At 47.0% G+C, this 142,755-nt stretch overlaps 1 protein-coding gene and 1 long non-coding RNA gene across 5 annotated transcripts; both read left to right on the plus strand.

Moving 5' to 3' along the window:
• The first annotated feature begins 4,426 nt into the window (after positions 1 to 4,426).
• ADAM33 (ADAM metallopeptidase domain 33) lies at positions 4,427 to 91,275 on the plus strand. 4 transcript variants are annotated; one of them, XR_013545746.1, is made up of 25 exons: positions 4,427 to 4,557; positions 14,424 to 14,506; positions 31,055 to 31,131; positions 46,780 to 46,855; positions 47,056 to 47,132; positions 50,380 to 50,569; positions 51,994 to 52,059; positions 53,595 to 53,666; positions 54,234 to 54,400; positions 55,359 to 55,443; positions 56,203 to 56,345; positions 59,700 to 59,877; positions 61,358 to 61,447; positions 63,348 to 63,543; positions 66,791 to 66,899; positions 68,532 to 68,736; positions 70,224 to 70,301; positions 74,259 to 74,367; positions 75,437 to 75,581; positions 76,232 to 76,352; positions 77,151 to 77,405; positions 77,909 to 78,075; positions 79,908 to 79,925; positions 81,297 to 82,614; positions 90,788 to 91,275. XR_013545746.1 is itself a non-coding variant. In XM_073002144.2 (24 exons), exons 1-24 carry the CDS (start codon positions 4,467 to 4,469, stop codon positions 81,346 to 81,348), a joined length of 2,850 nt encoding a protein of 949 aa, XP_072858245.2. In that variant the 5' UTR covers positions 4,427 to 4,466; the 3' UTR covers positions 81,349 to 84,356. The 4 variants fall into 4 exon arrangements, 2 of the variants coding, with proteins under 2 accessions (XP_072858245.2, XP_078250568.1); XR_013545745.1 differs by lacking the exon at positions 90,788 to 91,275 and adding an exon at positions 84,320 to 84,356; XM_073002144.2 differs by lacking the exon at positions 90,788 to 91,275 and having other exon boundaries at positions 81,297 to 84,356.
• Positions 91,276 to 107,222: 15,947 nt separating this feature from the next.
• LOC144583212 (uncharacterized) lies at positions 107,223 to 113,374 on the plus strand. The gene is made up of 2 exons (XR_013536879.1): positions 107,223 to 109,959; positions 112,188 to 113,374. It is a non-coding gene; the product is annotated as an uncharacterized LOC144583212 (long non-coding RNA).
• Positions 113,375 to 142,755: the final 29,381 nt, after the last annotated feature.

Genomic DNA, 142,755 nt, shown 5'->3' on the forward strand with positions numbered 1-142,755 from the left:
GAGAGGGTATTCAAAACAGAGAGGAAGAGAAAACAGGGTTTTTATTGCTACACAGGAACTATGCAAAGTAGTTTGGGGTTTGAGAATTGCATGCACAGATCACGCCTGTGTGAATTCACCAGCTATTTAATTAACTGGATTGCTTGTTGGTTTAGGTTTCTGGCTGCAGACCCAGAGGCTGGGAGTTCGATTCCCCCACTGGGCCTCCTGGGAAAAGAGCCAACCTGGGTGGCCTTGGGCAAGCTGCAGGGCACCCCTCCCCCCCAGAAGAAGGGAAGGATAAATAAACCACTGCTGAGTAGTTTCTCTACCTGGAAAACCCTGGAAGAGGATCACCATCAATCAGAATTGACTTGACGGTGCATGATTATACTATTATTGATTAATTTATTAACCTAGTACCTACGTAACCCTGTGTTACCCTTACCTTACCTTTTTTTTTTCTACAGTAGAGGTAGATCTGATAGCCACCAACCCTCACACGTTGTCAAACACCAACATAAATCAACATTCTCCAAAATGGACATTTTCAAATGTTTGCCTCTGATTTCAGCTTCTCCCAGGCTTTTCTCCATCCACACTATCCCAGTTCTGAGTCTGCACTGATGACAGCCAAGCCCAACCCCCACCCCTGATGAATGCTCCTAGGTTCATGCTTCTGGAATCTCTTCCCGGTTTAGGTTTCGACAGACGTCTAGCAATTTGTCAAGTCGTCACCAAATAAGAACGGCATGGGAGCATTCTGGATCAGATCCGAGGGCCACCCTGCTCGCTGGTGTCATCCACCCCAGGATGGAGACAAAACTGCAAGGGGCTTCTGCTTTGGCTGTTTTCAAGGTTAGGTCCTAATCCACAAACCAACCAACCAACCCCAAACCCCCCAAATTCAGCACAGTAAGATCATTTTTAAAAGGGTTTCTCCACCCTTTCCCAAAGAACTGGGGGTAAATATATTAAAAAGCTCTGAGAATTTTGTGCATTAAAAGATGCCTTTCTGTGGCCCTCGAGTCTTCTGTTTTATTCTGTCTACTTCAGTGCCCTGGGAGGGTTGAAGGCAGGAGTTTTAATCCTGTTTTGTTAAACCGATGCTCCCCTTTGGATGAAACTAGCCCAAATGGTAACAACCCTTGCGGAAGAGCCTAGTCAATGCTCATTCAAAGTCACGAGCAGTGCGCAAAGAAGAAACGCAGCCTGGCTCCCTGTAATGCTATACAGCAGGGTCCCCTAAAGAGGTTCATGCAGAATTGAGGTCGTTGTCAACCACGTAGCTTCCCTTTTCCCACCGAACTTTGCTTGGCTTCTCACAATACCTGGATGGGAAAAGGATTTTGTCAGGAATAGTGTCTTGCTGCAACTGTCCACTTCATCATGGGAAGTCTCTGAGGGTAAATTAAGAGCCGTTTGCTTTGCAGAAGACCCGCTCCTTGTTTCCTAATACGGACTGATCCACCTGCATTTTTGGACTCTCCTTTTTGGAGAGTGTATGTTGTCTGCTCACTGGACAGACAGCTCCTGAAGCTGAGGCTCCAATGCTTTGGCCATCTCATGAGAAGAGAAGACCCCCCCCCTGGAAAAGACCCTGATGTTGGGAAAGTGTGAAGGCAAGAGGAGAAGGGGGACGACAGAGGACGAGATGGATGGACAGGGTCATCGAAGCGACCAACATGAATTTGACCCAACTCTGGGAGGCAGCAGAAGACAGAAGGGCCTGGCGCGTCAGCCACTGCTCGAAACAAGATACTGGGCTGATCAGATCTTGCAAAGCTGTGGTCTTCATGAGTCAGATAAAAACTGAGATGCAACTAATGAATCATCGCAAAAAAACAACGGTCAGACAATCTGCTTAGCAGAAGGGTGGAGGAAGGGAAGGAAAAAGACCTTAAAGCAGTTTCTCCCCTCCATTCCAATCCACCCTCGGAACATCATAATCATCTGTGCTGCCTGCATTTTGGGAAAGGAACAGCTGCCTGTAACTGGATTGTAGAAACAAATTCCTTTCCGGGGTCTCCCCAATATCCCAGCCAGTCATTCTGGGAGATTCTGAGTCTCACAGTCCAAATAAGCAACTTTTCCAGACTCCAGGCTTAACCCCACCGGGCACATCAGTTTCCTCGTGGCGGTGAGCGAGGCGGAGAAATGTAATGTGTTTCTTGGCTGACCCACTTGGAAAGGAAGAAAGTGGGGCAGGAGTTTAAATCCTTCCTGAAAAGAGATTCCACTCCACCCCGGCACCCGTTAGGAGGCAGTTTGAAGCACGAAACAGGGTTTAGAAGCTGGGATGGGTGGGTGTCCAGCCGATTCTGCACGAAAGCATGGTATCCAAAACACACACCAAAAACAAACGGCCAGAGTGCTTTGCTTGCAGATGGAAAAGGCAAACGCTGACATCTTTAATCTGCTTGTCTGGCTGGCTGGTTTGGGAAAGCAGCTCTTTCTTAAAAGGGCATTACGACTCTTGTTTAAAACATAAATTACCTGAAGGCAAGGGTGGGTGATACCTTTATTAGACCATGAAAAAAAGCACAACAAAAAATTGCTAACTTTTGACCCGCATTAGTCTTGCACAAGCTGGGCACCTCTGTGCCAGGGATGGTGCAGAAAAAAACACAGCAGACTAGTATGATTGGATTGAAAGCTAGCCTTTTCTGTGTTTTTTTTTAAATGTATATATTTGGACACACTTTTTAAAAATATGTATATTTGGACACACTTTATCAGACACACTGGTCTCATGAAGGTATCAGCTAGCTGGATAGCTCAGGGATTAGGGTATCCGTCTATGGACCCAGAGGTTGGGAGTTTGATCCCCCACTGGGCCTCCAAGGGGAAAAACCAGCCTGTGTAGCCGTGGGCGAGCTGCATCATCGTCCCAGGGCAAACCCCCCCGCAAGAAGAAGGCAACTGGGAAACCACTGTTGAGTACTTTCTCCACCTGGAAAACCCTGAAAAGGGACTCCATGAGTCAGAACCAACTTGACCGCAGACAATTATTATTTAATATGCTTCTGTTTTCTCCCCAAAAGGACAGGTGGCAATACAATATTGCTAGCTGGGGATTCCGGGCATCACAGTCCAAGAAAACTAGCTATTCAAGCTCTCTGTCTAATGTGTGAAAATACATGATGCTCATTTGTATAACTGGAACTCATGACCAAACCCTTCACCGTTTTTAAAGTGTTTGGCAATATCCAGCAGAACTGGTGGTTGTAAAACTGAAGGCTCTGTCTGTTTGCAGCCCCTCCGGCAGTAAGTCAGTCTACATGGAATCTGAAGCTTGGCAGGCCTATAAACATTATCCCCCCGCCCCCCCCTGCAGAACAGACACTGAGAAAACAAGGTGAAGTCTTTTCAAAACAAACTACCCAAAACCAAACGAAAAGGAGGAACTGCCCTGGACATTGGAAGAGAGGGAGAGAAGAGAAAGATTAACAAGCCAGGATGAAAAAAAAATGTTTTTGATTTTATTCCAACTTCCCACCCGAGGCAAATAAAATTAAATTACAGGACATTACACCGAGTGTTTCCACAAATGGTCAAAAATGAGAAAGATCTGCTGGTGTGGTGCTCCTAAAAAGAACTTGGGAAAGAACTACAGTATAAGTAAAGAGTTAAACGTAGGTGGAGCGTGGAATTAACCGGTTAGGTATGATTTACCTGTAAGCAGACGCTGGAAGTAAATAGTTCCAAGTAATGAATTGCACACAAGCAGAAGTGGGAAGTGGGTAATGATTAGCAATAAGTTACTCTAACTCCCAACCTGTAGCTCCGCAGCCAGCTGCTTGAACCCTTCAGCTGCCTGTCCATCAGCATCATTTTAGAAGTGGAGAGCTGGAAGGGACCTTACGGATCATTGACTCCAACCCCTGTCAAGGCGGCCCGGGGTGGGTGGGTAGGGAACCGAACCCCCAACCTCTGCCTCGGAGCGAGTGTTGTCCTGATCTCCCCCCCCCCCAAAAAAAAGGTTGGAAGAAGGACGTGTTTGGGAAAAGTTCCTCTTCTTCTGGAGTGCCCTTCCCAGCATCCCCATCCGGCGGCGGGTGGCGGCGCTCCCTCTGGACGCCCCGTTGCGAGGAAGGCAGGATAGAAGGAAGGAGGGGGGGGAACTCCTCTTTTTTTGGATGAAACCGCCCCCCCGCGCGCGCACAAACACAGAGCGGCGCGGGCTGGGGATTGTGGGGATTGTAGTCCCAAAGGAAGAAGAAGAAGAAAGTGGGGGGCGGGCGGCGGAGCAGCCCCTTTGCCGGAGGGAAACCGCCTCTCCTGGCAGGGTCGGGGCGGAGGGGCCTCCTCGGGAGGAGGGAGGGAGGGAAGGAGGGAAGAAGGAAGGGGGCGGATCGGGGGCGGCGGCGGCGGCGGCGGCGGCTCTCTCCCCTCTCCGGCCATGCGGTTCCCATCAGGGGCGAGGCAGCCCCGGCCGGAGCGGAGCGGAGGGGAGCGCAGCGCACCGGCGGCGCGCCCGGCTGGAGATGGCGAGCGGGACCCGCGCGGCGCTCCCGCTCCTCCTCCTCGTCCTCCTCGCGGCCGGAGCCCGGGAAGCGGCGGCGGGCACAGCCCGGGGTAAGCGGGGCCGGGCAGATCCCGGGCAAGGGAGCGGGCGAGAGGGCGGCCGGTCCGAGGCTCTCTGGATGGGCCGGGGGGGGCTTTCTTTTTGTTGGAGAGAGAGAGAGAGAGCAGCTATGGGGGGGGGGGCAGGAGGGCGAGGCTGGAGGGTCTCTCCCCCCCTCCCCCCCGCCCCGCATGCTCAAAAAAGTAACTTCTCCGGCCCCTGGGGCCAAGTCTCCCCCAGCGGGCTGAGGGTTGGGGGGGGGGTCCGGAAAGGAAAGGACGAGCGCGGCCGGAGCTTTCCATGGAAGCAGGAGGCCAGCCCGGAAAAGCCGTCCGTCCGTCGGTCCATCCATCAATCACGGCTCGACCCTGCCGTCAGTCAATCAATCAATCAGTCGATCCATCAGCTACTCTTAAAAAAAAGGGGGTGGCACCCGACGCCTTGCGGTTTTCAACCCTGGAGGAGGGCCCTGGCCCCTCGGGGGGGGGGACCAAAGGAGGAGAGAAAGCCTTGTCGCCCCATAAGTTGGTGGGAGGCAGGTGGGTTTGGAGGGTCCCTGTGTGGCTGTAGCGAGAGGGATGATGCGGAGGGGGAGAGCGCGGCCCCTCCCGAGAGGGAACGAGCCACCTTTGGAAGAAGAAGGGGTGATGCCGGAGCCCCTCCCGGGGGGTCTGGCCAGGATGATGAGCGCCTGGTTCTTGGGCAGGGCAGCTTCCAAGAAGGACCCGGTGCCGGGAAAACGCACCGGGGGGGGGGGAGGTCAGGTTTCAGCCCCTCCCTAGTTAAAAACGTCCCCTAGACTTTGGGGATGCCAGGAAAAGGGGGGGTGTTATGCAGCCACACACCCCTGTGGGTCAGCCGGGCTCGCTCTGCGGGGCCGATGCGGGGAGCAGCCCCTCCGGCCAGACGGGAGAGAAGCCGGCTTAAGGGGCTTGTGGTCCTGGACGCCGGGAAGTGGTTCCGAAGCATTTCTTCTGTCCCACTTGGGCCGAGGGAGGGGAATGGCCGCTGCCAGAGGGTGGAGGGGAAAGAAATTCATTATTTAATCGATCTATTTGAAATATCTTTACCCCACCATTCTCCTTAAGAAAGGCCCCAAGGCGGCTTACGTTGTTAAAAGACCATATCTGAAAGCTAAAAGCAAAAAATCTATCTATCTATCTATCTATCTATCTATCTATCTATCTATCTATCTATCTATCTATCTATCTATCTATCTATCTATCTGTCTGTCTGTCTGTCTGTCTGTCTGTCTGTCTGTCTGTCTATCTATCTATCTATCTATCTATCTATCTATCTATCTATCTATCTATCTATCTATCTATCTATCTATCTATCTATCTATCTATCTATCTATCTATCAAAAAAGAGAGAGAATCAGACAAATGACCACCCTTTGAGATTCAATCTGAGAGAATCAGACAAAGCCAGGGAGCAGGATATGAGCTGATATGAGGCTAAAACCAAAATGAACCCCCTTCCCAGAGGTGAATAAAGGAGGGATCCCACCATTTGCTGCCATTGCTCTTTGAAGGATGCTGGGCATGGTAGTCCCTGTAGCAAGGTTTTCCAAGTTCTGGGTCTTCCCATACTGGGGGATGGAGGGGAGAGGCTCATTTTTAGAGGGTGACGGCCCGGCTGCTCTCGGTGGGACAGCCGTGGGCTTCTTCTGCCTCCCACTGTGTGTGGTCACAGATGTTTGAGCTTCCGTCGGCTTGTTTGTAGGGGGAAAGCCTTCCTTCCCGCTCCCCATCTCTCCTCTGGGCCACCAGGCCCTAGCTGTGCTCCGTCATGACTCTATATGGTCGCATCTTGGATGGAGGCAGGAGCGCTGGCTGGCCCAGCTCCCCTCGCACGTTGTACCCTGACCCTCTGCGTGTGTTCAAAACAGGGCAGCAAACTTCAACGCCACTTGGTCACACAAATTCTTGCAATCTCTGTCGGCTTCTGGTTCGGGCTGTGTGTCGTTGCATGCATGCACCCTGTCGCCCAGACTCCAGGGGGCTGAGGTGGGGTGGGTAGCTGGTTTCCCCCCCCCCCAATGCATTTCTTAGGATCTCCCAGTCACACACCCTGCTGGTTTAGGGTCTTCTGGCAGCGTTAATCCAGAAAAAGTAACTTTTCTAAGCTCTGACAAAGGGGCGTGAAAGACAAGGTATGATTTAAACCCAAGGCGTCGCAGGATTGTGTTGGTGCCGCAGGCTTTGCCTGACTGGATTTTATACTGGAGGGCAGAAGATTTTTTTTCTGTCCATGTGCAGAGTGCTGTTGCATCACCCTGCAGAGGAGCCCCACGGGTGGGACCCAGAGATTCCTTCTTCAGACCGACAGTCATGGCTGTAAACAGGTCGGGAAACAGAATCTCCCTTCTTTAAAACTCACATCTCCCAGGATTTATACAGAAACCAAAGCAGAGAACGTAAAACCACAGAACTCCACATCAGCAGAGTCCGTTGTGTGATGTTTTCTGATCCCAATGGATGTTCCGTTGTGCTGAGTGTGGTTTAAGGATTCATTGATTTAAAGTATTTTATTTTTTAATGATTTTGTCTACCAGCGCTCCCGAAGTGATGTTGTAAGAGACAGCTCAAAAGCATAAAAGAGGGGTTTCAAATGTTATTCGGAATACAGATTAAAAGCACTCCCTTTCAAGAGGAGCAAAAAATAAGTAAATGAATTAAAAGCAAATTTAAAGGACCGAAGTCCTTTCAGAACCATATAGGCTTAATTGTCCATGGAGCCTCAACAGGGATGAAGCCAAACCAACTTCCCTAGTAGGCCGTTCCAGAGCTGACGTGCTGAGCTATGGAAAAAGCCATTCATTAGGAGCGCCTTATCACAATACTCCCCTTTCCCCCTGTTTCTTGGGGTGGTGGGGCATGCCGGAAGGACATCTTTGTGCCCTTCAGATATATTGAGCTATAAATCCCATAATCCTACCTCCAACTGTCCTCTGCTGTGGGATTATGGGACCTGGAGTCATGCACTCATTGGGGGATGATGGAGATTGTAATTGCAGTAAATTGAGAACCACATGCTTGAGAGGAAGAATAATCTAAGATTTGCACCTTTTGCAGAATATTGGAAGGAAGCTCTCGGTTTTTCTCTTTCTCTTTTCACTCCCAACTGACAGACAGGGTTGTTTCTCCATGTAAGTGACTCACCCATAATTTTTTGAAAGGGTGGTGGCTGTGAATTGTTGCAGGCATGGTGCATTTTGTTCTATCTTTCTTTATTCACATCAGAGCATTGCACAGTTTAAAATTATGGATGTCATGGAATATAGGTAAAAATTAAAAAGAAATTCAACTGTGAAGATAATTAGATTAGTTTTGGCCAGAAGCAGACTACTTCAATAGCATTATCTCGGCCATTTGCTAGATCTTCTTTTGCACGCGTGGCGGGGCATAAATGATGTGCATGTAAGTGCTGCACTGATTGAATTTCCCCACAATCACAGAAAACTTGTCCTGCATCTAAGTAGCCTCATTTTCTTTGATTAGTCTCTGATCTTCCTACTTCACTTTGAAGTCTTCCAGATGGTCCAGCTGGAGTCTTGTCCTGGTGGAAGACAATCGTCAGCATTCATCCCTTCATCTTCTGCCTGGGTTTGATTCCCAATAAGGGAACATGTCTTTAAAGACTGCTGGATCGCTTAGTGGTTTAGCTCTCTGTCTGATGAACAGTCCTGTAGAGGCCAAAAGTTTTCCTTATTTCTTGACAGCACATAAAACCAATAATAATAAAAAAAATTAACTCTACCAAGCTGTGTTTGGGAGTTGCACATGGACCATGGATGGCTTAGTGGTTTAGGCATCTGGCTGTGGAGCCTGAGGTTGGGAGTTCGATTCCCCACTGTGCCCCCTTGACAGGGGCTCTATGTGATGATCCATAGGGTCCCTTCCAGCTCTGCTTTTATAAGAGGATGATGATTCAGCAAGCCGTGTTGGTTTGCTCTCCATAATTTGGGCACACTGGATGGTAAGCCTCAGCACTAAAGATGATTCATAGTGTGGTAGCCTCAGTCATTTCCTTTTCTCCTTCTTCCTGAAGATTAATAACTCTAGGCACATTTCAGCATCTCATCCATTTTGTCAGGTCTTGCAAAAGTGCATAAATCAGAGGATTCTGCTCATCGCATCGAGGCAACATCCTATATCTAAAGTTGGTACTTAAGTGCCTGGATGCTTATGAAGTTTTGAGATGCACTTGCCCTTAACAACCCTTTCCAGCCATCTAGAAGATGTTTCAGCTGAGTAAGTGGAGAACATGCTTCTCGGATAAGGAAATACACCCTGACAACTAGCCTTGCTGACTTCCATTCAGGTACTTGAAAATCCAGAGGCTGTACGGGAATGACCATCCTACACGTAAGAGTCAGCTCAGATGGCCGTCGTTCAGACCCAATCCTTGTAAATAAGGGAGTGCATCAGGGATGTTTATTACCCCCCCATTCTATTTCATTTATAGCTAAACGATATAATATTCTCCCTGTCCAGCCCTTGATTTTCCCACCCTATCTAAAGGGCACAAATATATCGGGACATTTGTATGCAGATGATGCAGTTCTCCTATCCAACACCCAGGTGGGGATGCAAAGACTATTAAGGGTCTTGAGGTGCTTATTGTGTCAAGAAACAACTCTTGACACCAAAATGTTAGTCTTTGGGAAATGGAGAAAGAATTGCAGCTGAACAGGGAGCTGCTCGAACAGACCAACTCATAGGAGCACCTTGGAGTAACATGCAAAAGTTCAGGAACATGGTTAGAATCTGCTGCTCTGCCAGAAGATCAATGTTATTTACTGTTTATCTTCTGGACCAGGTAGGAAGATGGTGGGACCACTAAGATAACTGTATAAAGGTAAAACACCTTCCTCGGTTGCTCTACAGAGCTCCAGTGTGGACTTTTTCAAATCTTACAGTGTTGAAATCGGTCCCACACAATTTTTTAATCATTGCAATGCGATTTTTGCCCATCTAAATCATTACAATGTGATCGCTTTTGCGATCGCTAAATCCGCATCGTCGTTAAATGGGGTGCTCGTTATGCGAGGCACCACTGTACAGTCTTGTCGTACTCCTTTCCCAATTTTGAACCAATCAGTTGTTCCATATCCGTTTCTAACCGTTGCTTCCTGTCCCACATACAGATTTTTCAGGAGATAGATAAGGTGGTGAGGCACTTCCATTTCTTTAAGGACTTGCCATAGTTTGCTGTGGTCCACACAGTCAAAGGTTTTTGCATAGTCAATGAAGCAGAAGTAGATATTTTTCTGGAACTCTCTGGATTTCTCCATAATCCAGCGCATGTTAGCAATTTGGTCTCTATTTCCTCTGCCCCTTCAGAATCCAGCTTGTACTTCTGGGAGTTCTCGGTCCACATACTGATGAGTGCAACTGTACGGTAATTGGAGGATTCTTTGGCACTGCCCTCCTTTGGGATTGGGATTTTTTCCAATCCTCTGGCCACTGCTGAGTTTTCCAAACTTGCTCGCATATTGAGTGTAGCACCTTAACAGCGTCAGCTTTTAAGATTTTAAATAGTTCCACTGGAATGCCATCACCTCCACTGGCCTTGTTGTTAGCCAGGCTTTCTAAGGCCCACTTGACTTCACTCTCCAGGATGTCTGGCTCAAGGTCAGCAACCACACTATTTGGGTTGTCCGAAACATCCAGATCTTTCTGGTATAATTCCTCTTTGTATTCTTGCTACCTCTTCTGCTTCTGTGAGGTCCCTACCATTTTTTGTCCTTTATCATGTCCATCTTTGCACAAAGTGTTCCTTTAATAGCTCCAATTTTCTTGAACAGATCTCTGGTTTTCCCCTTTCTATTCTTTATATCACTGTTCATTTAAGAAGGCCCTCTTGTCTCTCCTTACTATTCTTTGGAAATCTGCATTCATTTTTCTGTAACTTTCCCTGTCTCCCTTGCATTTTGTTTCCCTTCTCCTCTCTGCTATTTCTAAGGCCTCGTTGGACAGCCACTTTGCTTTCTTGCACTTCCTTTTCTTTGGGATGGTTTTTGTTGCTGCCTCCTGGACAATGTTCCGAGCCTCTATCCAAAGTTCCTCAGGCACTCTGTCCACCAAATCTAGTTCCTTAAATCTGTTCTTCCCTTCCACTGTGCATTCATAAGGGATTTGATTTAGATTATACCTGAGTAGCCCAGTAGTTTTTCCTACTCTCTTCAGTTTAAGCTTGAATTTTGCTATAAGAAGCTGATGATCAGAGCCACAATCAGCTCCAGGTCTTGTTTTTGCTGACTGTATAGAGCTTCTCCATCTTTGGCTGCAGAGAACATAATCAATCTGATTTTGGTATTGCCCATCTGGTGATGTCCACTTGTAGAGTCACCTCGGGTGTTTTTGGAAAAGAGTGTTTATGATGACTAGCTTGTTCTCTTGACAAAACTCTATTAGCCTTTGCCCTGCTTCATTCAGAACCCCAAGGCCAAACTTTCCTGTTGTTCCTTTTAACTCTTGACTCCCTACTTTAGCATCCCAGTCCCCTATAATGAGAAGAACATTTTTCTTTGGTGTCAGTTCTAGAAGGTGCTGTACGTCTTCATAGAATTGGTCAATTTCAGTCTCCTCAGCAGTGGTGGTTGGTGCATAAACTTGGATTACTGTGATGTTGAAAGGTCTGCCTTGGATTCATATTGAAATCATTCTATCATTTTTGAGATTGTATCCCATTACAGCTTTTCTCACTGTTCTGTTGACTATGAGGGCTACTTCATTTCTGCTACAGGATTCTTGCCCACAATAGTAGATAAGATCATCGTCTGAATTGAATTCGCCAATTCCCATCCATTTTAGTTCACTGACGCCCAAGATGTCAATGTTTATTCTTGCCATCTCCTGTTTGACCACATCCAGCTTCCCAAGGTTCATAGATCTTACATTCCAGGTTCCTATGCAGTATTTTTCTTTGCAGCATCAGACTTTCCTTTCACTTCCAGGCACGTCCACAGCTGAGCGTCCTTTCGGCTTTGGCCCAACCACTTCATTAGCTCTGGAGCTACTTGTCCTTGTCCTCCACTCTTCCTCAGTAGCATGTTGGACGCCTTCTGACCTCAGTAGCATGTTGGACACCTTCTGAGGGGCTCATCTTCCAGCGTCATATCTTTTAGCCATTTGTTTCTGTCCATGGGGTTTTCCTGGCAAAGATACTGGGGTGGTTTGCCAGTTCCTGCTCCAAGTGGATCATGTTTAGTCAGAACTCTCCACTATGACTTGTCCGTCTTGGGTGTCCCTGCACGGCCAAGCCCATAATTTTTCTGAATTACTCACGTCCCTTCACTATGACAAGGCAGCAATCCGTGAAGGGGAAAGAGAGGTTACTTACCTGTAACTCTGGTTCTTCGGGTGGTCCTCTGTGAATTCACTCTTCCTGCCCATCCTCCCCTCTGTCCACCACGTCTGTCTTAACGTGCAGTGGACCACGTGTGTTAAGGCGGCGGGTCCTGGCGAACGCATGTTTGAGCTCTAGAATATTCCGGAGACCTCTGCGCAGGTGCAGATTAAACCCATTAGTGTGAATTCACAGATGAGCACTCGAAGAACCCGAGTTGCAGGTAAGTAACCTCTCTTTCTGTGTTATTCCCAGCTGCTACATATAGATAGTACAGCAATAGTTCCTACAATATTACAATACTAAGATTGTAGGAAGCAATAGGAAGGATAAATCCATGCATTCAAAATGGGGAGAGTTTTGAAGGGATCCTGGACTGCCAGAAAGACAAACAAGTGGGTCTTAGATCAAATCATGCTTGCACTCTTCCCTAGAATGAAAGAGGACTAAATGGAAGCCTCGGTTCTCCGAGTGCCTCATGAGATGACGAAACTCATTAGAAAAGACGACAATCCTGGGAAATGTTAAAGGCAGCAGGGGAAAAAAAAAGGAAGATTGAGTTTGGCCTTGAGTTTGCAAGAGTTGAGCAGGACAGTTAAGGATGATGCAGAAGCGCCTCGCTGGCGGAAAAGAACAACGTGGCCAGCGGAGCTGTGTGTATCATGGCTGAGAAGCCCAAGTGGTGCTGCGACACAAATTTCTCACACGTGGGCTTCCTGGAGGCGGGTGGTTGGCCACGGCAGGAAATCAAAGGCGCAAGACAAGCCTCTGCCGGTGTTAGGTGCCGGCTGGATTTGATTTAAGTCAGATTGATTTTAACCACAGTTTTTAAAAAAAATTTAAATGTATTTTTTTAAAAAAGATTTCAATCAAAAAATAGATTTTTAAAATTTAAATCCTAGCTTAAATTGATCTCTTTTTTTAAAAAAAAAAAATCATTGATTTTTGGCCTCCCCAGTTAGGCGTAACCTTTCCGAACTCCTTTTAGTCTAAGAAAATAATGTTTCCACATCCGGGTGGTGGAGCTCCTTTTCATCTGTGGGTATAGAAGATAAGGGAATCCTTGGCTGCCCTTGAGGAACAGGAGTTAAGTCGTGTCTGACTCTTTGCAACCCCATGGACCAGAGCACACCAGGCCCCCGGTCTTCCACGGCCTCCCGGAGTTTGGTACCAAATTCATGTTAGTAGCTTCGGTGACCCTGTCCAGCCATCTCGTCCTCTGTCATCCCCTTTCTCCTCTTGCCTTCACACTTTCCCAACATCAAGGTCTTTTCCAGGGAGTCTTCTCTTCTCATGAGATGGCCAAAGTACCGGAGCCTCAGCTTCAGGATCCGTCCTTCCAGAGAGCACTCAGGGTTGATTTCCTTCAGAATGGATAGGTTTGTTCTCCTTGCAGTCAAGGAGATTCTCAAGAGCCTCCTCCAGCACCACAATTCAAAGGCATCAATTCTTCGGCGGTCAGCTTTCTTTATGGTCCAGCTCTCACTTCCATACATCACGACAGGAAAAACCATAGCTTTGACTATTCGGACTTTCGTTGGCAAGGTGATGTCTCTGCTTTCTAAGATGCTTTCTAGGTTTGTCATCACTTTCCTCCCAAGAAGCAGGCATCTTTTAATTTTGTGGCTGCTGTCACCACCTGCAGTGATCATGGAGCCCAAGAAAGTGAAGTCTGTCACTGCCTCCATCTCTTCCCCTTCTATTTTCCAGGAGGTGATGGGACCAGTGGCCATGATCTTAGTTTTGTTGATGTTGGGCTTCAGACCATTTTTGGCGCTCTCCTCTTTCACTCTTACAGTATTACATATATATTTGCCAGGTCACTCCTGGAATACCTGACTCACCGTAGCTAGTGACTGTGTAGTCCATGCTGGCTGCGGATGATGGCCATTGTAATCGAACCCATCTGAAACGGGCCAAGGGGTGGACGTGTAGCCAAGGTAAATCTATAGAATGGAAGATCAGGAAAAAATGGATGCAGTCCTGTTCCCCCGCCCTCTGTGCACACATGTACAAAAGCGAATGCTATTTTACCTTGAAGGGCTTTCCTTTGACTCCCTCTCGCCCGCCCCTGGCTCATCACGGGAGTCAGGGAAATGTGGTGTGCCTTGTGGACACTTTTCCCAGCTGTGGATGCAACTCAGATGCCCTGGCCTCCTTTCACATCTGCTGGCCCATCCTTCAATTCCCCCCCCCCTTCTCTGCTTAGGGTGGGCTCCTGACCTTCTGTGCAAAAACCAAACCCACCAAGGGGAAGAGAAGGGGACGCCTTGCCTTGTTTGTGGTTTGAATTCTTTTTTCACCCCAGCCTTTCCGTTATTTTTTTTGGGGGGGGCGTTTGTTTTGTTTGTGTAGCCATGGGGCTGGTTTTCAGTTCCCCTATTTTTACCTTCTGCCAAGCGGGGAGGGTTTTCCCCGGCATCTTTGAACAGGCAGAGGGTGAACGGATTCTGGAGACGGGTCCGAGGAAGGGGAACGGCAGTCCCTTCCGCCTTGACTCATTGCCGTGTTTTACTTACAGGGTTGTCACCACAAGGAGAAGGGGTCCTTCCACGCTGGATTTCGGGAGGGCGGAGCAAGCGAGCCCTGGGCCTGTCGGAAAAGGTGGGTGTCCCTCCTGAGGACAGATAACTGGCCAGTTATTATTTCTTGACACCCCTAACATGTCTCTCCTTCCTGTCCTTCCCTTGCTTTGTAGCTATGTGCTGTCAAGTCAATTCCAACGCATGGCGACCCTAGGAATGAGCCGTCTTTAAAATCTCCTATCCTCCACCGCCCTTCTTGGCTCTTCCAGACTCAAGCCTGTGGCTTCCTTTAGGGAGCCCATCCATCTCATACTTGATTTTCCTCTTTTCCTGCTGCCTTCCACCTTTGCCAGCATTATGTATGGTCTTTTCCAAAGAACACTGCCTTCTCATGAGTTTCAACATTTTTGATGCCAGGGGTTGATTTGTTCCGGGACCCACCGGTTGGTCTTTCTGGCAGTCCAGGGTCTCCACTAAGCTCTCCTCTGACAGCAGCACGTTTCAAACGAATCTTGCTATGTATGGAAGTGAAAAGGCCCTGGGAGCTGGGAAGGACCTTACTGGGTGACATCTTCCCCCAGACTTTAGGTCTATGGCTGAGGACATAAAGCTTGGGAGTTCGATTGCCCACTGTGCCTCTTTGAGAGGGGCTGGACTTGGTCATCCGTAAGGTCCCTTCGAATTCGGCCATTCTAAGATGATGATTATAGAACCTTTGGATTGCTCAGGGGGTTAGGTCTCTGGCTGAGGAGCCAGAGGTTGGGTGTCCGATTCTGCCACCACGGTGCCTTCTGGTTGAATTGCCAGCCTGGGTGACCTTGGGCCAGCTGCACCATCTCAGGGCACCCCCTAGAGGAAGGGAAGGGTAAAAACCACTTCTTTGTATGCTCTACCTGGAAAACCCTGGAAAGGACCACCATAAGTCAGAATTGATTTGATGGCACAGGATGATGATGATGATGATTGCTATATTTAGCATAACATGGTTGGATACTCTGCTGTCACACTTGGTCAGAGAGATGACTCAAGGTATCTGAAGCATCACAAAGCCAGTTTGATTGTAGGAATCTGTATGAAAAAGGGGAGGGAAAGGAACACGGAAAACTTGTTGTTGGAAAAGTAACTCATTCCTGTTACTCACTACCGTTTTTGAGAAATAGCCGCTTGTCATTAGTCCTTGGGGTTGGCAAAAGTTGCTCCTGGGTTTTCTGTTGCACTGATTGTGACTTTTTCATTTCTACCGATTGCCTTTTTTTTTCTCCCCAAAGCAAACTTTGTGGAAAAATGGGGGAACTGAGTCCAAAAAACTTGGAATGATAAGAGAATAGCACAACATGTGAACTTTTAAAGGTCCTCTAAAATTACTCTAAAATGTCCTTTAAAAAGGAACTAGAAAACAGCACTCATTGTATCATAAAATGAGAGTATTTATTTATTTATTAGATTTTTACCCTGCCCCTCTAGACCATGTCTACTTCTTAAGTCAACTTTGAAATGTAGCCTTGTTACCCCCCCCCCCCCGCCAGTCCCCTCTCTACCCCAAGAAGTAACCTGTTATGGATGGATAACCATGTCACCTGGAGCATATGTATTCCAGCTTTCTGGCAAGATAACAGTCCTTGTCCTAGAATTTGCATATACAGTGCTGCCTCGGAAGACAAATGCCTCGCAGGACAAAAAACTTGCAAGACAAATGGTTTTGACAAGGGGGTTGATGACTCGCAAGACAAACGTTCCTATGGCCATGCCATAGGAAATGTTTTCCGTTTTTTGTTCCTGCCTCATGTTTGCTGATTTTAAAATGTTTTTCTATGATGTTTAAAAAGTTAAAGTTTTTTGACTGAATTTTTAAAAATCATCTGCACAATATGTATGGCTTTAAAGAGCACTTAATAAACCCTTTGTAAACCAAATTTGACTTTGTTCTGACTTTTTTTGCCCATAGGAATGCATTAATTAGATTTCAATGCATTCCTATGGGAAAACGTATTTCGCAAGACAACATTAACGGGGGAACGAATTAAATTCATCTTGCATGGCACCACTGTATAAGAGAAACGGTGTTTCGGTCGCCCACGGATGTCTTACAACTCAGAAACACTGGTTTCCTTCCAGGCTTGAGGCCCTTTCAAATATTTTTAGCCAGAATGAAAATGGGTGTGGGATTGTTGTGGAAATCTCTCCCTCCCACAAGCATGTCTTCATCAGAGTGTCTTAGAGCAAGAAAAGTTTATCTCTCTTTTTTTTCCGGAGGACAGTTCTGTGAAAACTCCCCCTTCCACTTTGTTTCTGAACTCTAGAAATAACCAAACTCCAGAACTTGTTCTCCTGAGTGGCAACCTAAAAGTTGGTCTCTAAAACATTCGCCGAGCGTCCAACCCAAAGGCCCTTGGAGTGGGAGGGAAGAAGTGCCATTTTCTTTGGCTGAATCGGACAGTATTCTGATCCTTGCAAATACGCTGTCATGGATGGCTACCTAGGTTCGGTCCTCCAGGCCAGGTGTCCCGGAACTTGCCACAGCAAAGGAGAGATCAGAAGGGCATTCAGGACTAGGAATAGCACGGGCACCCAGAGCAGCTGTCAGTCTTCGCTCACCAACGCTGTTCGGGGTGGGGAGAATGTTCTGCTTCCTGCAATAAGCCTCACACAGCCTGGCGTTTGTATAGATCCTTTTGTTGGGTTGGGTTTTTTTGCATACAAGCCCCCGACGGAGGTGCAAGAAAGCAGGAAAGCAGCTGTTTGGCGGCTTGTAGATGGCAAACGCAGAGAGATTTTTGTGCGCTGGGAGATGTGAAGATGGACGGAAATCAGGACGATTTGCCTGGCGCCTCTGTCATTTAGACGTGTACAAGGACCATGTTAGGAAACAGACCCCGCTTGATGGGCTTACAACTGGATTTGGACGAGGACCACACATAAATTAGAGCTAATCAGTGGAGGACAGAGGAGCGAACCCAACCGATTAAACGTCAATGATTCTTGCAGAGTTCTGTTTAGGAAACAGGAAGAGGATCTGCGGACTTGAATATTGGTGGGGGAAAGGTTTCTTTAAGGAGGAATAGCACGAGGAAGGTTGTAAAGAATGACATAGAAGGGTGAAATCTATCTTTGGAGAACTTTCATTAAGGGTAAAAGGTGGCTTAGCCTGGAGAAATATTCAGGTTTCCTCTACCTAAGCTAGTGGGCTAAAGTTTGGTTGCTTTGCCTATTACATTGTTAAGGCAGCAATAGGAGAAGTTGCTTCTTGGGGGCCACTGTTCCTCAAAACGTTGCAGGAGTGAGGAGGGTGCTGATTCAGTGATGGAGGGGGGCACATTTCGAGAGTTGGTGTGAGATAATGGAGAACCGGGGTGGGCAGACTGGTTCACATCCTGATTAGCGACAAAGCCTGCATCAGGCGCTGTTTCTCAAGCTGGTCCTACAACGCAGGGTTGTTAGGAAGAAAAGGGTGGGCGTGGCCAAGTATGTCACTGTCCTCTTGAATTGTGTTTGTGTGTGTGTGAGGGGGGGGGGGAAATACCAGCAAGTTCTTTGGGAACTTTAGAGAACCGGGTCTCCCTCCTCACTCTCGATTCCAGTCATTTCAGGGTGCGTGCGAAGGAAACTGTCCGTTCCTGAGTCTATATATAGGCTGCAGAGCACGAGAATGCAGGACAGCTCCGGCGTTTATTTTTACTCCCCCTTAATGGGTGTCGCAGTGCCTGGCACTTCTTTCTCTCTCCAGAAGTCAAGGCAGCGGGTGTAATTTTGGGCAGGGAATGAGCCTTCTCACATCCCTGCCTGTGTGTTTGTTTTAGAAAGCCATCCTTTGCTGCTCCTGCTCCTGCCAGCATTGCAAAAGCTTTGCGGTGAAAACCTTTCCCTTGCCAGGGGAAATTACAGAGAAAGGAGGCCGGATCCCAAGTCCCTTTCCCAGAAATGCAATCTGACTGATTTTGCAAGCATCTTTAAAAAAAAAAAAGTCATTTTTAAAAGGCACCCCGCCCTGCCCTTGGTTACAAAAGGGTCATGTATGAAGCTGCCCTGTCTGTACCCCGTGCTCTGAGTGTTGGACTTTCCAGCGAGTTTTCCAAAGGCCCAGACTCAGTGGGGTCTTTCCTTTCCCCCCTGCTGAGCTACCAGGTTCTTTCAGAGTAGAGAGGCTGGCGCTGAACCTGGGACCCTTTTGGGGGGCAAAGCAGTGGCTCCGCCAGTGAGGTATCTGCCCCTTCTCGAAGATACCTGTTCATGGTCTTTAGGTGAGCTCTTTCGCTGCCGCACATGACGAGCAACTCCTAGCGGCGGTAAAGATCGCCACCGTTGTCACCGATGGGTTCCGCGGCCCATGGCGCACGGGCAGTTTTTGGGTGGGCAACCCTGTGCCTAATAAAAACCCCATGAGGGCAGCTGGAGATGATAACTCTTAGACCAGCATCATCCAGCAGCCTCCTTATGAAGGGGGAGCCCCTCCAGTTTTCTCACTTGGCGCTTCACAAACTTAGATACCATTGAGGATGTCTGGAGTTAGACCTAAAAATGCATAATAATAATAATAATAATAATAATAATAATAATAATAATAATAATAATAATAATAATAATAATAATAATAATAATAATAATAATTTATTTATTTATTTATTTATTTATTTGATTTGTATCCCGCCCATCTGGTAGGTCAGTACCACTCTGAGCGGCTAACATAAAATATACAGATTATAACAGCATAAATCCAAAAATATCAAATGTCAATTAACAAAACATAATAAATCATAAATAATAAATAGAAAAAGAAGAAGAAAAAGTAAATTAAATTAAATTAAACACTGGCAGGAGGGAAGGCCTTGACATAAAGCCATGTTTTTAATTGAGTTTTAAATGTACCCAGCGAAGGGGCCGCGCGAATCTCAGGAGGGAGATTGTTCCAAAGGCGAGGGGCCACCGCCGAGAAGGCCCGGTTTCTTGTCTTCTCTCTCCGGGCCTCCCTCGGCGTCAGGCCCCTCAGCCTCACCTCCAGGCTCGCGCGAGTGGTTCGGGTAGAACTTGGTGGGTGAAGGCGTTCCGCCAAGTATCGAGGTCCCAAACCGTTTAGGGCCTTATAAGTGAGCATTAAAACTTTGAAGTCGATACGGAAACAAATGGGCAGCCAATGCAGTCTAGCCAGAATGGGAGAAATATGATGGTATTTTCTCCCTCCGGTAAGAAGTCTGGCTGCTGCGTTCTGCACCATCTGAAGTTTCCGTATCAGCCTCAAAGGTAGCCCCACGTAGAGCGCGTTGCAGTGATCTAATCTTGAGATTACGAGCGCGTGTACTAAGGTAGTGAGGGCCCCCGTGTCGAGATAGGGCCGCAGCCGGGCAATCCGCCAGAGATGGAAATAGGCGGAGCGGACAACCGACGTCACCTGTGTTTCCATGGTGAGCGTCGGGTCCAAGTGTATGCCCAAGCTGCGGACCCCACTCGCCGGGGCCAAGGTCGCCCCCCCAAAGGAGAGAGGGCCAACCAGGCCACCAACCACGGGGGGCCCCACCCTCAGGACTTCCGTCTTGTCCGGGTTCAGCCGCAAACCATTTTCCTGCATCCATTCCAGTATAGTCTCCAGGCAGCGCTGAAGGGTCAGGACGGCATCACCTGCAGTTGGCAAAAAGGAGATATAGAGCTGAGTGTCATCAGCGTACTGGTGACACATCGCTCCACACCTCCTGATGACCCCCGCTAGTGGCCTCATATAGATGTTAAATAGCATTGGGGAGATAATCGAACCCTGTGGAACCCCACAATTGGAGTTCCACGGGGCCGAGAAGCTCTCCCCAAGCTGAACTCTCTGGGGACGGTCCTCCAGGAAGGAACGGAGCCAGGCTAACGCCAGGCCACCGATTCCCAACTCGGAGAGCCTCCCCAGGAGGATACCGTGGTCGACGGTATCAAAGGCCGCCGAAATATCGAGGAGGACCAGCAGAGACAATTTGCCCCTGTCGGCCTCCCTCAGGAGATCATCATACAGGGCGACCAATGCTGTCTCTGTCCCATGGCGCGGCCTGAAGCCCGACTGGAATGGGTCCAGTGCATCTGTTTCATCCAAGAGCGCCTGAAGCTGGTCTGCCACCACCCTCTCCACCACTTTGCTCATAATAATAATAATAATAATAATAATAATAATAATAATAATAATAATAATAATAATAATAATAAATAAATAAATAAATAAATAAATAAATAAATAAATAAATAAATAAATAAATAAATAAATAAATAAATAAATAAATAAATAAATAAATAAATCTGGAGAGCCATAGGTGGGGGCCATGGCTCCTCAACTCTTTCCTGCTTCGGGCAGGAGATGCTCCAGATATATAAATTCCTCCGTATCAAACCCACATGCCCTGGATGTCCCCTGGCTTGGGCAGGGCTGTGGGGGTGGAGAAACGGCTCCCCTCCCTGTTTAGTTCCCCTCTCTTGTCTGCCTTCGCTGGTAGCTGCTCTCTTTCTCCAGAATTAGAGATGAGGTTTTTCTCCATCTCAGCCTCAAGGTGCCGCAAATGCGGGGCCCAGTGGCGTGGTTTGGATTGGGCCAGAGAGGCAGGAATTTGTTAAGTGCCGAGGATGTCTGTTTGGCGCAGCACAACAAGGCCGCCCCGCCGCCTGGAGTTGGCCACTTGGCTGGCGTCGTTTTGTGATCGGCAGCTGGGAGGTGAAGTTGGGCATCATAGACCGGCGTGATTGCTCAGCCACCGAGCTCTGCTGGCATTGTCTTGGCCTTCTAACAACCAGCTGTCTGTGATGTATGGTTTGGCTCAGTCATGGGATCTTCCTCATTACTCTAAGCCGGCAGGCAATTCCCTAAAAACCCAGCTTTCATCATTCCGACTGACAAGCCGGTTGAGTCTGGAGCGTGACGTTTGCCGGATCAAACTGTTAAGATCCCCACCCTTGTAAGCCTGTAGGTTCCCACCAGCCTGTCCTAAATATCGGGCACCCCTAGGTGCCGGTCTTGACAGCCATGCGAGGGATGGAAATCGGGTCCTTGTGCCAAACAGGGTTGGACCCTGAAGGAAGCTAGGTTTGCACGGATGCCGATTTTTCGGCCAGATGCTTGGAAGAAGCTTCGCTCCTGCTGGCTTTGTGCGGCGCTGAGCCTTTGCCCCTGGTTTCCGGTGTCCTCCCTGCACAGCGCTGATAACCTTATGGCTAACCCCTGCCGGCTTCTTTCAGAGGCAGGGACGAACCAAGAGCATAAACTGGCATTGATGAACTTAGCTGGGCAAGTTCATGGACCGGCGAGGATGCAGCCATCAGGGACAGACCTGTGTTTCCGCGGCAACGAGCATCCGGGCCAGGACTAGGGGATGGATGACCTCGGAGGTGGGTGCCAGGGCAGATGCTGCCTAGGGCACAGGAGGTCTTGGATTCAGTCCTTCCTCCCAGCTTGGGTGGCCACGTGTCCCCTTCTTTTTTGTGGGGGGCAGTCCTCTGCTGGAAGAGCGACCAGCAGAGAGTCTTTCTCTTGAAGTGTGATGGGCTGGGTCCAGTCCCAAGTTCGAAAGGACTGCAAGGCGGAGGGAGAGCCCGGATGGAACTGGCCAGAGGGGCAGGGAAGAGCCCTCGGCTGGGATACAAGTGGCCTGAGGACGGTCTTCCTCACTTAAACCAAATGCAGTGCACTTCGCTTTTAAATGATGAAACATCACGTAGGAGTTTGATTCGGTGCCTGGCATTTAGAATATGCAGGTTTGTGCAAATTGGTGCCCTGTGTTGTGTTGTGGGTTTGTATTTTACCTACCTACCTACCTACCTACCTACCTACCTACCTACCTACCTACCTACCTACCTACCTACCTACCTACCTACCTACCTACCTACCTACCTACCTACCTACCTACCTACCTACCTATGAATTTTGGCAAGCTGCATCATCCTTCATCCCACTCAAGGTTTTGTCAAATTTAACCCCTCCCCCCTTTGCCTCCCCACAAACAGGGAGAGGATGAAGGAAGCACCTGCTCAACAACCACAAGGAGCTGGAGGAAACCCAGTAGGTGTATCGGCAGGATCTGCAAGGGGGGGGGGATGTGTGAACACCTTCTTGGCGGTTTTGTGTTTGTTTGTGCAACTGAGTTTCTTCTTTTGTTGCGGTTTCCTAAGCAGTTTGTCAGAAAAGGGTTGCCGTTGAGCTGGCCAGCGGAGGGCATTGCCTTGGGTTGATGAAAACTTCTCTGCAGCATAATTAACAGTAATTGCATGCGGCCAAGTCACCTCTGACCTATGGCAACCTTTTTCTGAGTTTTCCAGGTAGAGAATATGCAGAAGTGGTTATTACCCTTCCCTTCCACTGGGGGCGCTGTGGGACGGCATAGTTGGCCCAAGGCTACCCAGGCTGGCTCTTCTCCCAGGATGCCCAGTGGGGGACTCAAACCCCCCAACCCTTTATTTATGTCTCTGCCTTTTTTGGGATTAAAAAATCCAAAACAGAACAAGATGTGTACCATCCCTGTTGCCAAAATCCACCCCACACTGAACTGATCCAATTTGACCTGGTTTAATGAGTTCTCCTGTTGTTTCCTCGTTTTCAGGCTGTTGCAGGCGGTGGTCAGAATGGGGAAGAGAAACAGCACTATGTTGAACTGTTTATTAATTTATTCTTTTCTTTATTTCCATTGGTATGCCCCCTTTCTCCCAGTTAAGGGACCCGTGGTTAGGAGATGACCAGTGACCATGCTGCTGCTGGGGATTCTGAGAGTTGTAGTCCCCAGCGGCAATATTCCCGAGCCCTGTTATTCCCCCCCCCCCAAGAAGGGCTGAGTGCAGTTCCACTGTGATGTAACTAACCAAACTATGTGTGTCTGCTGGAACAAATTCTGGAACAGATCGTAAAGCGGTCGTTGTGCAAGCACTCAGAAAACAAGGCAGTAATAACTAGAAGCCAACATGGATTTGTCAAGACCATATCCTGCCAAACCAATTGGTTCTCATTTTTTGATCAGGTCACCTCCCTGGTAGACAGTGGGAATGCTACAGACATAGTATATCTTGACTTCAGCAAAGCTTTTGACAAAGTGCCCCATGATCTCCTGATTAGCAAACTAATTAGGTGTGGGCTGGATAGATCAACTGTCAGGTGGATACACAAGTGGCTATAGAATCGTACTCTGAGGTTGATGATTAATGGGTCCTTCTCCACCTGGGAGGAGGTAACAAGTGGGGTACTCCAAGGCTCAGTCCTGGGTCCGTTGCTCTTCAATATTTTTATTAGTGATTTGGATGAGGGAGTGCAGGGAATGCTTGTCAAATATGCAGATGATACCAAATTGGGCGGAATAGCTCATACCCTAGAAGACAGAAACAAAATTCAAAATGACCTTGATAGGATGGAGCACTGGGCTGAAGGCAACAGAATGAAATTCAACAGGGATAAGTGCAAAGTCCTGCACCTCGGAAAAAAGAAACCAGTTGCACAGTTACAAGATGGGGGATACCTGGCTCAGCAAAACTATGAGTGAGAAGGATCTTGGAATTGTCGCAGATCACAAGCTAAATATGAGCCAACAGTGTGATGCGGCTACAAAAAAAGGCAAATGCTATTTTAGGCTGCATTAATCGAAGTATAGTTTCCAAATCCTCCAAGGTGCTAGTCCCTCTCTATTCAGCACTGGTTAGGCCTCACCTTGAGTCTTGTTGTGTCCAGTCCTGGACACCACACCTCAAGAAGGATGCTAACAAATTTGAACAAGTTCAGAGGAGGGCGACAAGGATGATCAGGGGGCTAAAAACCAAACCCTAGGAGGAAAGGCTGAAAGAACTGGGTATCTTTAGCCTTGAGAAAAGAAGGCTGAGGGAGGAGACAGGATAGCACTTTTCAAATATTTGAAAGGCTGTCATCCAGAGGAGGGGCAAGATCTGCTTTCAATCATCCCAGAGTGCAGGACATGCAACAACAATGGGCTCAAGTTACAGGAAGCCAGATTTTGGTTGAATATCAGGAAAAACGTCCTGTTAGAGCGGTACAACAACAGAAACCATGACCTTGGGAGGTGGTGAGTGCTCCAACACTGGAGGCATTCAAGAAAAAACTTGGATAATCACCTGGCAGATCTGCTTTGTTTGTATTCCTGCCTTGAGCAGGAGGCTGGACTTGATGGCCTTGCCAGCCCCTTCCAAAATTCACTTTTCTGTGATTCTCTGCTGTGGAGCCAGAGGTTGGGAGTTCGATTCCCCCAGGGTGCCTCTTTGAGAGTGGCTGGACTCAGTGCTCCATGGGATCCCCTTCCAGCTCTGCTGTTCAAAGATGATTATTATTAATGCATCAGCAATGCCTTTAGCCCGTATTTTGACAGCCAGGATTCCCGGTGTAAGTTAAGAGGTCTGAATATTCTCCGACATCCTCTCTAATGTGGGAACAATTTGGGGGTTTTTAAAACTGAAATCGTTGGCTCCAAAGGCTTTTAAATAGATTTGAGAATTCTCCGGGTTGTGGCAGATGTTCAAACCGTGACAGACCGTTGGGTGTGGAGCGCATCTGTGTAGCGCTGAACCTCTGCCAGAAATTCTCATGTGAGCCGCCCCTAAGAACCCCTGGCCCTCCAGAAGCCTTCCTCGGAGGCTGGTGTGGTTTTCGTGATCCTCCAATGAGGCCAAATGAAACCTCAAAGGTTTGGGTCCCGTCCCGCCTCGTCTCTTGGCCGCTGTTCGCAACGCCATGGTTGACGGTGGCTGTGAAGCTTGACCATCAGAAACTGGATGGTCCTGAGTGACATGGATAGACCTCCATTAGGAGGGTGCTGTTTTCAGAAGGAGGCACCCTTGAGATGCGTGGGGACCAGGAAAGGAAGTGGAGGGCCAAGAACGTTGAAGAGTTACGGGCAATAACAGTTTCAGTTCTCGAGAGAAATAAGCTTGCAAAATGATTCAGGGGTCAAGCAAGGAACGTGGAATAAAAGAGGAAGCGATGGCGTTGATGCTTGTCCATTTGTTACATTTCTTTTTTATTTTTATAACTATAACATAAACATAAAATACACAAACCAAAATACAATTTAACTGTGCTTCCCACCACCATCTTGCTGTAATCTTCTTTTTCCTCCATCTATCTTCTCCTTCTTCTTCTTCTCCTTCTTCTCCTTCTCCTTCTTCTTCTTCTTCTTCTTCTTCTTCTTCTATTGTCCTCTTCTCCAGAACTGCATTGATTCTTGATTTGGAGCTTTCCCTTTTCCTCTTGTTAACACATATTCCAAAAATCTGCCCTATATTTCATAAAAATTATTCTTTTTCAACTCTCCTTTCTTAACCTTTAAATTACAAGTTAGTTTATCATTTATAGCTATATTCCATATTATACCACTCATCGATTTGAAATTCAGATTTTGATTTCCATTGCCTAGCTATTATCAGTCTAGCCGCTGTTAATAAATTGGTTATCAGTTCTTATATTCCACATTCTCAAATGTTTGTTACATTTCTATCTTGCCCATTTAGTGACAAGGCCTGAACTATTGATCTATCGATCTACCGATCGATCGATCAATAGTCAGCAAACCTCAATGAAAAACATCTTCCCACCCGCCCAACAACCCGCAAGCGCATGAATAACAAAAACCAACGAAAAGAACCCGGGAGGCGACAGCAAACGAAATTCAGATTTTAGATTTGTGGATCCACCAGAATGTGAAAGGCTGCTTTGAAAAGCTCAGCTTTGATGTTTCCTGAAGATCAAGAGGGAAGGAGCGGGGTGTATGTCGAGAAGCATTGGGGCCACCACCGAGGAAGCCCAGTTCCTGGGGGTGGCTTTCCGGGCCTCTTTAGACGTGACCACCGACAGCTGTGGACCACCTGGGTAGAACAGGTTGGCCTGGGCGGCCGATCTATGAAAGAGAAATGCTCCAACAGGTCACGAGGTTCCAAACCATTAAGGACCAGTGAGGGCCAGCACTTTGAATTTAGCATTGAAGCCAGCAGGCAGGTGTGCCAAGATTGGGGAGATGCGGTTGTACCTCCCTCCTCCAAATGGTAACCTAGCTGCCGCGCAGCTTCCAAGGCAGTCCCACGTTGAGAGCATTGCAGTAGTCAAGCCTAGAGATGACCAGTGCATGGGGAGGAGAATACTCTACCATAAACCAAGGGTGGGCAGCCTCCAGAAGCCCAGGATCTGCTGGACCATGCCTGATCTGTCGTTGACTGGCCAAATAAAGCGTTGCCACTGTTTGAGGAGAGCCCTCGTAGCACCCTAAAATTGAGATACATTAGATTATACACACCTGCCTTCCAACAATTGCAGAACCACCCACGTTTGGGTACCAAGGGAGCTTTGAACCCTCAACTGTTTCCAGTCTTTTTGGGTCTGTTCTGAGGAACCCTGGAGGAGCTGAGCTCCCCTTCAAGTATGGGGAAAGAGCCTGGGGGTGTAGAAAACACAAGGGGAGATTTTGCGTCCCTCCTTCCCCCCCCAATTTTCCTTTTGGGGTGTGGGGTTTCTTGGAGGACCAGTGATTGCCCACCTGTGCCGTAGGCCCTCAGAGAACGAGTTCCAAAGATGAGGAAGAACAAAGGAGGAGAAGCTGGGATGGGGGCCACCCAGATGCGGTTCCTTGGGAGTGACTCCGTCCCTCTGGCAAGGTCAGGATAGTGGCCGAGGGCTCGTTTGGTGGTTTTGTTTTTGTTTTTGCTAGATAGACTTGCTCGAAAGATTTGGGAGGAGGTCCCACAGGAGAAAGGGATGGCTTACGCTCCGGACAATGTGATGGGGCATTTGTGATACGATGGCCATGTGCGGCCCGAGGAGTTCCAAAGCCTCTGGTTTGGAGTCTCACAAGATTTTGTTTGAACTTCTCAACCTCCCAGTTTTGCAGTGAGCTGTGGGGCGTATCCTGGGTAAATGGAAATAAATAAGAAAGTGACACAGAAGAGGGATGTCAGTATCGTACTCTTTATTAATAATAATAATGAATAACCTTAGGACCGCAGGGCTGGGAAGGGAGCCTATGGGCCATCCAGTCCAGCCAATGTCAAGGAGGCCCAGTGGGGGACTGGAACTCCCAACCAGCCAGAGATCGAAACCACTGAGCCGTCCAGCTCTTCCCCAACATATACCGCACACGATTCCCTCCCGGTGTGTATTTTTCTGCATGGGCAGAGGATCCTAACGATGTTGATGCAGTGACTCCACGGCCAAGGAGGTATTTGAACCTGGGTCTTTCTGTTGCTTCTGAGAACACAGTTGGGGGAGTTTGCACATGCGTTATGCACAGAAGCCTGTGGTTAAGTTCCTGACATCACCAGAGAGAACTGGATGCACTCCTGCCTGTAAAGCCTGGAGTGATGAAAAGCCCATCATCATGAATGGACCAGCAGTCTAGGTTTTCTGGGAAAGACCCTTCTCTTTGAGATTACAACTCCCAGAATCCACCAGAATAGAACTTTTGCAGGCCCCGGGAATGACTCATTTTAATGCTTTCTGCAGTCGTTCCTAAAAGCCCAGCTAAATGGGATATTAGCTGGCTGGATAGCAAAGTGGCCAGGATAAAAAGGGACTGAAGAGAAACACATTTCTTGTCTGGACGCCCTTAACCCTGACACCACGACCTTCAGCACCAGGGTCCTGGGGGAGAGTGGGAGAGGGGACTCGGGGCTTGCAAGATGGAAGCCAAGGAATGTCTGAGCAGCAGTGATCATGGCATCATCCACGGCCACCCCGAATCTTCCCTCTTCCCTCAGAGCTTAGCTGCCCTCTTCTTGGGGGAGAAGCAGATTTCCCTACGAAAAGTGGACCGCTGCAAGTCGTCTTTACCGTCATGCAACGTATCTGAGGATTTGGGCCTCACAGACTTTGGGCAAACAATTAAGAGCTGTTAGCTTTACAAAAGACCTGCTCCTCATTTGTTGATGTGGATGACTCCAGCAGCTTTTCACCTTTGGGCTCTCCTTCTTGAAGGAGGTGTGTTGGGGACTGTCATGATGGGCAGATTTGCCACCCCACCCCAGCTGGGGAAGGCTTTCTCTCTCCCCCCTCCCCTGCACTGTGTAATGCTGGGTAAATCATATGCTGAACTGACTCCCTCTGGGAAAATGGACAATCTTCTTGTGTCCTCTTCCTGTGCTTTGGGAACGCGTGTGCTTCAGATTTTCTTTTGTAGGTTTCCAAAGAAATAAGGGCGGTCTTTAGGATGGTGTCAGTTTCGGGGTCACTTCTTGTGTTTTAAGGGATTTTGGTTTTTCATGCCCATTTCCCCGAAGACTCTGGAGCTTGTGACTTTGGCCAAGAGCTGGAAGCCAGAAATGTTCCTTTCTTTGAGGGAGGGTGAAGCTCAGCGCACACCTTCCATGCTCCTTGTGAACTTGCCCTTTGCCACGAACGCCACGGGGAGTGCTGGCTGGGTAACCCCTGTTTTCGTGTGTTTTCCTGTGCATCGTAAAAGCTGACCCTCCCCCCTCCCCTTTTCTCTGCCTGGGCTGCTGCCTGTTTTTGCTAAGTGACAGTTTGGAGGCTTGGATAAATGAACATTTACGACTCCCCGTTGGGTTACGTTGGCGTCGTCCATATGGTGTTAACCGAGGAGGTCAGAAATGGATGGGAACCGAAGTGCAAGCCGGGGGGGGGGAGGTTTGGCCCTTTGTAGCTCACCAGAGCTTTGGAGAATTAATTCCCCCTGGTTCGGGGGGGGGGGACAGAAAGAGTCCGGCCATGGGGGGTGGGTGGGAAGGAGGTATGGCTTCCTTCGTCGGGAATATGGGCTTTAACGAGGGGAGCGGTGATGGGAACAAGACGGTACCAGCTGGGCGAATCGCCAAGGGTGAAACGGAGGCCAGTGTTATGTCAGGAATGGGGTGGCGAGCGCAATTTTATCCTTTTGCTTGAGTGTCATTTTCTGGGAAGGCCTTCAGATGCACATCTGGTTTCCATGAACGTTCCCAGAGGGCTTAGCCAATCTCTCTTGCTCTGGATGTGTGTGCAAGAGAAAGAGAGAGAGATTCCAGCCGTAGTGATTTCATGTTTCTTGAATGGCTGGCATCTGTTCGGTTGGACGTCGCTCAGTTGAGGAGCTGCGCGCCCGTGACCGACGTGACAACTTAGGAATGAGACCAGGCTCTCCGCTGTTGCCTCTTCCTGGGGAAACATCACAGCCCTCTCCAGATGAATTGGACAACAGTTCCCATAAGCAGATCATCAGCCACACTGATTGTGGCTCATAGGATCTGTAGTACAGGACCTCGGGAAAGCACCAGCTTGCTCACCCTGGCATGTTCTGCATGGCGGCAGTGGGGCCTTTTGTGGGATAAAACATGCCCTTTATGTTGGTAAAAAGTAGCTCCCGGATCATGGTTAAATTTGTCTAACCGTGCATCAGAGGTACAGGGATTCACAGAGCAGAATAGATTCAAGTTCCTTACAGCAAAACACCTGTGTTTCTCATGAAACTGGCATCGTTCTGAGACATGAATTGGAGAGAAATTTTTTTAAAAAAAGTTTCTTTACTTATAGTTGTGAACAGATCAAACAGCAAACAGACAAACACGACTGCTTTCAACAACAGACGTCAGCAAACTCTAAAGAGGGAAAAAGGCACTGAGCAGAGAGGCGGGGCCTTCTTTGCGGTCAGAAGCAGGGAAGGAACTATTCATTGGTTAGAGCTAGATTGAATGACAGTCACTCCAGCCCAGAAAGGTCCCACGCAGCGAAACCTACTAAAGGCAGCATGCAAGATTGTAAAAACCACAACATTCCATCTAGGAAACCCTGGAAAGGTGGTCAACCTTCACTTGATGCCACAGAATTATTACTTTTCTTAACAAGATTGTGTGTGTCCTGCTCTTCTTTGATCACATCTCCGAAGCTTGGGATCTACTGTGAGTCCCGAAGGAAACATTTTATTTATGAAATGATGTTAAGTAGACCCTATCGCTTGAGAGATCTGGGTTCCAATCCTCTCTTAGCTGTGGAAACTCCCAGGGAAGACGGATGAACAACAGTGGGAAACCATTCCTTGAACGTCTGACATTGTGTGAAAACACTTTTCAGGGGCTCTCCAACTTGGATGCGACTTGATAGCACATAACAAACACAACTAAATGAATAACTAGAACATCACTTTGCTTAAAGCTTGTGGCTTTTAGTAATAAAGACTTCACCTCACACCCCTCCACACACACACACATGCACACTTGGCGCATCATCTCAGCCTGATGTCAAAGGCTTTGTTTTGAAGAATGATGTCTGAAATATTGGGACTGTGTCCATGCACGCTCATGCTGAAATAAATCTGTTAGTCGGTGCGCTTTCCTTTTGCTCCATGGTGGAACATTGTAACCCGGCTACTTTTCTGAAAATGGCCGGGTTGCTGGTGTCGTTCTGATTCTTCCGGTTGCTTTTCTTGAAACACTTTTTTTCTGGCACCTTGTTTCAGTCAATAGGAGAGCATGCCAGCATGGGGTGAAGATCTATCGATTATACAGGAATGCCCTTTGAGATACTGGCCACAGACAGAAGAATGCGCCACAGCTTGAATCAGCATTTGAGCTGGCCTTCTTCCCAACTGCTCTAACCATCATGGCCATCCGCCTAGCCAAGGGGATTCTGGGAACTGTACTCTAAAACTTGAATGAGAGGTATGGAGTCATGTTGTAGTTATGAGCTAATTCTCTTTTGTTCTTTCTTCCCTAGGATTCATCTCCTTCCCGTGGAGAAGTGGCCGTGGCAGCCGAAGGGAAAGACCTTATTCTGGTGCTAGAAAAAAACCAGTAAGTACTTTGATGCCCCGACGAGGCGAGTCAAGAGCTGGAAAAGGGTCAGTATTCTGCCCATGGAGATGCTGAGTGCCAACAGCCGCATATATTGCATAATTCCGATTATCTGCTTCCATCTGTTAATTTGGCCCCGTTAGTCCTACTAAAGATGTAAAGAAAGGGATAGATTGGTTGTTGCAGGTTTTTCTGGCCTGTTTGGCCTGTTCCTAACGTTTCGCCAGTCTCTGTGGCTGGCATCTTCAGAGGACAGGAGTCAGAACTCTGTCTGTGCTCTGGTGCAGTTTGTGGGATAGCTGACCATTTGTAGCTGTGGGATCAGTTTTTTGTCATTTTCACCAGAACACAGACAGAATTCTAACCCCTGTCCTCTGAAGATGCCCATGGCCACAGAGACTGGCGAAACGTTAGGAAGAACAACCTTCAGAACACGGCCAAAGAGTCCCGAAAAACCTACAACAACCATCGGATCCCGGCCGTGAAAGCCTTCGAGAATACAGAGGAATAGATTCTCTGATGACCCCATGGGAATCCCGCATGGGCCATTCTTCACCTAACTTTTGAGTTTGAGATGACATATCCTACAAACTTTCGAGTCGAGTCCTGTCACTTGGAGTGGCTTGAGGTTTCTTCGTCTTCCATTCCCCATTTCTATGATTTTGTGATTCCCTGTCTGTAGTTTTAGGTGCAAGAAACCTCCTAAAGCTCATGCTTGTCACGTCACCTCCGAGTCACAGTGAACCCTATGAACCGCCGATCTCCGAAATGTTCTGTCCTCAAGAGTCCTGCTCATCTCTTGCAGACTCATGCCTGTGCCTGCCTTTAGGGAGTTAGTCCATCTTGCATTTACTCTTCCTCTTTTCCTGCTGCTTTCCATCTTTCTTAGCATGATTGTCTTTTCCGGACAATCCTGTCTTCCCAGGAGGTGCCCTAAACAGGGACAGCTTTGGCTTCAAAGTTTTTGCCTCCAGACCAACACTCCTTCTGATTCTCAGCCCCTCTGGATGGGGCTTTGCCCCTTGTATGTGGTGCTTTGGCCCCGTGTGTAGGTGATTCTCCCCTTCCCGGTGGAGAGGGGCAGAGTCGCACACATACACACATGACATTGCTGTCCTTCTGAGTCTGAAATACACGAGGGACTAGAAACATGGTACATCCTCAAGGTCTTTGTTCACTAGACATGGGCATGAAGCACTGGTTCGGTGGGTCACACTGCTTCGTTTATTGGCCCAACGGGTTCGGTGCTTCGAAGCCCCACCTCGTCCCACCAGCGCCCAATCGGAGGCAGTTACCTGAGGAGGCGGGGCAGAGAAGCAAGGCTGCTGCCTCTGACTGGATGCCCGCCAGAGGAGGCGTGGCTTTGATGCACCAAACACACCCATTCGGACGATCGGCAACCCAGCACGAACTGCCGAACCAGCGCTTCATGTCTGTTTCTTGCGAATGGTTGATTTTTGCTTCCCTTTGCTAACTCTTTTGCCAGTACATGTATTTTCAGCGAAGAATTGGCACTCACAGTCCTGTTACTCTGCATGTGCTGTGTGTTCAGCATCACTCTTCTGAGCAATCTGCTGTCTTGGAAGAGATGGTGGCTTGAGTACACCCACGCACGCCCGTAATGCTGAAATGCAAATATTTGCTTAATTCTCTGGAAGGAAACTCAAGAGTGCGAAACAGAGAAGATGGAAAGATATTGAATAGAATTTAAAAAAAACTCATGTGCATATAAAACAACAGGAAGCTTGCAAAGCAGTAATGTGTGTGTGTGTGTGTGTGTGAGTGAGTGAGTGAGTGAGTGAGTGAGTGAGTGAGTGAGTGAGTGAGTGAGTGAGTGAGTGAGTGAAGTGAACAAAGCACCTAAAACAGCCCAGTATTGGGGCTTGCTAGTCTTTGTGGTTGGCAGAGTGTGGATGCTGGAAACGGCAGTCCTTGCATCTGGAGGGCGACCGATTGGACAGTGTTTTGCCTAAAGACTAATTGGCCAAAAGGACAGCAAGTTTCCATTTTTCTCCACCACCGTTCGAACAATACTCATCGTGCTGCCTGGAGTTCTAAGATTGCCTTCCAGGTGTGTACGTATCTGAGGAAGTCTGTTGTGATCTGAGAAAATAAACCAGGCTAAGACTGCTGTGTTGGTCTTAAAGGTGCCTTGTTTGGAAGGCTGGCAGTTTAGGCAATTCGGGTCTCTGACCCAGAGTCTCTTCCTTGCTGGTTCTCCCTGTTCCAGATTTGCCTCCTCGTTAGCCTCCCCTTTGTTTCCACCCTGCTGAGCGGCACCGTCGTAAAATATGCCTCCTGTTTAGATTTTCAGGCATCCGGAGGCACCTCCACAGCCATGCTTGGTGGGGCCTCTGGAACTCCCTGCCACTAGAGGTCCTTCCCCAAGCAGGCCAAGAAGACCTTTCTCTTCAGACAGAAGCCACAGGGGCCGACTCTCTAGGAGCGGTTTGAAAACAAGATGGTTGGCGTTTTGTTGGCTTCTAAATCTGTTTCAGTAATGCCTTGCCTAACATTCTTAAGACAATGTCATTCATTGGTTTAATATTTGAGTAATTCAGTGTTTTGAGCTTTAATGGTGTGTTTGAATTCTGCCTTGGGTCCTTTCTTAGTAGAGAGGAAAGGTAAAAATATTTTAGATAAATAAGTAAACCTGGCTCCCAAGTGATGGAAAGTGATCCTGAAATATAAGGGAAGGCATCGCTTTGAGTTTCTGGTAACATCACATAGATCTTTAAAACGAATTTGAATCATGGAAGAACTCAGCTACATTTTATACAGGAGCCAAACGGATGTGTAGATGAGCTATTTTCACATCTCCTGTTACGGTACGTTTCTCAATCCTGTCTAGGCATCCTTCAGTCTTGAGAGACGATGGTAACGTGCTCTGTATGGAGGTCTTGGAACAGCGTCTAGTGTGTCTGAGAAGGACAATTCGAGAGTGACCATCCCTTCCACACTGAAGACACACACAATATTGTCCCCTGTCCAGCTCCCTGATTCTGCTGCTTTCAGGACTGCCTCTTTGACTCAGCCTGCTGGACAAGAGTCTCTTCAAATTGGGAGAGGCTGTGATGCACCGCCTGCCACCAGGCTGAATGCTTAGAGGTCAAAGTTTCTCATTTGTTGAGGTCCACTCCTAATTTCTCAATATCCAAATGCTCATCGTCCGATTTTACATTTTGCGCAAATGTGCTGCCGGGTCTGATGGGTTCCTTCTCTGTAAAATGGGGATAATGAAGATACAGGATTGTAGCAGGAGCAAAATAAATTGAGATAGAGCCACTTAAGACAAATTATATGGAGATTGTAGTGATGCAACGGTTATCGTTGTAATTTCTGGGCTGTCCCTGGCTTTTCTGCCCTTGAGGGGAAGCAACGCCCATCCTGATGATGACAATGCCCCACGTCCAGCTGTGTGGGCTGTGGTTGTTTCCATATCCTCTAGCCAGGCATGCAGGTGTAAGTGCGTGTGTGGATGGGTGTGTGTCTATCGTCCTGCTCATTAGATACCACAATTTTACAAAAATTATTTAAAATATTCTATCCTCTCCTTAAAAGGACCCAAGGCAGCTCCCTAAAGCCTTTAGTAGTTTAACTGGGAGGGACCTTTTTGGGCTGCAGTGACTGTCAATCTATCTTGCACTGACCAATCATTCCCTCCTGCCTCTGAAATCCAAGAGAGTCCCGCCTCTCTACTGAGAGTTCTTTCCCCCTCTCTCTTTTCTCAGTGTCGTCCGTGGATTCCCCACGGAGCTCTGTAGTTCTAAGATTATTATAATTTGTGGTGATAAGAACAGAGAATATTTGTGTCTGCAGAGCTCCAAGTAATTGCGACACCAGAAACTTGGCATGGATAAAGTGGGGACCCAATTGATATCCTCCTTGAGACTATTTCATTTTAAAAACGGATTAAAAAGTTAATCTTGAAGGTGTGGCAACATCCATCTTTCTTTCTTTCTTTCTTTCTTTCTTTCTTTCTTTCTTTCTTTCTTTCTTTCTTTCTTTCTTTCTTTCTTTCTTTCTTTCTTTCTTTCTTTCTTTCTTTCTTTCTTTCTTTCTTCCTTCCTTCCTTCCTTCCTTCCTTCCTTCCTTCCTTCCTTCCTTCCTTCTGTCCGTCCGTCCGTCCGTCCTTCTTTCTTCCTTCCTTCCTTCCTTCCTTCCTTCCTTCCTTCTGTCCGTCCGTCCGTCCGTCCTTCTTCCTTCCTTCCTTCCTTCCTTCCTTCCTTCCTTCCTTCCTTCCTTCCTTCCTTCCTTCTGTCCGTCCGTCCGTCCGTCCATCCTTCTTTCTTTCTTTCTTTCTTTCTTTCTTTCTTTCTTTCTTTCTTTCTTTCTTTCTTTCTTTCTTTCTTTCTTTCTTTCTTCCTTCCTTCCTTCCTTCCTTCCTTCCTTCCTTCCTTCCTTCCTTCTGTCCGTCCGTCCGTCCGTCCTTCTTTCTTTCTATCTTCCTTCCTTCCTTCCTTCCTTCCTTCCTTCCTTCCTTCCTTCCTTCCTTCTGTCCGTCCGTCCGTCCTTCTTTCTTTCTTTCTTTCTTTCTTTCTTTCTTTCTTTCTTTCTTCCTTCCTTCCTTCCTTCCTTCCTTCCTTCCTTCCTTCCTTCTGTCCGTCCATCCGTCCATCCGTCCGTCCTTCCTCCTTCCTTCCTTCCTTCCTTCCTTCCTTCCTTCTGTCCGTCCGTCCGTCCTTCTGTCCGTCCGTCCGTCCTTCTTTCTTTCTTTCTTTCTTTCTTTCTTTCTTTCTTTCTTTCTTCCTTCCTTCCTTCCTTCCTTCCTTCCTTCTTTCCTTCTGTCCGTCCATCCTTCTTTCTTTCTTTCTTTCTTTCTTTCTTTCTTTCTTTCTTTCTTTCTTTCTTTCTTTCTTTTCTTTCTTTCTTTCTTTCTTTCTTTCTTTCTTTCTTTCTTTCTTCCTTCCTTCCTTCCTTCTGTCCGTCTGTCCGTCCGTCCATCCGTCCGTCCTTCTTCCTTCCTTCCTTCCTTCCTTCCTTCCTTCCTTCTTTCCTTCCTTCCTTCCTTCCTTCCTTCTGTCCGTCCCGTCCGTCCGTCCGTCCGTCTTTCTTTCTTTCTTTCTTTCTTTCTTTCTTTCTTTCTTTCTTTCTTTCTTTCTTTCTTTCTTTCTTTCTTTCTTTCTTTCTTTCTTTCTTTCTTTCTTCTTTTGTATTTTTGCTTCTGTTTAGTCTGGTTTCGGTTGTTGCTGACTAAGAAGATGGTTTACAACGAGTTCAGCCGAATGTAATAGATAGAAGCACAGCTGGGCAGTGTGGGAGCTGTGGTCCAAAGCATCTGGACGGCACCGTATTGAACACGCCTGTATTAATTACAAGTGCAGCCAAGTTAGTTTTCTGTTTAGATAAAGCAGTGACCTTTACCGTCATAACAATGCTTGGGTAATGAACGCGGAAGCATCGTTTTTCTTAAAGCCTCACTTTTCCTGTCTCAAGCGACAACACGGCGTCGTCTCCAAGTCTGTGGTTTCTTCTGTCTCTCCAGAAGACTTCTGGAGGTGCTCTGGATTAAGCCCTTACGGCTAACAAGGCTGTTTTCTCCTGCTCCACATTTCTCCTGGCACGGAAACTCTCCACTTACTGGGGATTCTGGAATGTTATTTTGCTTCTACATGTATACATCCATTTCCCACATGGATGGCGTGTAGGGAGCGGCTGAGAAAGGAAGAACAGAAAAAAGCAAATACTGGAGACCAGGCTTGGTTAAATGTTCTTGGCTGCTGTCTGCACCCCTGCCGAAAACCTCACTTAGCTTGGAGGCCGGCCGAGGCAGGAAGTGTTTGGGAGATTGACTTGATCTTGGGAAAGGCAGCCAAAGCTGAAAAGCTTGTTGAGACTCTCCTCTCTGCCCCCCTGGATTTCTAAAGTAACCAAGAGCAGACAAAGGAGGAGAAGGAGGAGGAGAGAGAAATTCAGCTTGGGGAGTGATGGCCGGAAGGACCTGTTTTTCTTCCCATTACATTAAACATCTCTGTTTGACGTCCTTGCCCTGTACTAAAATTGCCTGTCTCAACATACTTTTAACCTGTCTGTTCGGGGTCAAGCAACACTTAGGATAAAGGTGTTTTACAGTATTTTTCTATCTCCCCAAGAAATGCTATTCCTTCAAAGTTCTGTGTTCGAGTGATCAGACTTGGAAGTGAAGCCCATGTTTACCTCCTGATGACCAATGAGAGAGAGAGAAAAGGGGGGGAAGAGCTCATTGGCCACATGCAGAATGAGGCAAACTGTTGCTAGGACAAGCAGGTAACCTTTACGTCTTCGGGTGGGGAGATGAAACGATGCAGTGATTCTGTCCTTGCATTTGAACCTCCCTGTTCTTGCTCAAACGTCCAACAACTGGCTTTCTGTGGAATAAAAACTTCAACCTGGGGGTGTTTCTGGGTGAATAGCCGTGTTTTGACCAACCAAAAGATTTTTGTGCAGCTCTTCTGTTTCCCCTCTCTTTATAGGATTTTCTGTGGTAAAGAAAAAAAAATTGAGGAAACTGATGTGTGTGTGTCTGGTTTTATAATAAAAGCGATGCAGAGTTCCACACCCTGCTCAAAGCTTGGACAGAAGCATGGCAACGTTTTAGACTAGAACTTCCAGAATCCCTCCAGAGCAGGTGGCCATGCTAGGTGAGGCTTTCAGAAAGCTGTAGCCTGTGGAACGCATTGCTCCAAGCTCTCTTCCGACACCTTCTCTCCATGCACAGGGCTAGCCCCATAGTTAAGCAGAGATATAGCAAGAAGCTGGGAGCAGGGAGGACCGTGATGAAGGGGTCACCACTCCAGCCCTGGAGGCCTTCAAGAGAAGATTGGACCACCCTCCATCCGGTCTGCTTTGACGTGGATTCCTGCTTTGATCCGGGGGTTGGACTCGGATGGCTTTATAGGACCCTTCCAGCTCCATTATTCCATGCATCTAGAACTGTGCCTGCCCCATGCCTGGCTCTTCTGTTCTCCCTAAGCTAGCCTGGGTCCCTAGGTGCAGAAGACCCTTCTCTCCTTGAATCATGGGGGGGAGGGAGAGTAAGGTTCTGCTGGAAGTCCCATCCGCTTCTCTCGAGGCAGAATGGATGGGGGAGAGCATCTTGCCCTTTGCTTCAGTCCGCAAAATGTCTTGGGTTGAGTCTCCACTCAAGTTGCAATAACAAAAGAGATGGTGGGAAAGGAAACCCCAGAAGAGGCCCAAAGCCACATCAGACCCAAGATTTTCCTCTGCCAAGGTTTGGTTTCTACAGCGGGCGACCAGACGCCTCGGGGAAATGCCCCACAGGCAGGACAGGCGAGAAGCAGCTTTCTGCCAACTCCTGTTCCTCGTATAGCCACTGGTGCCGAGACTCTTCCTGCCTCTGATGCGAGAGGGGACATCTTTTCAGAGAGATCGTTGTTCCGATCGGGATCAGCAGCGATAAAAAACAAAGCAAAACTCAAGGGCAGCGCTAGGGTGGCCGCCCGTTGAGAGCAACGGATTTATTTTGGTGGGTTGCCATCTCTTTCTTCAGATCTACGGAGGCACAGAAATCCTCTGCACCCTGTACTCGTGGGTGCAGATCGGGAATGGGGCAGCGGGTGGGAAATGGGACCAAGTGCGGTGACAGTTGCATATAAATGCCCATTGAAAAGATGGCTCCCAGCAAGGCCCGGAGCAGCTTCCTTTTTTGAACAGGAAGCTTAGGCCAAGAGGCAGGGCGGTGAAAACTTTCAGCTAGGTCTTTCTTCCAGGCGAGCCACAGCGAGAGGTCTGTAAGCGCAGGCCTGTCGGGAAGAAATCTGAGAGCTGAAATCCAAGCGGCGCTCCCTTAATGTCTGTTTGTCCTGGGAAGAGTTTCTTTATGAGATTTCATTCTATTACATTCGGCTGAACCCGTTGTAGCCGTTTTCAAAGAGGTAACCATCTTCGTAGTCAGCAACAACCGAAACCAGACTAAACAAGAAGTTTTGTGGCATCTTTAGCATGAAGATCTTTGTTTTGATTTGAGCTTTTGCGTGTGAACGGTAGCTTTTAAATGCTGTGATGTGCGTTTGTACGAGAGCTTGGGGAGAGGGGAGGCATTCGGCACATAGAGTATAAAATAAAACTTAGGATAAAATACAAACCCTAACTCATAGCAAACCATGCATTTCTGCAATTGTGTGTTTGTGAGGAACAGACTTGCCCACAAAAGTGCATGCTAGGCTCATTGTATGTGTTTCGTTTATGTGTTTGTTTAGTTGATGATTTAGTATAAACAAAGGAAAGTGAGGGGGGGCGAGAAGCCACAAGGTAGGGAGAAACAGAGAACCAAAGGGTGGATCCGTCCAAAGGTCACTCAGGGTGAGTGTTCTTTTGCCACAATGCCAATGGGACATGACCTCGCTCTTTCCTGGTTCAGGTTCTCTGAGTAACTTCTGCTAAGGTCCCTGTTTTTGCTGATTCTGGAATTAGCGGGTAGCCACCATCTATCTGTCTTGAATGTCCGTTGGTAGCCCTCCCCTCTTTGAATGCACCCAATCCTCCTTTACAGCCTTCCAGGTGGGCAGCCGTCACCACATCTTCTGGTGGCAGTGAGTTCCACATATGAACTATGAGCTATGTGAACAAGGAGTTTTTACCTGTCTTGGATCTCCCAGCATTCCACTTCACAGAATAACCATGGCTCTAATATTTTGAGAGAGAAAGGGAGAGAATTCCTTCCCATCCACATTCCATATTTTTAACTGTGTCCTGCTTGCTTCTCCTGCCCACCAAATGGTCCGTTGCTCAGATGGTTGTGCTCTGACCGAAGTTGCAGATGGGAGCAGTTTCCACAACCCACTTGCGCAAGGGGAAAGCCCTGCTCTGCCCACTCTGAACAGCATCCTGGCCAAAATTGCTAACATTTTCAGTAGGTTTCATGACACCCATTCTCTGGTGCCAGAGGCACATGCCCCATTCTGCTTACGGTAGGACCGGCCCTCTTTGGGTAGGCGGAACGATGAGCACAATGTATCTAGGGCTAGGCCATTCTCTGTTGTTTGCGCTAGGAGGGAGTTTGCTAATAAACATCTGGCCCAGTTTGATCCAAGTTGTTTATCTTACGCATCACAGCTGAACTTCTGGAGCCAATTTGTTGGCTGTCCAAGTCAATTTGCATCCAAGGATTTTAAGATATTTGTATGCATTTGTGCTTGTGTAAATAGTGAACAAGCGGGAAAATCAGGAAAGAAAAGGGCTGTGATCTGCAATGGGGGGGAGAGGTGAAACTCAGTCCCATCAACTACAGCTCCATCTTATGTGTGCATGCAAATTCCCACCAGTTCCACTTTTCCCTTTCTTCATTCTCTCCCCCCCCCCCCCAAGTTGTAGATTTTCCTCCTTGCCTGTCTCTTGCCCTTTCATTAACCCGTCCTGAAGTTGCCCAGCTTGCTGTCACCCCGGGATCCTTTGAAACAAACAAACAAAAAAAATGCTACTCTGGATTTTTAATCTTTGAAACTAAAGCTGGTGCTTTGGAGAACCTTGATTTTGTTCAAATGCCATTTTGTATCAGTTCAGAAAATGCCCCCGGCTCTGCTTTGTTTTCAGAATGAATTCCAAAGCCGAAACATGTCCTTCGCACCCGGGGCACCTTAAAAACAAGCCGTATGATTTGGCATCTCCCATCATGAACAGCAGCTCACCTCCTTAGAGGCAGTGGGTGAACAGCCACAAACGTGTATGCTAAAGAGAATATTCGAGCATTTAAGATGCCAGACGTTTTTGGCCAGTCTCCTCTGAGCAAGTTGGAAATTGCACAATCCAGAAAATAAAGAATCATAGATTTGGAGGGTGTGTGTGTCTCTATAAAGCCATCCGGTCCAACCCCCCTGCTCAAGGCAAGAATCCAAATCAAAGCAGATCTGACAGACGGTGGCCCAATCTTTCCATGAAGGCCTCTAATGTTGGAGTGCTCCCCAGCTCCCCTTGAGGTCATGAGTTCCATAGTCGTACTGCTCTAACAGCTAACAATTTTTTCCTGATATTCAGCCTACATCTGGCTTCCTGTAGCTTGAGCCCCGTTGAAAATAGCAGGAGTTCTGCATGGTCATGAGGATTTGAATACCACCTTGTGCAAATATCAGGAAAACAATAAGGATTTTTTAAAATTGATTTTTAAAAATTTTCAAAAACAAAAACAAACTGAAGGGGGGGGGGAAACCTAATAAAGAAATATCTAAATAGAGTGGTGCCTCGTTTGACGAGGATAATCCGTTCCAGCAAAATCGCTGTAGAGCAAAATCCTCATGAAGTGAAATAAAAAAACCTCCACTGAAATGCATTGAAAACCGGTTCAATGCATTCCAATGGGTGGAATACCTCAGCGTCCAGTGAAGATCCTCCATAGGGCGGCCATTTTCCGATGCCTGTGGAGTGAAAAATCTGTCCTGAACACAACGGGGAGCCATTTTGAACAGCCGACGGCCATTTTGAAAACCTGTTTTGATCGTCGTAATGTGAAGAATCGGTTCCCGAAGCAGGGAACCAATTGTCGCAAAGCAGATTTTGCCCATTAAAACATCGTTTTGCAATCGCAATAGCAATTGCAAAAAAATCATCGTGAAGCAGATTTTTCATCAAGCAGGGTAATTGTTAAGCGGGGCACCACTGTACACCTCACAGCTTGGACCTTTTGTGAGTAGCAACCACTGCAATTTACCCTTACGGAGCCCCATCATCTCCCTTCCAGAATTGTGCTGACTCTCGCATTGGACTTGGCCCCTTTCCCTTTATTAGTACAAAATTGATAAATTCTCCCCATATAGCAAGAAATTCATCCTTGCCAGTGACACTCTCTCTTTATATCACATGTAAGTTTTTCACCTGCATCCCAAACTGCTTTCTACCCATCACTGAACTGGAATTCATAAACTGTTTCCCAGTTCCTAGCAGTCATTAATCCTGCTGCTCTTAACAAGCTGGAAATCATAAGACGTTGGCCTCACTTGTTTTTGCAGCTGTAGACTCAAGAGGTGCCCCACCAAAAGTTGCAGAAAAAAAAAGCGATTTTTTCACTTGTTTTGCAGTGTGGGCTCTTGCTTCGCTGCATTTCCAAACTTGATCATTTACTTTGATAAAGGAAGGATGTGGCTGCTTCAGTTTTTACTAGGTATAGGGAGGGCTGGAAGAGGGTTGATTTTTATCTGCTTTCTGAAAACCCTGCGGTTCTTAAGGTACAGGTGAGAAGATGTTGATGACTGCTCAAGTCTGATTCTGCCTGCTTTGGAATAATTTGTGGCCCGAAACTGCAAGAGTAGGAAGCAATGAGTGGACTGTACAGTTAAACGAAGGGCAGGAGAGTCAGGGTTCCCGTCTTGCTGTTCTCTGTAGAACAAGTTAAACACGCTATATGAATATATAATACAATTTATAATGATATGTTCCCAAATCAATATAACCAGTTTTGCCTATATAAGTCTAGCAGAAGAACAAGTCAATGTCACAATGATACATCTCACAACTCAAATGTATTCTCTATCCATCATGAGGTCCAGGGGAGAAACTCCAAAATATAATAACGATGAGTGTCCATGGGTCGCTCCTGACAGGTTGAGGACTCAACGAACTCTGAGCATCTCGTCCGATCCGCCTTGCTCGTTTCATGGTGCATCGCTTTTTCAAGAGTCTGTCCCTCCAGTCTACAGGTCTCTGGAACGGAAAAGTTACAACAAACTCTGTTATTTACAGACAAAAAGGATCAGTCACCGGGAAGACCCTCACTTGCGTCCCCACCAAATGCATCTGTGAGGATGATGGGACCGAGAGGAAGACCTCTCCTGATGATTTTCACACTCAAGCAGGCTCATCAAGGGAGACACAACCCTAGAGATCGCTTGGACCCGAACCTTTTAGGGCTTTATACGTTAGAACCAGCTCGTTGAATTGTGCCCCGGAAAGAGATCGGCAGCCGGTGGGACATTGTTGCGATCCCTGTGTTCAGCCCCACTCACCTGTCTGGCTGCTGGGTTTTGTAGTAAGCCACAACCAGAGAAAGCCCGTTCGGCTGGCTTACCCCTCATTGTGACTTGCTCCTACGATTCAGCCCCTGGCTGCCAACCGCTTTGCCCCATGAAAAATGGGGTTGACCCGTTTTCCTGGGCATTTGCCCTTCCAAAACTCTCTGAGGAGGTCCCGTTTTTCATTTTGCCTACAATGAAAAGAAGCGGTAGAGGGGAGTCGGTGAAAAAAGCCACCCGCCAGATCCTTTCATGGCCAAACTGGGAAACCAGTGCCAACCAGCAAATCCGCCCAATGGTAATAGAAGTGCCAACTTTGAGGCTTTGTGTGTTGGAGAGAAAAAGGGTTTTTTTGACCTTCTAACAGCAAAGCGAGCCTCTTGTCTAGTGCAGCCCTCGCTGTAAAGCAGTTGTGTTCCTAGCACATACATGCACCCACCCCATGTTCTCATAAACCCAGCCACAAGTCTGATCCCACCAGCGCCTGTCCGAAGGGTCTCTCTTCTCCCACCGCTGAGGATGGGAGGAGAGGGAAGGGGGAAGAGAGACCCCGAAGGCCGGCGGGACTCTGCTTTTGATTAATCCTTTGGTCTCCATTCCTGGCGTTGCAGCCGTCTGCTCCGACATCAGGAAGTTGGATGTGGGTCCCAGCCAGCCTCCCGGCGCGGCTGCAGAGAGACGGCCGACAGCTGTGGGAAAAAAGACCCCCGCCATCTGACTCAGAGCCCACACGACCCTTTTTGGGGGGTCGCTGACTGGGGGGGTGGCGAAGGGAGGGAGAGAGAGAGACGCAGAACCGCCAGGCCGGCTCTTTCTCCGAATGCAGAGAAATCTTGGGGTGCTCCAGCAGACTTTGCTTATAGGGGGACCTTTTTTTTTGGAGATGCAATCAAGAGGATTGGGGGAGGGGAGAAGTGTAGAAGGGAGAGTCTGTTTTAGTATTAGTTTAGTATGGGGAAAGTCTGTTCCCACTCCCCGGCCATTTTTGCAACCCAAAATTCTGGGGTTTTGCAGCCCAAAGCCCACTTCTGCATTTTCCCTTCACAAAAGGTGAAACTTTAGCTCCTGGAAAACTTTAGCAGTGCCCGGTCAATTTTTATATAAATAAATACTCCCGGTTTAACAACTTCTAGACACCAGTGGGCTCCTTCCAATTACGACCATGATTGTTTCTGGTTGTGGGTGTTTTTTTGGGGGGTGTTATTTTTGGCAATAACATGGAAGTGTTACCACAAGATGTGAAAAGGCAACTAGTTCTGTTCTGAGAGGAGGTTGTGATGTCTCAGGATACCACAGAGGCTGAAGGTGGGGAAGCGGCCAAAATTTCTTTTGTTCTGAGTTATACAGCTTGCAGCAGACGGGAGACGTCGTATGATCGGTGGAAACTGAATAAAAATGAAGAGTTTTTTTAAAGAAATAGATAAAAACGTGGTGGCACTTTAAAGACTAACTTTTATATTTGTTAATGTGAGCTTTCGTGGACCAATCCACTTTGTCAGACGTGCTGCAAAATATGCCAGAGCAGCGAATCTAGTTGCTGTTTCTCTCAAGCGAAGGCCATGTACGAGTAATGGTTGATGCACACGAAAATTAAATCAGTGCTCGATATCTCTCCAGCCTTTGTGCTCACCAAGGACCAGCTTGAAGGTCAAGAGTTTTGTCTTAAGAGATCATCGGTTGGTTTGCTAACTCTCTAGACCGTTTGTTTGAATAAAGGAATTCAGGGGAATGGAGCGAGGAGTTAATCCGAGCAGCATGTTTGGAAGAAATGAAGAAGTTTGGTGATTCATGCCAAATGCACGCCTTCCTTGACCCCGGGAAAGGCAGGCGGGAGAAGAAGGGATCAGCTGGAGGAGAGCGGCTCAGCGTCCTGGGCCTGCTCTGGCACTTGTCCGGCGATAAGGCTGTCACGGCACTCCATTTAAGGCAGTTTCAGATTCGGCTTCATTCTGTTTAGTGGCGGGGCGTTCCAGATGTCTCCAGTCCAATGTGGCATCGTAGGAGAACTGAGCACTTTCCCGCTTTATGGAGGCTTGGTTCGGGAAAGCTGCAAAACCCTAGGGGTGTTTTTCGGAAGAAAGAGAAAAGTGCTCGTCCGGAGCAGAGAGATGTGTCACAAAACAAATGCAAAAAAATTAAGACATCTTTGGGGCACCCCATTCCAGTTTTCCCATGGAAGGAAAATGCAGGAAAGTGGAACGAGGCATATCTGGGGGGAAGGCGAGAGGAGACTTTATGGCCAGAAGGGACCAAGAGAGCAGCTATAAATCCTAGTTTGGGGTCCACGTGGTGAAGGCATCTGGAGCAGAGTTCAGAAATCATGCTTCTCGGACTATAAATCCCAGAATCCCCCAGTTCAATGAGTCATGGTTTCCGGGAGTTGGAGTCGGGAAAAGCAGATGTTTCTTGTGAAAAGTGGAAGAGGAACACGGATTGTTTCTTGCACACATCATTTCTGTTCACGTTCTGTGGACTCTGAGCTAAATTATCCTAGGATCACCACCTCCAGCTTCCACTGATTTCCTTATCCCCTTCGAGGCATGATTTAATAAACCCAGAGGTTTTGCCTTACAAAATGGCTTTTACTGTACAGGTTTTTAGCTTGGGTAGCTACGCTGGAAGCAAAGCAAAATGAAGCGAAGCAAAAAAATCACATGAGCTTAAAAATCTTAATTTTTTTCAGCAGGAGAAGGGATGACAGTGGGAGAGGATGAAATGAAATGCCATTCCAGCAGAGTCTGTTGCATTATTAACACTGACATGTCAGTCGAACTGCCATGGATCAGCCCTGGTGGAACAGGAATTAAAAAAGGGAATCTTTTTTTTTTTAAAGGGAAGGGTTTTAAGATTAATTTCAGTGAGAATAAGCGAAATTTTTTAAAAATTGGGCTTAAGATGGTATTTATTTATTTATTTATTTATTTATTTATTTATTTATTTATTTATTTATTTATTTATTTATTTATTTATTTATTTATTTATTTATTTATTTATTTGATTTTTACCCAGCCCCTCTAGACAATGTCTATTTAACACCGACTAAACTGAATAAAATTAACGCTAGTTATCTGAATGTCTGTTGGAAATGTGAGAAGGAAATTGGTACATACTTTCATATGTGGTGGGAATGTGAAAAAGTACAAAGATTTTGGAAACCAATCTTTAAAGAACTATATGACCTATGTGAAAGCGATATAGAATCTAATCCTGTATTTGAGAACGTGGAATATGATAAGATGACTAAAGAATTGATTACCAATTTATTGACAGCAGCTAGACTAATAATAGCTAGGCAATGCAGATCAAAATCCGAATTTCGAATGGACAAATGGTATGATGAAATATGGAACATAACTATAAATGATAAGCTAACTTGTAATTTAAGGGTTAAGAAAGGAGAGATAAAAAAGAATAATTTTTATGAAATATGGGGCAGATTTTTGGAATATGTGCTAACAAGAGGAAAAGGTAAAGCTCCAACAATGCAGTTCTGGAGAAGAGGACAATCAAGGAAGAAGAAGAATAAAGATAGAGGAAGAAGAGGATTATTGCAAGAGGTCCCAACTAGGGTGGTGGGGAACACGGTCAATTTGCATTTTGGTTTATGTATTTTATGATGTTTATGCTATAGTTAAAATTTTAAAAAAGGGAATTGTGTATGTGGCTTGCTAAATTAATCTCTCTTCCTCCTTCTCTCTGTCCATGCTAGGCTGTTGTCCCCAGACTACACAGAGACACATTATGCAAAGGATGGGCGGATGGTGACGGTTACACCCAACCACACCGTAAGTAAACTACGCCACGGCACAAACATAGTGGTCCATTTTGTGAACTGGCCTGTGAATGATGTATTATCTATTGTTTTTTAATGTATTGTGTGGTTTTTTGTGTGTGTAATAAATTTTTTTGTTAAATATTTTTTAAAAATTGCACAGGAAATGCCCATATAAAACAATCACGTTGTCTGTTGCCTCTTTTCCCCCAGGAACACTGTTACTACCACGGCCACGTCCGAGGGTACGAGGGCTCCTGGGTGGTGCTCAGTACGTGCTCTGGGTTCAGGTAAGAAAAGGGTTGGGAGACCAGGAGTTAACGCAAGTCACAGATGTGGAACGGTTGGCCTGCAGGCCAGAGGTGGACCCGGAGGCTTTCCAGATGTGTGTGTGTGTGTGTGTGTGTGTGTGTGTGTGTGTGTGTGTGAGAGAGAGAGAGAGAGAGAGAGAGAGAAATAATCTCTTAAAACGACCAGTATGAATCTCCAGTGAGTCTTTTCACCAAAACAATGGGATTTTGCTTTCAGATGACAAACCCGCTTTACTACCCTTTTGGATACTTTTTGGGGGCAGAGTTTGAAAGTTCTTCATAAGATTTAATGCATTGATATTAATTTTATTTATTTATTTTAAATATTTCACTCTGCCTTCCTCCTTAGAAAAGGACCCGAGGGCTTCGTATTGTTCTATGAGTTCCTCTATTTAAGAACGAAACAGTGAGCATGCAACAGAGGTTTACATCCTTAAAAGGCAATATTCAAAGCTCGAAACACTAAAGTATAAAACGATTAAAAAGAAACAAAACCATCTCCTTATTTTTTTGTTTTTGTTGTTAAACAGGAGGGGTGTGTGTAGCCTTTGAGAAACATTTTGAAAGCACAAAAATCTTGATTTTAAATCAATTATTCTTTAGAAGGATGAAACAGTTTGTCCTCTTGTCTCATGTAACAACTTAAATTTCCCTTTCCTTCACCCTGTACCATTGTTTTTATTCTATAATAAGAAGAATATATACATGTGAAATTCTGTAGTGGAACAAAACCTATAAGTCGCTAAGGAAGGCTAATATCTGTTCATAACCTTTAAGAAAGCAGATAGGAAAAAAACTGATTTGTTTGAAATATGGTGCGGGAGGAGAGTTTTGTAGATACTCTGGATGACCAGAAAGACGAACAAGGGAAGTCCTCGATCAAATTGAGCCTGAGTTCTCTCTGGAGGCAAAAATGTTGGAACTGGGGCTGTCCTCCTTTGGGCACCTCGCGAGAAGGCAATAATGCTGGGAAAGGGGGAAGGCAGCAGGAAAAGAGGAAGGCCAAATACGAGATGGACTGGCTCTCTCAAGGAAGCCACAGGCTTGAGTTCAAAAGAGATGAGCAGGACTGTTGGAGACCAGGCATTTTGGAGATGGCTCATTCATCGGGTTGCTATAAGTCAAAAGGTGATTTGATGATCTATAACAGCAACGTGATAATCTTTACCCCATCCTGTCTCACAGTGTGGACTGCCTGGCATCTTGGTTTAGTTAGTGGTCAAGAAAAAAAAAACCCTTCGTTCTCCGCTGTGGCCGAAGGTCCTGCCACTGTGGCTGCTCGTGACCTGTCCTTTTGTGGGGGCGAAAAACTTGCCAGAATGGGAGAGGGAGAGAGAGGGGGGGAGGGAAAAAAGGGGAAAAATTGACTTAGCAATCCCTGCATTGTCTTTTCCCCTCCCCTCCTATCGGCCTCCCCTCCCACTGCAGCTTGTCATCATCCTCTCTTAGGCCTGGAAAAAAACCCCCCAGCCTTCCCTTGTGTGAGCTGCCTCTTTAGGAATGCTGCCCTGTGAGATCATCCTTCAGCGATGTGTGGGCATCCACCCACCGCTTCGTTTGTGACTCCGGATATTAATGGGCTGTCAGATGAGTGGTGCAGTTGGAGAGGTCCCCCCAGTCCGGTCCTCCTCCTCCTGCAACGTTGCCCCAGGCTGCAACCCAAAGGGAGGGGTGGGGCAAACAGCTGGATCTCCCCTCGGCTGGCTTTCTGCCACCCACGGTCCGCCTTTTCCCAGACAGACCCTGGTTGCATCCTTTTCTGGCTGTGCTACAAATGTTCCGGCCACTTTTATAGATTTGCTTGGAATGGGGAGGACCTAAGATTCTCCTAGAAAATTCAAACTGGTGCATTTTCTTCTTTCTGTCTCCACCCCTGCCCCCCCAGCCTGCCACTGTGTTTTGGTAAAGAGCCGCACATTTAAAGGGGGTGTGTGTATCTGCATTTCCAGGGATCGAGTCATTCCACAGAAACCCTATATTTGGAGTTCCCGGCCTCTTTTCCCTTCTCAGAAAGAAGCCACGGGTGGAGACGCAGGGGAATATATCAAGATCAGGGCATAAAGTGAGAAAGGAGTTTTGACTCACCCCTAAAACAGTTTCCTGGTGTAACTCCAAAGATGCTTTTTACCAGAGGAAGTGAGAATTAAGAGGTTGCTCTAAACTAAGGCTGGGGATTTTTTCTTTCTTTCTTTCTTTCTTTCTTTCTTTCTTTCTTTCTTTCTTTCTTTCTTTCTTTCTTTCTTTCTTTCTTTCTTTCTTTCTTTCTTTCTTTCTTTCTTTCAGAGTTTTCTACAGAAATAAATTCACTCTCTTTGTCTTTTTAGCAATGAGGGCTAGAAACTTGCAGCTCCTCCAAACAAACAAACGGTCTCTGTTGTCCAGGCTGCTGGAGGCACTGTTGCTGTGTCTCCCGGTATCATGTGTGACCTGGTAGCTCATTCACACCTCAGTAATCTTTTTGCCAATGATGGTTGGGGGTGGGCGCTGAGAGAACGTAGAAGCATGGCAATCCAACATCCACAAAATGGGGCTGAAGAATTAGTTTATCGTTATGTGTCAAGTCAATTCTGAATTATAGCAACCCTTTCCCAGGATGTTTGAGCTACGGAGTGTTCAGAAGTAGTTTTCCAGTCCCTTCTTTTGGGGGGTACTGCTTTGAATGTGTTTTTGGCATTGCTTATGTTTTTTGACGTGCTGCTGCTGCGGGTTAAACCGCTGAAGCCTCTGTGCTGCAAGGTCAGAAGACCTGCAGTCATAAGATCGAATCCACGCGACGGAGGGAGCTCCTGTCGCTTGTTCCAGCTCCTGCCAAGCTATCGGTTTGAAAGCATGCAAAATGCAAAAATGCGAGTAGATAAATAGGGACCACCTCAGTGGGAAGGTAAACGGCGTTCCATGTCTAGTCACGCTGGCCACGTGACCACGGAAGTTTGTCTTCTGACAAACGCTGGCTCTATGGGTTGGAAACGGAGATGAGTACCGCCCCCCTAGAGTAGCACACAACTGGACAAATTGTCAAGGGGAATCTTTACCTTTATCTATTTTTTAGAGTATTTGATTCTTTTTGGTGTTTGCATCCTTGCTATTTAAAGCTAAAAACATTGCCTTTTAATAATGCAAACTGCCTTGAGTCCTTTTTAAGGAGAAAGGTGGGGCAAAACCATAATTAATTTATTTTTTGGGGGAAAACTTTTGTGATTGCCTTCTTTTTCTCCCCTTTCACTAGCGGCTTGATCATACTCAACCACAATGACAGCTATTACCTGAAGCCTCCTGCGAATCCAGAATCTGAGCCTCACCTCATTTATCGGACAGAACACTTATCCCTCAAAGGGGGCACCTGCGGGCACAGTGACCAGCTGCACAGCAATGTAGCGGATATTGCTAGATTCTTTGAGCCACATACACAGCGGCGGGTAAGCTTTGTGTCGACTACAGAAAGTTTAGGATGCAACAAGAAAGGTTGGGAAGAAAGGTCCTCTTGATTTGCTATGGGTCCCAGGGCTGGGCCATAGATCTGCCAAAATAAGTTCTGTGTTCCTCAGTCCTTGGGGTGTTGCAAGCGGAAAGGGGTATGTCTTCTCGAAGGCTTTCATGGCCGGGATCTGATGGTGGTTGTGGGTTTTTTAGGCTCTTTGGCCATGTTCTGAAGGTTGTTCTTCCCGACGTTTCACCAGTCTCTGTGGCCGGCATCTTCAGAGGACAGGAGTCAGAACCCTGTCTGTGCTCTGTTGCAGTTTGTGGGATAGTTGAGTATTTATAGCGGTGGGATCAGCTTTTGTCCTTTTCAGGAGATTGGGTGATTATGGTGATCAGTGTTGTTTTTTTTTTGTTGTGGGTGTACTGCTGTGATAAGGGGAGAGATGATCTGTCATTGTGATCAGCTGCTCCCCCTAGGTCAGAATTTTCTTCTGGAATATTTGGTCCTAGCTGATTGTTTCCGAGATCAGAGAAGATGGGTCACCTAGAAGGATAGACTGTAAATCTTTCCTTATTCTATTTCCTTAGGGATTTTTCTCCCCACTGCATGGGACTGTAAGAGTTTTTGTGCATTTTTTCCTTCCACTATTTTTTTAAAGTTAAAATGCATCTTGTTTACACTGAATGTCAAACATGCAGAACCCACAAACTCAAACACAAAGCACAGCAGTCACAAAGCTTGGCCTTGTGCTGTTCTGAATTCCTCATGGTGACAACCGCCCTCCAGCTATTATAGGCCACAATTCTGAACAATTTGGAATGTCCAATAGGATTGTTCTGTTTGCCACCTTTGGACTCCTCCAGTGATCTTCCAGATCTGTTAGATAAAGCAAATAAATGGATCCAAATGATCCCAACATGCCTTGTGTCTTTTCATTTCCTTGTTTGACTTTCGCATGATGGCTCTTTTTTTGAGGGGTGAGGAGGTAGAAATATATTTCATGCAAAATACTTCAGTTTTCCATTAAAAAGTTGTGTTATGTGCAGAGAACCCTTTCTTTTTTTTTGTATGTGTAAAATACAAAGTGCCTAAGGAAGGAAGGACGGAAAAAAGAAAGAAAGAAAGAAAGAAAGAAAGAAAGAAAGAAAGAAAATACAAAGTTTTTAGTGCAAAACACAGGCTTTGCACAAAACCCACCTTTTAAAAGTGAACATTACTTCTGATGGAAAAATGCCGGCCTTGATACTGGCATTTTTGCTTTTGCGCAGGAGCAAAAAAAGGTCACGGAGACTTTTATATTGCAGTGTCTTGAAATGTTTCATCAAGAGGAGAAAATTGCCCAGTATTTGTTACAGCCCTAGTCAAACATTTTGTACCTTGGTGCATTTCCAGGGAGACTAAAGCAATTTTGTTTTGCAGAAAAAGAGGGACGCCTGGAGGACTTTGAAATACATGGAGCTCTTCATAGCTGCTGACTACACTCTGGTAAGAGGGCCACCTCCTTGGATGCGGTCCAGTGCTTCCCAACGCTGGGTCCCCAGATGTTTTGCGGCTAAATCTCCCAGAGGCCTTCACTGTGAGCTGGGCTGGCCAGGATTTCTGGGAGTTGTAGTCCAAGAACATCTGGGGACCCAAAGCTGGAAACCACTGCTTTAGTCCGAGAGTGTTCTTCCAAACAGTTCCTTGGTAAAATGAGATACCAAGGCCCGTGGAGATGAAGTCCAGCTTCACAACAGGCCTGTTTTAGCCTGTGTTCATTTGACCCCATAGTTTTGAAGAGCAGAACCCTGCTTTGTAGGGCTTTTTTTTGGGGGGGGGTCTACATTGCACTGTAAAGGTCACTTCCTTGGAAATCCTTGCACTTCCCCCCCCACCGGGCTTCCTAGGAAATAAATCCTTCGAAATTCCTTCCTCGCCAGAGCTTTGCCTGTGGAATGGCTCTCTTTTCTTTTTTTCCCTTTCTGTTTCAAAAGCCGGCCAAACGGTCCATTCCAGGCTTCTGAACTGAAAGCTGCAGAGACAGAAATGAATTCTGCAGTGGGCGTCCTGTAGCGCTGAGTTCAGCTCTCACAACAAAGCCCGTTTCAAAATCGCACAAGGCGCCTAAAGAGAATCGAAAAGGATGGAAGGCAGGGGGAGAGGCCCTGTGTCTTGCGTCCATTGGGTCAGCGGGAAAAAGAACTGAAGGGAATGAACGGCACGGAACTAGATAGTTTTGCCCCTGTGCCGGCGAGCCTTAATCGTCTTGGAAAGCCCTGTCGGTTGGTGGCTGTCCCAACATGCTGAGACAGCCGAAGCCGGGGATGAAGGACTCCCAGTGTGAATGACCTTCTTTTGTCTGCTCTGAAGCTCCTGCCAGATTCCCCACCCCTGGACGACCTCGGGTTCCGTTATGACAATATTTGCTTTACTCTTTTTGCTGCTTCCAGGGTGGCCTCGGCGATCTTCTTCTGCTTAGCCAGCCAGTCTTACTGGTTTGGACTCCGACTGCCAGCATCCCTGAGCCAGCCAGATTGGCTAAGGGATGTTTGGGAGATCCAGCCCCCCCCTCAAAGTACTGTGTTCAAATTCCTTCCTCCCCTAAGATCAAGGGAAGTTGTTGAAGAAAGCAGAGCAGTGCTATCTTTTTTTTAAAAAAATAGTTTCCTCTTTTGAAGGCGGCCTAGAGAAGCAGCTTTCCGGGAGAGGCTGGCTCACAAGTCAGATCTGGCCCGCGGGCTGCCCGCTCCTGACCATGACATCAGACTTCCATTTTTCTACGTGTGAAAGAAGCTTGGAATAGAAGCTCCTGTTGAAGAGAGCTGAAATGTGTGCTTTCTGAACGAGGAGAGATCCAGAATGCAGAGAAATCCTTCTGAATAGTATCCCTGTGACATAGGTCTCTATAGAAATAATGTCTAAAAAGAGCACTCTACAGGTTGTGTGCTGACTTTTGCAAAACAAAGAAGAAAATTAGATGTGTTCACCTTCGTATAATGTTCCCTCTTTTCCCCCTGTTCTTTCTCAATCTTGTTTCTCAGTTTACAACTCAAAAGCAAAATTTGGGCCGTACGAAGCAACGGATCCTGGAGATCGCTAACTATGTAGACAAGGTAAGCACAAAATACCCAATAAACAACGGCAAAGGGTGTCTTAAACCAGTTATCTGGCCAAACAGGCGTTTGCTTGAAAGCGTCTCTGGGAAGGCTGCCCTGTAGCCCTACTTCACAGGTTTGCTCCAGCTGAAATCCTATTGCCCTTCTAGGGACACATAACTTGAACTTACACGAGGAGTAAGTTCAAGTTATGAACTTTGCAAAATTTCATAAAATTTTGCTAAATTTGCATCTGGGCAAAAGTTGTTATCCGGGATGCGCCTTCCACAGCGACGGTTGTGCAGTCCGATTTGAATCGGTTGTGTAACCAGTTGTGCGGTCAGACATGCGGAAGGCCTGGTTGCAACTTCCCGTGAACTTGCTCATGCATCACTTTATGCTACAGTGAGTGCAATAAGTTTTTGGACTCTTATGCATGTATGCCGGCACTCCTTCCAAAGAACAACGACAGCAACTGTCTTGTGTGGTGCTCGAGGTGGACAACTGGACCGCGACGTCTTAAGGTCTTGTGTGGGTTTGCTTTTTCAATAGCTCCTGCTCTTCTCCTCTTGGCCCTTTCTCCAGTTTTACAGGTCCCTGAACATCAAAGTAGCCCTGATTGGCATCGAGGTCTGGACGGAGGGAGACAGATGCACCGTGACCAGCGATGCCCACACCTCCCTGGTCTCCTTCCTGCAGTGGAAAAAGACTTTGAAGTCTCGGAAGAGGCATGATAATGCTCAGCTTCTAACGTGAGTGCGCATGGCGAGGGTGGGTTGCCCTCTGGGGTCATTATCTCAGCGGCTTAGGCCTCTGGCTGCGGCGTCAGAGGTGGGGAGTTCGGTTCCCCCAATGGGCCTCCTTGAGAGGGGCTGGACTGGATGATCCAGAGGGTCCCTTCCAGTTCTAAGATTCTCTCCCCCCCCCCCACTTTCTAGAAGTTGTAGTCTAAAACACTTAACTTTTTTGAGCTCTGCTTCAGAGTCAGAGCATGTGTGTTTAATGCAGAAAACCCAAAGCTCGGTCATCATTCTCCATCATGGTGGCACATTGGTAGGAAGGATCCTTGCTTTCTCCTGCAGAGACGTGTTGCAGAGTTTTGAATTTCTAGTTACATTCTAGAAATTTCTAGTTACATTCCTCTAGCTGTGCAGCAGAAGTGCAGGGATTCACAAAGCACAATAGATTCAAATTCCCCGGATTAGTCCACCCCTTTCCCTCACCAGCTGACACAATCTCAGCAACTCAGTCTGAGACATTAGTAAGAGAAAGAATTTTTTTTTAAAAAAAAAGGTTTTGTTGCTTGCAGCTGAACTGGCCAACGTTACAGCTTTCAGGAGCCAACCTCAACAGACTCAAAAGAGAGGGAAGGGAGCTCAGAGCGAAGGGGCGGGTCTCTCTTTGAATTCAGAGGCAGGAGGGAACCATTGGTTAGTGCTCAATGGATTGACAGTCACCCAGCCCAGAAAGGTCCCTCCCACCCACACTTTCTCCAGGCATCATGCAAGGTTATAAAAACGGCAACAGATAGTTCTGGGTTATGAAGCACTTAAATTAAATGCCTGATGGAAGGAGAGGCCCACTCACCTTCATCCCAGCTCCCTCATGCATCGTGCTCTGTAAATAGAGACAGGTTTCAGATCTGCCTCTGATCTTGAGACTCTCTTTTCTCTTTGTCTCCCCCCACCCACCCCTTATGTCTCTCCACAGGGGTGTGTCGTTCAGGGGGACAACCATTGGCATGGCCCCACTGGAGGGGATGTGCACGGGAGAAAACTCGGGTGGTGTGAGCGTGGTAAGGAGACGGGGGGTGTCTCTCCAGGAACCCCTTAAGCCATCTAGAGCACTTCTCTCCGCGGTGCGGGACGACCCCTTTTTGAATTAGCTGGATGTGGGGGGAAAAAATTATTCCCCCGTTGGTGGTCCACAGAAGGGCACTTTGGTTAACTTTAAAAAGATTTCAGCAAAAAAAACCCCTGTCTCTTTGCAAAGTCTTGAGACTGGAATCTCCACCGCAGGAAATCGCACGCGCAGAAAGCAAGAGTGCATACTGAGAAATATATTTACATGGCTATCCAAACTGATAGCCATGTCCTGCAGGAACTGAACATTCGGTCGTTGAGTGGGCAGAAATTCGTCAAGAGAATCAAAATAAAGAACTGCAAAGAACACAGTAACTTAATTTATATTTCCTTTAACCAATCAAATGGGGGTGTGCTTTAGGACAGCTTATCCCTCACTGCTGTGTTCTTCTTGGCAGGTAGGCAGTGACTCAGTCCTTCATTAATGCCACCTGCACTAACCATAATCAATTGCTAATTACAATCTGTTTCTTTACGACCTAACAGCTTTTGACTCAGATCCTTTGGGGTGGGGGGGGGGGGCGGTGGCTGATGTTGAGTTCCTACCACAGGGTGGATTCTGCTTCTGCAGCTAAGATCTGGCCCCAAGTTGAGGTCCAAAGGCTGTCCCTTTGAGTTATGAAACAAACCTCTTCCTGTTTTAGCTTGGTGAAGCTTTCCTCTGTTCTCCCCCCCTCGTCTTCTTTCCCCAGGACCATTCGGAGCTGCCCATTGGAGCGGCCGCCACCATGGCCCACGAGATCGGCCACAACTTTGGCATGAGTCACGACGTTGAGGGCTGCTGCCTGGAGGCCACGGCATCCCAGGGGGGCTGCGTCATGGCTGCGGCCACCGGGTAAGATGGGCTGGGTAGCTTTGGAATGGACGCGTCACCATCCTCCTCTTAGAACTGCAGAGTTGGATGAGACCCGATGGTTCATCACGTCCAGCCCTATCGAGGAAGCCCCGGGGGGGGGGGGGTGTTGGAATCAAACTCCTAACCTCTGGCTCTGCAGCCAGAGACCTCAACCACGGAGCTATCCAGCAGTGATCTTGGGAAACACATTGTGAAGATTTGTGTTGTCCTTGTCTTGACATATATATATATATACCACCCCGTTGTGCTAAAGCACTCTCTAGATGGTTTATAACATAAGTTGTGCAAACCACGTCTTGGAGACGCCTAGCTTCACCGTGTAGTGTGGAGCAGATCTATCCATGATTGCAGCAAATGGGTGTGGTGAAGCTGGTTGCCAAAGTCCTTTGTCAACGGTCCCCAGATGTTGTTGATGCAACTGTTGGTTACGTTGGTTGGAGCCTTTGGGGATGAGGTCCGGAATGAGCTTGGCAAGATGGTGCTGTTGATGTAACTTTGGCCTCTGCTTGTCCCACTGGAATGACGATGTTTCAGCTGGTGCCACCTGAGGATGTGGACAGGATTCTTGGAGAGGGGGAAGGCGCCAGAGGTGTGTTGCTGGACCCTGGCCCTTCCTGGCTCATAAAAGGAGCCAGAGGAGGAATGGCCGATTGGGTACGGGGAGTGGTAGAAGCTTCCTTGCAGCAGAGTAGGATCCCTGCTTGCTTAAAGGAGGCGGTCATAAGACTGCTACCGAAGAAGCCCTCCCTGGATCCCAGTGTACTGGATAACTACCGGCCAGTCTCCGTCATCCCATTCCTGGGCAAGGTACTGGAGGGTGGGGTGGTTTCTCAGCTCCAGGGATTCCTGGAGGAAGTAGATTATCTAGACCCTTTTCAATCTGGTTTTAGGCCTGGCTATGGGACAGAGGAGGGACACGGTGGCGCTGCAGATTAAACTGCAGAAGCCTCTGTGCTGCAAGGTCAGAAGACCTGCAGTCGTAAGATCGAATCCAGGCGAGGGAGGGAGCTCCCGTCACTTGCCCCAGCTCCTGCCAACCTAGCCATTCAAAAGCACCTAAAAATACAAGTAGATAGATAGGTACCACCATGGTGGGAAGGTCATGCTGTTCCGTGTCTAGTTGTGCTGGCCACGTGACCACGGAAACAATCTTCGGACAAACGCTGGCTCTACGGCTTGGAAACGGGGATGAGCACCGCGCCCTAGAGTCAGACACGACTGGACTAAATGTCTAGGGGAACCCTTACCTATGTAACAGAGACTGCTTTGGTTGCCTTGTTGGATGACCTATGCCGAGAGCTGGACAGGGGGGAGTGTGTCTCTGTCAGTTCTGCTGGACATTTCAGCCGCTTTGAATACCATCAGGCATGGTATCCCTCTGGGCCATCTCTCTGGGATGGGACTCGGAGGCACTGTTTTATAGGACAGTCTCAGTTTCACCATTATGGCATCCAGTGATCGTTCACGCTTAGTTTGATCTAGGACCCACTCGTCTGCCTTTCTGGCTGTCCAGGGCATCCGCAAAGCTCTCCTCCAGCATCACATTTCGAACAAACCAATTCTGTTTTTTTTATCTGTCCAGTTTTTATATCCATACATAGTGACTAGAAATCCCAGCGTGTGTTTTAGATTACACCACCCCTAATCCCCAGCCTGTAGGACTAGCAGGTGGGAATGTCTTACGGCTTTGGGAGTTATACTCTCCCCCCCCACCCCCTGAAAGACAGTCCTTGATGCAGTTAGGGGGTTTCTTCGCACGGTGGTTTGGACTGGAGGGTGGGAATTCGAGTTCTTTCTCTCTTTCTGTGGTCTCTCCCTCCTTGATCTGTTGCCTTCCTGGCCGTGTAACGTGGAGTCCTTGGAAAAAACCTCGGGAGCTGTAAATTAAAACCAGCTTTCTCCAAGTTGCAAGGCAGCCAGGATGAGACAGCTGCACGGTAGCAAAGAGAGGGTGTTCGAGGCAAGGCAGCGGAAAAGGGAGGTGGTGGCGAGACCGGCCAGACGAGGGCTGCTGCGTCCAACGTGCGCCATGTGCAGCCCGTTCCGAAAACCCAGCCCTGTGCTGAACCAGAGGCCAGGCCTGAGCATCTGTTCGACGCATCAGCTCAGGCCTGCGGGAACTTTGGAGCCTTTTTCCAAACCAGGAAGTTCTCTAGCCTGGAAAAAAAAGGGTTTGCACACCCGTGAGTAGCGGAAAAGGGGAGCGGATGTGGTGGGCAGAGTGGCCTCTGTGCCCCCTGGCGTCCTCATGCACAAAGCACGCATTCTTTCGGGGAAAGACAACTGTGGAGGGGTTGGGTTCGTGATCCAAGAGGAATCCAACACAGGTGCGTCAAAGCACGGATCCTGAGGGACGACCCACTGGGATAAGATGACTTTGTGTATAACTCACACTGGGACAGTAGGACCCATTGCTCTTGTGGGGGAGCGGCTGGGCTTTATGTGCAGTATGGTTCTGGATCCAGTGGAATTGCTATAGGCTGTCACATCACATGATGAGGATCCTAGGAGTGATCGACCTTCAAAATGTCCCGTCCTTAACCGCTCTGCTCAGCTCTTGCAAACACAGCCCTGTGGCTTCCTTTCGGGAGTCCATCGCTCTCAAAGGTGGTGGTCCTCTCCTCCTCCTGCTGCCTTCAGGTTTCCCAGGCAGCAAATCAAATGGGGGAGGGCAGTATACAAGGTGGAGGCTGGAACATGGGAGGGTGAACCGGGCGTCTTTTATTTTTTAAAAGCAAATTCATCTTCATGTGGTTTGCAGACTGTGTTGTCTGCTCTGTGCTGCTCTTAGGTGACTAGAAAAGTACTTTATGCTACAATGTGTCTGGCTTATTTTATTGTATCTGTTATTGAACTGAAACTATTAGGCTGTGGATTTTATAGTTTACTATACTTTCCTCCCTCCTTCCCTCTTTCCTTCCCTCCTTCCCTCCCTCCCTCCCTCCCTCTTTCTTTCTTTCTTTCTTTCTTTCTTTCTTTCTTTCTTTCTTTCTTTCTTTCTTTCTTTCTTTCTTTCTTTCTTTCTTTCTTTCTTTCTTTCTTTCTTTCTTTCTTTCTTTCTTTCTTTCTTTCTTTCTTTCTTTCTTTCTTTCTTTCTTCCTTCCTTCCTTCCTTCCTTCCTTCTTTCTTTCTTTCCTTCTTTCCTTCTTTCTTTCTTTCCCTCCCCTCCCCTCTCCCTCTTTCTTTTTAAAAATGGATCATCTTTTTCTACAGAAATCAGATTATTATTATTTTTTAAATAAGCAAATCATGTATGCCTTCTGTTTTTTTGCTGATCGGGTCTAATCCTTGCCTAATCTGCTGGGTTTTCTCCGCCTTTGTTTCTGCCTCCAGCTACCCCTTCCCGAAAGTCTTCAGCTCCTGCAGCCGGAGGCAGCTGGAGAGCTACTTCCAGAAGGGAGGGGGCATGTGCCTTTTCAACATGCCTGACACCAAGGACCTCGTGGTGGGCAAGAAGTGCGGCAACGGGTTCTTGGAGGATGGGGAGGAGTGTGACTGCGGGGAGACGGAGGTATGTTTTCTGGGGAGGGGCGGGTTGTGGGATTTTGGAAATTGAAGGCTGTGTGTGTGGCCTGGTAGGGCTGAAAGAAGGGTTGAAAACACCCATGAAGTTCAAGCCTTTCAGCCTCACCTCTGGGGGACCCTGACTCGTGAGGGTGGAAGGGGGTAGGGTTCCATGTTCAGCACATCTTCCTGCCCTCCTCTTGCAAATTTGGCCTGATCCTTCCTGTTTTATCCCCAAGAACATATAATCGTGGGCACAAATCACAGGAAGACAGATTCCAGCTGAATATCAGGAAAAATGTCTTAACTGTTCGAACAGTATAACAACGGAATTGCAATGGAACCTACGACCTCAGGTGTTCAAGAGAAAGGGGGACCACCGTCTGTCAGATCTGCTATGATTTGAATTCCTGCCTTGATTGGACAAGATTACACAAGAAAATCTTATCTGAGCGGGGTTGGACTAGATGGGCTTGAGAGGGCCCCCCCTTCCAACTCCCTGCTTCTAGGACTCTATGACTGAGAGTCAGGACCCAAAGTCTTTTCTGGTCCTGCTGAACTCTCGTTATGTGAAGGAGATTTGGGCACTGGGTGAGACTGAATATTGATTGATCTGAATTTATGGATTTATTTAAAGGCTTTTGTAGCCTGGCCTCTTTCACAAGATCTCGAGACAGTTTATGGAGCTGTATAAAACAATTTAAAACACAAGACGTTTAAAATAATGTAAAACCAAACAACAGAATTAAAACATCCAAGCATCAGGACATTAAAACTGTTGCACTAAAACCTGTGCGGGCCACGATCCTCAAACACCAATGGCTCTCCCCTGCACCTTCTTCCTTTCCTCTTTCTCACCTCTCTCTGTTTGGTCCAATGAAGCAGAGAATGGATCACAGACCACAATGGAAGAGAGAAATCAAGGGTCTGGAAGCTGAGGCCTGTGAGGAAAGACGGAAAGTACTGGGCAGGTTTAGCCCTGAGAAAATAGGACCGCCGGGAGATTGGATATAGCTTTTTTCAAAGACTTATTCAAAGACTTAAAAAGGCTGTCACACAGAGGAGGGGCAGGATCTGTTCTCGATCATCCCAGAGTGCAGGATAGGGAACAAGGGGTTCAAGTGACAGGAAGCCAGATGTAGGGTGAATATCAGGAAAAACGTCTTAACTGTTAGAACAGTATGATAACGTAACCAAAGACCTTGGAAGGTGGTTAGTTCTCCAGCACTGGAGGCATTCGAGAGAAACTTAAGACGGCCAGATCTGCTTTGATTCAAATTCCTGCCTTGAGCAGGAGGTTGGGCTCGATGGCCTTAGAGGCCCCTTCCAACTCCGTGATTCTACGAAATAGCCCAAGAAGTCCAACTGAAGAGATTTGATGGGGCAACTTTGCCGCTTGACCAGCTCTGCTGCCAGGGGCCATAGGGGTGGTTGCGGATGTGTAACAGAGTCCGGTTTTCTCTACCTCTCCCCGTGGTCTTTTTCAGGAATGTACGAACCCCTGCTGCAACCCGCAGAATTGCACCCTGAAAGCTGGCGCGGAGTGCGCGCACGGGGGCTGCTGCAAGAGCTGCAAGGTAATCCCGCCTCGGTTGGGTTAGTTGTGTCGGCCGAGATGGGCATGAAACGAACCACGAACTGGAAAACCCGACGAACGTGGGCTGGCTCATGGTTTGTTTTGCAACCCTGTTTATGGATCCCGTTTTTCTGAAGAATGATGAAACACCAAACTTTTCAGTTTCTGAGTGGCAGTGCAAAAAGTGAACCCTTAATTCTGCACAAAGAAGGGACGATTATATTAAACAGTTACGTTAAAAATAAATGTTAAACCCTCTCATCTGCCCAATCCTAAAGTTTTGGAATTGCAGAATTTAGTGTTTGGTTGAGAAGTAGCTCCCGCTGAATTTTTGATAAGCAGAGCCTTGCGGTTCTGTCCTGCTTTTATTCTTTGCCCTAATTGATTACTGTAGTTTGGGAAGCTTGTTTTGACTCATCTTTTGATGTACAGTGGTGCATCGCAAGACGGGACAAAAAACCCGCACGACGATTGGTTTTTGCGATCGCTATGGTGCCTCGCAAGATAGCTTCTTCTATGGCCATGCTTCGCAAGACGGTCCCCCCCCCCCCGAGATCGATGCCTCACAAGACGAAAAAAATTCATTTGTCTTGCGGGGTTCCCATATGGGAAACTGCTTTTCGCAAGACTATTTTTTTTACAAGACAGCGCTTCTCGCGGAACAAATTAAATTCATCTTGCGAGGCACCAGTCTGCTGGTTGTTCATCATTCTATAGAAGTTGGAATATGCTGTGGCATTGTTGTAATGTTACATTGATATTGTATTTTGCTGCTTCGGTAAGGTGAAGCAGAACTTCATTAAACTGAAATTTGCAGGCAGCCTGATATAACGAAGCAAAGAGTAGCTGTGCTTGTCCTTCGTAAATCTCTCTCCCCACAACAACAACAACAAAACAAAATAAAATAAAACAAAACAAAAATCTATTGAATACCTTCCATAGGCCCAGCCCATATGCCCTGAAAAGGTGCAGGCTCTTCATCAACCTAAGTCAAGTGAGTTCTCCCTCATGCATTCTTGATGGAACAGATCAGATCTGCAGTTAATGGAAGGATCTGTTCGTCTCTCTGCGTCCAGGAGAGGGACATGTGGCCAGCCGGAGGGAGCCCAGCCTCTGCCCGAGAGGGAGAGACTTGGTTTTCTTTGGCTCCACAGGCAAGCTAGAGGCGGCATCCATTAGGAGGTGGAATCTTTTTAGGGAGCCCTGCGTCTTGTGACCCCCTCTACGGTGTCCACTGCTGTCATGCTGTGTAAGATGGTTGCTGCTTCTTCAAGCAAGCTCCTGGGATATGCAGCGAACAGGGCTTCTGGTCCCCTCCGCGGGATTCCCCAGTCCTCGTTTCTGTAACCTTAGACGTTGCACCGAACAGCTGCTCTGGCAGATCCGGAATGGTTTAAAATGGCTCCATGGGGCGGCTGCAGGATTAGACGTTGGGGCTTCGAGACTTCTTCGATTACGAACCCGGTTAATTCCACGCTCTGTGAGTTCCCCTTGACTTACACACGCCTTACAGACACCTAGGAGAAAAGGCTTAAGCTGGACAGTTTTGAGGGTTCGCTAGGCCTAGCTTCCTGCTCAGAACCAAAGCTTCCCAGCTAACACTGAGGCAGGAAGCTGGGTTGGAGCGAGGCCTAGCTAAGCCTCAAAGCGAGGCCTCTCCTCCCAGGCGAGCCACACTCAGGGGTCTGTAAGGTACATGTAAGTCAAGTAGAACTCCCAAATGAGGAATTTGGGGTTTTGCAGTGCAGGAAATCCAAAGATGTGGGTGGAGTGGCTGACTTTCTCTGCAGCTAAGATCCTTCCAACAAGCGGTTCCAGGAATAGAGTGACCGTCTTCGTTTTCTTGGCCGACACAAGAATGCCTCTGTCTGATCTTTTTCTTCTTTTTCCGGCCCCTGTAGCTCAAGACAGCTGGGACCATGTGTCGAGAAGCAGCTGGCTCTTGTGACCTCCCAGAATACTGCACGGGGGCTTCTCCGTACTGCCCCACCAACGTATACTTGCTGGATGGCTCCACGTGTTCCAACGGGGAAGCGTACTGCAAGGACGGCATGTGCATGACCCACCACCAGCAGTGTGTCCAGCTGTGGGGCCCAGGTGAGCACCTCCTTCCTGGCCCACCGCTTATGCTCAGACATAAGAGCGGACGCTTGAGATTGCATTGGTGTGACCTTTCGGGGGTTGGTTTGGCTGGAACTCCTACTGGCCCAACCCGGCTTAGCAAATGGGAGGAGATGCCAGCCGTTGTGGTCCAGAAGCGCTTCGAACCCAGCCTTGGGTCCCGGGATATTCTTGAACTAAAGCTCCCAGAAATCTTCACCCCCCAGCTGTGGTGGCCCGGATTTCTGGGAACTGTAGTCCGAGAACATCTGGGTGACCCAAGGTTGGGGAAATAACTGATTTAGAGGTTCACGTGTGGCTCTCCGTCCTTGGATTAGCTCAGAGGTCTGTTAAGCTGGCCCAGAACAGAGAGTAACCTCTGTAGGGTGGAAAGGAAGGTTGAAAAGGGTGCCAGTCATTTTTCTTGTGTCATCAATTCTGAACTGCTGATCATTGGAAGCTGTCCTTTTTGACTACCTTAAACGAATCTCCTCTCCTCTGATTTCAGAAGCTAAGTAGGGCTGGGCTTGGATGGGTGACCCCTCCAGGAATAGCAAAGATCTCCAGGTAGGGCTAGAAAATAAATCCTGCCTAAAACTCTGGAGAGCCATGGTTTCCAGTCAGACCTGGCAATATGGATCTGGATCAGGGGTTCCCAAAGTGTGATCTCCATAGCTTTGCCATGGATGGAAGACCCCGTCGGCCCTACTAGGCGGTCAGGCTGTTGGCTCATCTCGTTCGGGATGGTGCACAAGGTCCATCTGTGGCTCTCCTGGACCTGTGTGTGTGGGGGTTAACGTTGGGCCTTCTGAGTAGGAAGCCCATCCCTTCCCGCTGTGGCCATTCCCCCACCACCACCACCACTTAGCCCTGAAGCGCTTAGAGGAGCAGAAGGAGGAGTGGAAGTGCAGGGAGTTGACCACCGGCTAGAAAGCGGGACTAGGGGAAGGAAGCAGAAGGTGCCATGGTGGATGGACTGTGTAAACCAAGGAGCCAAGAGCAAGCCCGCATCTGCACAAGTTAGCTAGAAATCGCTAGCAGACCTCTGAGGATAGATTTCCAACCATAAATAGGTTTTCCTTTCTCCACATGCTTAAAAAAAATCCCTTTTTTAGTTTTGGGATAAGTGCCACCTTCTGGATAACTTGGGTTACTACAGTTCAGGATCCCCAATGTGGTGTAGTCGTGGGTGATGGATGGAGTAACAGACTAGGACTTTGGAGAGCAGGATTCGAATCTCTGCTCAGCCATAGTAACTCATGAGGGAGTGGAACTGGTAAAACCTCTCCTTGAATACCTCGCTTGCCTTAAAAACCCTATTAGGGTTTCTATAATTCCGTTCAGACTCGATGGCACAGAACACATATGGGGTGAAAAAGCGCGCCCCCCCACCCCCCAGAGCTAGCTCTGTGTGTGTCTAGGGAGGCCGAAGGGTTTAAACCAACATCGTAAAGTCCTCAGTCTCCATTTGGCGTAAATGCACGTCATGGTTCCCATTCAAAAGCGTCTCTCCAGCCGGAGTCCCTGAATGTTGCAAAAGGGCCACGAAAAGACTCAGTCGCCTGAAGCTTTTTCCTTTTAATCTTCCGGGACTTTTTCGTCTTTTTGGGTGGGTGGGGTGGGGCCGGGGAGGATAACAGAGAGAAAAGCCACACCAGAGCCGATCAAGATGATCGACAGCACAGAAAAAGGAAATGGACCGAAAGTTTCCCTGCTGTTGTAGCATCAGAGTGGGTAAAAAAAACTTTGGAAACATTTTTAATTCTAAGTAACGTTTAGTTGTTTTGTGGGGCATTTTTAAACACGTCGTTATGGCATGGTTTTCATGGTTGGGAGCTGCCTCTGGGTTCCCCGTGGGGAGAAAAGCAGCATATAAATAAAATAAAACAATCACAGTGTCAGCCAGATGGATGATAGATTTAGGAGAGACAGACAAATGAAATGTGACATTAAATTTCCTGCAACAGGGTGCGGAGAGGGGCCAATGGCTTTTATGGCTTGAGAAGGAAAGAAGAGAAGGGGAGGGAGGCTTCCCTGTTGCATGGGATCCCCCTGCAAGCCAGGGGTGGGCAGCATTTGAAAAGTTCTTCTCTTGGCCATCAGCTTCTCTGAGGCATCATCCAACCTAAAGAGCTTTGCCCACTTTCAGAGCTGGCTGTTCCGTTTCTGTTCTGCTCGGCTCTGCTCTGTGTTGCAAACCCTGCAGGATCCCAACAAGAGAGAGCCAAGCCAGGGTCACAGAGGGGAGGGCACTTATGCCAAGCCTGTTGTCATTTCCCCAACGGAGGTGCTTCATCTCGTAAGGTAAAGGTTAAGGTTCCCCTTGACATTTAGTCCAGTCGTGTCCGACTCTAGGGGGGCAGTGCTCATCCCCGTTTCCAAGCCATAGAGCCCGCGTTTTTCCGAAGACAGTTTCCGTGGTCACGTGGCCAGTGCGACTAGGCACGGAACGCTCTTACCTTCCCACCGAGGTGGTCCCTATTTACCTATTTACATGCTTTTGAACGGCTCGGTTGGCAGGAGCTGGGACAAGTGATGGGAGCTCCCTCCGTCGTGTGGATTCGATCTTACGATCTTCTGACCCTGCAGCACAGAGGCTTCTACGGTTCAACCTGCAGCGCCACCCCTGTCCCCCTTCGTCTTGTACCAAATGCTTATGTATGGGAGAACGGTTAGGACGTTGAAAGATGGGGTGTGTCATTCCAACTCTCCGAGCCCTGGCCCACCTGAAACATCAAGGATCCAGCCTCTTGTCTCTAAAACCCCAACTGAAATACATGGAAGGTAGTCCTACAGAGGAGGGGCAGGTTCTGCTCTCGATCATCCCCGAGTGCGGGATATATAATAATGGGCTCAAGCTACAGGAAGCCAGATTTAGGCTGAATACATATCAGGAAAAACTTCTCAACTGTTAGAGCATGACAGTGGTGAGCGCTCCAACGCCGGAGGCATCCAAAGAAAGTGGGGCAAACCTCTGTCCGATCTTCCTTGGTTTGGACTCCTGTCTTGAGCAGAGGATGGACTTGTTGGCCTTCGAGGTCCCCTTCCAACTCCATTTTTCTATGATTCTGTGATTCTAACTCTGTTTCTTGGTCACCGGAGAGTGTGAGCGAATGTAGGAGAAGTGTGGGAGTGAAACCAGTGGAGAAAGTGGGAGGAAGGAAAGGGTTCCCCATCAAATGATTTCCTCTGCTTCCAATCCTCTTCTTTTTCCAAGTCTCCTTGGTTGTCCTTCACCCTGCAGGTGCCTCACCGGCTCCCGACGCTTGCTTCCAGGACGTCAACCGGGCCGGCGACATGTACGGGAACTGTGGAAAGGACAAACATGGCAACTACGTCCGGTGTGCCTGGAGGTGAGCGAGCGCTGGTGTGCGAATCCATTGGACAGAGAGCGCTTCTGTTCTGGAGCCAGGCTCCATCGTTGAGATGGACGGGTTCGGTTTGGCTGGAGAGACACCGCTCCCATCACAACCAGTCCAGATGGCCAGCAAACACTGTATTTTTCCATGTATAAAACTACACTTTTCCCTAAAATAATTAGAGGAAAAATTGAGGGTTGTTTTATACACAGTAGTATATAATTTTGCGAAGAAAGCGGAGGGGGAAAGCAGGAATCAAAGCGCTTGGATCCCTGCCTCCCCCCTCCACTTTCTTGAAAAGAAAGAAATTTTGGGTTAGAAAAGTGGGGGCGTCTTATACATGGAAAAATATGGTACATTTGGAGGTCGTGCTGGTGGGGCAGGAGGGGCCAAGATGGAACTGGAGACCTCTGTGACCTGGAGAAATCGAAATCTCATAACTCCAGTTGCATCTGTTTTTCGAAAGCCCCCGTCTAGAGTATGTTGTTCTCTGCTTCCAAGTTATGGGGACCCCAGTGAGAGTTTTGAGGTGTGTGAAGCGTTCAGGGCATTAAGCAGCTGCTCAGAGTCTAACCGACTGTCAGATTTTTGACAGCCAAAGAAGAGCCCTCTTCAAATGGACTTATTCGGCCAATGAGGCTGTTTTTTTTTTAAGGTCAAACTATCCATTAGAAATGGCACGTCCTTGGAATGTGCCCCGTGCATTTGATGGCACACCTCCCTTGTTTTGCTAACGAACTTGCTTCATCTTGTGATTCGTTTGCTGGCAGGCCAATGCCAGCATTGTTTGCAAGTATCCTCCAGAGACCTGTCTCTGAAGTGGAAACATGACCTCAGCTTTTGAATGAAGGGCTGTCTGTAGCAGATCAGTTGACCCTTCCCACAGATTGGCTTTCTTGCTTGAGTCACTTCACCCCCAGCTCCGTTTGGCCCTCATTAAAGTCTGTCTGTTCATAGTCCAGGGAGGTCCAGCTTGTGCATATGAGCCAGGAGGTATAGAGAAACGGGGGCGGGGGGAGTGGTGTGGTCCTTGTAACCTCCTGCCACAGTGGATAAATCAGCAGAAGGGTTAAATCACGGGCCTCGTGATGCAGGGGTTCAACTGCAGTTCTGCAGCCAAGATTCTGCTCACAGCCTGAGTTTAATCCTGACAGGCTCAGACAGGTGGGTTCAGGGTCGACTCAGCCTTCTGTCCCTTTGAGGTTGGTCAAACGAGTACCCAGCTTGCGGGGGGGGGGGGCAATTTATAGCCTGCATAATTCAAAACGGCAAACCACCCAGAGAGTGCTTTAAATGTTACGGAGTGGTATATAAGCAGCCCACTTTGCTTTGTACACCATCCAAAGGTGACGGGTGGGGAAGGCTGGATGACAGGCAGCTTTTTGCTCAGTAGATTAGGAGAGAAATTCCAGATTTACACCATCAGCGGTGGAATCTGAAGCCGACACCTCCGACAAGAGATTGAAGCGAGCAGGGATTGAGTTTTTTTTAAAGTAGTTTAGCAAAAGTGCCTTACACACATCCCGTCGCCTTTAAAGGTATAAAGCATCCCGCCTCTTGAGCAGGATGTTGGATGCGGTGACTGTTGAGTGCCCAGCCAGCACAGATTTTTCTCTGTCCTTCTAGAGACGCCAAGTGTGGGAAGATCCAGTGCCAAAGTTCAGCGGCGAGACCCAAAGGGACCAACACCATCCCCATGGACACCACGATCCGGTTCAATGGGAGGGAGATCAAGTGTCGAGGGATGCTGGTTTACGCAACCCAGGACGACGAAGGAGACATGTCTGACCCGGGGCTGGTGATGACGGGGACCAAGTGTGGAGATGGAATGGTGAGAATATCTATGGTGGAGGGAAAGGGTTAAAGCCACTGAATCACCCAGAACCAACTTGGTCTTACCTGTTTATAGAAGGTAACCAAGGTCAAGCCTGCTTAGTATGTTGATGGGAGACGGTCAGAACCTGACATTGTGGCAAGCCAGCCAGGAGGATCCGAGGAGGAGGAGGAATAACCACTCCAATTCACAATTATATACAGGACCATCTCAGTAGACCAGGTCTGTTCAGGTAGAGCTGGAAAGGGAGTCTCCCCAAAACCCTGGAGAGTCAATGCTGCCAGTCAGAGTTGACAAAACTAAGCCTGATGGGCCAAGAGCCTCATGAAAGACTGCTTTCCTGTATTTCTACACATGTCAGGTCGATTTTCTGGAGTGCACATTTTGTAATGCAACAGGGCAGGAGATGTGTGGGGCCCGTTCATAAGTATCAGGCACCATGTGAATCAGCAAAGCGCTCTGTATCAATCGGGAGCAGAAATTGCAAGCCAACCCAGCTGGGCGATCCACCAAGTAAGCCCTAATCCTCTTGGCTTCAGAGATCAGGTGATACCGGGAGAGCTGTTCACGCGTGGCTGGCCGACTCGCCTGTAGCCTCTGGACAACAAATCTATCCTTTTGCCTTGATCCCCGGACATCGCAGAGCTCCTGAGCGAGCACCAACGCCTTGTGTAGGATCGTATACCTTGGTTGACAGAAAGCCACGAGGTCTTAGCTCTCGCTGTTGCAAACTCAACAACCTGTGCAGTAGGCAACTAATGAAATCTCGAGCGTTGTGTAGTCATGAACAAGACTTTGAAGGATGGAGAGAGCAGGGCAAAATCCACATACCAAAGCTACATCCATGCCTTGGTAACCTCTGTTGCAACAAAGGCGGTATATAAATAATATGAATGAATGAATGAATGAATGAATGAATGAATGAATGAATGAATTCAATGAATGAATGAATTCAATGAATGAATGACTGTGTGCCTCTGAAGAGGATCGGGAAGCCTCAGCTACTGCTAAGTGTTTGTTCTTGGCTCCAGAGGCATGAACCACCAAGCATATTTGCAGAAACATGGAGGCAAATATTTGTTGGTCATTTCTAGGAGAAGACGGATCAGATAATTTTATATCCATGTCAGGTTTTTGTGTGGGGTGTGTGTCTAAGTGTGTGCTATCCAGTGGAGGGAAAAACTGCATAACTGGTATTTATCCTCATATTGAAATATACATCAATCCTCTCAAAACATAAATATATTTTATCTGGAAACACGCCACTTCCGAAGTTTTTAAAAATGCATTTTGACATAGTATTTTTTTCTGTGCCAAGAGCATTCAAAGTGTGAAATTTAAAAGATGATTTGGCTTGAGTTCACACCTGAGTCTGGGAGGTGCGTGTGGGGTCCGTTCGTATTGGCCTTAACGAAGACTTGGGTTTTCCAAGGATCATTAATCATGTTGAGCCCCCTCTGATGGGAAGGTGATTCTAATTCCAGGTATGCAAGGACCAACGGTGTACGAACGCCTCGTTTTTTGAACTCGACAAGTGTCTCTCCAAGTGCCATGGCCACGGGGTGAGTGCCCAACTAACATCTTTGTTTTTTTCTGAAGTTATTATACCTGAATATACCACTGAGAAGGCTGTTTTAAAAATCGTAAGTGCTCAGTTCTACAATAACAGAGCATTCCTGGAGAGAGATTTATCCCATCAAGCGACCTCAAACACAACTCAATGGAAGGCCGTCCCCAGCAATCCAATATGGATCTAGATGTTTGCATATCACAAGTGTTGTCTTTACACATTCTTGGGGAGCAAAGGGGAACTCAAGAGACTCGGGCCAACAGGTCCTGTCTCTGAACGAGCACATTTTCTGCGCGGGCTAGAGCGTCTGTGATGCTTGCAGAAAAAGGCTCTCCTGAGTGTCTGACTCATTCAAAAAGAAGAAAAGGTGGTGGGAGGAAACCTTTTGGTTCTTCCTAGCAAGTGCTCAGGGACGTGGTGTCGCGACGGGTTAAACCGCAGAAGCCTCTGGGCTGCAAGGTCAGAAGACCAGACGTCGTAAGATCGAATCCATGCGACGGAGTAAGCTCCCGTCGCTTGTCCCAGCTCCTGCCAACCTAACCATTTGAAAGCATGTAAAAATGCCAGTAGATAAATAGGTACCACCTCGGTGGGAAGGTCACAGCATTCTGTGTCTAGTCACACTGGCCACGTGATCACGGAAACTGTCTTCGGACAAACGCTGGCTCTACAGCTTGGAGACGGGGATGAGCACTGCGCCCTAGAGTTGGACACGACTAAATGTCAAGGGGAACCTTTACCTTTACCTTAGCAAGTCCTCAATATTGTGTTACCCGAGAAGGGTCTTAAACTAGTTGTCTGAAGGGTATTTAGGATCCTAGCCTGATCCGTCCTGCAAGGACAGGAGAAAACCCAAGGATAATCTGAGCCATAAGCTCACCGTCTTATTCAATTTGGCACCCGCTCACGGGCTTCGGCATTCTAATATACGCAAAATCCAAGCGACACATAAAATTAAAGTACAGTCTATAAAAATCTGTTCAGGGAACATTTGCTAAAATAGACAAAGACAACCACTGAATTAAGAATGGAATATTAACTACACCGTACTATAATTGCCCGAGCTTTTCGCTAAGGGCAGGGTTTTCTTCTCTTCCCTGTTTCTGTTCTCTAGGCCAGAATCTTACTCTGAATTCATGCTTCCCTAAAGGAAATTTGGAAATCTTGGCCACACGTTGCCATGATGAGTAAGGCGTCAGTTGCATTTTGTGGGTGCATGGCCAGGAACGCAACAGGCATCACCCATCATGGGCAGCAATTTGCCGCCGAGATGTATACACTTCCTCTTTCTGCATGTGTGAAATGGCCATCAGATTCTGCCTATGAAGTTTTTACAATCTACTATGTGGACTTAAATTATAGAAGCATGGAGTTGGAAGGGGTCTCGAAGACTGCCTGGTCCAACGCTCTGCTCAAGGCAGGAATCCAAATCGAGGCAGAACTGACAGATGATTCTCCAATTTATTTATTTATTTTTATTTATAATTTATTTTAGATTTATACCCCGCCCATCCAGACCAAAGTCTACTCTGGGTGGCTAACAATTAAAAAATGGAATAAAAACAATATAATAAAGTAAAAAAAACCAATAGTAATGTGGCACAAGATGGGGGAAAGAATTTTTTTTTTTTAAAAAAAATTCAATTTCCCCTTGAATGCCTGCAGCATTTGAACACTCACCACCTCCCCTTGAGGTCATGGGTTCCCTTGTCGTACTGCTCTAACAGTTGAGATGTTTTTCCTGACATTCAGCCTGAATCTGGCTTCCTGTAAGGTAAAGGTAAAGGTTCCCCTTGAAAATTTTTTGTCCACTCGTGTCCGACTCTAGGGCGCGGTGCTCATCCCCGTTTCCAAGCCATAGAGCCAGCGTTTTGTCCATAGACAAGCTTCCGTGGTCACGTGGCCAGCGCGACTTAGACATGGAACACTGTTACCTTCCCACCGAGGTGGTCCCTATTTATCTACTTGCATTTGCATGTTTTCGAACCGCTAGGTTGACGGGAGCTGGGACAAGCGACGGGCGCTCACTCCATCACGTGGATTCGATCTTACGACTGCTGGTCTTCTGACCCTGCAGCACAGGCTTCTGCGGTTAAGCCCGCAGCGCCACCACGTCCCTCTTCCTGTAGCTTGAGCCTATTATGACATGCCCTGCACTCTGGGATGATCGAGAACAGATCCTGCCCCTCCTCTGTAGAGCTGCCTTTCAAATGTACAGTTCACATATAAAATGACAGAAAGGTCTTTGAGTCTGAAATGACAGGTAAATTTGGAGGATGCTGCCCATAGACCAGAAAGAGACATTTTTTCAGGTGGAGAACGCATTCCAGACAATCGTCATTCTACACTCAGGTCCTCGGTGTTGACTATGAAGGGGAGAAAGATTATTTAAGCCTCACTTACAGCAAGATATTTTTTGCTGATCCAGGAAGTCATTGGGGTTAATCATTGAGGTCTTCCTGATGGATGGCTCTTAGTGCTACTGGTCAAAAGGCATTGTGCGTTCATTCGCTCCTTCCCTCTTATGTAATTATTTTTTTTCCACCAATAAGGATAAAAAGATACCGGGCAGTATCCTGTTCTGCAAGCAGAAAGATCTGCCCGTGTACTAATCTGAGATCATACCACTTCGGCCAGCAATTATAACTGCACTGGCTCCTGTTCCAGAAGGTTTTTAATTGAAATAATATCAACTGTGGGTCCTGATGGCAATTTTTTGGAATATTGTGTTTTAAATTCTATTTAATTGTTTTATCTTTTTATCTTTTATTGTATTCAAATTGTTGTAAGCCACCCAGAGACCTTTGGGTAGTGTGGGTGGCATATCAGTTGAATGGATGGATGGATGGATGGATGGATGGATGGATGGATGGATGGATGGATGGATGGATGGATGGATGGATGGATGGATGGATGGATGGTTAGAAGTGGAGAAGAGCAACAAACCCAATGGAAAACGGTGGGAATGAGGCAGAGCACATTGCAAGATTTAAAAAAAGAGTCGTTTGCAAGGACTTCCTGTACAGATGTAGTTTCCCAGGAGGCAGTTGTGCTCATGTGCTCTCAGAGGGCAAAAAAGGTGTGCATCCGATCGCACCAGAAGGAGTCACTTTAAGACGAGCCGTCTCCCTTAAAGGGACCCTTCCATTCATTGGAGAATTGCTCCAGCCCAGCACCCGAATGTCATGGTCCAAAAAAGGTCCAGACCGGAGGGTGGTTAGGGCCAGGGTGCGGTTCTTTTCCCCTGGGTTGTGTGATGCCCGGAAGTAGCCCAAAGTAGACCATGCCAGAAGGCTGGTCCAAAATGTGAGCTACAGACCTGTGAGATCACCACCTTTGCCCGTTTCAGCTTCTTGACCCAACAAAAGGCAAAGAAGGGAAAGAAGAAGAAGCTAAAGCAAAAGATATAAACTATTGTGGCACCTTCAAGGGCACACAGATTAGTTTCTGGGTGAGTTTTTTCGTGGCTCTCAATCCATAGACTCCTCGCGTCTGAGGAGGTGGTCTCTGATACATGAAAGTTCACTTTGAATCAAATTTGTTCATCTAGTTCCCAATCTCAGCTCCCCAGGTGTTCTTGGACTACAATTCCCAGAAGCCTTCCCTCCTTGCTGTGCCAGCCAGGATTTCTGGGATTTGCAGCCCAAGAACATCTGGGGACCACTTCCAGGATGTGCCAGTTTTTAAGGGCCTTAAAGTTCCCTACATGTGTGGGGCAGTAGCGTCTGTCCATGAATTAAAACAGAAAAACCTATGTATGTGCCCAAACTACAAATCCCAGAATTCTCCAGGGTGGAGCTCCAGCTATTGACGTGGAATCAAAGAGCTATACCTGGATGATAGGGCTGTTGCTTCTGCTTCAAGGGTTTATTTTTCAATGTCAGTAAACCATGTTTTTCTGGAGCCAGCACTCAGGCTGACCCCGAGCGGTTCTCCGCTTCTCTTCTAGGTGTGCAACAGCAATCGGAACTGCCACTGTGATGCCAGGTGGGCCCCTCCGTACTGTGAGAAGCCCGGTCTGGGTGGCAGCGTGGACAGCGGACCTGTGCAGTATGACAGTGAGTGGGAAGCTTTGACATAATCCATGAAGGAAGCAAAAGGCAGTGGCCTGCTCCAGACCCGAGAACCTGGAAAGGATCTCCCAACCCCACCTTCCATCACTGTCTTGGGAAGGAATTATGGCGCCTTCCAGTTTGATGCAGCTTTTCCTTGAAAAAAGAACTATGAAATATTAAAACATAGACTCGTAGACTAATGGAATTGGAAGGGGCCTATAAGGCCAGACTGCAGGACATGTGATAATGGGCTCAAGCTACAGGAAGCCAGACTGAGGCTGAGTATCAGGAAAAACTTCCTAACTGTTAGAGTAGTATGACCTTGGGAGGTGGTGAGCGCTCCAACACTGGAGAGAAAATAGGATTCCTGCTCAAGGCAGGAATCCAAATCAAAGCAGATCTGACAGAGGGTTGTCCAATTTTCTCTTGAATGCCTCTGGCGTTGGAACACTCACCGCCTCCCAAGGTCATTGGTTCCATTGTCATACTGCTCTAACAGTTAAGACATTTTCCCTGATACTCAGCCTTAATCTGGCTTCACCTGAGCCCATGGTTGTGAGTCCTGCACTCTGGGATGATTGAGAACAGATCCTGCCCATCCTCTGTGTGACAGCCTTTCAAGTCTTTGAAAAGTGCTCTCCTGTCTCCCCTCCGTCTTCTCTCATGCCTAAACCTGCCCAGTTCTTTCAATCCTTCCTCCTAGGGCTTGGTTTCCAGTCCTCTGATCCTCCTTGCTGCCCTCCTCTGAACTTGCTCCAATTTGCTGGCACCATGGTGTCCATGGCACAGCCATAGCTACCAATTCTTTGCACAAGACTGAGCTGAGAAAAGGAATTAGAAATTAAATTTTAGCCAGTAGATACAAGGGAGAAAAATGTGCTTTTAAAATGCAGTAATGGAATGCAGATTTTTTAAAAAACTTCCTTTTGTCTCAGTCTTAGATATACACATGCGAACAGCTTTATTCCATGTACGGCTGAAAATCTAGCCTTCTAGATTTCCAACTACCTAGTTTTCAGGTGTGCCTGTGCTTCAGACATGATGCCCTCCCTCCTTAAATGTCTTTTCACAGACCATGAAACCATCGTGACCACCCTCGTGGTGTTGGGCGTGATCCTGTCCATTGCAGCTGTTGGACTTTTTGTCTTGTACAAACGGAATCGTTCGTTCTTCGACAAGTGGGTCAATGTCTTAGGGAGGCGCCACGAGCCATACAGGTGAGCCGGGCCAGGTGGGGGAGATGGTTCCCTCATGAAGGATGAGCTGCTGCGTCCCCTCTTTGCCAGAGTTTTTGCATCATTAGCTGTCACTTGGTACTTCAGACTTTAGCTCCCCCCTCTGGGGTGTGCTTGCTGGCATGCCCTTCCTGACACACTCATACGCCGCAAGAGATTTTGAAGGTAGGAAAGGAAAAGAGCAGGCGATCTAGCCAGCTCCCCAAAACCAAAGGTATATCTAAAGAAAAATGAAAAGGGGGCTGTGCCATGGCCCGCCAAACTGGGCAGGGAAAGGGAACCGGAAGGCCGGAGGGCAAAGTAATCCCCCAGGAAAGGACCTGAGACTCGAATTCATGTCCCAAGATTTACCAATATCTTTGCTTTTAATGGAGAACACACCATCCCTCTCCCTCTGCTTTGTATCTTAAGTTTCTTCGGGAAAAAAATCGTGAAAGCGAAACTGGTAGAAAACCCGGGTGCCTTTTTTGGGTTGCACAGAGTCCAAGCAGACTCAGCGACACCGTTTCGGGAAAGCCTCTCCCCTCCTTCCTGCGGCTTTCTGTCCAGATCTGGAAAAAAGGCCACCATGTTCCTCAGCATCGTTTGACACTCCCTGTTGGCTTGTTTCCCTCTCTGTGTTTCTCTGGCAGGCACAGGGCGGTCCCTCAGAAGATGACCCGCGGCCACACCAACTCAGCGTTCACCTTGCAGGGGGTCCCTTCTCCCTCGCCCCCCTCCTCCAGCAAAGCGGCGGGCAGAAGTCCCAACCAAGTAAGTCGGCTTATCAGTTCTGGAGTGTAGCAAACCGAAAAACGTCACAACTGACATTTTCTGGCACCGTCCTTCTCCTCTTCCATCCTACCAAAGATTCCCTGTCCATGGGCTTCAGACTGAAGGGAGAGCGTTATCGAGCCCATTCACCATTTTAATAGTGTTTGCTAAAATCTGTGTCTTTCTGCATCTGCCTGGGGTGGGGGTTTGGGGGCCCTGAACCAATACAGGAGAAGCCAAGTTCCAGAACTACATTTCACAGCTGCACTGTGAATTATGGTAATTGAGCATAAATCCCTGGCTTCTCTTGACGTGTTCTTAAATTATAACCTGCTCTGTTTGAGGATTGGGGGTGAGCATCTCCCCAAGACTCTTTGGAACGAGCAGACGAGATCACAGGATGCCCGATTCCATCACACGATGAGCTCGAGTTGCTGTCGTGGGTCTGGTTTTAACTGGGGAAACTGGTCCTTTAAAGCAGTGGTCCCCAAACCTGGGCCTCCAGATGTTCTTGGACTACAACTCCCAGAAGCCTTCACCACCACCTCTGTTGGCCAGGATTTATGGGAGTTGAAATCCAAGAATATCTGGAGGCCCAAGGTTGGGGACCACTGCTTTAAAGGGTTGATGGACCCAAAATATTAAATGACTCTTTCAGGCTTCACAGGGGGGCATGTCCTCTAGCGTTCACAATTGCTGGGGTGAATATTTGTACCTTTGCAGGCCCCCCTTTCCCTCTTGAGAGCCTCACCCCCAAAGGATGGAGGGTGTGGACTCTTCTCCCTGTTCTCTTATCAGGGGACGAGGGGCGTTTCCCCGCTGAGGACGAACTCTACCCGAAGCGCGTCCCATCATCCGGTCAACGTCGTCCGCCCTCTCCGGCCGGCGCCCAGCCCGGCTGCACCGGTGCAGAAGGACCTCAAGCCAGCCCGGCCTCCTCCGTTGCCGTTCATCAAATCCCCTGCCATTCCCGCCCAAACAACGCTGAGCGTACAAAACAAGGGGCCTGCCCCGAGGAAGCCGCTCCCCCGCAGCCCTGTCAGGATCCCCTTGGTGAGTTTGGCCGTTTGCTCCTGGGCGATTCGGGGGACCTCTCATTAGACCCAAGAAGAACAGCTGGGGGGCTTGGGATTGAGATCAGCATGAAAGCTGTGCAGGGGCCAAGATCCACCCAGGGAGTAAGGCAAGGCTCCATATGTGAGTCTTCCGCTGGAATGGGGCTGTGAGGCAGCGGATCCTAGTTGCTGGGAGTCCAGAGCTTGGAAAAGTTACTTTTTATGGCTGAAACTCTTCCACAACCTCGCCCAGCCCCCAAGTCTATGCTGGCTGTAGGATTCCGGGACTTAGGAGTACCCCAATGGGGCATTTCCAAGGGCTGTGGTCGGATGGGTTTCTGTCATGCCTTCCGGCATGTCCTGGCTTCTACCACCTTCATTGCCCACTTCTGTGGTGGCGAGAATAGAGGAGGGAGGTGCGAGGCGGTGGAATTTTGCATGAAGCTTCGAAGGGCAGGTTCTTGCGCTGACGCTTCCCGACGGGACTTCTCTCCTTGCCAGGTTGATCCGAAGCCCAGGCCCCCTCGCAGACCGCTGCCGGGAACCCCGCTTCTGGCTAAAGAAGTGCCCTCCGCTCAGGGTCAGCCCTTGCTGGTCATGGTGCCTCCGACCGGTTCGAAGCCCGCCGGCATCCTCAGCGCCTCGAGCCCCTCCTCGAAGCCACTAAAGTAAGTTGGCAACCAAGCCGGCGGCCTCGGCTGCGCTGGTGGCTTCCGGAAGGAGGGGAAGGGGGCGAGAGGTAGGGTGGCCAAGCGGGTGTTGCATGCGCAGAATCAGAGAAGGAGACCTGCCGACGGGGTCATTATGGGAGCGGTCGTTCAGCTTCTGGTTATTTCAGTATCTTCTGAAGAGCTTGATGTTGTGGCCATGTATTGCCTACCAAAGCTTGGAAAAGTTCAGGCATAGCCGTTGGCTGGAGGATGATGGGAAGCGTAATGAAAAATAACCCCCATTTCTAACCTCCATCTCTGACATGCTCCTGACTGAGTTTAGTGTTTCAGCATCACCGTTCAAGCGTTCTGGAAGGGAGTCCTTCTGTGACTTTTGATTCTGAGGGTTTTAAAATGTCACGTGGCTTCGTGAGGTGGTCTCATCCCTCAGGGCTAGTTCTTCTACTCTTTATGAAGATGGGTTGCGGATGAAAAAGTTGCAGACATTAACTGGAAGTCTCTGTGTTGCCAGAGATTTGCACGGGGGTGACTATGGCGTATGGATAAATACGTCACCCTAGATTCTGAAACTGAAAACATGGATGGTTGTTCTGGGTTGCTGTCCTCTGAAGATGCCCATGGCCACAGAGACTGGCGAAACGTCAGGAAGAACAACCTTCAGAACACGGCCAAAGAGCCCGAAAAACCCACAACAACCATTAGATCCCGGCCGTGAAAGCTTTCGCGAATATATTGAAAACATGGTTGTTTATAAATAAGCAAAAGTTATAGCAAAGTGATACAGCAGGACCTCCATTTGTGCGGGGGGTTAGTTCTGAGCCCCACCCCTGTGATTTTTGAAAAATGCTGTTTATAGCAAATACTATTTTAATGGTGGATGTATATATCAGTGGTCCCCAACCTTTTTGGGGCCACGGACCGGTTGGGGAGAAGTGAGCTCCATGCGTGGGGGGGATGACACATCTCCTGCAGATGCGACATGCCCCCCCGCGCAAGTGTGCGGGGGGGAAGGAGATCCGTATCCACGGTCCAGTTCCGGCAAGCCCATGGACCGCCACTGGGCCGTGGAGCGGGGGTTGACGATCCTTGCTGTGTATAACATGATCTCTGGCTCCCTCCTTTGGTCGGTTCTGGTAATGACATTATGGAAAAATATTTATCGAGGGGATACTTTGCCTCCCTCTAGTGGCCAGTTCTGAGAAGGACCTGCATATCCGCAGGATCAGTATCCACTAATTCATTTAACCATAATCTGAAAATATTAAAAGGAAATTCCTAGAAATATACAGTATTTCTAAGTTAAATACTGTAGATTTCTAGAAATTTCCTTTTAATATTTTCAGATTGCGGTTAAATGAATTAGTGGATACTGATCCTGCAGATATGGAGGTCCTTCTGTACTTTTTGTTAAAAAGAAAGAAAGAAAGGGGGGAAAAAACAAAAAAGGCCAAAGCTCTTTGTGTTCCATCCATTACAGTTTGTGCTGCAGACAAAACTCTTTATCTATAGGTTTATCTGCAGATTTGTGGTGCTTCCTCCCAGAACCGAATCTGGAGCCATTTCTCTTGGAACCAGATTTCTTACAGACTGGTCCAATCTGGGCTGATTTGGTTCATGATTTGGGATTTGCCTGGACTCCAGGTGCCGGACCCCCTTCCATCTTGAAAGCCTCCCTCTGATCCAAGCCATAGATGCAAAGCTGCAGTTCGCTTGCGAACAAGTAAAGAAGGGTGTGTGTGTGTTTCTACTACAGATTTGAATAGAGCAGCGACACCATCTTAAGTCTGTATTAATAACCTGCTCCTTTGTTTTTTCTGCCTTCCCCACAGGCCGGCCCCACCTCAGAGGTGAGTGTGAACCTTGCTCCTATCCACACTCGCAGGAAACCGTCGGCGTCTGCTTTGCTTGCACTTTAGGGTAAAGGCAAGGGTGGGCCTTCCAAAATAGGGCGGAAGCAGTTTAGAAACGCTGGTTGTCTTTTGGGATGTCAAGGAGCCAAGAACAGGACTGTCCTCCATTCCTTCTGCCTGTCCTCCCTCCCTCCCTCCCTCCCTTTAGCTCAGACTCGAAGAAATTTTCCAAAATTCCCCAGGCAGACTTTGGAGAGTTCCAGCCCATGGACCCACCACTAGAGAGAGAGAGAGAGAGACACTTCTCTTTCACTCGCCTGGAGCAGGGCCTACCTTTTAGCCCCCAGGCCTGTCTCAGGCTTACTTCTTTTTGTTAATGTACAAAGAAAAGTAAGTTGCTCTGATGCTTTCCGAGAGTTGCAGTTCTTCAGGAGGTGCGCTCTATACAACCTAAAGGGCACCGAGATGACAATTCCCAGAAAGCACCACAGCCGCTTCCAATTCTTTGCATATTAATCAAAGGAAGTTGGCCTGGGACAGGCCTGGGGGCTAAAAGGCAGGCCCTGCTCCAGGCGAGTGAAATAGAAGTCTCTCTCTCTAGAGGTGGGTCTGTGGGCTGGAACTCCCAGAAGTCTGCCTGGGGAATTTGGGGAGAATTCTGGGATTTGGAGTTGAAACACACAAAAACCACGAGTGACGCATCCACGCAGGTTGGGCCAAATGGCCCAAAGAGCCCACGTTCCTTTGCCAACGGGGAAGCCGCGCTCCCTTTCGGCCGAGGGCTGCCTGCCCTCCGTGGGGTGGAGCCAAAGCTAAAACACATTTTAAGAAATGGACTGGCAGGGGCCATCCTGTCCTGAAAGGCAGAAAATCGCTCACGTCTGTAAAGTAAGTTTGCACCCATAAATAGAGCCCAGGCATCTATTCATTACTTCACACCTGCAAAAATCCCTCTCCTGGCATGGCAGCTAATCTTGAAAGAAAGCCGAAGCGTGGGTCATTGCATGGCGGGTGGAAGGCATCTGGGGTGGGGTAAGGCGCACGACTCTGCTGGGAGGAAGGGAGAGCAAACCTTTCTGTCCTCAGCTGAGACGGCAACACGGGGGGGGGGTTCAGTTTGGGGGCTGCCGTTCCCAGAATTTCACAGCCAGCGTGGCCTCCAGTGTGGGGTTGAAGGGGCTGGAATGCAAACACCCCCAATGTGTTTCCCATCTTGGCCCCCCTTCCTCCAGGACCCCCCCCCCCCAATAGCAGTAGGACTTTGGAAGAACTCCTCCGGCTGTTGCAAAAAAAGCTAGCCTTTGGGTGATTTGTGCTTGTGCCCGCTTTTTGACTTTGATCGATCTCCTCCTCCTCCTTCTCCTCCAGACCCATCCCAGGCTTAAAAGTTCCGGCGGCCTTCTTGCCCTTGAAGAAATGACAGCGGTGGACGCTTGGCGGCTCTTTTCCTCTTCATTTGCACTACTGCGGTCGACGCAGGGACTTTTATTATTATTATTATTATTATTTGGCTACCAAAGACTATAATTTTTGAACGTTTAGTGGAACTTTTCCAGCAAAATAACGAAGAAGGGGGTGGGAGGGGCGGGGGGCTTAGGGGAAAAACCGGTACTTTTGTGGAACAAAGGGCTGCAGGGGCTTAGGAATGGATCGGGCCCTCTGGGGAAGCGATGAGTAGACACCCTCCGTTGTGACCGGCTGGTGGATCGCTCCCTGTGGCTTTGCCCGTTGAGGCCTTACTTCCTGCCGGTGGGGGGGCATCATCCGCGGAAACCCCAGGAAGCAATGGACTATAGTTAGCTACCTCTGAGTTTTACACAACCTCATAGTGGAATGGTTCTCCCCTGAGCAGGTGCCCTGTGGGCTTCAGTGGCACATTTCCTGGATGCACCGGGGGGGGGGCAACGTTCACAACAGAAAAGCACCCCGGGGGGGGAGAGTCACACCTGCCTTAAACCACCCATCAAGAACAACAACGCCTCTCCTGGTCCCCTTGATTTTGTCACGTGCTTTGCTGATGAAACTCCGACACAGGCTTGTTGGTGAGGAGCGGTGACTCGAATCTGGGCCATTTACAGGATGATTCAGGCAGAATGAGTGGGGGGGGCGTTTGCCAGCCGGGGCCATCTTCTAGCGATGGAGGTGGAGAGCAACACGGGAGGGAAACAGGCAAGGGGGTGGGGGTGGGGATGATGTCTATATTAGACGACTTGAAAACCCAACCCAAAATTTTGTTGGCTTTTGACCCGTTTGAGGTCTGCTCCCGGCTGGAGACACCCCTGTGTGGTGCATAGCGCAGAGAAGAAAATAATCGTCTAGAAGTTCAAAAGCAATGCCGTCCCTCACTCTTGAACTCGGCATTCCTAAGACGTCGTGGGGGGAGGCATCTGAGCCCCGCTGCCGTTTTGAGACTGTTGCGGGTGACGGTCGGGTACAGGATCTGTTCTCATGCTGCCTCGGGGAGCCTTTCCGGTGGGATATTGGTCTAGAGTGAGTGAACGATAATCGGGGAAAAAATGCACGGAGGGGGATGTATATTCCCGAGGTTGAATCCAGTTTTCCTCCCCAAGGGGATTTCTTCCGAAATATGTGCCTTGATGTACTGCACAAAGATGCCAATTAAGCCTGTGTTTCCCTTTCCAACGCAGAACCACAAATGAGACCACTTGATATGCAAGATGCTCAGGTGAGGAACATGCACCGTGACAAGCATATGCCTTTTGCCACTATAGGGATCACTTCTTCTAGAAACATGGTAAACGTATCCTCTAGTTTGACCCTTATGCTCCAGCCGCAGTGGCCCCGAATGGAGGCAGTCTTCATGTATTTCTTGGGGTGCCGGCACCACCACCAGAGGTTCTGAGTGCGGGTCTGTGCGCCTTTGGAGCAGAGATGAGCCCCAGCTTCCCTTTGAAAGGCAACGATAACAGTCTTGGCAAAAGCTGCTCCTCCAAGGATGGGCCTTATTTTGTGAAACAGCCTTTCCGGCCCCCAACTTTGGGATGGCATGGGTGAACTGCTGAAAGAATACAATCGGACCCCCTTATCTACGGGGTCAGTAGCTGCTGATTCACTTTCTGCTGGCTGAAAAATACTAAATGCCCCTGCCCCCAAGAAATACCTATTTATACATATTTCCATTACTAGAAGTGGGCACTAAAGGGAGTTAGAGGCTATGCAATGTATAGTGTTCCATACTTTGGCATTTTCAGTATCTGCAGGGAGGGGGGGAGGTTTGGAACCGCATCCCTGCAGATACTGCAGCCCAAATATACTTCGTTTGGGATCTTGCTGTTGGGCTACTAATTGTGTTGCAAGCTTGCCTTGTGCCCTTGCTAAACCACAAGAAGCCCTTACATGGGGCCATTCTTGGGGGGGGGGTTGTTGGGGCTTCTTCCCACTGCACAGGAGAAGGAACGTCCAGAAATGTCAGTCACCCAAGAGGTGGTGTTTGCTTGTTTTGAAATCAGCAACGTTCCTGTCATTTGCTCTGGCCTGGGTTAGCATTTGCGGTTGCTTGGGAGTGTCGATGTCACGGTGCACCTTCTGAGCAAGATACCCTGGCTTTGAATATTTGCATCCTAGCTTCATCCCGATGGATCTTGGGGTGGATTGTGAACTTCCCGGAGAGACTGAGCCTCGGGCCAAGCTTGAAGGGACAAGAGGATGAGATGGCATCTTGCAAGGTCTGGCTCAGTGGTTGCCGACCTGGGAGTCTCCAGATGTTCTTGGACAGCAACTCCCAAAAGCCTTTGCCACCAGCTGTGCTGGCCAGGCGTTCTGGGAGTTGTAGTCCAAGAACATCTGGGGGGCCGAGCGTGGCAACCACTGAGCTTGGCTGATCATCGTGGAGATCAAACCTCAGTGTCTTGCATTATTTGGTGATGCCTCCTTGGTGGTGCTTCTTGGATTGGCTGTATGGCCTTTGTGCCTTTTCTCCCCTTCCCTCAGATCATGCTGTGAAATCCCTCTTTTCTTGTTTTTTTTTCGTGTTGGGTTTGGGGTTTGGATTTGAATGACGGAGACTTGCACAAAGACCCCCAGTGGACATCAATGTTGATACCAACGTTGACGTGGCCTTCAGAAAGTTCTCTGCTTGGGGGCCACATATAGAGAAACTCCAAACCCCTCAAAATTCTGCCACAAATTTTTTGGTTAGCCTTGCTGGTGGTGGCCTGTAGCCCCGAATGGCTCCTTCTTCATTCGGGGAAGCAAGCGGGCCCTCGCCTTCAATCTGTCCACCCAAGATGGCGGCCGGTCCACCTTCTCCTTGTCGACTGAGCTCAGGCGGGTTGGAAACTGTGACTTCTTTGCCAAAAACCTTTCTGCCCACCCTCTGTGCCTTTAAAAACTATAGTTTTGTATGTCCCCCCCCCATTCCTCTTCTGAAGGATAACGAAGGAATAAAGTTGTTTTTTCTTATTTAAACACCGACGGACGTGTGTCTTCTTAAACGGTGAGTACTGCTTTTAATTTAAGCCTCACGGCATAACCATCAAATTTCATCTCTATATATTGGAAAACGTATTTGCTATAATTAATTTGAAGAGCAAAACGATTTTTTAAGAGCAGAAAACATTAAGAACTGTTATTCCAATTATCGACACAGAAACACGTTAACCACATACACAGCTATTGGACACCGGACTTTAAAACTCTACAATGGCCACACTGTGCTAAAGACAGCAATGCATGTGTCTTCCTGATTTGATCTGATGCCGTTTACAGATCTAATCGTGAAAATCAATTCGATACCTCTTGCCTAGAACATCTTAATCATAGAACGGCAGAGCCGGAAGGGACCCTACATCCAGTCCAGCTCCTGTCAAGGAGGCACCGTGAGGAATCGAACTCGCAACCCAGATACCTAAGCCGCTAAGCTAGTCAGCAGCTCTCTTTTAAAGGGTCTCCAGTGTGCCGGGTCTCACGCCCTTATTGCACAGGAATGGTTATTCTTGGGCTTTTTTTTTTTACCCCTTTGAGGTCACATCCCCTGAAGAATAGTCATTCTTGGACTATGTGCCTGGACTGGGCCAAGCTAGAGGAAAAGTTGCACGAGGGACCCCCTCCCCCACTTTCCTCTCCCGGTGGCCCCCCTCTCCATTCCTTCGGCCTCGCAGGCTGCTGGGAGAGGGAATGTTTGCTCCTGCAAGGGGTCCTGCCCAGCCTGCCGAACTGGGTGGCGCAAGCGAACGGCTCAGGTGGAGCTTTGTGGCGGGTTGCTGCAGTGCTCAAGAGGACTAGAAACCTGAGTTCTGCACAGGACAGAGGCACAGGAGTTGGAAGACAACAGAGAGGCGATGGGGCCGCCATCCTCTGCTCTGGGAAGGTTCATCACAGAGAAGGTGGAGGCGGCTTGTTTCTCTGCCGCTCCAGAGGGTTAGGAGGCAACTCAGCAGATCCAAATTGCAAGAAAAGACAAGCTGACTAAACATAAGCCAGAACCGTTGCAGAGGTTTGATTATGTTCCTCTCGCTGCGCAGCAGAAGCGCAGGGATCCACAGAGCAGAAGAGCTTCCAGTTCCCCACAAGGGTCCACCCTCCTTTTTTACTCATCCATGGACACTTGCAGTCTTAATAACTCGCTCTGAAACATTGGTAAGACGAAGGGATGAAACATTTCACGTACTTATGGTGAACGGATCGAAGCGCAAACTGACCAACGCAACTGCTTTCAGCAAAAGGCCTCCACAGACTCACTGCTTCCAGCAGACTCTTCAGGAGGGGGAGGGAAGACTCTGAGCAGAGAGGAAGGCCTTTCTTTGATTTCAAAGGGAGGGAGGGAATGATTGGTTAGTGATGGATTGATTGACAGCCACCCCAGCCCAGAACGGTCCCTCCCAGCCAAACAAACTACAGGCAGCCTGCAAGATTGCAAACCACTCCAAAAGGAAAGAAGTGTCCCAGAACTTGGCTTATGGTGCAGCTGGCCACACGCTGCTCGTGTCTCTGCCTGCACACGGCATCTGAGGAATGGCTTCCTGGATAAGTGGGAGGCAGTTTCTCCACATTTTGAGGGGCCCTGAACAAGCCTGTGGCCTCCCACGCCCCCCCCAATTAATATTTTTTACATTGTAAAATACTGCTGCCCAGCATGGACTAATAGTCATGGGTGATGAGATCTGTAGTGGAACAACAGACAAAAGGCCACAGATTTCCTCCTGCCCCCTTTAGATGCCCCACCTGTGAATGAATTCAAGCCTGTGGCTTCCTTTAGGGAGCCAGTCCATCTTGCATTTGGCCTTCCTCTTTTCCTGTCGGCCCCTGCATTAAACAGCCCCTGAGATGCTTTTCTTTTTTCGGCCAGTCTTCCCAAGTTACTCTTCCCAGGTTTTTCCTCTGCAGATGCACTGGTGGTCCTGAAAGGAATAAAGGAGAAGGTGCCGTCACAGAATCGTCAACCCTCCGAAACCAAGGGGGCTGCTTGAGATGACCTGCACCTTCTTGAGATGCACCTAAGGAAATATCTTTTGTGTTCCTTAAGCTCCCTGGTTCCTGCTCTGTCTTCCTCGCTCTCCAGTTTTTCTTAAAAATCCCGAGACCAATAAATTAAAAAGATGGCCGTACTACTGGTGGTGCCCCAGCTGTGATGGGGGTAAGAGTCAGTGGTGGTCATCTTGACCCAAAGCTCCAGTTGATAACCAAGGTGAAGGAAGGAAGGAAGGAAGGAAGGAAGGAAGGAAGGAAGGAAGGAAGGAAGGAAGGAAGGAAGGAAGGAAGGAAGGAAGGAGCTGATGATGGAAGGAAAGACAGAGAAACAAGGAAGGAAGGAGCTGATGATCGATGGAAGGAAGGGAGGACAGGGAGAAGGAAGGAAGGAGAGGGAGAAACATGGAAACAAGGAAGGAAGGAAAGACGGAGAAACAAGGAAGGAAGGAAGGAAGGAAGGAAGGAAGGAAGGAAGGAAGGAAGGAAGGAAGGAAGGAAGGAAGGATTCGTCTTGGCCTGCCTTAACTCTCCATGCACCCAAGATGGCGCTAGAGACCCACCATCCAAGAACTGAACGCTTAAGCCTGTTCCTATTCTTGCAGAGTTTGCCAGCCACCCTCAGGGACTTTTCTCCTTTGTCTGTGAATTTCCGCCCTTCTCATCTCTCAATCCTATTTAGATGGTCTTTGTTGTGAAAGGCATGGAACATCACTGGTGGGTGTTGGGAGAGCGAAGTTGTCACAAGTCAATTTTTTCCTCACTGCTGGGAGATGAGATGATCGTTTTGGAAAAAGCTCGGAGAAGGAGTTCTTCTTCCCTCTGAAGCACAGGTTGCTTAGAACTGTGGGCGCCAATTTTTTCCTATCTTATCTCCGTCAATCACCGTATCAAAGAACCCGGGTCCCACCTGGGTGGAAACAAAATGGAACGACACATTTTGCCCCAAATGATTATTTATACAGTACGTTTCTAGGCATTCCTTTTTTAATAATTTTCATTTATGATAGGTTTTGAGGACATCCAAATTGCAGTAATATTCTCATGGGTGGTAAATTCACAATCTCTAGGGTCTGGTGGTTAAACTGCTGGATCAGGGCTTTCTGTGGCCTGGGTTCAAGTCTCCCTTTGGCCACAAAATCCACTGGGCTTCTTTGAGTGAGTCGTCTCGCCTTAGCCCACTTCTCGGGGTTATGGTGAAGAGAATGCATGAAAGGAAAGACACGAAGATGGCAGGGAGGGGCCACCCCGGTCCCATGTGGAAGGCAGTTCCACAGCCTGAGAGTAGGCACGGAGAAGACCCTGTCTCACCGAATGGCTTTGTTCAGGTGGTGGGAATCCAAGGCTCTTTTGACTCTTTGGCTCTTCTTCTTGCGGTTTGTACAGAGAACAATGTGTCGTGGTCTAAATGGACCAGTGTGGCTACGCAGAGGCCGGCTGTTTTTCTCTGCTCTGGCTTCTTTTCCTCTGTTTTCCTCCTTTTGGCTTATTTCTTCTTGTGCCTTGACAAGCAAGAGCTGTTTTTTTTTTCAAAAGAGGGAGCCAGCCCCCCCCCTCCGTTGAGCTCCCTCAAGAGTTTCCATTACAGGCGATTTACGTGTTTCTGCAAAGACAAGTTTTGTTTATTAATGACTGCTTAAGCAATTAAGTACAGGCTGGTGCAAATAACAACAACAACCTTCCTCCAACTGTTTGCTCCCTGGACTCATCGCACTTCTCTTGCAGTGGCTCAAACCACCGAGTGAACGGACAGACGTCACCAGAGACACGTACAGAGCGCAGGAAAATTTGCTTCTCTGGAGGAGAATCCCCAGGTGCTCTGCGGGACAGGGAATTCTGAGTGTGGTTTTCCAAAAACGGTAAAGTTCTCCAAGCATGGATAGATGGATCGGGACGGCTGTTGCAGAGTTTTGAACTTCTAGTCAAGGTTCAAAACTCAGGGAGTTAAAAAAAAATTCTGGAAGCTTTTATAAGTCTCTCTCCCCCTTCATGTTGCTTTTTTGTCTACAAATCAGAAGCACAAAGACTCACAGAGTAGAATAGCTTCAACTTGCCCAGATAGTCCACCCCTTTCTCTTTAAATGGTACTTAAGGTCTCAATAACTCGCTCAGACCTGTTTTGTAGGAGAAAGAGTAAAAACAGCTCTTTACCCACAGTTGCGAACAGATCAACAGCAAACAAACCACTGACTTCCAACAGACTAAAGTGGGTGGGGCAACTACTCAGCAGAGAGGCGGGGCTTTCTTTGAACTCAGAAGCAAGGAAGGAATGATTGGTTACCGCCAGGTAGATTGACAGTCTCTCCAGCCCAGGAACTTCCCTCCCAGCCACGCCTACTAAAGGCAGCATGCAAGATTGATAAAATTCTCTTGGCCTCTATTAACAGGGGCGAGGGGCAGAGGGGAGAGACGTTATTGTAAGGAGCACATGGGGGCAGAAGCACCATTTATGCCACCTCAAAATCTTTGGAGGAAACCTGAGAGATAAAAGTTCAATTCGAATCCCCACTGTGTGCCTCCTAGGAGAACAGCCAGCCTGGGTGGCCTTGGGCCAGCTGCACCGTGGCCCCAGGGGGTCCATGGGAAGGGCAAACCACTGCCGAGGACTCACTACCTAAGAAACCCTGGAAGACGTCACTCTTAAGTCAACATCAAGACCCACCACCACCATCAACAAATCAGCAAAAACAACACCCCTTAAATAAATAAATAAATAAACGAATGCATAAATAAATCCCGGCAATCTTAAGGCGAGCTTGACTTGACATCGCTTTACATAAAATACTACATCGAGCTGTCTCAAGGACCAACGCGGCAGGGTATAAACTGAAATTAAATGACTACTACTATTATTATTATTTCCATGCAGAGAGGAGGGAAATAGCACTTATACAGGGAGCCCAGCAAGCTTGGAAGTGGTAATGAAGAAAAGATTTCCTTCAGGACATAAGGGTATCATTCATTCATCATTTTTATCTTTTTTTAAAAAATAAAAACAAAAACCCTGCACTGTGCAATTGCTTTCCGGATTTCATTCAGAGGCTTTTGGTGTTGCCAGCTCTCTGTTCTCGCACCCACGGTGGGCGCCATTAACTGAGGGAAATGAGGAGAGATGGAAAGCGCAGCTTGATTTTAATTCGTGCCTTCAAAGAAGCGAATGGAATGCGCGAATATAGATGTGCCTCCACAAACGCACCCCAACTGTGGGAAGATGTGGGCTGGAAGCCCTCAGTGGATTGCCGAGAGCTTCTCTCTCTCTCCCCCGAAGTGGCAGTGGGGTGGGGTGGGGGGTCGGGGAAGGAATGCTACAGAGAGAAATGATTTTCAAGGTGTACTCCTATTGAGTGACAAAATGGGCATCGGGAGAAGAAATGGCCTTGGAAACAGCACATATTTGCTTGATTCTTGCCTAACTGTGGCACCATTCCCCAGGGAATGCCTTCTACCTGATTTTCCTGGTATAAGAATAATAGAAGGGATCTCAAGAAGCATCTAGGGACGTGGTGGCTGTGTAGGTTAAACGGCAGAAGCCTCTGTGCTGCAGGGTCAGAAGACCAGCCGTCGTAAGATCGAATCCATGCGACGGAGTGAGCTCCCGTCCCTCGTCCCAGCTCCTGCCAACCAAGCCGTTCGAAAGCCTGTAAAAATGCGAGTAGATAAATAGGTACCACACCTCGGTGGGAAGGTCACGGCGTTCTAGTCGCGCTGGCCACGTGACCATGGAAACTGTTTATGGACAAAACGCTGGCTCTACGGCTTGAAAATGGGATGAGCACCGGGCCCTAGAGTCGGACACAACTGGACTCAATGTCAAGGGGAACCTTTACCTTTACCAAGAAGCATCTAGTTAAAAACCTCTGCCAATGCAGGAAACGTTCAATTATATGGGAGGGCTAGTTGGATAGCTCAGGGATTAGGGTATCCGTCTATGGACCCAGAGGTTGGGAGTTTGATCCCCCACTGGGCCTCCCAGGGGAAAAACCAGCCTGTGCAGGCATGGGTGAGGTGCATCATCATCCCAGGGCAACCCCCCCCCCAAGAAGAAGGCAACTGGGAAACCACTGTTGAGCACTTTCTCCACTTGGAAAACCCTGAAAAGGGTCTCCATAAGTCAGAATAAACTCCACAGCACATTATTATTACCATAAACATTATTATTATTATTAAAAAACACCAGACATCATCAATCAAAATAATAATAATATTGACTGAAACAGATAGAAGTTTCAACCAAAAACCTATGTACAGTATCTGTTCAATATCGAAGCAGATGGTGATGATGATTAAAAAAACACCAGACACAGCCAATCAAACGTATAAAAGCATTGACGGGTATTATATCACAGATACAAATTTTAAGCAAAAACCTGTTGAATATCGACAAAGTACTGTATATAAACTATTCCTAATATTGACATTTTTTTGTGGCTCAGATGATGTTATTTCTGAAATCTGCAATTTATGATGAAGATGATGATGATGAAGATGATGATGGCAATGATGACGACAATGATGATGATGGAAACAGCATTTGAGTAGGGCTGTGTCACAAATGGCTGATTCTAAATCGGCTCTTTGATTGCATTGCAGAAATCTCACGCCTGCGATGGAGGCACCGTGCAGGTATCCTATGACTTCTAGCCACAACCACCGGGAAGAAGAAAATGCGGAAATTCTCCTTCCTTTCAAACACAAAAGCTAGATTTTTTTTTTAAAAAAGGGAGCATTTTATTCTGTGTTCACTTGTGTTTTTAATATTCTTCCTATTGTGAGTTTTAATATGATACTTGTTTAATGCTTTTTAAAATATTATAATCATTTATTATTTGGCTTTTAACTTTGTCTCTTTTAATACTGTAAGCTCCTCTGGATTCTTAGAAATAAAGAATATAAATATCTTTACTGAATAAAGAAATAACTAGAATAGAATGCTGTTAGCTTACGAGACTGTGTACGGCCAAGGGATACTGCCAAGTCTTGGTTCTGAGTCTCAAGTCTGAGTCTGAGTTTTAAGTCCCAAGTCCCAAGTCCCTATTAAAAATAAGGTTCTTTTGCACTAGAAAAAGGGGGAGGGTTCCAAGTTGCATCTGAGTTACTGAAAAACAAACAAACAAACCCAAGTCACGTCGGGGTTGAGTCGTCAATGTCTGACTTGACCGCCAAGTCCTGCAACTTGGATTGCATTGCAGAACTCTCTGCACTGCAGAACTTCAGTTCTATGTTTCTCCGCTTCTGGCAGGCTGTCCTTTGTGGGGATGGGCAAGCCCTGATTGGGACATGGCCAGCGCCACTAGGTGTGCCCCTGATGATGAGAAGGGCAGCATGCCAACCGGAGAAAACCCGGTGCACGATTGCACGTAGACCAGCGTCAAATCTGGACAGTGTTTCAAACAGAGGTGGCAGCTGCTTCCGAGTACACGTCTTCCCTCACGCATTATAAACAACCCGTCACCCAAAAAGGGAGTTCCTTAAGTACTGATTGGGTGGGATTATCACAAGGAGGATCCTTCCTTACTTCCTGTAATTTGCAAACTCGTTTTTGGGATTGGTCTTCAAGCCGTAGGAACCGTTTTCCCTTGTGATCTCTGATCTCCCAGACAGTCCCAACTCCCCGCTTGAACATTACTAGACATGGGTGCTTCGTACTCGTATCCAGGCGATAGGAATACGAAGTGGGGCACCACAGTCCATTCCTGCCCGGTCCACTCCCCAGGCTCTGCATGGCGCGCATGTCCGTCAGCATCATCATTGTGCCAGTCGCGGAAGTAGTCCAGCTGGCACTTCCCTGCCTCTCCCCACAGTCGACTGCTCAGCAGCTGAGCAGGGAGACCTGTCTTCCCACCTTCTCGCTGGAGTGATTGTCTGTAGGGAGAGGGAGGGAAGTGCCCCAGCCAGACTACTTCCATGATTGGCACAACTATGATGTTTGATGGACATGTGTGCATCGCAGAGCATGGAGAACTGGTTCTGAGGGACGGGAATGGGTCACGGTGAGCCCTGTGGTGCTGTGCTTCATCTTCATATTCCCTGGATACAAATATGAACCACCCCTGTCTAAACACGAGGGATGGGGTGGCGCTGTGGGCTAAACCGCAGAAGCCTCTGTGCTGCAGGGTCAGAAGACCAAGATCGAATCCATGCGACGGAGTGAGCTCCCGTCACTTCTCCCAGCTCCCGCCAACCTAGCAGTTTGAAAGCATGCAAATGCAAGTAGATAAATAGGGACCACCTCGGTGGGAAGGTAACAGCGTTCCGTGTCTAGGTCGCACTGGCCATGTGACCACGGAAGATTGTTTTTGGACAAAACGCTGGCTCTATGGCTTGGAAACAGGGATGAGCACCGTGCCCGAGAGTGAGACACGACTGGACAAAAATTGTCAAGGGGAACCTTTACCTTTTGTCTAAACACGAACACAATTCCAGTTCTAATGACCGGTTATCTGTAGTAGATGGTGTGGGCCGGAAACAGAGAGAGAGAGAGAGAGGGAGAGAGAGAGAGAGAGATGCGCACAGAGAGGGATATTGGTTGGTGTTTGTGTCTCTGGCAACCAATATACTTTGGGGCACCGAGGGTGGCTTGAAATGGTAATGATTATGTTGAGGCCCTGTCACTTGGATTGAAATGTGTTGTTTCAATTCGAAAAGAGACAACAAAATTGTGAAATAAGAATATTTTTTGAAAAAAACCCACACCCAACCCTAAATATAATTTCTGCCATGGCAGACGGAAACCTTTAAAGGTGACCTGCGATGTATATTTTGGAGGAGAACGGAGAATAAAAATTAAATCTGCAGTCCAGTGCAGGTGTAACCATAAGCGAGGGATGAGCTTCCAGTGAAATGATTTGGGGTAGGCACCGACACTCGCTCTGGACCTGAATAAAAAAATGTCAGGCTGGGAGGCGCCTACCCTGAACCCTTTAGGAGGCCTTCTGGCCAACACTATCTCTGCGTCTGTGGCCTTATCTGTGTGTTTTCTCAATTTTTAAAAAAATCCCACCATGTGAAGAAGAAGGTATCCAGGTGAGAGAATCGGGACTGGTGTGTGTGTGTGTGGGGTGCGACCTATCCACTCCCAGCCCACACAGCCATCATCCATCCATAACTGCGTACACACTCGTCATAATGGTCCTTGTTCCAGCAAGTTAGGTGAACTAAGCTGAGAATAAAACAAGAAAAACAAACGAAAAGAACATTCCATAATGCGAAAAAAAAGAGGCTACTTTCCCTCTAAATAGCTCACTGGAATGCCTATTTTGGTTTCTTCTATGTTTGATTTTCTCTTTCTCAAGTTCTTCTCTTTCCAAAAATAAAGACATATGTGGCCTGTTGGAAAATGCTTGTTAAAAATGAGCTGGCACAAATCTCTTGGAAAATGTAATTATACAATTATGCAGTGTGAGGGAAGATGTGTGTGTATGTGTATGTGTGTGTGTGTGTGTTTATATGGGAAGGTCTGGACAGCGATATTTGCATAGTGAAGCATTCTGACCAATCAGAATCTGTCTAGTGATAGATGTCAAAAGGGTTAAAAGAGTATATAAATGGCAGTCAGTAGTTCGCCAGATAGAGACAAATATGTGATAGGATATAGACCCCTCCGCATACACATGCAGTGGGCGTGTCATGCCCCCATGAGCAACATGCCCCCCACGCGAGTGTGACACGCCCACCGCACGTGTGTGCGGAGTTCCATATCTGTGGCCCAATTCTGGCAAGCCCAGGGACCAGCACCGGGCTTGCTTGCAGATCTCCTTGTATCACAGCTGTGGTCTCCCTCTGGGGCCATTTTCCTCCACTCATTCTCCATCCAGGAGATCTTTTGGAATCCGACCATCAGCCATTCTTGCAACATGCCCGAGCCAATGTAGTCGTCGCTGTTTCAGTAATGTAGACATGCTAACAATTCCAGCACGATCTAGGACTACCCTATTTGGAACTTTGTTCTGCCTGGTGATACCAAAAATGCGTCAGAGGCAACATGTATGGAATGTGTTCGCCTTCCTCTCCTGCTGTGCACAAAGGGTCCAGGGCTCACTGCAGGACAGGAGTGTGCTCAGGACACAGGCTCTGTAGACCTGGATCTCGGTCTATGTCGTCAGCTTCTCATATATTACCAAAACTAAGTCAAATACAAGTTTATGCATAACCATTACAAAATGTCAGAGCATGGCGGGTTTATTCTCTTCTACCTGTGCTTTAATGTTTTTAACAAAGGCCAAGTGAGCATTTTATTTACTTTCAACTGCTGGCACACACATAGGGAAAACCCAATTTTAACTCTCTTGCTGCATCTTTTAATCATAATGTTGGAAACGGCTGCGGGGCAAAGTCTGTCAGTTACCTTTTATATATTTCTAAAAACCAATCCAGCCAAACTGTCCCTTCTGGTCAGCCAGTGGTGGCTAGTTTCTTAGGCCAAAGGGGTGGGCGCCCCCCAGCACATGCTCGGGATTTCAGGCTCCGAACCACACTCATTCCCTAGGTTTGAAACTCTTGAGAAACACCACTCTGGTTTTCTCCAGTTCCAAAAAACGGGTGCTCAGCCCTTCCTTTGTCGCATTCTGAAGGCAGGGGAGGCAGTTTCCAAGCCATTAAGGAAAGCATCCCTAGTCATTAAGGAACATTAATATTCCTTTGTCAAGTTCCAGAGCGCCCATTAGTCTGTCAGGCAAAAACCACTGTGAGAGAACCAGCTAATCAAGATGGCAAAACTCCTTGCAATACCGAAGGACAGGGATACAGTTTCCTCTGAGAACTTGCCCTTCCAAAGCCAGCGGCTTCTTCCTTGAGAGAGACAGAGGGAAGCGGTGGAAAGAGGGGAGAATCCTAGTGGGGAAAAGGGCAGAGCCTCCTTTTACCAAGGAGTTCAGCCATGATGCTTCTCTAAAATATACTCCTGACACAGCTGTTCCTTGGCCTGAATGACTTCTAGGTGTGGTGGACTGCCATTCACATGTTCCCCCAAGCAGCTTGAGCAATGGCTGTGCTAACATCTTGATTCTGGTGGTTCACCGATGCCCACTAGTGGCCAATATTGATATTGCACTTTGAAAATTCCTCAGAGGTCTTTGAATAGAAACCCACAGATGCTGTTGCCCCCCCAGTCCTGACTATAGACCCCCCCCGAGGTTCAGAAGGATGAGTCCGCATATGATGGTGGCTCTGTGACCAACTTGGAGGAGAACGTTGGACCCTTTCCCAGCTCATGAGAATGTTGTAGGAGGAAGGCACCAACTTGGCTGCCCGTCCCAGGTAACTTGCTTAGGTGCAAGGAAAGTCTCCTCTAGGACAAGAAGTTTTCTCAGGGGTAAGGAGCCTCTTGGAAGAGCTGGCTCCTGAAGTTGCCTTCTGTGTTGCCGACTATAGCCAGGGTATGACTTTTTCAACTGACTTGGTTATGCTTCTCGGGCTCTCTATTTCATTGTGGCGACTATGGGTTGGTTTGACTTAGGGCTGTTTTTGGACCTTGGCTTCAGGTCTCCTGCACCTCCTTTGCCCGGCTCTTTGGTGGGATTCTGTTGATCCTGGGAACCAACCCTAGGATTCTGCTGATTTTAAGACCATCTCTGCCCGGGAGCAGGACAGCACCCTCTCACCTTGCTGCTTTTCGAAGAGAGAGGAAAGTTAAATGCTTGGACTGCAATAATCCAACTAGCATGCTCATGTTGGCTGGAATTACCTGGGATCTATAGTCCAGACATTTTATTTTCCTTCCACTACAGCAATTCGAGATGGTTCCCTCCCCACATCCACGTTGTGGTTGTTTGGTTGCAAGCTGTATTCTGATGTGAAGATTTAGTACCTTCTAAGCAAAACGGTGCAAATTTTTGAATTTTTTTATTAAATTCCTGTAGCTGCACAACAGGGATTCACAGAGCAGGGATTCATAGAGCAGAAAGTTCCCCAGAGTAGTTCTCCCCTTTCCTCATTAACTGGCACTTACAGTCTCAATCACTCACTCCGAGGCATTTGTAAGAGAAAGAATAAAAATCATGTCCTTTAGTTGTAAACAAATCGAGCGGTGATCAGGCAAATATAACTGCTTTCAGCAAGACTTCAGCAGGCTCACAAGGCGGAGAAAGGGCCTGAGCAGAGAGGCAGAGCTCTCGCTGAATTCAGAGGCAGGAGGAAACAATGGGTTCGTGTTGGACAGAATGACGGCTACCCAGCCCAGGCCCGCCTTCTCCAGAGAGCATGCGAGGTTGCAAAAACTCTAACAGAAACTCATTTAAAAAGGCTCCATTCGATATCTCTCCTGGATGGTGGTAAGTAACATTGCTTTAGCTAGATTCTGAACAGCCCAGTCACTTGTGCTACCCATATATAATCGTTCGTGTGCTCCAGTACTGCTCTGATACATGGTCAAAACTTTTCTTGACAATTATAAATGACTTGTGGTTCCTCGGCCGTGAAGCAAAATATATTTTCTAGATCCACCCATGCAAATAAACGGTGCCTAGTGGCAGCTTTGCCTTGTTAAAAAAAAAAGTTTCCTCTTTTTTTAAAAAAATTATTCTTATTTTTGAATATAGGAAATACATGCAATTTATTTATTTAATTAATTTATTTTTATGCCCTTCCATCCTGTGGCCTTGGCCTCTAACTCTGGGTGGCTTCCAGCAACAGGACAAACAATTCACCTTCAATGGATGGTGACCCTATGAATGAGTGATTTCCAACATGTTCTGTTCCTCAACAGCCCTGCTCAGCTCTTGCTAACCCGAGACTGTGGCTTCCTTTAGTGAGCCTGTCTGTCTCGTATTGGGTCTTCCTCTTTTCCTGCTGCCTTCCTTTATCCCCTGGCTTTTTAGTCTTTTCCAGCAAGCCTTGCCTTTTCACAAGGTGCCCAAAGTAGGACAGCCTCAGTTTTGTCAATTTTGCTTCCAAAGTGGGGAGAGAGAAAAAACATAGTGCAAAAAATGAACAGTAAAAGAAGCAAACCAATACAGAGGAAAGAAGAGAGAATAAAACAGGCAAGAAGAGAGCAGAGCAGAGAGCCAAAGGGAAAACCATTTGGTTTGGGCTGAGAAAACCTGAAGGTTCAATTCTGGACACGTGCAGACGGTACTAGCACGAGCTGAAGCATCTGAGTACACCCAGCAACAAAAATGCCATGCAGGAATGCAAATGGCAGCACAGTCTCTTAACATCTGCAATTAAACAACAACCACCAGAATGTTCCAGAACAACCAGGGAGAACATCACGCTGGGGGACGAGCCCCGAGTGGCGTCATCTCTGGCCGTACTGGTTCGTTTCTGATTCAGTCTTTAATGCAAAAGTTGACTAAATTCTTCTCTGCATGTATGAAGAGTCGTTCCCCGTGAAACGTTTTATTTTCCCTGACAAGCTTGTTGTCTACCTGAATGGATCATCGTTCGTAGAGATGGGTGGGATTCGTGGTTCGGAAGTTTGTGCAAATTTGTGCTGGTTCGTTTAGTGGTCAAACTGGTGTTTGGTGCTACCCAGCCTCGCCACCTCCAGTGGGCACCCACTCAGAGGCAACACCCCGGTGGACATGGCCTCTGAATGCTTGCCCGCCAGAGGGAGTGGGGCTGGGAAGCGCCAAACGCCTGTTCAGTTGATAAACAAAGAGGCACGAACTGACGAACTGTCGGTTCGTGCCCATCTCTAAGCATCCAGACCACGTATCACCCCCACCCCCCACTGGGGGACGTGTGTCTGTGGTCAGGTCGTGTTCCTGGGTCTGAAGCAGGAACAGCTCAGGCCTAGCCACGCTGACCCTCTCCTGGACAAAATCGCCGGCCTGGAAAGAGAAACATTAATTCGTCTCCCACCAGGAACAGAGAACGTGTGGTTTTTCTACCCTGGGTTTTGCTTAATGGATCGAAAATGAACAATAATTTGGAAAATAGGCCCATTTTCTGCTGGGCCTGAATGTGGCAATTGCAGCTTCTATTTTTGCTTCCTCCCGATAATAACGGAAAACGAACACTGGAAGGTGAAAGTGGAGTTATTGTTCTGGCTTTAGGTTGGGTTGTAACTATTTTATTCCCTGGCTCCACATCTTTAAGGCACGGGAGAATCTCCACGCAAAGGGTCTCGTTTTCCTGTGTGTATATTTGCTACTTTTTCATTTTTTAAAAAATGGTTAGTCACAGGGAAATCCTCCAGAGGCCAGCCCTGGCCATATGCCGGTGGTTCGCCTAGGTAGCGCTGTGTTTCCCACCTCTCTCTTGGAAGAAAACAGAGAGAAATCAAGTTAAGCAAGACGCTGGAAAAAGATCTTTTAATCTGATGGCCTTTTGATTAAAGACACTGGCTGGAAACCATTCCTTCCCAGTTGGCTGGCCCGCTGACCCCCCCATCCAGAATCTATCTGTAAACCTGAACGCAGGCCATGAAAGAAATAAACAATGCTGCACCTTGAAAGCGCAGCAGTGATGAAAACTGCATGTGATAATTGAAAAACTGCTCATTGGCTTCGAGGGGCTGTCAGCCGCCGTGGCCCATCAATTGGAGGATGCTGCGTCATCAATTTCCAAAATGTGCTCTTTGTTCCTGGGAAGAGCGGCTCTTATTTTCAGCAAGGGCGAACTGATCTCCATGCATTCGGTGTTGAGCAGCCCTGCACTCTGTAACGAACGCGACTCAAGATCCAGGCAGGACCAAGATTCTTCCTTTGAGCTAAACCCATGAAGAAGAAAGGCCTCGGCTGTTCCAAAGTTTTGAATTTCTGGTTAAATTCCTCTCGCTGTGCAGCAGAAGTGAAAGGATTCACAGAGCAGAATAGCTTCAAGTGCCCCCAGATTAGTCCACCCCCTTTCACATCAACTGGGACTTACAGTCTCAATAACTCTCTCTAAGACATGAGTAAGAGAAAGAATAAAAAGGTTCCTTACTTACAGATCAACCATCGACAGACCATTACTTATAGATCAACCGTTACGGATGAACCGCAGGTCTCCGTTTAAATAATAGGGACTCTAAAATGCAATTTGGAAAAATGGGTCCAAGTCATGAGTTGAGTTTGAGGCTTTTAAAAAAAAAAGTCCAAGTGAAGTCTGAGTTGCCGGTGCAACTTACGTCGGAATCAGCAGCGAGTCATGAGTTGCGAGTTGCAAATCCCCATATCTGGGAAATGGGGTTAGGGTGGGAGGCGAAGAAATGGAGCCAAGAATGTTGACCAAGGAGATTGGCCCGAAGGAAGAAGCTGCTGCCACTAGAGTAGACCCACTGAATCCATTGCTGAACAGTGAGGGGATGCTTATGTAGATTACATGATTCAGTGGCTCTGTCCAAGCTGCCGATTAGATTCAGGCCATTATATCTAATGGGGCATGAGGTATGCCTGCACTACACCGGCGCACTGCTCAAATAATTCCCATGATTCCGTCTTAGGGAATCCTGGGATTTGTTGCTTAATGTGGTCTTCAAATTCTCTATTGTAGCTCAGAAGGGGTTGCCCTAAAAGTCTAGTAGAGAAGTCTAAGTCCCTCTGCAAACTACAGATCCCAAGATCCTTTGGGGTACCACCATAGCAGGGAAATGGAAATAAACAGCTGTAACGGTGTGTTGTAAACACCCTGGTCAAGTTACTTTTAAAAAGAGTTTGTTACAGTAGTAGTTCTAAGCAGACCTAACCCACAGTTACAGTTTGAACTACAATTCAACTACAATTCTACCCTGGCCATGCTGCACTGGCTGCCCATTCGTTTCCGCATCGACTTATAAGTGAGTTTTAATGCTCACTTATAAGGCCCTAAACGGTTTAGGACCTCGATATTTGGTGGAACGCCTCCTCCCACCAAGATCTACCTCGATCACCCATACGAACCAGGAGGTGAGGCTGAGGAGCCTGATGCCGAGAGAGGCCCGGAAGGAGAAGACACGAAACCGGGCCTTCTCGGCGGTGGCTCCTCGCCTCTGGAACAATCTCCCTCCTGAGATTCGCGCGGCCCCCACTCTGGGCACTTTTAAAAGTCAATTAAAAACATGGCTGTATGTTCAGGCCTTTCCTCCAGCTAATATCTGATTTTTCTTTTTATTCTTCCTTTACTTATTCTCCATTCTGTCTTTGTACTGTATTTGTTATAGAACGCTTTATATAATATTCTGTATTATTTTATTGTTTTACTATATTGGAAACCGCCTAGAGTGGTCTTATAGGCTAGAGTCAGCAACACAGAAGGCAACTTCAGAAGCCATTCTTCCAAGACTCCTTACCCCTGAGGAAACCTCTTGTCCTAGAGGAGACTTTCCTTGCAGCTAAGCAAGTTACCTGGGACGGGCAGCCAAGTTGGTGCCTTCCTCCTACAACATTCTCATGAGCTGGGAAAGGGTCCAATGTTCTCCTCCAAGTTGGTCACAGAGCCACCATCATATGCGGACTCATCCTCCCAATCAGTAAGTGCTTCTCTATAGATGATATAAGAGAACACAGTGGTGAGAGTATGCCTCCTTGTTACACTGCACTCCATGTCCTCTGTATATTTATTTCTGGGTTTTAAAAATTTAATATTTTCTGACAGTGGATAACTGAATCCGTGGATACTGATCCTGTAGCTAGGGGGCTCTTACTGCATAAATATTTCTATATCTCCATGTCCATGTTTCGGCATCTCTTCCCAAGCACGTGTGTGCAGAATAGTGCTTCCTTGGTAGCAAATCCTTCACTGAATCCAACTAACATTTAACCGGTCCCTTCTTTACACTTCTCAGACATTTGCTCATATAGTATTGTAAAGAAAATCTGAAGCAAAATTTATTTATTTATTTATTTATTTATTTATTTATTTATTTATTTATTTATTTATTTATTGATTTGATTTGATTTGATTTGATTTGATTTGATTTATATCCTGCCCATCTGGTCTGGTCGGCTTCCAATAAAAATATTTATAATACATAACAGTGTTACAATCAATCTGACACATATAATAATAAACAGATAAGGAAGGAAAGAAAAAAAAAGTTAAGTATTGACAGGAGGGAAGGCCTGAACATATGACCATGTTTTTAATTGACTTTTGAAAGTACCCAGCGTAGGGGCCGCACGAATCTCCGGAGGAAGGTTGTTCCAAAGGCGAGGAGCCACCGCCGAGAAGGCCCGGTTTCGTGTCCTTTCCTTCCGAGCCTCCCTCGGCATTAGGCTCCTCAGCCTCACCTCCTGGCTCGTGTGGGTGATCCGAGTAGATCTAGGTGGGAGTAGGCGTTCCACCAAGTATCGAGGTCATTAAGCTCTTTGTTTTGTTGACATTTTTTGTTTTGGGTAATGGAACCACAATAACTAACAATTGTGCAGCTGGCCAAAGGCTACCCAGGCTGGCTCTTCTCCCAAGAGGCATAGTGAGGAATCGAACTCCCAACCTCTCGCTCCGCAGCCAGAGAACTAAACCACTGAGCCATTCAGCCAGCGGGCGTTGAAAAGGTACTTCTTAACCAAGTTTCAGGTGTCCTTCCTGTTCTGTAGATTGCACTGAAAAGTCCTTTTAGAACCAGTGAGTTATCATCTTCTCTTTGTTTATTTCTGTCCCTGTTAGTTCCTTTAGACTTTTATTTCCTCTTTGCATTAAAAATGTCCTCCCCCCCCCCCAGTGGGCATGCCCATGGACTTACTTCCAACTGTAAAGCAAATAAATAAATAAATAAAGCAGCTTCCAGAGATCCTCTGTGCATTTTTTTAAATTAACAATCTTTTGAACCTGGCTATTTCTATAAATACTGGTAGGTCCTGAAGCTGTTTATTTCAAAAAGTCATTTTGTACCTGTACTGAGTAAGATCCCATATATTTTCACATTTAATAAAAAGTACACTATCAAGATGGGCTTTCCTTTCAATAAAAATAGGAAGCTAAAGTAGATTATATTTTTAGTTACTCCGTGGCTGAAATCCTATTGCTTAGTGTAGCAAATGGTGCTAGAGTAGGTCCCCTGAATCAGCAGGAATTTAGTGAGTCAACGCCTCCACATATTCCATTGATTAAACAGGTTTACTCTAGTTGTGATGTACTATGCTAAGCAGAAGGATTTTGGCCAGCCAAGATATTACAGGTAAAAGGTAAAGGTTCCCCTTGACATCTAGTCCAGTCGTGTCCGACTCGAGGGCGCGGTGGGTGGATTCAGAGTCACGCGTTGAGTCCGTGTCATTTAAAAAACAAACCCCAAGTTGAGTCAGAGTTGTCACAGGTGCGACGTAAGCCTAGCTTGACCCCGAGTCCTGCAACTCGAGCCCCCCCCATCCTGCACACGGGTCTGTCCTCAGAAGAGAAGGCCGTGCTGGGGGGGGGGCTACTACTGGAAGCTCCAGCATCTGCTCCCTCAGGTACTTGCGTCACCCTGCCTAATGGTAGGGCTGGCCCTCTTGTATTGCCCCATTCACACTTTCAGCTAGAGATGGGCACGGACCGGTTCGTCCCAATTCGTAAAGACAACAGCACGGGTACTGCTCCTTCCCTTCCCGCCTCCTCTGGTTCAATCAGCCACTCGCCCAGGCCCAGCTTGCTTGCTTTTCCCACCTCCTTGACTAATCTCCCAGTCAGGAGCAAGATCACAGCCTTTTGTGCCCCGCCCTTTCCTCTGATTGGGAGATCAGCCAAGAGGGGCGGGGCCAGAGAAGGCTCAGCTCTTGCCGGAACCGGCAGATCAGTTGAGGATGGGCAGGAAGCTAGCAAGCTGGGCCTGGAGAAGGGCTGATTGAGTTGGAGGAGGTGAAAGATGGGAGCATCAGAACCTGTGCTGCTGCCTTTACGAACTGGGACGAACCGCTTTGTGCCCACCCTTACTTTTCAACCCTTACAAGAGAACTTCTTGACCTTGGCTTCCGCCCCATGACCAGGAGATGAAACACATCTGGAACAACAGCTGGAGGGTTAAAAAACAATTTTCACAGCAGTGGGGGCAGAAAGAGTCCTAATCTTTAGCATGTCAGAAAAAAAGGTCAAGGAGAGGTCGTTAATGACTGCCCGTTAAGTGCTTTCCAGGGAGGCAGAGGCCTGGCGGGGGCTTCCCAAGGAGACAAATTCAAATTAGAAATATGGATCATATTTGTAACCATGGAGGCCGATCATGGGATGGTTTGGAAGATCATCCCCCCTTCCTGCCTTCTCATATTGATCGCCCCCCTCCCAGTCAACGGATGCTGCTTACAGCAGAGATTTGAAGGACCACGGAAGGTCAGAGGTGAGCTTAGAGGTAGTGGAGGTGATGTCAAGTTGTTGTGGTTTGTTGACGCAAAAGGTCTCTTGGTGATGCCATTCGTTATTTTCTCTCCACTGGATCATAGGCAGCTGAACAGGAAGAGATCCCACTGGAGAAAAACACACACACACACACTGCGGTTGTGGAAATGTAAACTTCACCCTGTTTCTCACAAGCCAGTTTAGCAGGAGAAGCTACTGGCATGGAGCAATTAACTGAAGATATGGACAGCTCTTTTGCCGAACGGGCAAACTGGTTGCATTTAGAGAAACAAAACATTGTGTAGCATCCACAGTGGTTGACTGGATTTTGGGAACTTTAAGACAGAACCACCACACTGGTATGGCTCTTAGAAAGGTGGCCATCAATACATCCACAGAAAAAAAGGTGTCAACTGAATCTCACGTAGACCCACAGACCTACACGAGGACACCACGGGTATAAAAATTACCCAAGCTTATGTATCGGTACAGGAACAATATTAAAATTAATTTCTTACCCACTTAAATCAAACTATAATGTGCCTCAACTAGAATGCTATGGGAAGCCAGATTCAGTTGAATATCAGGAAAAACTTCCCAACTGTTAGAGCAGTACAACAATGGAATTAATTACCTCAGGAGGGGGTGAGCGCTTCAACACTAGAGACATATTAAAGAGAAGATTGGACCATCCTCTGGCAAATCTGTTTTGACTTCCATTCCTGCCTTGAGCCTGCTGGTTGGACTCGATGGCCTTATAAGAGCCTTCCAACTCCATTGTTCTATGACTCTATTTCAAGAAGCGTAATCTCGATTATTGTGGTTCTGAAAATTAAATCTTTACTGGCCAGACCTTCAAATGGAGGTCTACTCTACATGGAAGTAGATATAAGGCCATCCCAGCTGCTCATCGTGAAGCTGAGTGATTCTTGGGTTCATCGTCTACGAAACTAATCTTTACAAGGGCTGCCGTCAGTGGACATGTTTGAACGGCTGCTGTCAGGATCCTCATCTTAGTCAGAGAGCAAAAGGATAGATGTAGAGAGTCATCGAAGGACCAGGATGGGGCACAGATTTGGGAGAGTTGCCAGGTGTGGACCTGAACACAGGCCCAGAACCAGGTGGTCAGGAGCAACCCGAAGCAGAACCCATCATGTAAAGATTCCAGATCGCCCTTGCCAAGGTACCCCAAGAATGCCAGCACTGGGTTTTGGGGACCCTTTGATATGTTGGTCTCTGTAGGAGTCTTTCCAAGTGGCTGCTGCCTTTAGATATGGTCATTGAATGGTTGTAAGCCAGTGATGTTTAAGGAGAAAACTAGGGTTAAAATATTTCAAATAAATAAAATTTATCATAGCTGCTATGCCCATTCCTTTCCCTTTCCCTTCTGAGGTCTCTGGTTGGCGTGGAAGTCATCTCAAGGCGTGGTGAGGACTCTACATCTATCAAGCTCTCAGACCTCTTTGGTCCTGGAGGATTCCTAGGGGCAGAGACCCACCCACGTCATTGACTGATCGTCTTTTTACTGCTGGGCACGGCCGTTTGTTTCTTCCAACCGCACAGCCATATCTCCTACCCACCATTAAAACAAACAAACAAACAAAAACTCATGAATCATTTGTGTTTTGCTATGTATTTTCTGCAGAATATATTGATTTTCTGTAGGTGTGACATTTTCAGATTTCTTGGACTACAAATCCCATTCCCCCCCCGCCCCATTCTGGGAATGCCAACGGCCAGACTCACAGCTACAGATGGCTAAATGTGGCTCACCTGGAAAAAAAGGCTTAGCGAGGAAGGCTTTGTGGCTTAGCCTAGGCTTGCCCCCGCCGTAGCCTCCCAGTTAGAAATGAAGATGCCCCAGTGTTAAATAGGAGACTAAAACCCAGAGCAGATTTGCCATCTGTGTGAAAGCAGAGTCACAAGACTCTCCTGGCGTGGAGGTGAGAAATCTCACAGGACGCTCAAAGGCCTTGTGGAAGCGTCTCAATGAACTTAGAAAGCCCAGGTCAGCCTGTGATGACCTGGGTCAAGTTCTTTCTTTAAGAGGCTGCTAAAGACCGAGATCCTCATCGGGACACTTGATGGCAACTTCCCACAAATGTTTATCATTGTCCTGCCATTACTCTGTTTTACTATTTTAGAAACTATGCCATTTTATTTTGCATTTGTATGAGATACATTTCTTCCCTTTTTTGTTTATCGTTCTAATTGCTATCTGATTTTAATTTGTTAACAGCAGAGATGGGCACGAAGCGATTCGGCCTGGTTCATCCACATTCGTCCTTCCCTCTGCCCAGCTCCTGGTGGGCCTGCCTCATTCACAAGCTGGCGCATGCTGGCTGGGTTATCCTCCTGGAGCCTGCACTTCCCTTCCCTGCATCCTCTGGCAGCCAGCCACTCAATGGCTGTGCAGCTGTAGCGCTGCACTGATGAATTTTGACGAACCGGGCCGAATCGGTTTGTGCCCATCTCTAGTGAACAGCCCAGAAATAAAGACCTTGATGAGGATGAGAAAGTGAAGATGAAGATGAGGATGTCAAAGTCACACTCCACACTTCAAACACAACAACCGCAATGCAACTTCCATCCAGCCAAGCCTGTCTCCGTGTAGAAGCACCCCCGTTCTTGTCTCAAGCGATCCAGCTTATTTGGTGCATCCCCAGCTTCTGATTTTCCATCAAGAATACCCGTTGCAATGATTATACGCTCTGCCGACACGACATCAAGATAATGGGGGCAGCGGACGGTTTTCTGGGCATCGCCTGCCACTTAACATTCGGCGATGTTTCCCTCCTGTTATTTCTGCGGCACTAATGGCTCTCCCACGATTGGCGGGCTGGCGTGACCCGGTGGATGCGCCGTGGCGTTTAATGGATGGCTTTGTTTTAATAGGATCTAAATGACACCTCTCTGTTAAAGAGAGAAAAGAAATTAGACAGGACAAGAAAGGAACCTGTACACACCTTGGGCATGTTTTTCTGAGCCCTCCAGAGAAGGAAGGTGACTTTCTCGTCCTTCCTCAGAGGTGCGGCACCTTGGAAGATGAGGTGCTATTAACATTGATGCGTCTCAGGGTGAAGACAAGCACCAGGAAGCATTTTTGGGGTTTTTTTGGGGGGGGGTCGTGGGCGCAGTGTGCATTTCTAGTTCTTTATATTCATTTTGTGCATTGCTTTTGAGCTGTGCACATTTTTACATCATGCAAGAACTGGTCATTTTGATTTGATCCTGTCTTTCCAGCAGATGGTTTCCCTGGACGAAAAGGTAGAAACGGTCACTCCATTTATGAGTTAGCGGTAGATCGGTACTTCTCGCCGATGCCTGGCCAACTCTTGTCCTCCCAAAATCCCACCCACCCTATTTCAATCAAAGAGGCTTTGAATTTTCTTGCTCTTTCCTCACAATTTCATTTATCTATCTATCTATCTATCTATCTATCTATCTATCTATCTATCTATCTATCTATCTATCTATCTATCTATCTATCTATCTATCTATCTATCTATCTATCTATCTATCTATCTATCTATCTATCTATCTATCTATCTATCTATCTATCTATCTATCTATCTATTTATTTATTTATTTATTTCATTTTGACCCCGCCCATCTAGATTCAGGACGCTACTCTGGGTGGCTTACAGAATATAAAGATAAAAACAACATTGTAATAACTTTGATGATGATGATGATGATAACAACAACAACAACAATCTATTTATTTATTTATTTATTTATTTATTTATTTATTTATTTATTTATTTATTTATTTATATTGTGTTCCATACCAGAGTGCATTGCAATGATCAAACATGGGAAGCCAGTGAGACTGAAGGCCAAAAACACCGGCTGTACATTGAAACACAGAATCCAAGGAGTTTATATGCTTAGAGGTCAACCACAGTATACTTCTGCATCTATATATCTTGCATTTAGCACGTTGTTGATTTGCGACTGCTCCGAGCTTCCGTTTGACAAGGCACACATCTTTGGTAAAATCTCACAAGAGGAAGGGAAAGAGGTTGATAGGAAGGAGCACATGTTCCTTGTAATGTCTAGTTTGACCTGCTTGTTACAACGTCATCATGGTAAGTGCGGCATCCCTCAACCAGCTGCAGAGGCAAATTGTTGCTAGGCAGAACCTCCAAATTCCACCCAGAATTAAAACTGAGCAGTGCTACCCTTTCGTCCCCCCCTCTCTGTGCACCACCAATTCTTTCTTTGAGTCTTTTCCCCCAACATAGGCAGACATGCACATATGTGCCATCCATGTGAATTATGCTGCTGCAGGATGTCCTTTGTCCTTTCCAGGGAACTGAGTTGAGCTCTCAGCGGGCTTTTGAAGTTAGCCGAGAGTCGTGCAAAATGAGCCGCATGGGATTCTATGGTCCTGGGCTGGCCCCCTGCCTGGGAGCAAGCCCCACTGAATCCAATTTACTTCTTTGTACATTTGTCTTGTCTTGCAGGTTAGGGGTCTTTGCTGAGTCACTTTTGTCCCTGAAAGAGAAGCCCACACTAGCACTGCAACAGGGGATGATGTTAACAACATCGCAGTAAGGATGGCTCGTACATATCCGTACGAACACTAACATTCGTACGGCATGTACTATAAAGTGCTATAAAAAAATTCATGGTGATCATGTTTCCTGCCTTTGAGAAATCTAAATTCTTTCTCCGGCACTGGGGTCAGCAAGAGACAGCCAGAGGTTGGAAATCTTATTTTTCTTGGGCAAGCTCCCAAATGCAGGGATAAAGAGAGGGCATTTGGAGAGAGAGAGAGAGAGGAAGAAAATATTCCCCAGCCAGCATAGTTACTGGCCTCCAGGAAAAAAAACTTTTGCAAACTCTGCTGTTATGGGGAAATTCCTTTGGCTCAGTGTACAAAGAATTTGGGGGTTCAGAGAACGAGCCGTAAACTCTGGCCAAAGATGATGGCAAAGCTCTTGAAAACAGAAAGCCGCCTGTTTTGCTTAACAGCGCTTCAGAATGTTTTGCTTCTTGTTCAGGCTAAATAAATTTCTGTGCACCAGAACCAATGGATATAAATTGGACGCTAATCAGTATAACCCTTTCGGGGATCGCAAGCTGTTAAAAATGTGATTAGGTGGGGGTGTCTGGAACAAGAACCTTTGGGGATGTGGGGAGAGAAATGAGAAACAGAGTTTCCTTTCTTGTCTCATTTGTGTGCGTGGGAAGAACATTTTTCTTCCCGGTTTGCAGGGCAGTACGTGGCTTCCCTCCGAGGGTCCCTGAGAGTGCTCGCATTTGCAAAAACGCTTGAGCAAAACGAATGCCAGCATGGAGTTTCTCTCATGGCCACGGAAGCCATGCAGGTTGCGCACCACTAGCGGGCGTAAACGGCTGTCAGGAAGGTCTTGTGGCTTCTTCCTTTGGGTGTTGATGTCAATCCCCATTGGCAGTGCGACAGTCGTTTGAATCTTTTTAATACTTGTATATACTTACTGTTTTAAAATTAACTGTTGCATGTTGTATTTTAATGATGTCAGCTACTTCGGGTCCTTTTTAAGGAGAAAGGTGGGGTACGAATGAATGAATGAATGAATGAATGAATGAATAAAGCAAGCAAGCAAGCAAGCAAGCAAGCAAGCAAGCAAGCAAGCAAGCAAGCAAGCAAGCAAGCAAGCAAGCACAGTTTTCCCCCCATGTGACCTGTTGGCAACCATATCTCTGTGATTTAGGTTCTGCAGAGCCAGAGGTTGGGAGTTCGATTCCCCACAGGGCCTCTTGGGAGAAGAGCCAGCCTGGGTGGCCTTGGGCCAGCTGCACACAGTCCCAGGTTTCCTCCAGAAGAAGGGGATGGAGAAACTCCTTCTGAATATCCTCTACCTGGAAAACCCTGGAAAAGGTTGCCATAAGTCAGAATTGAATTAATGGCACATCATGATGATGATTCAGATCTTGCTGATGGCGGATGCAAAGCAAGCTTCCTTCCTTCAGCCAAGAGTTTCCTGCCCTGCCCACTTTCCTGCTCCATTTCATTTTACCTTGAATGATCATCGGCAACGATTTCCACGTTTTGATTCTCCCGCCTACGGGACTGAACTTTTTCAGCTGTCCTGTTTGACTTCATACATTTAGTTCAGCCCTCATTGGCTGCTCCCCTCTCAGTTCAAGAGCTGCTTAGCACAGTGGTTCCCAGCCTTGGGCCCCCAGATGTTCTTGGACTACAATTCCCAGAAGCCTTCACCACCACCTCTGCTGGCCAGGATTTCTGGGAGTTGAAGTTCAAGAACATCTGGAAGCCCAAGGGTGGGGAATCACTGGCTTAGCACCCTAAATCCACATTCCAAGTGCTTTTTCTGTCTTTCTTACAGTCACCTGAGATTCTGTGTCCTATGGAAGAGATCAGTGGGAAGGTTACGTCCATCCTCCTAAAGAAGCTGCTTTATCCTGACTTTTATGGGCTAAGATTCCATGGTTCATTTAACCAGATTCCAAGGTACTTACATTTGTCGATTCACTCTGCATTTTCAATTCAGATGCTGACCTGCATCTCTGCGGATTGTTCACTTCCTTTGTAGGGCTTACCACAAACTCGTCTTGGTGTCCTCCCCCCCCCGTTCCTTTTTAGATTGTGTTCATTACCTCTTCATTGACTTTATTGGGTGACCTTTGCAGACTATCCAGCATTGCCTATTTATTGTATGGTGTTGACAAATGCCCACGGACAGTGAGGCTGTCATTTGAATCAGCAAGTGCTTTTCTGAAAACGTGCTCAGAGTACAAATTGAAAATCAGTTAGGAAAAGAGGCATCCTGCATTCACATCTCTGCATTCTTTGTCTTCTCATCTTTTGCCTTTTGTTAAAGCTGTTTGTTGCCGGTACAGGTTGTGATCGACAGAGTTGCACAACCCTCTCCGTTGTCTTGTCTTGTTTTCCCATTCAGAATATCAAGAGGTTTGCAAATTCCTCTCTGAACAAAATAGGCAGAAATCCTGATTTAGCACTAACGTTACTGAATAGACTGAAGGCACAGTCAAGAATGCAAAGCTTTTTTTATATGGGTAGCTGCATCTTTTCAATTATTTACATCCTTTTAAAAAGAAAAACCCAAGTTTGTCCTGTCAAATTGATGGAAATATTTATTCCCTCTGTATATTCGTTTCCAAGGAATCAAAACGGATGTCTTGCATTTACGCCCTGCCGAGGGATCTGGCTGGCCACTGTGCCACACCAGATGGGTTTTCAGGCTGCCAGGCTTTTTCTGCTGTTCTTCCATTTACTCTGTTCAGGCTCAAGACCTATAAAATGATACAAAAGAGATTCCTTGGCAGCTTTTTGTCTTGAAATATTTTATGTACACAGCCATAAAAAAAAAATGCTGAAGACACACTTTCTCCTGTGCAAGAGTTTTAGCATTTTGTTTAAAGATCTATTTAGCTGTTCCAGGTGTATCTCCATTCATTTCAAGTCTAGTTGCTTTTTTCATGTGTTGTACCTTTGAAGGTAACCTTGTGAGGCTGACACACCCTGAAAAGGTGGATTAAAAACCTTCTCAATATACAACTGGACAAATAAACTGGACAGTGTGAACATGAGGAGCAGTGGCTGAGAAATCTTGATCAAGGGTGCTGGACAATTTCCCTTGTTGTATTGAAAGCTCATTTCCCCTTCCTTTCTCTTTGGCTTTCCTGAGACCTTTCCTTCAACAAGCACCTCCAGATTCGCTTAAAGTCCTCATGTCAATGTCCTACCTATGTACAGGAAGGAATCAGTGTGAGAAAAGTGATTCATTTAAATTTCTTTCCCCTTGAAATTCTGCAAATTTCCCAGTCATTTGCAATGGAACAGTCTTCTACAGCAGTGGTTCCCAATGCTGGGTCCCCAGATGTTCTTGATCTAAAACTCCCAGAAGCCTTCACTGTGAGCTGTACTGGCCAGGATTTCTGGGAGTTGTAGTCTAAGAATATCTGGGGGCCCAAGTTTGGGAAGCACTGCTCTAGAACTAGGGTTCCCAACGCCAGGTCCCCAGATGTTCTTGGACTATAACTCCCAGATGCCTTCATCACAAGCTGTGCTGGCCAGGATTTCTGGGAGTCGTAGGCCAAGAACATCTGGACAATCAAGGTTGGCAACCACTGCTCTGAAGTACTGATGCTGTAGAAAGGAGTGGTTTTATCCCGGAGTGAACTGAACAAAAATTGGGTGAGAAGGGAGCTTAGAAAGAGAAAAGAATGAAAAGAATCAAAGCTTGAGAAGAAAGCATTCGAAAAATGGCATGATGTGCTAAAGATAGGAGGAGAGAAATGATGGGAAGGAACTAAGCTGATGCATTGGAAGCATCACGGAGTACTTAAATGGAGAGGGGGGCAAGGTGAGGGAATGGGTCCTCTCTCTTGTATTCCACCAAATGCTTTTAAAATGAGATTCTGCTCTCTGCTGCCGGTGGATAAGAGATGGCATAACTAATATTTGCAGGAGCTTCCCAGGTCAGGCCCTTTAAGTAGTGGAAGGTTAACAGCGATGCCGAGATGGTGCCGCTGAACGCTCCATTTTTGTTGTGTGGGTGTGCTTGAAAAGAGCCGCAAAGCCAATATTTCATAGGGGAGGAAAAGCATATCTAATAAATCCCTTTCAGCCTGATTGTCTCTGGCCAAGCAAGATCAGACCATTCGAATCTGGGACCGGCTCTTCCATCAATGTATTTTTCTTTGATATCTTTGCAGGAATAGACCTCGAGACACGACCCGGATGGGATCCATAGGGCTGTGGCGAACTTCTCACCCTCACGCCATTCCCCCAGTGAAAATTCCTCTCAGCCTCCAGTTCGCTCCATCAAGATAAATTTGGAGAAAGGAATTTTTAGAAGCTCTGGACTGAGAGATCGGAAGCCTTTCCTTCAAGATTAAAGTTCCTACCCATGAAAAAAGGCAGCATCTGGAAATATAATCTGCTGTTTGAAAACACACAGTTAAAAGAAGAAGCCAGTAAGAATTATTTGAGGCTTCCAGGCTTTTTGGAAAGCCAGCCAAGAAAGGACTTGAGCTCACCCACCCCTCAAAGGGAACTACCTCCAGATCTATTGGCCCTTCCTTCTACTCACCAAGCCGACCACCCTCTGGAGAAGACAAGCGAGAAATTTCTCTGTTGACAACTTTAGAGTTCCCCTGTTTAGGTCTGCGCTCTACCTGCAGAGCGATGGTGGCTGCTGATGGCAGGGCCTGCTTTGGGGTGGCCCCCACCACCGTCCACCCCAGGATGACGATCTCATTCTTCTCCCAAGCTTTCCCAAGTCACTGTGAATCTGAACGGACGTGCCGTACACAATTCACACACCCTGTCTCTCCGTTCTTCGCATTATCCATGCCGTATTTTGGAAGCGTGAACAATATGTCACTCGCAAGTCACCCGGGAATTTTTTTTACCTGAAGGGCAGGAAGAAACAAAATCCATTCAATAAGTGCATGAATAAATAATGCCATGGCTGCAGGGTTTTTCCTGCCAAAGGAGTTTTTTTTTCTTATTTTATTTATTTCTAAAATTAATACCCACCCTTTCAATCAAACTGCCAGGGCAGATTACCCTTGCGGTGCTAAACTGTGAATATTCTTTATTTCATCGTAGCATCTGGTTCAGCTTTGAGCTCTCTCTCTCTCTCTTTCCCTCCCTTTTAAATGTGTAACACAGGCTCGTTCATTTGCTCACAGGTAAGCTTGACACAATGGAAATAATTATTTCCTTTCCATCTTTTAATCACTGGTTCAAATGAGAGCACAACTGGCAAATTATGATCCGTGGCAATGTTTGTTTTCAAAAGGTGCAATGCTATGCACTCTCTAATCTTAGAAATCTCAGAATCTTAGAACTGTCTGGTCCCGGTTAAGGACGAACCATGGGGGGAATTGAACTCCCAACATACTGGCTCTGCAGCCACATGCCTAAACCACTAAGCGTCCTACAGTTGTTCCACTAGCGTGACACTCAGCTCTTCATCTCATTTTTCCCAACTACAAAGGATGCCGTTCTGTCCCTGAAGCGCTGTCTGGGCTCTGTATTGCAATGGATGCAGGGAAATGGGCTGAGGCTGAACCCCGACAAGACGGAGGTCCTGAGGGTGGGTGGACCCATTGTCAGTGGTTTGGGAAACTCCCTCTCTTTTGGGGGTGTGTGACTCTGACTGCTAAGAATGAGGTTCGCAGCTTGGGGAGACATCTGGACCAGCGCTCACCATGGAAACTCAGGTGGCGTCAGTGGTCGGCACCGCCTATTTCCATATTTGGTGGATTGCCCGGCTGTGTCCCTTTCTTGATGTTGGTGCGCTCACCACTCCGGTCCATGCGCTTGTAGTCTCAAGGTTAGACTTCTGCAACACGCGCTTCATGGGGCTACCTTTGAGATTGATGTGGATGCTTCAAATGGTGCAAAATGCAGTGGCCAGACTTCTCAGTGGGGCAAGAAAATACAGTGGTGCCTCGCTCAACGATTTTAATTGGTTCCAAAAAATTCATCACTATGGGAAAACATTGCTAAGCGAAACGCGTTTTCCCATAGACATGCATTGAAAACCGGATAATCCGTTCCAATGGGAACGGAGTGCTCTCCTTAAGCGAAAATCGCCATAGGAAACATCACTAAGCGAAACGCGGTTTCCCCATTGGAATGCATTGAAACCTTTTCAATGTATTTCAATGGGGGAGGAAAAAAATCACAAAAAATTCAAAAAGAGTCAGAACGAAGCCAAATTTGGTTAACAAAGGGTTTATTAAGTGCACTAACGATTGCAAGCACTCTAAACTCTTTTTAAACAATTTAACACATTTTAAAAATAGCAAAAACGGAGCTGTCAAAAACATCGCTAAGTGAAACAGGGGGACCTAAACTGTCATCGCTAAGCAAAGCAAGGTCCCCAACATTGCTATGCAAAATTCCCCCATTGGAAACATCGCTAAATGGAGCGCAAGATCGCTCCTAAAACCTCATCGCTAAGCGAGGCAATCGCTAAGCGAAGCACCACTGTATCAGCATATCTCTCCTACTCTGGCTGCCTTGCATTGGCTGCCCATTCGTTTCTGCATCGACTTCAAAGTGTTAATGCTTACATATAAGGCCCTAAACGGTTTAGGACCTCAATACTTGGCAGAACGCCTCCTCCCACCTAGATCTACCCGAATCACCTGATCTAGCCAGGAGGGGCGTCTGAGGAGCCTAACACCGAGGGAGGCCGGAAAGAAAAAACAAGGCACTGGGCCTTCTCGGCAGTGGCTCCCAGGCTCTGGAACATGCTCCCCCCTCCCCGAGATTCGTCTGGCCCCCTCACTGGACATTTTCAAAAACCAACTCAAGACCTGGTTACATAGGCAGGCCTTTCCTCCAGACACTACGTAATTCTCTCTCTTTATCTTTATCTATTCTGTTTTGTGTTAATGTTAATATTAATTCTTTTTATTACGTGTTTTCTGAGCTGCCCAGAGTAGACTATGTCTAAATGGGAGGCATACGTGTGTGTTTAGTCGTTTAGTCGTGTCCGACTCTTCGTGACCCCATGGACCAGAGCACGCCAGGCCCTCCTGTCTTCTACTGCCTCCCGGAGTTGTGTCAGGTTCATGTTGGTTGCTTCGCAGACACTGTCCAGCCATCTCATCCTCGGTCGTCCCCTTCTCCTCTTGCCATCACACCTTCCTAACATCAAGGTTTTTTCCAAGGACTCTTTTCTTCTCATGAGATGGCCAAAGTACTGGAGCCTCAGCTTCAGGATCTGTCCTTCAAGTGAGCATTCAGGGTTGATTTCCTTTAGAACTGATAGGTTTGTTCTCCTTGCAGTCCAGTCCAATTCAAAGGCATCAATTCTTTGGCGGTCAGCTTTCTTTATGGTCCAGCTCTCACTTCCATACATCACGACAGGAAAAACCATAGCTTTGACTATTCGGACTTTTGTTGGCAAGGTGATGTCTCTGCTTTTCAAGATGCTGTCAAGATTTGTCATCGCTTTCCTCCCAAGAAGAAGGCGCCTTTTAATTTCAGGGCTGCTGTCTCCATCTGCAGTGATCATGGAGCCCAGGAAGATAAAATTTGACACTGCCTCCATATCTTCCCCTTCTATTTCCCAGGAGGTGATGGGACCAGTGGTCATGATCTTAGTTTTTTTGATGTTGAGTTTCAGACCGTTTTTTGCACTCTCCTCTTTCACTCTCATTACAAGGTTCTTTAATTCCTCCTCACTTTCTGCCATCAGAGGGAGGCATACTGTATAAGCTCAATAAGTAAATAAATAATAAATTCCGACATACAGCAGGCAGGATTGACACGGTCCTCTCCACACTGGGCGAGGACTCTTCTCTTCGAGTTTTCCTGGTGCCCTTTTGGTTTCCGATCATTCTGAATAAAAAAAATTCTCGAAATTTGCAAACCACCCGTTTCGGATAGAAAGAACACAAGGTTTAAGGAAAATTCCAACATCGAAGGAAGAAAAACTGAATGATTTGCCTATCCTTGGTACATTTGAGAGCCACTGCCAGCCAACGTAGCCCAAACAGGACAAGACAGCTCAGTGGTCGGAGTCAAGGAGAGGCAGTTTGGGTGTCTTCAGCAGACGGCTTGCTTGTGAGATGAGCAGAAAACCTTGGGGCCACCCTCTCAAACAGGGAGGGCCTCCCATCATTTTCCTGGCCGTCTCCTTCTGGATGGAATTAGCCACCCGCCTGCTGAAATGCCCGTCATCCCACCAGTTCCAACTTTATAATCCTGCAGAAATGCTTTGAAGCTTACAACTTAATCAACAACAACATTGTCGGCATGAAATTCTCAGCAGGCGTGGGTATTATACGCTGCCTTCCTGTGGGCTCAGGTGGTACACATCTTCCCCCCTCCTCTTCCCGGTCCCCTACCTACCCCCCCCTTGTTTTTCTGCCTTCCAATTCACAGATCCCCTCTTAAGCTTCAAAGTTGAAGGAGCCCCATTTTGTGTCCTTATCTGCAAGGTGAAAGACGAGAGAAATTCTCCCCTGCCTTTAGCAAGATAAGTCACGTTGGTCTCCTTTTCTTTAGACGACTGTGCCATGCCGTTTATCAATTAATTACTGGATTGCCTTCATGCTCATTAATTCCCCCTGCTGTCTTTCATTTCCGAAAGGTCTGCGTTGCCTCCATTTTCTAATTGCCAGCATCTTAGATTCCTTCAGCGCGAGCGCTGTTTTTCCAAAAGTTAAGTGGGTAACACGGGTCTACGCAGGATGTTCAGATGGGTAGCCTTCCCCAAAAGGTTGGCGTTGGCTGCAGAACCTCTTACCTGCGGCACAAGAGGAAGCTCCCTCCAAGACTGGGCCAGCACCCAACAGGATGGTGAAGAACGGCAACAGGATCCTCCTCGCCCACCAAGAAAGGGCATCATCTGTGCCACAAAGAAAGCCAGGCAGGTTGCGGCTTGACCTGGCCTTTTGCAGACACACTGGCCTGCTCCTTGTCAGGGTTCCTGGTGATATTTTTTGGGTTTCTGAATCTCTAGAAAAATAGCAACAACTGTCCAATGAATGGGAAACACAAACAGGTATGATTTGGGAAGGGTCCCCCCCCCACAGGATCATCAGAATTATTTTTGGAAGAATTATTGACCCAACTCCTGGCCAGAGAACACAAGAAAGAAGGAGGAGAAGGCAGTTAAGATTAGAGATGCCAAATTTTCTGAATTTTACTCCAGAAATGTTCGGAATGTTTGCATCTCTGGTTACAATAAGCTTTGGCAGTGACGCCACCATATCGACAAGAAAAAGAGAAATAAAGACATTGGTGTAGAGGAGAAAGAAACCACCCAGAATCCATACAGGACTTAAGGAATTCATTGGCACGCACACACATACACATTTCAGTCCTTACGGTGAAATTAATCATGGAGAAAAATTGAGAAGGTGAAGCTTGAGCAATATGAGAAACCAGCATATTGCTTACTTCACACTGCAGCGAAGGAAGGAAGGAAGGAAGGAAGGAAGGAAGGAAGGAAGGAAGGAAGGAAGGAAGGAAGGAAGGAAGGAAGGAAGGAAGGAAGGAAGGAAGGAAGACAGGGAGAATGAATGAATGAATGAATGAATGAATGAATGAATGAAGGAAGGAAGGAAGGAAGGAAGGAAGGAAGGAAGGAAGGAAGGAAGGAAGGAAGGAAGGAAGGAAGGAAGGAAGGAAGGAAGACAGGGAGAATGAATGAATGAATGAATGAATGAATGAAGGAAGGAAGGAAGGAAGGAAGGAAGGAAGGAAGGAAGGAAGGAAGAAAGACAGGGAGAATGAATGAATGAATGAATGAATGAATGAATGAATGAAGGAAGGAAGGAAGGAAGGAAGGAAGGAAGGAGGGAAGGAAGGAAGGAAGGAGGGAAGGAAGGAAGGAAGGAAGGAAGGAAGGAAGGAAGGAAGGAAGGAAGGAAGGAAGGAAGGAAGAATGACAGTTGCAGCCCCAAGCGCTCACACAGAGACCCTCAGCAATCAGAATGTGCAGGAGAAATCACTGTTGCAGGAAGCTGACATTTTCCTCCTTTGCTGCCAGCTCAGCTTCTTCCTTATAAGGTATGCATACTTTCAGTTCCCCCACTTTACATTGCATGGCATCTTTTGTATTTTAACATTTTAACCCTGTGAATGCTGGATTTGTCACAAGGCACATGTGAGGGGTTCTGCTTTGCTCTGTTGACTGCTTTCTTTCTATTTTGTGGTAGGTGGAGGTGGCTCCCAACACATTGGATTTTCTGGAATAAAAAAAAAAGCAATCAAGTGCAACATAATCCAATTTGTTGGGATTTTTGGTGCTTTGCTTTTTCTTGTGGCGCAGTGGTTCAACTGCTGTACTAGAGAAGACTCTGCTCACGACCCGGGTTCAAACCCACATAGCCGGCTCAAGGTTGACTCCACCTTCTATCCATGGGGAAATTCAGGCAACAGGGTGGAATAATACCTGGAAGCAGGGTTTTTGAACATTCAGAATGCAATATTCTTGTGGGAAGGCAACCAGATTTATATAAAATCATGCAGAAAAACAAGATTCGTTCCCAGCTCATCCACAACCCATCCAATGCATTTGGGCTGCAGAGTTACTTTAATTTCTGTCTCAGGATTCCACTATACCCAGAGTGTGAAGACTGGTCCACAGAAATGAGGCAACGTGGTGGCGTGGGGAGATGTGGATGTCCACCCTCCTTCCTGCACTAGTGGGGAATCTATTGCCAACCAGTTGGACGAGATTAATCCCAAGGCTTTCTGTAAGAAGCCGAGCTCTGTGTGAAGAGAGGCTCTTTTTTTAAAATTATGCTGCATAAGCAACTTTCCATGATTTTTAAAAATTTTGCATAATGTATTCCTTCTGTGAAGCGGCTGGGGAAGGACAAAAAGCAATGCAGGACCTTGAAGCCGCATTGTTAATAACGGAAATCTGATTCAACTTCGCTTCTGCTTTCTGACATTTAGCTGGCTTTGAAGCGTATCATTTTAGCTATTAATGCTAGAAATCTGCTTTTTTTTAAAAAATGCAAGAACATAAAAAGAGGCCTGCTGGGAAGATTGGGCATCCATTCCCACCCCCCACTATCCTGTTTCACACCAGGGCCAGCCTGAGGTTTTTAAGCACCTGCCAACATTTTAAGCACTCTCTCTGTAAAAAAAGGCGGAGGGGCATTCCTCTCCCCACCCACCTGCCTATGAGATGCACCCCACAAGTAACTGGGAATATTATTTTGACAGGGGGCTTGAAACCCAGCCCTAGAAGGAAAGATTGAAAAAACTCAGCATGTTTAGCCTTGAGAAAAGAAGACAGAGGGGAGATGGGACAGCACTTTTCAAATACTTGAAAAGCTGTCCTACAGAGGAGGGGCAGGATCTGTCCTCCATCATCCCGGAGTGCGGGACACGCAACCATGGGCTCAAAGGAAAGCTAGATTAAGGCTGAAAATCAGGGAGAGAAAAAAACTTCTTAACTGTTAGAGCAGTACGACAAGCCAGAGAGGCGGGGAGTGCTCAAGGCCTTCAAGAGAAAATCGGACAGTCGTCTCTTGGATCTGCTTGGATTTGGATTCCCACCTTAAGCACGGGGTAGGACTTGATGGCCTTAAAGAACTCTTCCAGCTCCTTATTCTATGAGTCACCAATTCTGTAGCAGTTCTTTACAGTTCCCACCCCACCCCAAGGAATAGTTATTCTTATATATATAGTATATACAAGAGTCCCTGGAAAAGACCCTGATGTTGGGAAAGTGTGAGGGCAAGAGGAGAAGGGGACGACAGAGGACGAGATGGCTGGACAGTGTCATCGAAGCGACCAACATGAATTTGACCCAACTCCGGGAGGCAGTGGAAGACAGGAGGGCCTGGCGTGTGCTCTGGTCCATGGGGTCAGGAAGAGTCAGACATGACTTAAGGACTAAATAACAACAAATATACACTTTAAAGAGCTTGGTTACTTATTTAAACTGGAGCCCTTCCTCTCCTCGGCTACCTGAGCTTTCCCAGTGGCCGAGAGCCAATCCTGCAAGGCGCCTGGCTGCTGAGCACCTGACAGCAATGGGGCCGGATGGAGTTATTGGGGATAGAATAAAATCCAGCCGAGGTCCCATTTGACAGATCGCATCCCCGCCCCCGCCTCGGCGTCCAAACCTATACTTTGGAGGGAACAGCAGGCAGTCCCCCTGAAAGGGTCATTACAGGCAGATTTATTCAGCCACATGGGCCACCGCAAAGCTTACGCCCGGCTTAAATTCTTAAATTAGGGATTATCCGCTGCCAAGACCTTGCATTAGCTCCTGGGGTGGTGGTGATGTATTTCATTGTGAGAGACGAGCCAGCCGTGGGGAGGCCAGGAGAGACTTATGGAGGGAGGGGGTTGCAAAAAAAAGAAAAAAAAGAAAAAAAAGGAGCCCTGGAATGAATTGGATTTCTCATTAGAAACTGTTATTCATCGTTTTTCCGCGGGGGCTGCAGCCACCGTTCTATCAGGAACAAGCGCTCTGCTTAGGCTTTGTGTCTGCGACTCTGGCTTTCAGCATTGATGTAACGGCGGCCTGGGGAGAAAGAACAGCCAGCCTTTCTTTCCCAATGGTTAATGGAAAGGGGGGGGGGAAATATATATAATAGGCACCATTTTTAAAGCGCTTGCCGAAGCTTCTGGGGAGGTTACAGGCGCCGGGCGGAAATATAGGGTTCATTTTGGTGGAACTAATCTCCCGTCCTCTAAAAGGCAGCTTTGCTGGCAGAGAAATGCTGTACCTCCCCCCCCCCCCTTTCGTGGTTTCAACTCTGTGTGGTGATCACAGTGGCAGGCGAATGTGCGGGCAGGAGAGCAGCCGAGGATTCGCTGTGAGATCGCCGAGCGATTTGGCAAAGACGGGTCGCCGGTCTCTAGTGACAGACAGGCTGGGCTCTTTAGAGCTTCTGATCCCTCCCTCAAGGGGAAACAGCAGCCTTTGTGCATGTGTAAAATTCAATTGCTCTTAGTCTGCATCCAGTACACGCCTCATAGCATTGCAATTCTGATTTTGGAATTGCAGAATTCGCTCTGTGCCAGGGCGGAGCTTCACAGGGTCTTGCCTTGTCTTGGACCATGATCAGCGCCCGCGTTAGGAGAGAACAATCTGGGGTGACAGGAAACCTGCCACTTCTTCTCATTTCTCTCTTACCACATCATTGTGGTGGAACGGGGAGAGATTGAAGGCTAGTCTTAAAAGTTTTTGTGCTTTCCATCTTTTTTTTTGCACCATGTCTTGGTGCAAAATGAAATTATTTCCTTTGGTGAAGCTTAGGCACAGTCAGCATGAAAGGGCAGCGGATTAATTAAAAAGAAGCAAGCAACCCATTCGGTGCTAGAACATTTGGCAGTTCCTGGATTGATTAAAAAGAAGCAAGCAACCCATTCGGTGCTAGGACATTTGGCAGTTCCTGGATTGATTAAAAAGAAGCAAGCAACCCATTCGGTGCTAGGACATTTGGCAGTTCCTGGATTGATTAAAAAGAAGCAAGCAACCCATTCGATGCTAGGACATTTGGCAGTTCCTGGATTGATTAAAAAGAAGCAAGCAACCCATTCGGTGCTAGGATATTTGGCAGTTCCTGGAAAAGGGCAGCATTCCTCATCTTTTGTGAGAGCATCTGTTTTACAGAAAGGCACAGAAGCACAAACTCTCTCTGAAACTGAGAAAAATCCTCACCATCTCACAATGAGTATATATATATAGACACAGTCCTTGTAGTCTTTGAGGAACTCGGAGGGTTAGGAGAAATGGCTGTGGTGGACCAGCAGGACGGAATGTTCACTTACAGGGAAAGGACAAAATATCTGAGTTATCAGAGTGATACAGGAGTTGATAGGGAAATCTGCTTTGGCCATCATCTAGACAATGATACAAGATGGTGACTTCAGGATCCGGCCCCCTATGGATGCTTATTAAAAAAACATCAATATTATGCTTCCGTTGTGGTTCTAAAACAACAAGACTTGATGACAAGAAGGAACGATGGCCGGTTTGGACAGAGAGCTAGTAACGGCAGCTGGCCAGGCAGACATGTAACCGAGCCTAACACAGGAAAGTGTAGGACGATTTACTTTCACGAAAGCATCCAGTGTTTTCATGATCCCTTCCTTTTTCTTCCCGCTCAGACATCAGCGGATTACTTTGATTTTACAGGTATAGGGTAGGTAAGCCTTGAAAGGCCGTCAGCAGAAGGCAATCTCTAATGAATAACCCGTTATTGTTGTTGCTGCTACTGGTGTTGTTGTAGTTATCGTTATTGAGTGGCAGATCCGGGAAGACAAATTGTCTGCTCCGGAAGGCGCTGTGTCTTTTTGCTGGATGATGGACCATGTTTAGCTTTCATTCTGACAATGTGCTTATTGACTCTTTCAGCACATCAAAGAACGCCACGCTCTTTCTGCGTGTGGTGCAGTTTTTAAAATTTGCAGCATGACATGGAGGAAGAAGAACGGATATAATACAAGCATCAATTTGCTTGTAGATGATCTCCTTTCTAAGAGCTTAGAGCTGGCTCAAGACATTTCCTCCCATGGCAGAAAAGGCTCCTCCACTCCCAACCCCACATAAAGAAGGTGGCCAGACTCAGAGTCGTGTGGCTAAACTTTACAATCCAGTGAACATAGCATTAGAAGCTGAAGCCATATTAGTCTCTGAGAGATGTAATTTCAGCACACCTTTGGGTCTCAGAAATCAGACTTTTGCAAATGACAAGGTCACAGAAGAAACTGAACTAATTGACAAGCTGGTGTGTGTGTGTGTGTGTGAAAAACCCCTGCTGTGACAATCAGATGCTTTCAACAGCTAAGGAATTTTCTTTTTAATGATGTGCTGTCTGTAACTGAGAGCATGATCCTTCAACTGTGGGGCTAGAGTTGTAAATCTCTGCTGGTCATACGAGGATGGGGAACTGCACCATCCTTCTCCTCGCTGGCAGAGATGATGATAAAGTTCCTGGTGCTCTCAGCAGGAGTTCTCATGTTGAGAAGAACGATACAGGGCATATAATTGTTCATGAGAGGGCAAATTACACACAAAATGCGTAAGAGATACTCCGGTGTTTGTATTTGCTGCTGATCCCCATGCATGCCCAACCCTCTAATGTTTTTTTTAAAGCAGATTTCCCCAAGTGCACAAATGTCTTGTCAAACACAACCCACCAGGCTGTCCTCGCTTTTGTGGCTGTTACACTGCAGTCCACAGGATCTACAGACATTTGCTCCACCCGAAAAGGATTTGTTTTTATATGATTTCAGCCATTTGATTAAAGTATGGAAACCAAGCACTTCCTGACCTTTACACGATTCCTGTTACATGATAGACCTTTATATAAATGATGGTACATGTAGCAGAGAAGCTGGTAAATCCTCACAGGCTATCCCTGTGGATTCTAACTTGCCTCCTGATTATTATCTCATTTACCGTCTGGCAGGAAAAAGTCCCAAATAGAGCAGTACTAGATCAAGCTGGAATTTTTAGCATGTATGCATCACTAACAGCGACATCTACCTTGGCTCGGGCATGTCGTGAGAATGGCTGACGGTTGGATTCCAAAAGATCTCCTGTATGGAGAATGAGTGCTGGGAAACCATTCCAGAGGGAGACCCCAGCTGTGATACAAGGACATCTGCAAGCGGGATCTGAAGGCCTTAGGAATAGACCTCAACAGATGGGAAACCTTGACCTCTGAGCGTTCAGCCCGGAGGCAGGCGGTGCATTGTGGCCTCTCCCAATTTGAAGAGACCCTTGTCCAGCAGGCCGAGGCCAAGAGGCCGTCCCGAAACCAGCCAAATCAGGGAGCTGGACAGGGGGACAGATTGTATTTGTCTTCAGTGTGGAAGGGATTGTCACCCTTGAATTGGCCTCCTCAGCCACACTAGACGCTGTTCCAGGTATATTCAGAGCACGTGACCATAGTCTCTCAAGACTGAAGGATGCCTAATCAATCAATAAGTTCTTAATAAGCAGGCACATATAGCCTGATTTTTTTTGTTTCTCCAACTGCACCTCTATCACTTCTTTACTGCACATTTTCCCCCCAAATGCACATTCTGCATCCTAAACAGAGGCTCAGGAACTCTGCCCTGCACCCAACAGACTGCCTTATCTGCTGGAAGGTTCCTCTTTAATTTATTTCTCTTCTTCCAATGCCCTGCTTTAAAAGCATCGTGGACTTCAGCGGGGCTGGACTACAATGTCCATCATGCCCTCTCAGCGGGGTCATGGACTTTGTTATTTCTTATGTTATTTACAACCTGCCTTTCTCCCGATAAGGGGACCTAAGGCAGCTCACAATATTAAAAAAAGAATAGAATTGAAAACATAATTGTGTTAAACATTAAAAAAACCAATTAAACCATATGCTAATTAAAGATGGGCACGAACTGGTTCACCCCAGTTTGTGCCGGTTTGTAAAGGCAGCATGTCTCGTGTCGAAGTTCATCAATGCAAAGACACTGGGGAGAATTCAGAGATCATAGAAAATCTGCTTTTTTGGGGGACTAGGATCCCCCAGCAAGCGTGACCTAGGTGGAGGATTATGGGAGTTGTGGTCAAAACAGGAACGTTTTCATGCTCAGAGATTTCGAGAAGATCAGGTCTATTTTGGAAACCTGCCAGACCAAAATCCAGGGGGAATTTACAGGAGCTACGGAGAAAGTCAGACAAGGTGAGACTCGGGGGGGGGGATCTCATTTTGTGCCAGCCCGGCTGCCTCCCGAATCCCATATCTGAGACTTGTGCGGCTTCAAAAGCAGCGAGGCTCTCTTGTCAATCTGTCTCTAAACGGGAGATGATGTTTCGCAGCCCAAACTCCTGGGGAAAACCTCCGTCCAAGAAGCATGAGGGAATATGATGCCGACCAACGCGTGCAAAGGCAGGAAATAAGGATTCAGATGGGGGGGGTAGGCCGGGAAACTGGCTGTTTAAAGACTCTTCTGTGCAGCAGAGAAGTTGGTAAATCTACTCGCTGGGTTCCTGCAGACTGTAGCTTGTCTCCTGATTATTTAGGAGCAAATTATCTGTTTACCGCTGCTTGGTTGTCCCATATTTCAGTGTTGGTGGCAGGAAATGGAAAACAACAGGTGGGTGTTTTTCCCCCCGGCACGCAGAACACCTGCCTGCTGTTGCTTACACAGTGCCTGAATTAGCTCTCCACCCAAAGGGTGCTGCCTCTCACCTACCGCCACGGAGGGCTCTTTGAAAGGCCCCAGAAGGATGCCTGGAGCAACATCTGTCTTCCCAAGAGGCAGAAGAGCCCCGAGTTCAAATAGGCGGAGAGGGTCCTTCTACACTCACCAGATGGCTCGGTGACACTTCAGGGACATTTGTATGTCCCTCTCTTCCCACACGTGGGATGCTGAAACGGTCCACTCCAGAAGACAAATGGTGTCTCCCGCCCTGAAGGTCCCTCTTTCCATTGTGCAATTAATTCACAAAAGGTAACAAGAGCCATGCTGGACCAGACGGAAGGTCTGTCTTTAAGTCTAGCAGTCTGTTCACACGGCGGCCAACCAGGTACCCATGGGAAGCATGGCCGCAAGGTTTGCAAACTAAGAGTATGTGTGTGTGTGTAAGAGAAAAACTCCTGCTGTGATAATCAGATGCTTTCAGCCCCCTAAGGAATTTCCATTTTAAATGACGTGCTGTCTGTAACATATAGCACGATCCTTCAACTGTTGCACTGGAGTTGCAAATCTCTACTGGTCATATGAGGCTGAGGAACAACAGAGTCTTTCTCCTTGTTGGGTCAGAGTGACAGCCTGTCGAAGTTCAATATCCTGTTCAGACAGCAGCCGACCAGTTGCCTACACTGGAAATGCAGCAGTGGTCCAGTGACCACAGTAAAGAGGCCGACTGCCTCTAGCAGGAACTTTTAGAGGACAAATCATCTCGTAAATTGGAAGCAACTCAACAGCATGTAACAAAAACTCCTCTTGCAATGGGAGATGAGAGTTACCTGTTCGTTCTGGTAGGTATCAGTGGTTTTATTCTCCATGAATAAACCCAGGCCCCTTTGAAAGCCATTGCCTTTTGTGCCAGGGGATGCTGTGTGACAATAGTTATTTATTTATTTATTCATTTGTTTATTTATTTATTTATTTATTTATTTATTTGCTTGCTTGCTTGCTTGCTTGCTTGCTTGCTTGCTTGCTTGCTTGCTTGCTTACCACCCAACAGTGCCAGGTGAACTCTCTGGGTGGTTAGCAGCCACACAGAAATACAAACACTTCAGAAAATTAAAAACAAATCAACTCAGAAGTCAACACTACAGGACAAGGCCATACAACTCAGTAAAACACAACATAGCTGGCATGAAACAAATGTAAACCAGATTTAAAACAGAACTTATCCAAGGGAGGGAAAGGTTCCCCTTGACATTTAGTCCAGTCGTGTCTGACTCTAGGGCACAGTGCTCATCCCCGTCTCCAAGCCACAGAGCCAGCGTTTTGTCCATAGACAAGCTTCCGTGGTCACGTGGCCAGCGTGACTAGACACGGAACGCTGTGACCTTCCCAACAGGGTGGTCACTATTTTCCTATTTACATGCTTTTGAACGGCTAGGTTGGCAGGAGCTGGGAGAAGTGACGGGAGCTCCCTCCGTCGCGTGGATTCGATCTTACGATGGATTCGATCTTACGATGGCGGGTCTTCCGACCTTGCTACACAGAGGCTTCTTCGTTTTAACCTTCAGCGCCACCCACGTCCCTCATTCAAGGGAAGGAATTCATAAAAGGCAGCTTTTAGTAGTTCCATTTTTAGGACTTAAAAAACAAAGAAACCCAAAACCTGAGCAGGACGGGTAGCAGGTCAACAGCATCTCATTCCTGAAGATTTTCCCCATACTTTAAGATAGAACACACCCTGGAGCCTTATGATGTCCCAGAGGGAATCCTTGAGCCGGGGTTGCAAAAAAAGGCATTCAGGTTTGAGAGGGAGACAGGGTGGTCCGACTCTACAGCTGATGTAAAGACCAGTGTGTGAGTTCCACCCCCAGAAGATCTAGAATGTTCCATCTAGAGGAAAAAAAACACAGGTACCTCTGAGCATGTTTAAACGGTATGTGTGAAAGCCACGAAATGAACTCCCAGATTTCCTATTGCCAAGTCAGCCTCACCAGATTTCATCTCTCGAAAATGGACTCCAAAACCGAGGTCCTCTGCTCCCAAAATGACCAGCCAGGATTGAGGCTCCGTCTGCCATCCCTCTCAAACTTTCGTGTTCCCTCTAAGCTTAGCTGCAGTTCTCGCAGTAGATGAAGGGAAATGGATTTTCCCAGGAACAGTATACTGTTGTAAGAAATGCCTATGATTAGGCAAAGTATTTGAGGACGATTTGTTCTTGAATGAAGAGACATTAGCTTTACAAAAGACCTGATCCTTGTTGTCAATACAGATAGATCCAGCTGCCTGCATTTGTAGACTTCCCCCATGGCAAGGAGCTGGCTGTGAGGATGGTCATGACATGCACCGGCGTTTCCAAATGCATTGCTCCAAAACACAGGAATCTCTTGCGCATGCATTAAGATGAACGGTGTGTTTACCTAGCCAGTGTTTCCGTCTGGCAGAAATTTTCCAGGTCCTCTAGTCTGATCCTCTTAAAGCACCAGCTGAGTCGATACCATTGGGTCATTCGCTGGCAGGAAGTGGCACATCTCCTTGGTAAGCCTAGCTATTCTGTTGTGCTTACTCAACATAGATCAATGCGTGTGAAATTTAACGATCCCGCGCTTGCAGCCAAAGGTAAACCTTTTGAAATGCAGGGCCAGTGGATCTCCTGCTGAAAATGCACGGCTGATGTTCGGAGCAACGAGAATCCCTTTCAGCTTCTCCCTCCTCAACCTGTCTAGACAAAATAATAATAATCATCCGACTTGAGTTGCAACGTTCTCCTCCATTTCACACAAATGATATGCATTTGCGCTTTAATGTCTCTTTTGAATAAGTTGCAGGGTGGCTCTATAATTTGGAGGAGAGGAGAGATGCCAGATGCCTACGTGGAGAAGAAGGCACCGAATGCATAATTGGGCATAATCTCTCCTCGCTCAAGGAAAACCACACAACATCTTTCTTGGTCTCCTTAGTCAAAATACAGCAACGGTGCTGCAGTAGTGCTCTGGAGTAAGACACAAATGGCATGGATGTCTTTGAAGCGTCTCTCAGGGAGGTTACCAGGGATGTTGGGAAGTCTTTAAGTCTGAGTCCCAAGTCCGAGTCTTTGGTCTCAAGTCCCAAGCCCGGGTCTTTCGTACCAAGCCCCAAGTCTGAATCTTTGGTCTCAATTCCCAGGTCCAAGTCTTTGGTCTCAAGTCCCAAGTCCGAGTCTGTTGTCCCAAATCTCAAGTCTGAGTCTTTGGTCCCAAGTCCCAAGTCCGAGTCTGTTGTCCCAAATCTCAAGTCTGAGTCTTTGTTCCCAAGTCCCAAGTCCGAGTCTCTTGTCCCAAATCTCAAGTCTGAGTCTTTGGTCCCAAGTCCCAAGTCCGAGTCTGTTGTCCCAAATCTCAAGTCTGAGTCTTTGGTCCCAAGTCCCAAGTCCGAGTCTGTTGTCCCAAATCTCAAGTCTGAGTCTTTGGTCCCAAGTCCCAAGTCCGAGTCTCTTGTCCCAAATCTCAAGTCTGAGTCTTTGGTCCCAAGTCCGAGTCTGTTGTCCCAAATCTCAAGTCTGAGTCTTTGGTCCCAAGTCCCAAGTCCGAGTCTGTTGTCCCAAATCTCAAGTCTGAGTCTTTGGTCCCAAGTCCCAAATCTGAGTCTTTGGTTCCAAATCCCAAGTCCGAGTCTTTAGTCCCAAGTCTCAAGCCCTAGTTCCTATTACAAATAATCTCTCTTCCCCAGAAAAAAGTGAAAGGTGGGTGTGTTCTGAGTTGCAAGTCGAATCTGAGTCATTGAACAGATACCAATAAGAATGTTATATAACATGTTGATGGCTTCGTAGGAAACCCATTCTCTCAAGAGAAGAACATCTTGGTTTCTCAACACCATACCCTGGACCTGGCACAAGGGTTGCACTTGTGATGATGCAGACTTGGAGTTTCTAATCACTGAAATCGACAACGGGCTAATCTCGTCTGATGCAGGGGTCCGATGGACTAGTCGAGCAGCACATGTTCCATGACAGGGACACAGAAGCGATCCTAGTGGGACACACAGTTTTGATCGCAATTTCCAAGAATGAATCACTCCTTAATCCTGTTTGCAAAGTTGAGCAAGAATCCTGTGCCATCCAGTTGATTCCAATGTATGATAATCCTTGTTCAGGGTTCTCTAGGTATACAGTGGTGTCCCGCTTAATGATTACCCCGCTCCATGATGAATCCGCTTAACGATTTTTTTTGCGATCCCTTTTGCGATTGCAAAACGATGTTTAGATAGGAAAAAATGCTTTACGATGATCGGTTCCCTGCTTCGGGAACTGATTGTTCGCTTTACGACTATCAAAACTGCTGATCTTCGGGCTTTCAAAATGGCTCCCCGCTGTGTAAAATGGCTCCCCACTGTGTTTCCTCGCTTTACAGGCACTGGAAAATGGCCGCCTTATGGAGGATCTTTGCTGGACGATGAGGTATGTCGCCCATTAGAATGCATTATCCGGTTTTTAATGCATTCTAATGGGCTTTTTACTTTCACTTGACAATGAATTCGTTCTACAGCGATTTTGCTGGAACAGATTATCGTCGTCAAGTGAGACACCACTGTATATTGGTTTTAAATTCCCTTTCTTGTGATGGCTAACTGTGTATCCTGAACAGCACCCCCCCCCAATGCATAACAGGGAGAGATAAAGAACTCTGTGAAGCCTGGATGCATTCAGGGAAAACTGAATTCTTAATAATATTTGGGAAAATACAAAACAGAGGTGGGAGTTTAGGGCAGCATGGGCTACAAAAGGCCACAGAGAGGCTGTTAGGAGAGAATCAGCAGTTGGGCTGGGATGTGAAGAAGGCAGCTTTTAGGAAGGGAAATGTATCTGTCCTGTTATAATGTTTCCCCCCTGGGCATGTGTTTCCTTCAAAGTTCCATGACTGAGCGGTTCACTGGCAAAAGGAAGCCCCTGGTTACTTCCTTATGACCCACTGTGAAACAAGGCAGACTAATTTGCAGCACTCAGTGGCAATGAAAGGGAGGGTAAACTTCTTAAGGGTACTCTGCTTTGAATTGATGTATGAGCCGTTACCATCTCGTTCCCCTCCTGTAATTTTGGAAAGTTCCTATTTTTTGCCAATACAGGCTGGGGTTTTTTTGGAAACATGGGTCAAAAAAAGGTATTCCCCCCCCCCAAACTTTGCTTAGTCGTGGGTCCTTCTGGCATTTTCTTCCATGGCCTTTTGTGTCTCTCTCTCTGCTGGCCACCTCTTTCCCCAATTCAGATGCCTCGTTGCTAGTAATCGGAGGCTTATGTTTCAGCCTTCAGCATGCAATGTGATGGATGGTGGGTGCCTGTTCCTGACATGCAGGAAATTCATTTCAGAGGGGCCTCTTTCTGACAGCCCCTAAGTGAAGCATGGCAAAGGTCCTTCGAGCCTGAACTCTATGGAGTACAAATGTCAAACACTGGCCCTGAGCAGCCCATGAGAATTCTCTCTATGCTGGCTTATAGCCATGTGAACCTTCTCGGGTGGACTTCATCAAGGCACTGGTTTGCAGCTTGGAAAAGTTCCTTTTTTCTGTGCCACAGGTCCCAGAATTCCTCTAACAGAGCATTAGAAGGAAAAGGTGATTAGAGAAGGGTTGGCGATGGTAGTCGGGTTGCTTGTTATTTTTTAATGGCTGGTTGCAGCAGCCGAGGGCGGAGCTTGTAACTACTCAACAAGAATGATCATGCTAGAGACTGACAATGTGGCAAAAATTATCTATCTATCTATCTATCTATCTATCTATCTATCTATCTATCTATCTATCTATCTATCTATCTATCTATCTATCTATCTATCTATCTATCTATCTATCTATCTATCTATCTATCTATCTATCTATCTATCTATCTATCTATCTATCTATCTATCTATCTATCTATCTATCTTCAGTAGTGCCTCGCATTACGACGTTAATTCGTTCCAGCAAAATCACTGTAGAACGAAAACATCGTAATGCAATTTTTAAAAGCCCATAGAAACACATTAAAACCAGATTAATGCGTTCCTAGGGGCTTCAAACTCACCGTCCAGCGAAGATCCTCCATAGCGCGGTCTTTTTCGCTGCCTTTGCAGCGAGGAATCCATGTGAAAACACAGCGACCGGCCATTTTGTTTACCTGGCGTCCATTTTGAAACCGCCGATCAACCGTTAAAAAATCATCGCTTTGCGATGATCGGTTCCCAAAGCAAGGAACCGATCATCGCAAAGCAAAATTCCCCCATAGGGAACATCAACGTCAAGCGATTTCATCGTCAAACGGAGCGCCCGTCTTGCGGGGCACCACTGTATATCTATCTATCTATCTATCTATCTATCTATCTATCTATCTATCTATCTATCTATCTATCTATCTATCTATCTATCTATCTATCTATCTATCTATCTATCTATCTATCTATCTATCTATCCATCCATCCATCCATCCATCCATCCATCCATCCATCCATCCATCCATCCATCCATCCATCCATCCATCCATCCTTTCTCCTTAAAAAGGACCCAAGGTGGCTTACATCATCTAAAGACAATGTTTAAAGTTAAAACAGTAAATATACAACCACTACAAGGATCAAACAAATGCCACACTAAAATACGGCAAAAAGTAAACTTAAAACAGATTAAAAGCAGTAAAATACAATAATCCATTTTTTAAAAAAAAAACTCTACTCAGGCAGCCAGTTAAGAGAAAACCTGCCTGAAGATAAAGGTCTTTGCCTGCTTAGGGAAGGATAGCAAAAACGGGGCCAGGCTGGCCTCCAGTGGCAGGGAGTTCCAGAGTCTAAGGGAGCAGCCGCAGAGAAGGCCCTCACCTGTGTCCCCATCAGATGCACCTGTGAGGGTGGCGAGATTCAGAGAAAGGCCTCCGGTGATGGTCTTAACACATGTGCAGGCTCAGACAAGGACACATGATTCTTGAGGTGCCATGGCCTCAAGGTGTTTAGGGCCTTACAAGTTACAACTCTGAATTATGCCTGGAACCGGATCATATTTATTGAGATGGTGCACTGCATGGTGATCCCAGGAGAATTTGTTCAGTCCTTAAAGCTGCTCCAAAGTTGTTCTCAATAAAAAATAAATAAAAGGAAAACAAAGTTTATGTTTAAAAATGTCCTTACAGCAAGTATCTTGTTCAATATATCACACAAACTGCAAGCACATAGTCAAGTAGAAAGGGGTGGCCGCCTGCCTGTTTCTCCAACCGCTCACATGACACTTCTCCACGTGTGTGGGTTGTGCGACAAGCCACAAACAGGGAAAGGTGATCGGACCGCTCAGCCTTCCTCCGGCTGCCTCTGCCTTCACAGTTAGCCTGTCTAGAAGAGTGGCTTTCTCCACTGTTTTTGCACCAGCGTCCCATTGGGGGAGGAGGAGGAGCTCCCTACATCTACCCCGACCTAAAAATTACAAAAAGAAAAGAAAAGAGAGGTAAAAAACCAGGGAAAGGAGAGTGAAAGAGCTGTTCAAGACAGTTTTGCTTTAAAAAAAAAAACGTTCCAGACTCACTGGATTTGTTTGGATTTGTGATTAATCAAGGTTGACAAATCACGAATTACAAATTTAGGTTTCTTTTTCTGACAAATTGACGAATCAATTTGTCAATTCACTTGTGACTTTAAAACCCTATAAAACAATCCCCAAGCACCTAGAGAAATCAAATTCACACAGAAACTTCCCATCACTCCTCGCTATAATGCAAATTTGGTGAAGTTTGGGCTTTGGATATCCGAGTTATACACCCAGAAATACCGCCCCCCCCCATGGAAGATCCCCAGCAGACATCTAGGGAAACTAAAATCAGAGAAACGTCTACTGACTCTCCTCTACAATCCCTCTGGTGAAGACTGGGTTTCAGACATGCAGGTTATACACCCACAAAATGAGCCCCCCAGGAAAGTGGCCCTTTAGCAGCTGGCTTGGGGAAACCCAATTGTCTCCAAACTGGAAGATACTGGAGAGAAAATTCATGGGAAGCTTCTCTGTGATTTTGGTGTCTCTAGGTACCTGGGGGGGGGGGACTTCCCGGGTGGAGGCTCTTTGCAGATATATATCTCGGACATCTGAAATCAAAACTTCACCAAATGTGGAGGGATCGTAGAGGGGAGTCAGAAGGAGATTCCCTGAAATTTTGGTGTCTCTAGGTGCCTGGGGGGCTGTTTTTTAGCCCAAAGAATCAACAAATCAAAATTCGCTAAAAATCCATTGGTTTGTATTCGTCAGGGGCCATTGATTCGTATGAATACGAATTAATGAATTAGTGATTTTTGAATGAATTTGGCAATTTGTTTTTTAATTCGTGCCCCTCTCAAGCCACGATCTGCCTCTAACTGAGGAGGAGCAAGAGGAAGTGAGCTCAGGAGGGAAAAACAGGGAAGGAAGCCTAGGAGTATCCATGCATGTAAATCCAGAAAAGACAATAAAAGGAAATCACACATAATGGGGCTATCTGATTATTGATCTTTCCATAGGCACCCACACATGATTCAGCTCCCTTGCAACTTGTGTTGGTACCCCGGCTATACCCTTCCCGCATCATTTTTCATGTGGATGTTTTGCATTCTCCCTCAATCCTCCAATGTGTAGTTTTGCCTCCTGCAACACAGAGAGTTTCAGACCAGCTGGGGATGATGGGATTCCTTGCCAGACCCCATCTTGGAGGCTGGCAGGTTGAGAAAGGCCGGTCTCCTTCTCTCCATCGCCCTCCCGGCATCTGTTCCACACCTTTTCGAGAGGGGAGCTTGGAGAAAACTAGCTGGCGGGTTTTCTGAGCGAGGCGAGGCTTTCATTGAAACGTGGGGACGTGACCACCAACGTCGGCCAGCTTTCCAGAGCAGATGTTTGGAAGATAAATGTAACCAAGGTGGGGGCCTTCAAAGCCACAGAGAAGATGGGTGGTCAGAGGATGAACAATTTTAAAAGAAGATCCAACTGTAGCTAGGAAATGTCACTTTGTAGAATCTTCCCATGAAATGTCCTCATGAATAAGGGCGTGAAAACGTTGCTGCTTTCAGGTCTTCCCACGCTTTGTGCTTTTTTATTATTGTTCTCTTGGCTCATCTTGCTCCGAAGCCCAGCTCACTGTTTGCAGGGTTCATAACCTGGCAGATGTTGCTATTATCTTAGCTTTAAATGCAATTTCTCCTTCTTTTCCACCACCTGCTCTCGGCCTCTCCACTCCAGCCATTCATCTCGGAGAAGGAAGCTGTCAAAAGCTTTTTTTCCCCCCAGAAAGTGCCAAGGATTTCATGGCCATTCAAATCCTCCGACGTCTTTGACCCCGGGAGCGGCTTCTTCAAAGGACGCCAGCCCAGCCGTGTGGCTTGACCTTCTGGGTCACCGTGGCAGCTGCAGGTTAAAAGGGATCTGTTTTCCCTACCTGGAAAAATGTTCAAAGAGCGGTCACACTTTCCCTGAGGAAGTCCTTTGCAAAAGAGACAAAGGAGAAACCGTCACATCTCTGGACGGCGCCCGCTTTGTAAGCATGCCAGCTTTAAAGTTTGCACAGAACTCTTCATCAGAATGGGAACAAAGCATATATAGATGATACATGTACGCCGTTCAGTGAATCGATTGTGTGGCTATTTTTAGAAAATAGTGTGCCGTTGTGGGTTGATAGCCCAGTTCTGGAAAAGGTGGCTAATAGATTAATTTTCGGATCAAACGTTAATTGAAACTAAATTCTCACTTACCTATAAGGATAGACAAGTCTGTAATTTCTTGCACATTCAGGTTTTTGCTGCCTAGAGTGGTCAATTGACTAGATGGGCGGAATATAAATGCAATAAAATAAATAAATAAATAAATAAATAAATAAATAAATAAATAAATAAATAAATAAATAAATAAATCAATCAATCAATCAATCAATCAATCAATCAATTTTGCACTGAAATCTTGCACATTCAGATTTTGTACAGACAGGCAATTTGCTACATCAGCAAATGCCACCTGCTGGTCATGTTAACACATTGCAATGTTTCACATCTAGGACATTTTCTCTTCCTTTGTTTTGTATTTCCTTATCAGTTGTTTACAGGTTCAGCTGTCAGGCAATCTTATTTTACATTGGCCTTGGTTTCAAACCCAGCTGGAGCACTGATTGTTTTGCAGTGACTTTTAAATAAACTGCTGTTCAAATGCCATTTTGAAAGCACAATGTCCATGTTCAGGGTTGGATTTTTACAGTCCACTTAATTATTTAGCATTCTGCGCATATAAAAATGGTGACGTATGAACGAAAATGAAATTCTCTCATGTCCAGGAGGATAAACAAATCTTTCCCTTTTACTTCCGTTCATTTTATTATTGTTAAGTGCTGTCAAGCCACCCATGACCCATAGTGACCCTATGAATAAGTGCTCTCTGAAATGTCTTGTCTTCAACAGCCCTGCTCATCTCTTGGAGGGTCAAGGCTTCCTTTAGGGACTCAATCCATCTCGCATCTGGTCTTCCTCTGATCCTGTTGCCCTCAAATTTTACTATCATTATTGTCTTTGCCAGAGAATCTTGCCTTCTCGTGATGTGACTAAAGTAGGAGAGCCTCCGTTTCAACATTTTTGCCTCCAGAGAGAGTTCAGGCTTGATTTGATCTAGGACCCACTTGTTTGTCTTTCTGGCAGTGCAGAGTATCTACAAAACTGTCCTCCCACACTATATTTCAAACAAATCAATTTTTTTCCTTAACAGCTTTCTTGACTGTCCAGCTTTCACACCTACACATGGTGGTCAGGAATACAAGAGTGTGGATGATCTTGGTCTCTAGTGACACATCTTTACGCTTGATGATCTTTTCCAGTTCCTCCATGGCTGCCCCTTCCACATCTCAATCATCTTCCGATTTCTTGGCTGCCGTCTCCCTTTGGAGCCACATGGTGATTGGAAATACAATTGCACATGGAAGCTTAATTCTTACCCATTTGCAGAGATGAGCAAATGTGTTATTTTCTTGTTCCCCACTGTACACAATTTGGGACTCAGGGTAAGTTGTGATCCAAAAAAGGAAATGAAGTGCATGCTTCACCCGCCCTTCCTGCTTATTTACAAGCTTTGCTGGCAGCTTCCAGATGGAGTTGTTGGTCTTTTGTAAAGGGAGGCTGAGCCTGCCAGTCTGCCCAACAGAAGGCCAGTTCATCATATCCCCTCACCCTTTATTCCCCTCCCTGGGAGTAAATGAGGAACCGGCGCTACCCATTCACACTCTTCGCCCCCCCTAGCTCAGTAGAGTCTCTCTGCAGCAGAGGTCTTCCTCCTCCTCATTTTTGAATGATGCCTGGGGCAGATCTCAGAAGCAACAGAGTTCCTGTACCACACCGTTGAGCCCCGGCTCCTGTGCTCTGTGGTTTGTTATGCGCCATCAAGGTGCCTCCATTCACGGCGACCCCATGAATGGGCAATCTCCAAAAGTTGTTGTGGGTTTTTCGGGCACAAAAACACACTGATCACCATAATCACCCAATCTCCTGAAAAGGACAAAAGCTGATCCCACAGCTATAAATACTCAACTCCCAAACAAACTGCACCAGAGCACAGAGTGCTACTTCTGTCCTCTGAAGATGCCGGCCACAGAGACTGGTGAAACGTTAGGAAGAACAACCTTCAGAACATGGCCAAGGAGCCCAAAAAACCCAGAACAACCATTAGATCCCGGCCGTGAAAGCCTTCGCGAATACAATCTCCAAAAGGTCCCATCCTCCACAGCCCTGCTCAGAGCTCCTGCAGACTCAAGCTTGTGGCTTCCTTTAAGGAGTCACTCCATCTTGTATTTGGTCCTCTTTTCCTGCTGCCTTTCCGAGCATGATGGCCTTTTCCAGGAAAATCCTGCCTTCTCATGAGGTGCCCAAAGTAGGACAGGCTGAGTTTCAACACTTTTGCCTCTGGAGATAGTTCAGGCTTGATTTGATCTAGGAGTCACTGGTTCATCTTTCTGGCAGTCCAGGGCATCTTTAAAACAGCACCACATTCCCTGTGAATTTCATGCCCACCAATTAAGTCAAAGCACTTGCTTTATATGTAAGACATCTGAGGTGCAGTCCTCGGCGTCAATAGATAGGGCCAAAGCTTGGAAATAACACTTTTGGATTTAACATGCCCATCTTTAAAAGGATGGCTTTATGCATTAAACAGAAAGAATGGCTCGAGTTTGAAGAAAAAAACTCTTTTGAAAGCAACGATAAATGTTAAAAATGTGACTTTTAGAAACATTATTCTCTGGGTGCATCTGTTGGTTTGCCCTTTGGTTTGACGCAGGAATAATGATTTCACTGTCGGTGTGTTAAATTAATGTGTTGTTTCCAAATTCTGGATAGGAACAGCTCCTGCCTGAAAAATCCCGCACCTGGGATTTTATTTTTTTTTATTTTTTGCACAAATCAGTCACTTCCAGTAACTGGACAATATTGAATTAGAAGGACCAATATCCTAACCTGGTAAAAGGTCATCTCCTGTGACCCCCTCACTCTTGATTTTGGGATTACATATGTCATTTCTGCCAGAGTCACTGTTCAGCATTGGGGGGGGGGGATGCTCCTTTCCTCCAGTCACCATTTCTCCTCCCCCAAAACTGGATTTTCTCTGAGATTCAAAATGGCCTAGGAATCAGACCTGCAAATTAAGCCTCTCTTTCTCTTCCAGTGGTCCCTATTACAGAACAAAGCACATTAAACGCAAGATACGGAGGGGAAGAAAACCACATCCTAGGAGGAACAGACATTTTTCTCCTCTCGAGGGAGCACCTCTTCTAAAAAGGTGCTTAGCAGAGAATCTCATCTCATTCGATAAAAGTGGCCATCTTTGACGCATAGCCCCCTTAACCCAAGCTCCTCTCAGGGAGACATCTGCAAGGCCTAACGGCATGAACATGACAGTGTTCCTGTTTGGCAGAAATCTCCCTGGTGACTTGTAAAGTTCTTGCGTCCGCCCTTGTCTTGATGGCAACTGTTTTTCGAATGAGAGCTTTACTGCCAGCTATGAATGTTTCCCTCGGTTTCTTACCCATTATTTTAAGTTTTCTCCTCTCATTAATGAGGCTATCTGCTTTTCCCCCTCCTTCCTTTTTTACAGCTCAACACGTTTGTTTGTTTTTATCCCTGCCTCAGTTTCATTGCTAATGTGAGCCTCTTTCTTTCTTTTTGTTTTATTTCTTTCAAGATTGCCATCTGTTTGGTGTCTTCAATATCTTCCCTTAAAAAAAAAAAAAAAACAACAGCAACACAACCCTCCCTTCCCTAAAACCGCATGGCTTTCATCTCACCTTCAAACCACGTTCCTCGAACACCCCTCCATCGTTCGCACCTTCTGTTGAGTTTGCCGAGGTGAAAAATGCTCTGTTTGAATGTGCAAAGAGTGTGGCCATCAGATGTCATCGTGTTCTCTGTTCTATGGGTTGTTGGGGAAAGGTGACCAGGAGAGGGTTAGGGTTGAATTTTTTTTCCACAGCTCAGAACAGTTGCTTTTCAAGACTACGGCTCCCAGCATTCCCCAGCCAAGAAAGTTTCTACAAGGTCTTCTTCTTCAGACTCCTCACCGTGGCTGGAACTGTCACCAGATATGGAAACAAATATATAATAATTGTTTCAGCGAGTTCACGGAGTGGTATCTAGTGGAGGGGAGGGTGCAGAGATGAGGATTTGGAAGTAACTAGTTACAAGGAGCATTGTTAATCATCAAGAGCATCACCCTCTTAGAAGTGCAGAGCTGGAAAGGGACCCTCTGGACCAGCGAGTCTAAACCCCGTCAAGGAGACCTAGTGGGGGAATCGAACTCCCAACCCTCTGGCTCTGGAGCCAGAGACCTCAACCGCTGAGCCATAGTTAGCTGCACCTAGGTAAAGGTAAAGGTTCCCCTTGACAATTTTTGTCCAGCCGTGTCTGACTCTAGGGCGTGGTGCTCATCCCCAAGCCATGGAGCAAGCGTTTTGTCTGAAGACAATCTTCCGTGGCCACATGGTCAGCGTGACTAGACACGGAACGCCACTGCCTTCCCACCGTGGTGGTACCTATTTATCTACTCGCATTTTTGCATGCTTTCGAACAGCTAGGTTGGCAGGAGCTGGGACAAGCGACGGGCGCTCCCTCTGTCGTGTGGATTCGATCTTACGACTGCTTGGTCTTCTGACCCTGCAGCACAGGCTTCTGTGGTTTAGCCCGCAGCGCCACCACGTCCCTCAGCTGTACCTAGTTATACATATATTTTGAAACAGGTAACACAACTAGGAATTACAAAGTTAACTTCATATGTGTAATGAGTAAAACCCATGTTAATTAGGTGTAACAAGGAACAACTATTTGAATTCCAGTGTTAATTTATATTTAAGGAAATTTGGGGATGCATTTTGACAAGAATAGTTCAGATTTTATACCGTTCTCCTTTCCATTCTAGGCAATAAAGGAAGTGTTCTTTAGTTTTTGTCTTTTGCATGTCTATAAACTGAGAGCCAGTGTGGTCCAATGGATAGAATTAACAAATCCTGGGTTCAAATCCCTGTTCAACTGTGGCAATTCACCGAGGGCGCGGGGAAGTGGAGCCAGAAGAGGGAACCAGAGAGCATTTCTCTGTATTTTTCTGGCCTGTTGATAAAGGCAATGGAATGTGTTAAGAACGAGCAATGCAAGGGGTTCCTTGTGTCAGGGGTAACCCTAATGGGAATCCAATTCCCATAAAGCTGAGATGGGCACAAACTGAACCATGGAGATATCTTCTTTTTGTACATAAGAAAGAGAAACCTGCAATGTCTTCTTCTCCCCCCTCCATTTCATCCCTTAGAGTTCTTGAGCTTTTGCGAACCATTTTCGACAGCAGCCTCCTCCTTGCACAGACTTCTCAAAGTCTGAAGCACCGGATGGGGTGTTTGTATCTTTTGGATCCACTCCTTTTGCACAAAGACATTTTGTGCAAATTGCAAAGCCCTCAAGCCACCCCTGTCCCTCAGGTTTTGTGTCATTCTCGCAGAGGGAATGAGAAATGTCACAAGGGCAGGCAAGCTCTCTATAGAACACACCCTGCCTGACAGAAAGAGTAATTTTTTATGTGATAAATTCTTCTTCTGAATTGCTAGCAGCAGCAGTAATTAAGTCTGAGCACATTTCTCCTCTGACTTCACTCTAAAGGAAAAGTAGTGACAGCAGATAAACATCAATACACATCAATAAAAACAGATTACAATAAAATGAAATAAAAATAAAATAAAGATAACGTTTAAAAGCTGTCACATCTTTGTCACAACACCGTGTATGCAACTGAAGAATGCACGTAAGTGAAATGTGTGTATTTTAAAAATAAACACATTCTTTTGTCAGCTGGAAGGATGAAGTTAAACATTTGTTCATAATAGCAAGTATATAGAGGTGTGTATCGGGAGGGGAGACAATGTAAGCGTGGATTTCCACAGAGGTAGGGGGAAAAAAGGTCTTGCAACCTTCTACAGAATTGCAGTGGGTGAAAAATGCAGGATGGTATTTGGAAACAAGGCTGGCATTCATCTAAATGTTTAAAAGGCCTGGCATGATTGTATCCCAGCGCTTCTGTGCCATTCCTCATCTAGACCTCCGCGACGCTCTGCTAGGCTTTCGTCTTAACTTTACAAGAGCTATCCAAAGGTGCTGAATTTATTGGAGGTATAGGTCTCACCCCCCCCCCCGAATTGCTCTTGTAAAGTTCGGAGCAAAACCCCGAGCAGATTCACGAACTCCGTAGAATCAGAGCCGTCAGCCTTTATGGCTTTGACGGTCTGACGGAGACTTTCTAATGAAAAGGTATTAGATGTTCCTTAGCAGCTGTAATCGCTTGTGATGAGATGGCTTCTCCGGGTCCCTGGGTAAAACGTTTAGCATTCCCCATCTGCTCCTTTAAAATAATGTAATTTAGCTTAATTTTTTGGTGTCAAGGGCTGTTAAGGCTTTTGGGTACAAAGAATTATCGGCTGTCACCGAGGTGTCAGCTCGGCCTCCTTGTTAATAAATTTATGACACTCAGCACAAGGCAGCAAATGAGTTGTTCCAGCGTTTGCCCACCTCCGTTAACCTACCTGGCTGGCGTCCCATTTCGGTACCCAAGCAAAGTAAACACTCAGTGACAGTGCCGGTTGAGGAGAGGAAGCAGTTGGTTGACTAAGAATCAGCTTCGACCAGGAAAAACCAAACACAACTTGGCAAGAGTCACAGGATTGACTCTGATGTCCCTTTGGGGATGACAGGGAGAGTGGCTGGATTGCCTTATTTGTGGCTATTTTAAAAAAACTCTTCAAGAGGTGGAGAATATCATATTTCTTCCCTTCTCCTTTTTTAAAAAAATAATAACCATATGCTATCAAGTCAATTCTGACTTTGGGGGTCCCTTTTTCAGTGTTTCCCAGGTAGCGAATATTCAGAGAAGTGAGTTCACATCCCCTTCTTCAGCAGGCGACCCAGGACTGTGCAGCTGTCCCAAGGGCACACAGGCTGGCTTCACCGACAGGAGGCCCCAGCAGGGAATTGAACTCCCAACCTTCATAGTCAGGTACCTAAATCACTGAGCGATCCAGCCAGCTGACTTTTTAAAAAAGAGGAACAGAAAGAATACATTCTGGTGGGTTCGAGCTACAGAAAAGCTAGATTTAGGCCGAATATCAGGAAAATTTCTCAACTGTTAGAGAAGCATGACAATGAAACCAAAGGCCTCAGGAGGCGGTGAGCATTTTAGGGCGTTCAGGAGAAAATTGGACAACCACAGGTCAGTTCTGCTTTGATTTGGATTCCTGCATTGAGAAGAGGGTTGAACTCGATGGTCTTATAGACCCTTCCAACTCCATTATTCTATGATTCTCTAGTTCAACATTATGAACTTCACCAAGTAGACATTTTCTTTTCCATTGTACTTTGTACTTTTTTTTTTGCCTTGAAAAAATAAATCTGTCTGGTGCTCTTGTCAGCCTTAATGGACGTTGCTTCCGGCGTTGCTCCTTCCTGAATGGGTTGTATGGAGGATCTTCACAGCCAATCATTGATCAGGTAGTAGAGAAGATGCTATTTCAGGTCCATGTAACCAATCACAATGGGGAAGAGGAGGAAACAAATGAGGGCGAGTGGAGGAAACAGGAAAGTGAGGGAACCACCGCCGATCCCAGCACACTTTCGCGGAAGTAATTTTTGCTCTGCTGAGGGAGGTATACACAGAAGGCTGCTTTGACTGTGTCGCGCTTGCCGAATGAGACCAACAGCCTTCTCTTTTCCAAACTGGGTCACCAAGGTTGGTGGTGCGGACTTGAAATCAGTCTCAACCACGCTCTTGAGCTTAGGTCTTCCAAAATACCGATCGGCCTTGGATGTGCCCCGTTGAGCGGGTTGCTACAACTGGAAATAGCAAAAAATCCCATATATTAGAAATTGCACAACGAATCAATTGCAGAACAGTCAGTTGATGTGTACATGAATCCCATTAATTCAACAGGTCCTGGAACTAGCAATTAAATTTCACCCCAGATCTTCACATTCATGAAAAACCTAGCATTGATTCTGTAATTGGGAGAGGTTGCGTTTTGTTTATTAAGCTGTCTACCAGGAGAAACTCCCCCTCCCCGTCCTTCCAGACCCTTTAAGGGGTTGTTAATGTGCAAATTTATTTAAATTTAATCAGTCAGTTAAAAGAGAATGATTAATCAACTGAAAGGTTTAATTGACAGCCCTTAATATTTCCTAT

This window comes from Pogona vitticeps, chromosome 5, assembly GCF_051106095.1.
Source record: "Pogona vitticeps strain Pit_001003342236 chromosome 5, PviZW2.1, whole genome shotgun sequence".
Lineage (NCBI taxonomy): Eukaryota > Metazoa > Chordata > Lepidosauria > Squamata > Agamidae > Pogona > Pogona vitticeps.

Bases quoted from the DNA above. Each gene is read 5' to 3' on its own strand.
- ADAM33 (XM_073002144.2), top strand. From the start codon at position 4,467: ATGGCGAGCGGGACCCGCGCGGCGCTCCCGCTCCTCCTCCTCGTCCTC. The intron at 74,368-75,436 runs GTGAGTGGGAAG...GTCTTTTCACAG, and splicing joins CGGACCTGTGCAGTATGACA to ACCATGAAACCATCGTGACC. The intron at 75,582-76,231 runs GTGAGCCGGGCC...TTTCTCTGGCAG, and splicing joins AGGCGCCACGAGCCATACAG to GCACAGGGCGGTCCCTCAGA.